This window comes from Adiantum capillus-veneris, chromosome 10 (genome assembly GCF_014529385.1).
Source record: "Adiantum capillus-veneris isolate H3 chromosome 10, ASM1452938v2, whole genome shotgun sequence".
NCBI classification, from domain to species: Eukaryota; Viridiplantae; Streptophyta; class Polypodiopsida; order Polypodiales; family Pteridaceae; genus Adiantum; species Adiantum capillus-veneris.
Window position 1 is genome coordinate 164,341,931 of NC_140940.1, and position 144,179 is coordinate 164,486,109.

Sequence of the window (144,179 nt, forward strand, 5' to 3'; positions counted from 1 at the left end):
TGACGATATTCTTCAGCAATCGATGCAGTACCCCCTCGAACAACAGTTGATGCCGAACATCCTCAGACACTGATGTTCATTTTAGCTTTTATTTTACTTTATTTTTTTAATTTTTTTTTCCCGAGAAAGAGATCCTTCTATTAGTTAATGAAAGCTGCCCATAGGGCTACATCCACCTCTGCAAGAGAGGGCTACAACAAACATGATGGGGAGACTCTCCCAATGAAAAAACAGCATATATACAATGGGGCTAAATCAAGAGATGGGAGGAGGGAAAAGCCACACAGGTGGACAGTAGTGCCATCTGAGCACCCCCTGGACCATGGAGTAAAACGGCCCAGGGCGCCAGAGACGAAGGAAAGCCTCGCGGCGCTCCCGCATGCGGTCGGAGCTTCCCTGTAGTCCCTCAAGCTGTCCTCTGAGAGTATGGATCAGCTCTAGCCAAAAGTCACGAACAGTCTCTGCTGGTGGTACAAGGCGAGCCTCAAAGATGCGGAAACAACGGGCCCGCCAAATGAACCAGAGAGCAAGGCCGCTGATGAGCTCCCAACACTCCGCTCTCTCACTGCTCCACTCCTGTGGAGTAAGGTCTGTAGCAGGCTGGAGTGTAGGTCGACCCCCCTGTGTCACTATCATCCTGATGGTGGAAGATAGCTGAAACTGAAGTGCCGGGCCCGTGAGGGTGGACCAAGCCGCCGCCCCCCAAGTGTATTGTCGAGCCGTGGAGAGGGCAGGCATCAGCCGAAGAACTCGTAGCCACACCTGCTGGGCCGAGGGACAGTCCCAAAGACAGTGTTGCTGACTCTCCACCAACTGGTCACAAGCTGTACATGCGGCCGAGAGACCACTATGTACAAGCCAGCTCCCTACTGCTGTGGCTCTGTGTGCAACCAACCACTGGAACAAGGTGACGCGCCTCGGCTGTCTGGAGTCCCACAGCCTCTGCCAAAAAGCTGCCAAGAACTGACCCTCCTCCTGCCAATGACGTGCTGCAGCGGGGCGGGCCTCTCTCTGTGCTGCAAGTATATGACGTCCAAGCCGAACAGTGTACTGAAAGAAAGGGACTCCTGGGCGGTCTGCAGAAGAGAATGGGTCCCTCCATAGCCACTCACCAGGATCCCACTGTACTCGTGCCAGTGGACAGCACTCCCAAGCCCATAGCCTCCAGTGTCTTGTCTCAAGAGCTGCTGGGTCAGGGTCTATGACGCAAGTCCTCCCACAGATGCCCACAACTCGGATCCTCTGGAAACAACACTCTGCTACCTGCGGGGCCTCTACTGCAACTCTCTGTAATCGTCCCCCACCCTGAAGCTCGAAGAACAGGGCTGGGACAGTCTCTGAGCAAGCCCTGACTGAAATGAGAACCTCCAGTCGTGTGAAGGCTCCCATCCACCGGGGTGCTACTGGCTCGAGAGGCGTGAGCCAATCAGCTGGAACTGACTCTGAGATGTCCTGACACATGCTCTGAACCCCTCTCATGCCCTGTAGCTGGACAACCTGCACCTCCTTTGACAAACCTGTGAACTCTAGCCAGTCACCTAGAGAGCGCGTTGGACCTGCTGCCATGGGACCCCAAGAAACATGAGGCCTACTCCCAACCAAGTGGCCTCTCTGAGTGCTAACCATGGGGTTCCAGACGAGGGGCTGTCGTAGGCGCTCCTCCGTGCACGTCGGCTGTTGCTGCTCTAGGCCACGCCGCAATAGCTCCCAAGACCGAAGCAAACTCACAGCGAATCGGTCCTCCAGTCTCCTGCTCAAACCAACTCGGCGCAACTCTGTAAAGATCCATCTGGTTGAAGGTTGCCAAGGGCATCCTGCCTGAGGCACCCTGGCACGAAGCCTCTGCAACAAGAACTCCTTCCAGGGCTCCTCGCCTGGAAGAAGTCCTCTGACGACGAACTTCCCAAGAAGGGCTCTGCTCTGTTGTGCTGGATCAATGATCCCAAGCCCTCCCTGAGAACAAGGAAGTGTGATGACCGACCAAGCCACCTTGGCTTGGGCAATCTGAGTGTCGCGACCAGACCAAAGGAAGTTCCTGATCAGCCTCTCTACCTGGCTGATACAAGAACTCGAGAAGATCCAGCAAGAAGTGATGTACCACATAGTCGCCAACAACACCTGGTTGGCAACTACTACTCTACCAGCCAGCGAAAGTCGTGCTGAGCTCCAATGTAACAGCTTTCTCTTGATGGACAGGAGAAGAGGAGCAATCTGCTGCTCGGGGGACAAATCCAAACCAACCTGACAACCCAAGTACCAAACTGCAGTCCCTGGAGGAATCCACCTGAAACCCTCTCCTGGCATCCAATCTGGCACAGGAGCACTACCAACTGAGAAAGCCACTGTCTTTCTCCAGTTGATCAGTGCGCCCGATGCACAACAGAAGGTCTCCAAAGCCTGCCCACATCTGTGTAAATTGGCCTCCTGGCCCTCTAAGTACAAGGCTGAGTCGTCGGCAAACTCAGCGTCCAGAAGCTCATCTCCCCGTATAGGGAGTGCTAAGCCCCTCAAACCAACCTGCTGTGACACCAAAAATCTGCTCATCGCCTCCGCATAGAACAGAAAGAGAAAGGGGGCAAGAGGACAACCCTGTCTGACCGATCGTGTGAGCATGAAGCGCTCACCTCTACCTCCTGCCAAAAGCACCTGACTGTGGGCCTGTCTGTACAAAGCTGACACCCCTCTGATCCAAGTCTCTGAGAAGCCCATCCTACGTAGCGTGCCCTCTAGAAAGTCCCAGTCAACTCTGTCGTATGCCTTCTCAAAATCGAGAAGAAGAATCACAAGGTCCTCCCCACGGAGCCGTGCAAGGGCAGAAGCCTCCCAAAAAGTGAAGATGTTGTCAAGGATATTGCGTTCCTTGACAAAACCTGTCTAAGTCCCATGTATAAGGCTCTCCAAAAGTGGATGAATCCTCAAACTCAGAGCCTTGGCAAGAATTTTGTAGGCTGAGTTGAGAATGGTGATGGGACGCCACTGTCGAATCTCATCCAAGGAGCCACCCTCCTTTGGAATGAGGTAAATCAGGCCCTCACTCATGCTATCCGACATCACTCCTGTGTGCAGAATGTACTGAAAGGCACTACAAAGATCTGGGCCAAGCAGGTCCCAATACTCCAAGAAGAAGCTGGGAGTCAGCCCATCCTCACCTGGACAGCTACCACGAGGGAGGGCCCTAAGAGCCGTGTGCAGCTCCTCAAGCTGAAGAGGTAACTCGAGCCTCTGCCGCATCTCCTCAGTCACAAGACAAGGCATCTGTGCCCAAACCTGCTCCCTGCATGCATCCTGTCTCTCTGACTCTGGCTCAGACGACAGTAGCTCACAGTAAAAGTCAGTAGCAACTCCACGCATATCCTCTAGCTCGCAAACAACTGACCCATCGGGTCTCCTCAACTGATTGACCTTGGCATGCGAGTGCCGAGGTCCCACTGTCTCAAAAAAAACACCTGTCACTCTGTCACCCACCTGAGTCCACTGAGATGCATGCCGGTGGAAGGCAAACTCATGGCGCCTCTCCTCTGTGCAAGCAAGCTCCTGTCGAGCCTGCTGAAGCTGCTCCTCCAACCATGGACTGTCTGGATGCTGCTCCTACATCCTCTGTAGTGAAGCAATGCCTCGTCTGAGACGCTGCTCCTCCTCTCTCGCTGCAGCCCGTCGAGCCAAAGACTCCTGGAGAAAGAAGAGGCTGAGCTGAGCTAGGCCTGAGGCCACTCTGTCTACAGGTGGAGCCTGGCTGTCCATGCCCTCTGTCCATAGAGCCTCGACCCTCTCTGTGAGTGCTGAGTCCAACAAGACCCGCTCTGGGATGCGAAGCATCGTGCTCCCACTCCTCTGCCTATCTGCCACTGTGAGGATCACTGGTGCATGGTCCGAGAAGGATGTCCCTGCCAGGATGCCCACTGATCCCCCCAAGTCACTGAAGTGGTCACTAGTGTAGAAGCGATCTATGCGCGATAGATTCACTCCTCCCACTCGGCGGTCCGATCTAGAGAAGGCAAGACTCTCTGGAGGCCTCACAAAGCCAGAATGCTGCCATGTATCCGAGACCCTCAACGTCATACAAAACCTCTCCCAAGCTGCTAACTCGACTCCATGCACAGTAGCATGGCTGCCTCCGATTCTGTCAGAAGGGTCCTCCAACATGTTGAAGTCCCCTCCTACACACCACTGGTCAACCTGTGGCAAAGACTCAACAATCTGTGACCAAAACTCTGCACGAGCACTCGCCACATTGGGCGCATAGATGTTCAGGAAAACCACAAGGCTACCCTGAACCTGCATAGTAATCCACTGAGCCCTGCCTGGTACAATAATCCCTCTGCCCACAATGGCCTGCTGTAATGAGTCCGCAATAGTCATACATACCCCACCCTGGATGCCTCCAGGTCCAAAAGCAGCTGACCAAAAGGTATCATAGCGTCCACGCAAAATCTGACCACATCGCCGAATGCGGCTCTCAGACAAATGGTGCTCCTGAAGCATAAGGAGATCAATCTCTCCTCCCACAAGGCATCGCTGAAGCTCCTGACGCAATTGGCCCCGCTGTCGCTGAAACTCGGGCCCACCGAGTCCCTGCACGTTCCACGAGACGATCCTCATGGGGAGCGAGAGAGAACAGATGCTGCCGCAGCAGCAAGACGAGCTATCTTCGAAGCAGGCTTGGATGGGGAGTAATCCGCATCCGAGCGTCCTCTAGATAGGCGAGACTGCAGTGAGTGCCTGGTCCAAGCCCAAGTAGAGCGAGCCGTGCGTAAAGCAACCTCCTCTGTCCAGGAGTCCTCATGAATGAATACATAGCAAGGCAAACACTGCGTATCAGCAAAAAAGTACACCACAATGTGTCTACATCCTGCTGAATCTGGGGGTGTCACCGCAAACTTGGCCAGTGGCCACAAAGTCTGCAGCAGATCTGTAACGCCAAGTTCTCCCATGTGGTGAGAGAACTCGAGAACCTGTGTATGCAACCATCCCACCACTGAGTCGAGGGACCACTCTGTCTCAGTCTTGCCACAGAGGGGGAAGGAGAAACCATTTGCTGAGTCCAAGGCCTCTGTCCCCCTAGCGGCGAGGAACAAAGCGTGGACTCTGAAGCAGGCTGCCTCGTGGTCTGCTGCGGAATCGCCAAGAAAACGAGTAAACCCGTAATCGAAGAAATCCCAGTGGCGTCGGAGGTCAAAGCTCGTCAAACCACGAGGGATAGCTGCAAGAGGAGATGTCTGAATCTGCAGTGGGGGCCGCATGAAGGGCTGACCCTCTCTCGCTAGGCGACTCGTGGCGAAGGCGCTGCCAAGAGATCTCCTGGCCGCCGGCAAGGGTCCAATCTCCAGAGCCGACTGTGGTACTGAAGCAGGAGGAGGGGGAGAAGGGGCTGGGGGGGGGCGGGGGAGAGGAGAAGCGGGGTGGGGCAGCAGAGACATGGGGGGGGCGAGGTGGGGAGTGAGCGGTAGCAGAGGGCGGGGGAGGGCATGAGGAGGAGGAGGGGATATCGGAAGGCGGAGCGGCTGGCGAGGGTGAAGCGGAGGTGGAGGCTGGCGTAGGGGGCTCCTCCTGCTCAAGAGGACCAAAGCGGTTCCCGTGGGAACCCACTGCTGCTGAGTAGGCACCTGGGGGCCACTCTGAGTGCCAGGCTGCCACGGGGAACCGCTTTGGTCCTCCTGCTCAAGAGGACCAAAGCGGTTCCCCGTGGGAACCCACTGCTGCTGAGTAGGCACCTGGGGGCCACTCTGAGTGCCAGGCTGTCGCTGTGGCCCCTGGCGTCGACGGCCACGGGCCTGCTGCCACCCCTCCTCCGCTGGAGCCCCAGGCTCGGAGGGTGGCGCTGGATCTGTGCTCTGCGTCGCTGGCTGTGGCTGCGGCCCGGCTGCGGCCCAGCCTTGGCAGGCTGGGGCTGAGGCTGCGGTGCGGGTCGTGGTCTCCTCCGTGGATAGGCCTTCGCTAGGTGGCCCATCTGTCTGCAAATGAAACACTGGTTCAGGAGACCCGAGTACTCCACACTCTGTCTAAACCAACCCCCACTCACCCGAGGCAGAAGGATGACCTTCGGGAGCGTGTGGGTATCTCTGACCAAAACTCGAACTGAAGGGATGCCAGTCGCCTTGGCAGCTACTGATGCTGCCGTACGAGGTGTCTCCAAGACAGTTCCGATGGTGGAGCCAATCCTGGAGAGAAGTGGAAGGTACTCCCTCCGTAAACCCGGAAAGCAGACTGATATGGGGATGTCCGCCTCCTCTACTAGCACATCCGAAGACGGGTCAAAACCATGTCACCACTGTCAAAAGTGGGCGCGTGCTGCTCGGTGGCCAGTGGACTCATAGCTATGACCTTGGAAGCCATCTCGGAAGTCGCGAACTCAATCTGGTAGTACCCCCGTCCGAGAATCTGGACATCCAAGATCTTGCCCACCTCTGCGAGGAGGCGGGCTTGGAGAAGATCTCGCAGCTCTCCTTTGCTGGGACGAGTGCCGAGAACCTTGCAGATGACAGAAGTCGCCTGCAAGCGTTCTACCTCTGTGGCAAGGCTCGTTTGCTCTGCCGGCGTAAGAGCAAGTCGAATGGTGGGCTCAGCGGGGTCGGGCGAGGGGGCTTCAGGCGAGTCCCTCTGAGGTGGAGCTGGAGCCTCCATCCGTGTCTACTGCTGAGTCGAAGAAGCGGGCGATGAAGAAAATCTGCGAACGAGTACGCCAAGCACTTGTCCGAAGAGAAAGCGTTGCCGAGCCAGGTGCAGAAAACCTTCGGGAGCAAAGAGGACGGGGGGGGGGGGGGATGGGGGGACGGCGAGGGCGAAGTGGGCAGCCGAGTAATGTGCGGGTGCACAAGCGACAGCGAGCGGGGGGGTGGGGTGGGGATGGCAACGCGAGAGGAGGACAGCGGGCAGCCTTTGGGGCAGCGCGAAAACGGGGGGGGGGGGGGGGCGGGGGGGGCGGAGCGGCAGGGGCAGGCGGGCGGCAGCGCGCAGGGGCAGGGGGGGGGGGGGGGGGGGGGGGGGGGGGGGGGGTCAGTGCGCAGGGGGGGGGGGGGGGGGGGGGGGGGTAGCGATGGCGCAGCAAGGGGGGGGCGAGCAGCAGTAGCGAGCGTTCTCCAAAATTCGCTTTTCCAGTTCCGAACCTACTTTATTTTGTTTTGTACCTGGACATTGTATTGGATTGCACCAGTTTGGTATGGTAGGTCATTTGGCCTTTTGATATAACATTCATTTCATATCATTTCTAGCTCTCTCTAGGTCTTCGTAGCGGCTTCTAAAAAAATAAATAAATTATTGCCTGCATAGTGCAAGGACACTTTAAAGAGAAAAAAAAAAAACGCTAAATGGAAAATAAAAGAGATGGAAAACACCTTCATAGGTCTTTTCATTTCTTAAACTCACCCTTAACTTAGGCACTTGAGACGTTATGAAAGGCTTTGTATTTTTCGGAGACTTAAATAGGCTTTGCATACATTAATTGTACATTTCATTTCATTTCATTTTTTGCTCGCTTTCTAGTTGTCAGCCCTTCCCATGCACGTCCAAAAAATACGAAGCTTAATGTGATCGTTTCCTTTGCGTGGCCAAGGGGAATAAAAAATCGGGAGATTTTATGGACAGGATTTGTCATAGGCCTAGAGGTCATGTCAGAAGACTCACGTTCTCCATGAGCTATGTCGCAAATCGTCTTGTTAGCAAGTTAGCAGTGGTAATGGCAATGGTGAGCATTGCGTGAGCTTGGAGAGTGTTCCGGATTAATTCCCCACTCTGAGCAGGACTGGTTCCTCCCTTCGCCATGTTGTTGCGCCTCCATACACCGTGCGCTTCAGGAGATCGCGCTGTAGGATACAGCCGTGAACGCACCTTGCGTTCAACTCTCTTCGGCTCCAAATTTTCTTTCAACAGCCCAATTCCTGCTCCTTTCCGCAGAAAATGCTCAATCCAGAGTGCTTTACCGGATGTTGCTACCTCTCTATATGACGGGTATTATGACCTTCTGTACATGTGTATCACTTTAAGTTTGATCAACAAAGCCCATTTTGATCTCTTTTTCAAACGTAGCTAAGGTAATTTCTAAGGTCTGGTCCAAATATGGGTCTGTAAAGGAGACGCTCTTTGTACAAGATGGCATCAGCAACGTTATCAGCTACGTTATGTGATTTTGCAGAGATTTAGAAGGGGAAATTGGGCTGAACCAACCTCCTGAGAACAAGATTGGCTGAGTTTGTAGACAGACACAACAGACCTAGTTCTTCTTTGCAGAGAGACATTTGCCAGAACAGTGTTTAATGGTTTGTATCTTTTGGATGGGCTATGCTGCTCTGTTTTAGGCTTCTTTTATGACATGCGATCCACTTGATGATGAAAGTTTGATTTTCTGCCTCAGGCGCAAGTACAAATATGCAATTTTTAATCTGACAGTCGCATTGCTAAGTTGCTGTGATAGGAATTGACAAAAAATTCACAAAACTGCAGCATAAGGTCGAGCCAACCATTGAGCCACACCGTGATTTGGAGCTCCAGTATTGTCGTGTTGCTTTCAAAAGGCTGAGATAATCTATTACAGCATTGATTACTTGTGTTTGGATAGTAACCTAAGGATATATGCCAGAGCTTGTTGCTCAAATACCCAAAGATACAAAAGCTTATTTTTTCTAGCTGCCTTTATGAATATCCCCGAAGCGTGTTTTATCTCTCATGTATGGAGTAAACACTGATTTTCCTTTGCTTACCATACGTGTGCCAACAATCTTCCTATATAATGTGGTGAAGTTGGGTGGATATGATACTCAAAAGCTAAAACATTGTATGGATATTTTGGGCTGACGCAGCTCTGCCATGCATGCTGTTTCATTAAGTCATACTTGCAGAAAAAGACTTATGGGAAGCTGGATGTCTGTCTGATTTTCTTGTTATATGTGCGCATTTACAAAAGCCTGAAGAGATTCTAGACTTGAAGTCGAGGAGGGAGAATTTTTTTTGCAAGTTCTACTCCTCTCATTTTAGGTGAAATGGCGAATGATTATGAGGCTTGATCAACATTGCTAATATGTTTGAGAGTCAAGAGGCTTAGAGTGTGTCTCTCACCAGCCATTTTACATAACCCACCCTTGAAATATTGCAAGCGATCTCGCTTGCATGCCAATAATGCATGCTGATATCTCCTGATATCACATTTATTCTATGATGGGAATCCAAGATATACATGCTTCCGGAAATGTAGCGTTGGACGATTAAACAATCCCACCGACCTGGCTACCACACAAATATCAAGCATAGAAGTTTTTTGGTGTACTCTCAAGTACAAACTTCTCTAGTCAAATTCTTTATGGAAAGAGTAGATACAATTGCTTAACTACTCCTTTGAGCATCATGAGCCATGCTCTCACCTTGCTCCATAGAGCTACATCAAGTCACTGTGGGTTCCATCTGAAAGGCCTCAAGATACAGTTGCAGCAATTGATGTGAATCAACCAATTCAGGCTCTTCCATCCATTTGGCATCCAAAGATGGATAGTTCTTGAACTTCATTAAATAGCGTCGAGCAACCTTTCCTCTAACCTTCCTTTCCTTATGTGCCAATATCTATTCAGGAAAAAGAATCTCATCCAACTCTTCCACTTTGGGCTGTTCGTCATCAAGCATATTCTCTAGCACATCACCAACAAAGGGCTTTAGAAGTCTGACATAAAAGCATTATGTATTTTCCAGCCTTTTGGTAGCTTCAACCTGTAAGCTATATCGCTGATCTTTTTTGAAGTCTGAAAAGGACCATAATATCGCATACCGAGCTTTGGAAACAAGCATTCCTTGCCTTTTCTTTTCCTTAAACTTGTCTTTTCTGTCACAAGTGGGTGACGTGGCATCAGACACACACACCCCCTCCCCGACTGGCTGGCGGACTTGGAAAATCCGTTGACTTGCTGATGTGGCACCACCGTACGGACTCCATGAATTGCGGCGCGTTTCACGCTGAGCTGCTGACGTGGCAGTGCGTATGTTAGGTGCAGCGGAATGAATGTTTGCGCTTTGCTCAAGATGAGTGCTCCGAACTGTGCTCAAGGTTCCTTTTGCTCTTATGGAAGGTAGAGCCTTCCGTTCTTAATGAGAGAATGCTATGATCACAAACAAAGTGAATGGATACTGTGTGTGCAAGTGTATGAGACTGAGAGAGATACGACACCTGAGACGTTGTAAAACCCTCCTCCGAAGGCCCCACTCTTGTCGGCGAGAGTGGTTTACTATTGATTGCACAATCTGGTACAATGGTGATGCACGAGACTGATGCAAGTCTAGACTATGTCGACGATGACGAAGTCGACCTAAGGGCTGAAATCTGCAATCTTTTTACGGCTGTCCAAAATCGCTATGGGCTGAAATCTGCTAATCGTCTATCTGCTGAATTTTGACTCTATGTTGGTGAGGATGTCGATGACGACGATGCGACGATGACGCTCTGAAAACGCAGATGCTGAAATCTGCGTTTTCCGGGCTGAAACTGTAAACCTGATGGAAACTGACCGTGCGGTGAGGAACTGCTGCGGGAAGGTGAGATCAGCGAGGTTTGGGACTCGATCTGCGGGTACTAACTGCTGAAAACTGAAAACACTGATGTTCCTTGACTTTCCGTCGCGGAGAATCTGCAAAACGCTAGGGTTGGCTGCAGATGCAAAAACGCTAGGGCTGAAAATCTGCAATTCTGACGCCGGTTGTCTTGCAAACGCAAAACGCTAGGCCGATCTGATGTCCTGCTGCTGTCGGAATCTGCAAGTGTTAATCGTTGGCTGATTTGGTCCAAAAACGCTAGGCTGTTGCTGTGGAGCAAAAACACTAGGTCTCTTGGGGGGTTTTGCTTGGGTTCTGCTGAGAAGGTGCCTGTTGAGCATGTGCTCCTGCTGCCTCTTCTGCCATTAAATGCTAGCTTTGGTTTGCTTATATATTTTCTTACCCAAATTGCCCTACCTACTTTTGTTGGAAAGTCACTTAAATTAATAAGTGAAAAATGCCAAAAATAGGTAAAATAGGCTAAATGCACTGGAAAATTCCCCTGATGGAATCTAATGGATTCTCGTGGGAATACTGATGATCATGTTGTGTGCAACCAGAGGATATGCATCTACACTAAGTGACTGGGCATGCACGGTCTACGAATAGACTCACAAAAGTGCCAGATCACTTCTAATCTAGACTGATTGATTGAACTGAACCCTGGTCATGCTGTATCTTGTCCATTGACACATAGGGTTGGATGTGTCACGTGACAGCGTACGAAACAAAAGCAGGCTGAATTGCGTGGGGAAAAGCAGACTGAAATTACGCAAGGCTTATTGGGATGCATTCGATGCACAATCTGAAAATGGAACATTGACAAGATGTTTGCCCATCGCATGTGTTTCTCAGACAACTTCATTTGTGTGAGAAACTATCGCAAGGTTTGATGGTCTGTTTGGACAACAAAATCAGCCCCTAGCAGATAGTGTTTCCAACTAGTGAGAGTGTGAATTACTGCCAACAGTTCTTTCTCAAACTTGCAAGTTCTTTTCGGTCTTCAAAAGAATTCTTCTCTCATATGCACTCAGCCATTCTGCATTAGAATTGCACCAAGGTTGTAGCCATATGCATCACATTGAACCACAAAAGGTTTCGAAAGATCTGGCAAAATGATTGGCGAATGAAACAGGTACCAAGGTTAAATGCCTCAGATCCGACAATGGAGGCGAATATTGCAGCCAAGCTTTTGAAAGCTTTTGTGCTAGCAATGGCATTCGGAGGCAAAGGACAACCCCAAGGACACCTCAACAAAATGGTAATTCTGAAAGGATGAACAGAACAATATTGGAGCGAGCACGAAGCATGCATCTACATGCAGGCCTACCGCTTGAGCTTTGGGCGAGAGCTGTAAGTACGTCTATGTACTTAATCAACCGGTTACCCTCAACGGTATTGGATGGGGGAGTTCTAGAAGAGGCATGGATAGTCTAAAGTGAGCTTCTCTTTCAAGTGTTTGAAGGCTAGAATTTCCTTGGCTGTCCACTTGAAAGTAACTCCTTTTCCTTGTAGTGCATGGAGTGGAGAAGCAATCTTAGAAAAATTTCAGATGAACCTCCTGTAGTAGGAACATAAGCCTAGAAAGCTTCGAATATCATGTAGGGACCTTAAGTCTGGCCATGACCTTATTGCTTCCACTTTAGCGGGATCCATATGTACCCATCCTTTGAAACAATGTGCCCAAGGAAGTGAATCTCTTCCAAAAAGAATTCATTGTTCTTCGCATTAATGAGTAGCTTGTTCTTGCGTAGCTCAATGAAAACTACGGTCAAGTGATCCCTATGCTCCTATTCAGAATTTGAGTTGACAATCATGACCTTATTGCTTCCACTTTAGCGGGATCCATACGTACCCCATCCTTTGAAACAATGTGCCCAAGGAAGTGAATCTCTTCCAAAAAGAATTCATTGTTCTTCGCATTAATGAGTAGCCTGTTCTTGCGTAGCTCAATGAAAACTGCAGTCAAGTGATTCCTATGCTCCTATTCAGACTTTGAATTGACAAGCATGTCATCAAAGAATGTACCCACGAAGTTTTTGTGTGGTCTAAATATTTTGTCCATCGTTCTATTGAACGTGGCAGGAGCATTTGTGAGACCGAATGGCATGAATGGCATGACAAGTTGTCCTGAACGCAGTCGTATGGACATCTTCGGGCCTAATGCGTATGTGATGGTACCCACTCTTTAGGTCTATCTTGGTAAACAACGACGCTGTCACGAGGATGTGGCAACTGTTAACTATGTCACGAGGACGTGGCAATTGCTAACCTTAGTTGTTGGTTTCTTTCCAATGATTTTTGTTTTATTTTTGAGACCCTCTTTCTGAAGTTGCAAATGGTTGGACATTGTATGGCCAATGTGAATGGTAGTTTCAACCGCAAACGGGAAGTTGGTCGGCACTGGAATTCGTATAGTAAGAGGATGTCTAGGCTCAGTGCAAGGTCATGTAGGTCTCCTCGTCGCACTTAACAAGTTGATGGATACTAGGAAGTGAACTCAATAAAGGCATAAAGTCAAGGTGGGATCACCAACAGAAAGTATTTGATAGTTGGCTACATTGCACTTTTGAATGCGGTCCCAATGAGGATAGATGGTCAGATGACCGGTGGGAGCCCAACAGAAGCAATTTCTAAAAATTAGGGAACTGCTATTTTGGGCCGTGAAATGTGTTCGCGTCATTACCTTCGGTATGACCAAGGGAACATTTTACAACTCTGCCGCGAGGTCAATTGGGCAACCAGTTGGGAGATTTTTAGGCGACAATCCCGAAACGGGCAAAAGCTTGTAATAGCCCCAAGTGGTAGAATTTCATGCACTTGCCTCATTCAGAAAAATGGGCGCTGAAATTTAAGCTGGGAGAGGCCTCACTTTGCATTTTGTCACAGATTAAGAGCTATGGAGTGCTTTCTTTCCCTCGCATGTACGATGTGGTGCTAGGAGTGATGCCCTGTACACTACACACTGCTCTCTCTCCCCCCTACGTGCAGTTATGTGATGCCCCACAAGAGGGCTCTTCATTTGATTGATGTACAGCTGTGTGGTTTCATGTTTTTGTGCTGAGGCAAGAGCCTTCTTGAGCAGGAACAGGGGTAGCTAAATGCTACTCCAAAGCAGGCACGGGTGAGGGTCATAACCTCACCGTACAGGTGTATTTTCAGTGTTGTGTATGCGCTGTAAATCGACTGTTTTTCAGCCACACGGACGCCAGATGTCACAAAGTGATGACTTGGCTACTTTGTAGAAACCCTAAAACCTACAAACCCTAATTTTTGCCAGAAACCCTAATATGCAGAAACCCTAATTCTGGAAACCCTAACCCTAACTCTGTTGAAACCCTAACTGTGGCTGAAATCCTAATTCTGGCGGCAAAAATGCCACGTGGCAGCAGTACAGACTTCCAGGATTTGCGTCGGGATTTACGGGTTGGATTTTCAGCTTTTGGGCGTCAGCTTTTTTCTCTACGCAATATCAAGGAGAGACAGAGAGAGAATTACATTGCTTTTTATTTTACAAGACTCAAGAGAGCTTGTGTGAGATAGGGAGAGAACACTTTGCTTTTGATTTGGAAGCTTTTGGGGCTCTGCTTTTGGCAACCCTTGTAAAACTTTAAATAAGCGGTTTTGGGCTCACTCTGCGGAGCATCTGGACGCAGAGTCTCAGAGTGAAACCCTAACCGCTCTCTTGTACTTTGAACGTTGATTAATATATAAAGAAATATCGAAAGGGGCGCCAGTCTTTGGGGCCAATATCTCTAGGCACGGAACTCCGCCGGGCGAGTGCAAATCTATTGTGATCTGTGAATTGTTTTGAAGTGCTTATTTGGTGCTGTCGTGATTGATTCTTGACTTGGAGTGTCCAAGTTTGTTACAGTGGTATCAGAGCACGGCCGATTTCTCTTCTACGGGAAATCCGATCCCCAATTTTTTTCCGCGGCACGTATGGTTCACGCAAGGATCAGTCCACTCCCTCTGCATCTGGAGATGCGGGTAGGGATCACAACGAAGATTTCGGCAGAGAGTATGGCCCGCCTCGGCCTACTCAGGCGGAGCAACGAGAGATGAAGCGTCGTCAATTGATTGGCGATGCAACAAAGATGATGCTTAGTTTTGCGAAGGACTCGAAGTTGGCAAAATATATGAGCGAGACTTTTTTTCAGGAAGTGCATGTGCAGTGGCAGAAAACCACAACACCAACCCCGAAATCCGCTCTCAAGAAACCTTCTGATCACAAGCAATATTCAGAGAAGGAATTAGCAGAGGTGGTTGATGCACAGATTGCTCAGCTTTTTGACGCGCTAAAGAAAGCCAAAAAGCACGGTAAAAAGCAGAAGAAAGGCACTGACTTCCCGGGGTATTTGGGTCGTCAGTCGACGTTTGACAAAGCAAAGAAACAGAAGAAGCGTGTTCGATTTGAAGAAGTACCCAGTTCTTCTTCTTTTTTCTTCTGTCATTTCTTCTAGCTCTTCAGATTCGAGCGAAGAAGACAGAAAAGGTAAAAAGCGAAGCAAGAAACAACGGTTCGGAAAGGGCAAGAAAAAGGCAAGGAAGTTTAAATCTCGCCCAATGAGTGACAGTTGTACAGAGGACTCGACTACAGACAGTTCAGACTTTGATGACGGAAAATTTTATGCGAACAAGAAGAATTTTTATAAAGCCAACGAGTATGACTTTCTGGAAGATAAAAGCAAGAAAGTCCGAGAGTTTAAGGAAGGTGGACAGTCGATCCAATTTGACACTTTTTCAGGATACAAAGATGCTTCGAAGGCTTTGTCTTTTATACAGCAGTTTGACATCGCTTTCACGGGAGGACGCTACTCAGAGCACTCCAAGATTCGGAGAGCTGCCTCTTATTTTAAGGGGAATGCTCGAACTTGGTGGTCCACGCTTCTTTTAAACAAGGCTGCGCCAGTTAAATGGCTGAAATTTAAGAAGCTTTTTATTTCTTCTTGGTTGACGCAAGAGTATGAACGCGATATACGAGCTGCTTGGAACCATCTTCGGATGACCAAGAGAGATATGAGAGATTCTGGAGCTCTTTTCTACCTGCCTCTTCATTCAAGAAGATCTCATTCAGACAACAGATTGAGCGGTTCACCTTGGGTCTACCTACAGAGATCCGAGATCACTGCTTGAAACAGAAGTTAGCTTCTATTCAGGAGTTGATGAGTCATGCGAAGCGGGACTTTGCCATTCACTTTGGCAGTGTGACCTTTCCCACGGATGAGGTCACGACACAACGAGCCGAACAGACTTCTGGGAATGAAAGTAGAAAGAGAAAGAGCGACCCAGAGAAGAAGGATGCACGACCCAAGCTTACTCCTCAGGAGAGAGCTCGCTTTATCAGAGAGGGGAAGTGCTTTGGATGCAGGGAGCGTGGACATATCTCCGCGAAGTGCCCTAAAAAGGTACAGAAAGAACATAATGATAAGGACGACGACAGGCCTGAGAGTTCAAGAGTAGCTAAGGAACGTGGACAAAAAGGCAAGATGAAAACAGGACTGGTTCCAGATTGTGTGGGTACCGATCCCAACACCATGGACGAGAGTACAAAACTTTGCCGAGCTTGGGGCAAAGTGAAAGATCAAGAGGCCCTGATCTTCTTTGCTGGAGGAGCCAAGGCCAACTTCATTTCATCGGAATTGGCGGCGCGGCTCGAGATCACTTCCGATCGGATGGGACCACTTGCGGAGGCCGTTCTAGCGGCACCCGGCAGGGACGTGGCCATTACACCTGTTATTGGCAAACTTCGGTTGCATTGTCAGGGGTATTTGGGGCATGAGGACTTTTTTATAATGCCTTTGGAAGGTTGTGATGTTCTCTTAGGGATTCCCTACTACCACAAGAACAACGCCGTGGTCAATTATCGGGCGAGGAAAGCGACATTGACTACAGAACAGGGTAGAACCCTTGTACTTGATATTAAACTGATGGGCGAGTTTGTCCCTATTGTATCGGCTTCGGCCATTTCTAAATTAATGAAATCCAGTCTGTTTGTTTACTCGATCTGTATGAAAGAATTGAGTGATAAGGATAGGACAAATATGTCTAAACTTGATAAAGAACGCCAAGATTTTCTCCACTCTCACGCCGATTGCTTCTCAGAAGGCCTACCAGGCGAGTTACCACCTGCTCGTTCTGAAGATCATACCATTGATCTGATACCTGGAAGCACACCACCGAGCCGGCCAACCGTGTGAGCCGAGCACAGAATGAAGAGATTATGAACCAAGTGAAAGACCTTTTGGAAACGGGTCTTGTCCAGCCTAGTACTTCACCGTATTGCTCTCCAGTGTTGTTGGTTTTGAAGAAAGATGGATCTTGGAGAACGTGCATCAATTATAGAGCTCTCAACAAAATCACTATCAAGAACAGATTTCCGATTCCTAGGATCGGATATCATCAAATCAAAATCGCGCCGGGAGACGTCTACAAGACATCTTTTTGGACGACTTTTGGGTTATTTGAGTTTTTGGTGATGCCTTTTGGCTTAACCAATGCTCCTGCGACATTTAACCGGATGATGGACATGATTTTTTGAGTACAGGATATTTGTTGGCACTTTCTTTGACGACATCATTGTTTTCTCCAAGAATGAGGCATAACATAGAGATCATCTGCTTCAGGTCTTTCAGGCATTACGAGATCACAAGTTAGTGATTAATGCAAAGAAAAGTGATTTTTTTCTACCAGAGATACACTTTTTGGGACACATTGTCTCAGCAGCAAGAGTGCAAATGGATCCGGCCAAGTTATAGACTATACGTGATTGGTCCGATTTGAAGAATGTCCATGAAGTTAGAAGCTTCTTGGGACTATGTTCGTACTACAGGCGGTTCATTTGAAAGTTTGCAGAGATTGCTTCCCCTTTGCATATCTTGACACAGAAAGGAGTCCCTTTCTCGTGGGGATCCACAGAGGTGACTGCTTTTCAGACATTGAAAGAGAAATTGACTACAGGAGTGTTAGGTGCAGCGGAATGAATGTTGTATTTTCTCAAGATTAGTGATCTTTATTGCTCAAGGTTCCTTTTAGTTCTTAGGGAAGGAGAGAGCCTTCCGTCTTTATGGAGAGTGCTATGATCATGAACAAAGTGAGTGGATATTGTGCGTGCAAGTGAATGAGACTGAGAGAAGGAGAGAGAAGAGATACGACACCCGAGAGGTTGTAAAACCCTCCTCCGAAGGCCCCACTCTCGCCGGCGAGAGTGGTTTACTTGATTGCACAAAAGCGTACAATGCGAATGCAATGGACTTATGCAATGGCGACGATGCCGACGACGATGACAGTGGTGACGACGACAACTTGATGGCTGAAATCTGAGATCTTCTAATCGCTGAATTTCGGTGGCTGAAAATGACTGTTTTGGCTGCGTTTTTATGGCTGAAAATGGGGGAACAGCTGCAACCAACTTGGGGGTGATCTACTACGGTGTCATAGGCTGAAAACTGCGAGAATCCAATTGCTGAATTCTGCGTTTTTTCTACTGCTGAGCTGGCGTTTTTGACAAGGCTGAAAAAACGCTGAATCTGCAAGTGATGCTTGCGTTTTTGTCAAGGCTGAAAAACGCTGGCTAGGATGTATCTGCTGAGGTTGGAAAACGCCAGGCAAGAGGACTTGTAGGCACTGGCTTGCTAAGAGGAAACGCCAAAGGGAAGGAGTGGATGGCGAGGGTCTACTGCTGAGGGGGGGTACTGCTGAGAAGTTGCCTGTTGAGCGGGAAGCTCTTGCTGCCTCTTCTGCCAGAAAGTGCTAACTTGGGTTTGCTTATATATTAACTTAGCAAAATTGCCCTACCTACTTTTGTTGGAAAGTCACTTAAAAATAATAAGTGAAAATACCAAAAATAGGGAAAATAGGCTAAATGCACTGGAAAATTCCCCTAATTGATGCTAATGGATTCTGATGGGAATTCCGATGATCATGCTGTGTGCAACCGGAGGATATGCATCTATGCTAAGTGACTGCTCATGCACGGTGTACGAATAGACTCACAAAAGTGCCAGATCACTGCTAATCTAGACTTGATTGAACTGACTGAACCCTGCTGTGGTGTAGCTTGTCCACGGACACATAGGGTTGGGATGTGTCACGTGACATCCCCTCCTTTTCAAAGTGAGGTACTGGTACCTAACTGTATGGCGTCGAGGGAGATCGCCAACAGCATCCGGAATCCTGGAAGGGACCCTTTGTCGGCCCACTCTGCTGTGTGGGTCGTGCGGTACTTGAACTTCGTAAAGGTCTGCAACGCTTGCTTCTTTGGGCCGTGCCGAAAGCGACTCAAAGTCTTCTGTGGCTCCTTTGATGCTTCAACTTCGTCCAGAGTCCTGCTCCTTTCGTCTTCAAGAATCTCCATGGCTGAAAATTCCTGAAACCTTTTCCAACACAAAACCATGAACATACCCATTCCATGTAAAGTGAAGGAAAAAAATCTTGTCTTCTCTAAAGACTGTGCATGCAATGTAGATGAACAAATAGACGGAATGACAACCCGTTCATCAAACACATGCAAACAATGAGGTCGAATCTTTTCTGTTTGATCGAAATCAATCAACTGTGGCAAATCACAATGGAAATGCCCATGCGTGGTGCTCATACAATTATGTGCTCTCTCGGAATGCCAAGGAAGAGACATGGAATGTGACTTCCTTACATACAAACTTTTCAACTTTTCATGAACAATCCGCATACATTCGTGCTCATCCATGAGGAAAACGTGCTCAACATACAATATGTCATGCCTAGGAAAAGGGATCACATAACGATGCTGACTAAAATACAGGAAAACTTCACGAATGAAACACTCGAACAATGCGTGCGTATCAATCATGCGAACCCATAATACTTCCTGTGATGGTTCTTTGGACCAAGGCTCGAGAGCCAAGATCGCTTCTTCGGGATCTATCGAATCTTCTTGTGGGGGATCTGTGGACCTCGACTCGAAAGCCAAGATCGATTCTTGGTGATTGATCGATTCTACAACGAGGTTAGCTTCGCTAGAAAAAGCATCCACTAACACATCATCCTTGTGAACAATCACATCATCTTCATGCAATTCATCATGCTGGTGAGAAATCACATCTTGATCATGCAAATCATCATGCTTATCATTGTCACCAAATCATCATGCTTAGCAATATCATTCGAATCATCATGCTTATCTTTTTCATCCAAATCATCATGCTTGTCATTCAAATCATCGTGCAAATCATTGTGCTTATCATTGTCAATCAAAACATTATCATGCTTCACACAATCATGCAAATCCTGTGTATCATGCTTTGGAGAAGAAGAGACTGAGAGAGTCTCCTTTTCCCGATCCTGTTGAATCTGTGCCTGCATTCGAGAAAAGAGTCGCAACATCTCTTGCATTCTTGCTTTGGTCTCGCAGTCATATTCTGCTTGTCTTGCTTTGGCTTCCAAGCGGGCTTGCTCGCTCACACGCGCTATGGCTGCCATTCGTTCTTGGTACTGGCGCTCTATGGCTGCCATGTCTTCTTTGTAGGCTTTTCTTTCTGCTTCTCGTTCGGCATCTCTTGCTTTGTCTTCTAACTTCTTGTCCATCATCCTCTTGTGGAAAGCCTCCATAGGAGTTAGTGCAATCCTTGTTGTAGATGGGAAAGGGGAAGGGTCGGAAAAACCTCCTGGTGGGGAAAATTCTTCTTCGCCTCTCTCATGCTCATCACCTCCAAGCGAAGTATCCATTCCGCTTCGAGTGATGATCATTCTGAAGTTGTGGGTTCTTGTGGTGTGGGTTCTTAAGTTCAGGAGGAACTTGGGTTCTAGAGGGTCTTGAGGTTCTTGAGGTCCTTGATTCGTGAGAATCTTGGGTTCTTGAGGTTCTTGAGTTTTGAGGGTCTTGGGTTCTTGGGGTTCTTGAGGTTTTCTTTCACTTGCAAATTGCGTTGGAGAAGGATCTTCTCTTCACCCGAGTTCTACCCTTTTCTGTGGGCGCACCCCTTGGCGGCCTTGCGCTCACACCAAGGTTGCTTTTTCCCACCTCACGTCGATTGGCCGGCCGCTAAGTGCACGGACCTCTCTCAATGAGTGAAAAGAGACACAAGGGGAGGTTGGACAAGCCCTTCTTTCTTGGGATTCCTGTCACTCTTCAACAAAACACGATTAGGAATCGCCACGCCCAAGTAAACTTGGGTTCGGGCGATAGCAACAAGCAAAAAAATTCTTGTGGTTCTTGTGGTTCTTTCCTCGAGTAATGCAGAACACTTCCAAAGCTCTGATACCAATGTTAGGTGGAGCGGAATGAATGTTGTATTTTCTCAAGATTAGTGATCTTTATTGCTCAAGGTTCCTTTTAGTTCTTAGGGAAGGAGAGAGCCTTCCGTCTTTATGGAGAGTGCTATGATCACGAACAAAGTGAGTGGATATTGTGCGTGCAAGTGAATGAGACTGAGAGAAGGAGAGAGAAGAGATACGACACCCGAGAGGTTGTAAAACCCTCCTCCGACGGCCCCACTCGTCGGCGAGAGTGGTCTACTTGATTGCACAAAAGCGTACAATGCGAATGCAATGGACTGATGCAATGGCGACGATGCCGACGACGACGACGGTGGTGACGACAACAACTTGATGGCTGAAATCTGAGATCTTCTAATCGCTGAATTTCGGGACTGTTTCGGTGGCTGAAAATGACTGTTTTGGCTGCGTTTTTATGGCTGAAAATGGGGGAACAGCTGCAACCAACTTGGAGGTGATCTACTGCGGTGTCATAGGCTGAAAACTGCGAGAATCCAACTGCTGAATTCTGCATTTTTGCTATTGCCGAGCTGGCGTTTTTGACAAGGCTGAAAAAATGCTGAATCTGCAAGTGATGCCGGCGTTTTTGTCAAGGCTGAAAAACGCTGGCTAGGATGTATTTGCTGAGGTTGGAAAACGCCAGGCAAGAGGACTTGTAGGCACTGGCTTGCTGGGAGGAAACACCAAAGGGAAGGAGTGGATGGCGAGGGTCTACTGCTGAGGGGGGGCACTGCTGAGAAGTTGCCTGTTGAGCGGGAAGCTCCTGCTGCCTCTTCTGCCAGAAAGTGCTAACTTGGGTTTGCTTATATATTAACTTAGCAAAATTGCCCTACCTACCTTTGTTGGAAAGTCACTTAAAAATAATAAGTGAAAATACCAAAAATAGGAAAAATAGGCTAAATGCACTGGAAAATTCCCCTAACTGATGCTAATGGATTCTGATGGAAATTCCGATGATCATGCTGTGTGCAACCGGAGGATATGCATCTATGCTAAGTGACTGGGCATGCACGGTGTACGAATAGACTCACAAAAGTGCCAGATCACTGCTAATCTAGACTTGATTGAACTGACTGAACCCTGTTGTGGTGTAGCTTGTCCACGGACACATAGGGTTGGGATGTGTCACGTGACAAGGACAAGTTTTGACTTTGCCGGACTTGCAGAAGTCATTTGAAGTTTATTGTGATGCTTGTGGTCGTAGTCTGGGTGCGGTCTTAATGCAAGAAGGCCATGTCATTGCTTACGAGAGCCGATTGTTCTCAAGGCCGGAGATGACAACACAAATTTATGAGAAAGAGCTTTTGGAGGTTATCCATGCTCTTACTCAGTGGCGGCATTACCTACTTGGAGTGGATTTTACTGTCTTTACAGACCATCAGAGTTTGCGCTACTTCTTGTCACAGAAGCAGCTTTCGGAAAAGCAGATGCGGTGGGCGAACATCTTGTCACAGTTTCACTTCCAGATTGTCCACGTGCAGGGAGAGAAGAATGTGGTGGCAGATGCTTTGTCTCGGAGGCCGTTGGTTCTGGCTATTTCCGTGATACATCATAGGAGCTTCGAGGATATGGTCGACCAGTATGCCACAGATACAGATTTTGCAAACGTTTTCACATGGATACTGGATGGGGAGATAGTAGCGGGATATTCCATTCGGGATGGCTACTTGACGAGAAAAACCATGTTGTGCGTTACACAGCTGTTCAGGGAAAACGTTATGACTGAATGCCATTGTCCACCTATTACGGGTCACCGCGGCATTGCTACCACCATGAAAGGGGTAGAGAGATACTTCTTTTGGCCGAGACTCAAAAAGGATGTGGGAGAGTTTGTGCGCAGTTGCTTAGTATACCAGAAGGTTAAGTTTGACCAGATTTATGAGTTTGTATTGGAAGGCAATTTGGGAGAACATTTGCACGCGGTTGCAGTTCTCGTCATTGTTCCACCCGCAGACTGATGGGCAATCTGAGATTGCAAATTCTGTGGTTCTAGATTTATTGAAGTCTTGTATCTCGGATCAGAAGACTCAATGGGAAAAGTACTTACCTTTGGTGGAATTTGCCTACGATAACACGATACACTCTTCGACGGGGAAGGCGCCATTTGAGATTGTTGAAGGTACTGCGAAGGTTCCACCCTTCCTAAGCATGAAAGATAAGATCTTTGAAGCGGATGAATATACGCGAGACTTAGATACGGCTTTTGCCAAGGTTCGCGAGACTTTGCAGAAGTCTCAAGAACGACGGAAAAGGCAGCGGATCGCCATCGTCGTGACTTGAAATTGAAGGAGGATGATTGGGTGCTCTTACGTTTTGAGAAGGCACGCTTGAGAAAGAAAAAGGGAAAGGAGAGGCTTTTTCCAAAGCTTAGTATGCGATATTTATAGCCCTTTCCAGATCACTGAAAAGATAAATAATGTCTCCTTCCGACTGAAACTGTCACGAGGACGTGGCAGTTATTAACCATGTCACAGAGATGTGGCAACTGCTAACCTTGGTTGTTGGTTTCTTTCCAATGGGGTTTATTTTATTTGTTTAAGACCCTCTTTTTGAAGTAGCAAACGGTCGGACATTGTATGGCCAATGTGAATGGTAGATTCACCCGCAGACGGGAAGGGGTCGGCACTGGAATTCGTATGATAAGAGGATGTCTAGGCTCAGAGCAAGATCATATAGGTCCCCCCGTCGCACTTAGCAAGTTGGTGGATACTAGGAAGTGAACTCAATTAAGGCGTAAAGTCAAGGTGGGACTACCAACCAAAAGTATCCGACAGTTGGGCCACATTGCATTTTTGGATGCGGTCCCAATGAGGATAGATGGTCAGAAGACCAGTGGGAGCCCAACGGAAGCATCTCCTAAAATTTAGGGAACTGCTATTTTGGGCCACGAAATGTGTTCGCGTCATTACCTTCGGTATGACTAGGGGAACACTTTACAACTCTGCCGCGAAGTCAACTGACGCACCAGTTGAGATATTTTTAGCAGGGAAAGCCCAAACTCGGAAACTGGGCGACGTGTCAGCTTGTGAGCGATTCTGCCACTCTGGGAGGCAAAAACGAGCTGCATATCAACAAAGGGGGCGCCATTTTCAGCCATAGGCGGATTGCAACAGGTACAAAAGCTATGGAATGCTTACCTTGCCCTCTATGTACAGTATGGTGACGGGAGTGATGCCCCGCACGCTACATACTGCTCTCTTTCTCCCCTACGTGCAGTTATGTGATGCCCCACAAGAGGGCTACTCATTTGACTGATGTACAGTTGTGTGGGTTCATGCTTTTGTGCTGAGGCAAGAGCCTCCTTGAGCAGGAACAGGGGTAGCTAACCGCTGCTCCAAAGCAGGCACTGGTGAGGGTCATAACCTCACCGTACAGGTGCAAAATCAGCGCTGTGTATGCGCTGTAAATTCACTGTTTTTCAGCCATATGGATGCCAGGATCATTGGGAATCGTGCCCCACTGGCAAAGGACAGTTAGGGGACTGTTTGGGGCTGAAAACAGGGCAAAAACCAGTAAATACAGCGTGCTGAATTTACTGTTTTTGGACAGGAATTAGAGGGTATACGACAGTGCAAGCGAGTTCCAGCAGGGGAATTGGTTTCGCGCAAGTTTTGTGGCTGTTATGCTACCGAAATTTGGCCAAATCAAATGGTATCTAGGTGGATACACGTGAAGGATTCCCGGGACCTTACCTTGTAATTTACCCTCCTAAAGAATAAAGAAATACCGAAAGGGGCGCCAATTTTGGGGCCTACAGGTTGTCGGCGTCTGCTCGGAGCATTCTAGCTTCCGAGCCGTGTGTGTGTTCAAGTGTTAACTCCCGTCGCAGGTTCTCTTTGCAAAGTGCTCTGTGTGTGTATAAAGTAAAGAATTTCGGGTGAAAGCCAACGCCTACCGCCCTACGGGCCGGTTTCATGGTTCCGTTGCCGGGACATCAATCACTTTTTCCTCAAAGAGTGAGCCTGGATTGTTCAGGGTAAAGACACACAGTGCAAGAACGCGGGGATTACACTATGGCCGACAAGGGGAAGGGAATTATGGAAGAGGGTTCCTCTCCAAAGGACAGGCAGGAGATTCCTATGGTTTTTGAGATTGGCGAGAGCTCACGGCCACGTCAGTCTGTACCTACTGTCAACGTGAATGTCCCTCCAGTAGTACAGGGCTTTATGACAGGGCAACTTGAGGATGATGCGTTTAAGACTCAGTTAGTTGCCGCGGTGAATGTCTTTTCGCAGCTGGTGCAGAATCCGAGGTTTATGGAATTCTTACAAGCGCCACCAGTGCAACAGCAAAATAGACAACCTACGCCGCGTACGGAGCTTGTTGAAGCTCAAGCCTAGGTACTTCATGAGGCGCAGGAGGAAAGGGAACACTCGCATGTTGCGGAGTCGGGGGCTCCAAAGCAGGTTCCTCCCATGCTTGAACAGGTGGCTAGAACGCCTATTCCACAGGTTATGCCAGTTCAGCCCGCCACCTTTCAGAGCCAGCATGCTGTCTTGAATGGACAGGGAGCTGGATACCAGGCTATGCACTCAGTTTTTCCACCACCCACGGTACATCCTGGGTATTTCGGGGGTGGATCAGTGTTCCAAAGTATGGCTGGTTATGCGTCTGGAAGTCAGCCGTACATGCCAGGAACAGTGTTCGGGGGTATGCAAGGCATCATGCCAAACCCCATGTATGGTACTATCGGCATGCAGCAAGGTTTCCACGGCAACCAGGGCCAGCTTGGGGTGCCACAGGGTCATTTTGGCATGGCTGGTTTTTTTGGACAGCAGCCAGATATCGCACCTCTTACGCAAAATGTGAATGGCCAAGGCGTGCCGATCATGCCTAGTACAGTGCCCATGTTGCAGACCATTCAGTATGACAACTTGGGGGCACTAGAGAAGCCGAAGGCTTACAAAGAAGGTGGTGCAGCAGTAAAGTTCAGTACCTTCAGTGGTTTCGAGGACAAGACAAAGGCACTCACTTTCCTCCAGCAGTTTGATACAGCTTATGCGGGAGGGAATTTTACAGAGGCCTCGAAGGTTAGGAAAGCTGCCACTTTCTTAAAGGACAATGCGCTGACATGGTGGACGACATTGTTAATGCAAGGACAGGCACCCGCCACTTGGGTTTACTTCAAGCAAATGTTTGCATCTGCTTGGCTATCAAATGAATTTGAAGCCAATGTCTTGACAGATTGGCACCAGCTTACGGCAGCTTCGTGCAAGAGCTTGCTGGAGTACAATAGGAGGTTTTGTAAAGCATTACTCTCAGTGACCTCCTACAGATTTGTGCCACTGACAGAGCAGATAGAGAAGTATTGTTGTGGGTTGCCTAAAGGGCTTCGCGATTACTGTACAAAGAATAGAGTGGCTACCCTTACTCAGCTTATGGAAGTTGCGAACACTGGTCTTGCCCTGTTGAAAGGAGAGGACAGTGGATTTCCGAGCAGTGATAAAGGAGGGCAGCAAAAGAAAAATTCAGCTAAGAAGCCCTTTGTGAAAACGGCTCCTGATGCGTCACAGGGGTCAGAACAGGCCACCAAAGACAAGGATTCAACTGGGACTTCTGGAGCGCAGGCAAAGAAACAGAAAAGGAAGCCTTTTGTGCGCAAGTCGCTCGAGGAAAAGAAGGTCCTAATGGCTGAGAACAAATGCTTTATATGCGAGCAGCCTGGTCATATTTCTATCAATTGTCCACAAAGGAAAAGGCCAGCTGACTCAGAGGATAAAGAAGACCAGAAAGGCAAGAAGCCAAAACCCACGGCAGGTTTAGTGCCAGACATGGTGGGTGACAGGCCCAGCACAGATGCCAGTGAGTTATGCAGGGCATGGGGTAAAGTTAGGGATCAGACGGCACTCATCTTCTTTGATCCAGGTGCCAAAGCCAACTTTATCTCACCAGAGTTAGCTATGAAGCTGGGCATCATAGCTGAAGAGATGGGATACACAGCAGAGGCAGGGTTGGCATGTCCTGGCCACTCCGAGTGTGTTACTCCCATCATTGGAAAACTGCGTCTGCATATTCAGTCGTATGTGGACACTGAAGAGTTTTACATCATGCCGCTGGAAGGTTGTGACGCCTTGTTGGGGATCCCGTGGATGTTCCGAGTGCATGGAGTCTTGGATGCCTACAACAAAAAGATCACTGTACAGCATAGGGGCAAAACTCACATCTTGGATGTAAAGCTTAAAGGAGAGTCAGTCCCTATTGTATCTGCTTCTGCTATCACTTCTGTAATAAAGAATCATCTTTCTGTGTACTTGATTTTTGCACGTGATGTCTCAGATAGTGATCAGTCAAATTTATTTGTGTTAGATAAAGAAAGTTCAACATTTTTGCAAAAGTTTAGTGACTGTTTTTCTGATTCATTACCGCCGCAATTGCCGCCAGAGAGACCTGAGGACCATAGGATAGATTTGGTGCCAGGGTGTAGCCCACCAAATAGACCTCCCTACACGGTTAGTGCGGCGCAGCAGAAAGAGATTATGGGCAGGTTGAGGAGTTATTAGAGAAGGGGCTGATTCAGCCTAGTTCTTCACCCTTTTGCTCCCCAGTGCTCCTAGTGCAGAAGAAGGATGGCTCATGGCGCATGTGTATTGATTACCGTGCATTGAATAAGAATACCATCAAGAATAGGTTTCCTATTCCTAGAATTGATGATATTTTCGATCGTTTAGAGGGTGCTGCAATTTTCAGCAGGATAGACCTGAAGAGTGGGTACCATCAGATTCGTATAAGCCCAGAGGATGTGCACAAGACTGCGTTTAGAACGACATTTGGTCTTTATGAGTTTCTAGTGATGCCGTTTGGGCTAACAAATGCTCCTGCCACGTTCAACAGAATGATGGACCGGATTTTCCGCTCGCATCAACAGTTTGTTGGAACATTCTTCGATGACATGATTGTGTATTCGAAGAATGAAGAGGAGCATAGGCGTCACTTGACCATTGTGTTTGAAGAGCTGCGCAGTCACAGGTTACTTGTCAATCCTAAGAAAAGTGAATTCTTCCTCGAAGAGATCCACTTTCTGGGCCACATAGTCTCAAAGGATGGTGTTAGAATGGATCCCGCAAAGGTCGAAGCTATCAAGACATGGCCAGACTTGAAGACTGTGCACGATGTCAGAAGCTTCTTGGGATTGTGTTCCTACTATAGAAGGTTTATCAGAAATTTTGCAGAGATAGCATCGCCTCTTCACGCATTGCAAAAGAAAGAGGTCACTTTCAGATGGACCCAAAAAGAGATTTCAGCTTTTAGTCTCTTAAAGGAAAAGTTGACTTCAGATCCAGTTATTGTTTTGCCAGATCTTAGGAAGTCATTTGTGGTCCAGTGTGACGCCTGTGGCAGTAGCATCGGAGCAGTGCTAATGCAAGATGGACGGGTAGTAGCCTATGAAAGCCAACGCCTATCGCCCTACGGGCCGGTTTCATGGTTTAGAGAGGACTATGCAAGTCTATGAGAAAGAGCTCTTGGCCGTGATTCATGCGCTTTCTAGCTGGAAGCACTACCTCTTAGGTGCTGATTTTGTTGTCCAAACAGATCATCAGACCTTGCGATACTTCTTGACACAGTCAAAGTTATCCGAAAAGCATATGCGATGGGCAAACATTCTTTCCATGTTCCACTTCCAGATTATGCATGTGGAACATGGAAAGAATGTTCCATGGAAAGAAACATTCCACTTCCAGATTATGCATGTGGAAGGCAAGAAGAATGTTGTGGCTGATGCGTTATCAAGAAAGCCACAAATTTCAGCTGTGTCAATTCCTTATCATCATGAGTTAGATGACATGAAGGAACAGTATATTGCTGATGAAGATTTTGCAAGGATCTTTGAACAGTTACAAGAGGGGCAACATCACGAGCACTACCTCCTCAGAGATGGTTTTATGATGATGCATGGCAGACTTTGTGTCACTAGGCCACTGCAACATAAGGTCATGGAAGAGAGTCATGTCCCACCGTATGCAGGGCATCGTGGCATTGATGCAACAGTTAAAGCGGTAGAGACGTTCTTCTATTGGCCTACCTTGAGGAGAGATGTGGATGCCTTTGTGCGAGCATGCATAGTTTGCCAAAAGGTCAAGTTTGACAGGCAAAAGGCACCAGGGTTGTTACAACCACTGCCGATTCCGGATAAGCCATGGGAAAGCATTGCTATGGACTTTATCTTTGATCTTCCAAGAACGCCAACAGGGAATGATGGTATATGGACCATTATCTGCAGGTTCAGCAAGCAGGCCCATTTTATCCCTGTCAGGAAGAAGATAAAATCTGATCAGATGGCACGCTTGTTCATATACAATGTGTTTAAGTACCATGGTATGCCACAATCGATTATCAGTGATCGTGATCCTCGCATGACCAGTTTGTTCTGGAGAGGATTGTTTGAGAACATGGGTACTACGCTCAAGTTTTCGTCTTCGTTTCATCCACAAACTGATGGACAGTCAGAAGAGGCCAATTCTACTGTCTTAGATCTGCTGAAATGCTATGTGTCAGATAATAAAGGCAAGTGGGAACAGTATTTGCCTATGCTTGAGTATGCGTACAATAATACGGTGCATTCGTCTACTGGCAAAGCACCTTTTGAGATTGTTGAAGGCGGCAAAAAGGTTCCTCCCATTTTGCACACAAAGGACAAGATCTTTGAGGCAGATCGATATGTTGAGAACATGGATGAGATGTATAAGAAGATTAAAGTTGCCTTAGAGAAGACTCAGGCAAAACAGAAAAAGGCTGCTGATCGTCAGCGTCGTGAATTGCTACTATCACCTGGTGATTGGGTTCTCTTAAGGTTCGAAAAGGCAAGGTTAAAGAAGATGAAGGGCAAGGAACGGCTGTTTCCTAAGCTCAGCATGCGTTACTATGGGCCTTTTCAAGTGCTTGACAAGATCAGCGATGTGGCTTACAGGCTGAAATTGCCTGATGCATGGAAGATTCATAATGCGTTTCACGTGAGTCTTCTAAGACCCTTCGTGGGTGATGTGCCAGAAGATATGCCAGTTGAGGATGAGCCAGAAGTTGAGGAACTTGATGAGATCCTGGTACCTGAGCAAGTTTTGGCACATAAGGACAGAAAAGTTAAAGGACAAGTTGCAAGACGCTATTTGGTGAAGTTCAAGAACTATCCGCCTATGGATGCAAAGTGGATGGAAGAGCATGAACTGTCAGAGTCACCAAATGTATTGCAGCTTTACGTTGAAGCCTTTGGGTTACAGCCTACTTATGCCCCAACCCAACGTGTGCAAAGGAGGGGTAATGATAGAGCTAGTACATCAAATGTACATATGAATTCAGTGCCATAGATGGAAATGGCAAAAGTATGAAGGCCTCATTAAGTCATTTGTATCTATGTATGTTACGACCTTTCTTGCGGATACATGCGATGATAAAAGAGTGTTAATAGCACAAGATCATCAGTGGCGTGTATTTATGGTATGCAATCGAGGACTTTTGCGATTTCAAGAGGGGGGTATGTCACGAGAACGTGGCAGTTATTAACCATGTCACAGAGATGTGGCAACTGCTAACCTTGGTTGTTGGTTTCTTTCCAATGGGGTTTATTTTATTTGTTTAAGACCCTCTTTTTGAAGTAGCAAACGGTCGGACATTGTATGGCCAATGTGAACGGTAGATTCACCCGCAGACGGGAAGGGGTCGGCACTGGAATTCGTATGATAAGAGGATGTCTAGGCTCAGAGCAAGATCATATAGGTCCCCCCGTCGCACTTAGCAAGTTGGTGGATACTAGGAAGTGAACTCAATTAAGGCGTAAAGTCAAGGTGGGACTACCAACCAAAAGTATCCGACAGTTGGGCCACATTGCATTTTTGGATGCGGTCCCAATGAGGATAGATGGTCAGAAGACCAGTGGGAGTCCAACGGAAGCATCTCCTAAAATTTAGGGAACTGCTATTTTGGGCCACGAAATGTGTTCGCGTCATTACCTTCGGTATGACTAGGGGAACACTTTACAACTCTGCCGCGAAGTCAACTGACGCACCAGCTGAGATATTTTTAGCAGGGAAAGCCCAAACTCGGAAACTGGGCGACGTGTCAGCTTGTGAGCGATTCTGCCACTCTGGGAGGCAAAAACGAGCTGCATATCAACAAAGGGGGCGCCATTTTCAGCCACAGGCGGATTGCAACAGGTACAAAAGCTATGGAATGCTTACCTTGCCCTCTATGTACAGTATGGTGACGGGAGTGATGCCCCGCACGCTACATACTGCTCTCTTTCTCCCCTACGTGCAGTTATGTGATGCCCCACAAGAGGGCTACTCATTTGACTGATGTACAGTTGTGTGGGTTCATGCTTTTGTGCTGAGGCAAGAGCCTCCTTGAGCAGGAACAGGGGTAGCTAACCGCTGCTCCAAAGCAGGCACTGGTGAGGGTCATAACCTCACCGTACAGGTGCAAAATCAGCGCTGTGTATGCGCTGTAAATTCACTGTTTTTCAGCCATATGGACGCCAGGATCATTGGGAATCGTGCCCCACTGGCAAAGGACAGTTAGGGGACTGTTTGGGGCTGAAAACAGGGCAAAAACCAGTAAATACAGCGTGCTGAATTTACTTTTTTTGGACAGGAATCAGAGGGTATACGACAGTGCAAGCGAGTTCCAGCAGGGGAATTGGTTTCGCGCAAGTTTTGGGGCTGTTATGCTGCCGAAATTTGGCCAAATCAAATGGTATCTAGGTGGATACACGTGAAGGATTCCCGGGACCTTACCTTGTAATTTACACTCCTAAAGAATAAAAAAATACCGAAAGGGGCGCCAATTTTGGGGCCTACAGGTTGTCGGCGTCTGCTCGGAGCATTCTAGCTTCCGAGCCGTGTGTGTGTTCAAGTGTTAACTCCCGTCGCAGGTTCTCTTTGCAAAGTGCTCTGTGTGTGTGTATAAAGTAAAGAATTTCGGGTGAAAGCCAACGCCTACCGCCCTACGGGCCGTTTTCAGAAACTGCCTGATACTTCGAGGATTCACGATGCATTTCATGTGAGTCTCTTGAAACCTTTTAAAGGTGATGTGCGTGATGATGGAGAGCCTGATGAGCAACCCGAAGTGGAAGAAAACGAGGAGACCCTTGTTCCTAATTAGATTTTGGCACATAAGGATACGAAGAATAAAGGTAAAGTCTGAAGGCGGTTCTTTGTTAAGTTCAAAAACTATCGTGCATTGGATGTGAAGTGGATGGAGGAGGAGGACCTAGCAGATACTCCTCAGTTTGTGAAACTTTACCTGGATGCTTTTGGTTTAGGATAGTCTACTCCAAACTGAACCCAGAATTCAGCTTCTGATTCTCGAATAGACATGGTTGCAATAGGGGTTAGTGAATCGGACATCGATGAGGTCCCGATTGGATCTAGATGCGATTGCTAGCTACATTGCCGATAAATCATGGTCTAAGATCCGAATGAATGTTGAATGTCATGTGATGTCCTGTGATGTGACTGTCGATTGGTACATGTGCTAGATGTGTGTTCCTAGTACGTAGGTATCAACAGTCAGTGTCTGCTAAGACGGTTTACGGCCTTTGTCTGTTTTGCAGGCGTAATCGAGGGCGATTACAATGCTTTGAAGAGGGGGGTATGTCACAAAGTGATGACGTGGCTACTCTGCAGAAACCCTAAAACTTGCAAACCCTAATTTCTGCCAAAAACCCTAATTCTTGAAACCCTGATTTTGGAAACCCTAACCCTAACTGTGGCTGAAACCCTAATTCTGGCGGTTGAAATGCCACGTAGCAGCAATACGGACTTCCGGGATTTGCGTCGGATTTTGCGACGGGATTTACGGGTTGGATTTTCAGCTTTTGGGCGTCAGCTTTTTCTCTATGCAATAGCAAGGAGGAGAGAGAGAGAGAGAGAGAGAGAGAGAGAGAGAGAGAGAGAGAGAGAGAGAGAGAGAGAGAGAGAGAATTACATTGCTTTTTATTTTACAAGACTCAAGAGAGCTTGTGTGACATAGAGAGAGAACACTTTGCTTTTGATTTGGAAGCTTTTGGGGCTCTGCTTTTGGCAACCCTTGTAAAACTTTAAATAAGCGGTTTTGGGCTCACTTTGCAGAGCATTTGGACGTAGAGTCTGAGAGTGAAACCCTAACCGCTCTCTTGTACTTTGAACATTGATTAATACATAAAGAAATACCGAGAGGGGCGCCAGTCTTTGGGGCTAATATCTCTAGGCACGGAACTCCGCCCGGCGAGTGCAAATCTATTCTGATCTGTGAATTGTTTTGAAGTGGTTATTTGGTGTTGTCGTGATTGATTCTTGACTTGGAGTATCCAAGTCTGTTACACCAAAACCATTGGGAATAGTGCCCCACTGGCACAGGACAGTTAGGGGACTGTTTGGGGTTGAAAACAGGGCAAAAACCAGTAAATACAGCGTGCTGAATTTACTGTTTTTGGGCAGGAATCAGAGGGTTTATGCCAATGAAAGAGAGTTCCAGCAGGGGAATTGGTTTCGCGCAAGTTTTGGGGTTGTTATGCTGCCGTAATCTGGCCAAAACAGTTGGTTTCTAGCTCGATACAGATAAAGGATTCCCAGGACTCTTCTTTGTAATTTACCCTCCTAAAGAATTAAGAAATACCGAAAGGGGCGCCAATTTTGGGGCCTACAGGTTGTCGGCGTCTGCTCGGAGCATTCTAGCTTCCGAGCCGTATGTGTGCTTAAGTGTTAATTCCCGTCGCAGGTTTCATTTGCACGTTCTCTCTCTGTGTGTCTAAAGTAAAGAATTTCGGTTGAAAGCCAAAGCCTACCGCCCCACGAACTGGTTTCAAGGTTCCGTTGTGGAGACATCAATCACTTTTTCCTCAAAAAGTGAGCCTTGGTTGTTTTGGGTAAAGACACAGAGAATAGGAACGTGGAATTACACTATGGCCGACAAAGGGAAGGGCATTATGGAAGAGGGTTCCTCTTCGAACGACAGACAAGAAACTGCTCTGGTGTTCGAGATTGGCGAGAGCTCACGGCCACGTCAGACTGTACCTCCTGTTAATGTAAATGTCCCTCCAGTAGTACAGGGCTTTATGACTGGGCAACTTGAGGATGATGTGTTCAGGACTCAGTTACTTGCCGCGGTGAATGTCTTTTCGCAACTAGTGCAAAATCCAACGTTTATGGAGTTCTTGCAAGCGCCACCAGTGCAACACCAAAATAGGCAACCTACACCGCGTGCAGCGCTTGTTGAGGCTCAAGCCCAAGTACTTCATGCGACTCACCAGGATAGGGAACTGAAACCGGCCCGTGGAGCGGTAGGCGTTGGCTTTCACCCGAAATTCTTTACTTTAGACACACACATATAGCACTTTGCAAAGAGAACCTACGACGGGAAGTAACACTTGAATACACACATGGCTCGGAAGCTAGAATGCCCCGAGTAGACGCCGACAACTTGTAGGCCCCAAAATTGGCACCCCTTTCGGTATTTCTTTATTCTTTAACAGAGGGAATAAAACCTGTGATCTCCTACGAGCTGCCTCGCACAATCCAGGCTGAGAAACACCTGTTCTGGCCCGATTTCAGTAGCAGAACTGTACTAGGATGCTTCACAGTCAGTACCCCCGCGCAATAGATGACTTTCCCAACGCATACGGACACTTTGCAAAACCTGGCGAGAATCTGCAGCACGCTGAATTCTCTGCTTTTTGCCCCGAAAATGCGCCAAATTACCTCTACAGCGGTCCCCTCGCGTCACCAAACCTCCTGGGGGTATTAGGGTCCGTTTAGGGCCAAAACCCTAAACCTGCAAAAATACACAGCAGGCTGTAATTCCCTGTTTTGGGCTCCGTTTCGCGTGCTGGTCACATCTGTAGCAAGACCTCGAGCTCCCGCACTTGTAGGGCTACTTGCCCTTTGAATCGGACGAGATTTCTCACGTGAAACCTCTCCGAAGTCACTTGTACCTACGGGGGATTACCCTCTAGCTAGCCCAGTACCTGTGCAAGAGGCTGTTGCCTCGGCAATCGCGCATGAACCCACACAACTGTACATTAGTCAAATGAAAAGCCCTCTTGTGGGGCATCACATAACTGCATGTAAGGGAGAGAGAGAGCAGTGTGTAGCGTGCAGGGCATCACCCCTGGCACCACACTGTACATAGAGGGAAAGGAAGCACTCCATAGCTCTTAACCTGTGGCAGGAAAACTCAAAACGAGCCTCCCAGCTATAAATTCAGCGCTACCTCTTCTTTGCATTAGGCAAGTGCACAGAAACATGCCACTTGGCGCATTTACAAGCATTTTCCCGTTTCGCGGCTCAGTCGACTGGTGGCTCAGTCGACTTCGCGGCAGAGTTGTAAAATGTTCCCCTAGTCATACCGGAGGTAATGAAGCGAACACATTTTGTGGCCCAAAATAGCAGTTCCTTAAATTTTAAGAAATGATTCCGTTGGGCTCCTTATGGTCATCTGACCATCTATCCTCATTGGGACCGCATCCAAAAATGCAATATGGCCCAACTGTCGGATAGTTTCTGCTGGTAGTCCCACCTTGACTTTATGCCTTTATTGAGTTCACTTCCTAGTATCCACCAACTTGCTAAGTGCGACGGGGGGACCTATATGGTCTTGCTCTGAGCCTAGACATCCTCTTACTATACAAATTCCAGTGCCGACCACTTCTCGTCTGCGGGTGAAACTGCCGTTCACATTGGCCATACAATGTCCGACCGTTTGCTACTTCAAGAAGAGGGTCTCAAAAATAAAACAAAACCCATTGGAAAGAAACCAACAACTAAAGTTAGCAGTTGCCATGTCCTCCTGACATAGTTAACAGCTGCCACGTCCCCGTGACATACCCCCCTCTTGAAATCGCAAACGTCCTCGATTGCATACCATAAATACACGCCACTGATGGTCTTGTGCTATTAACACTCTTTTATCATCGCATGTATCCGCAAGAAAGGTCGTAACACATAGATACAAATGACTTAATGAGACCTTCATACTTTTGTCATTTCCATCTATTACACTGAATTCATATTTGCACACGTTGGGTTGGGGCATAGGTAGGTTGTAACCCAAAGGCTTCAAGGTAAAGCTACAATACAATTGGTGACTCTGACAGTTCATGCTCTTCCATCCACTTTGCATCCATAGGCAGATAGTTCTTGAACTTCACCAATTAGCGTCTTGCAACTTGTCCTTTAACTTTTCTGTCCTTATGTGCCAAAACTTGCTCAGGTACCAGGATCTCATCAAGTTCCTCAACGTCTGGCTGATCCTCATCTGGCATATCTTCTGGCACATCACCCACAAAGGGTCTTAGAAGACTCCCGTGAAACGCATTATGAATCTTCCACACATTAAGCAATTCCAGCTTGTAAGCCACATTGCTGATCTTGTCAAGCACTTGAAAAGGCCCATAGTAATGCATGCTGAGCTTAGGAAACAACCGTTCCTTGCCCTTCATCTTCTTTAACCTTGCCTTTTCGAACCTTAACAGAACCCAATCACCAGGTGATAACAGCAATTCACGACGGTGACGATCAGCAACCTTTTTCTGTTTTGCCTGAGTCTTCTCCAAGGCAACTTTAATTTTCTTGTTCATTTCATCCATGTTCTCAACATATCGATCTGCCTTAAAGATCTTGTCCTTTGTATGCAAAATGGGAGGAACCTTTTTGCCGCCTTCAACAATCTCAAATGGTGCTTTTCCAGTAGACGAATGCACCGTATTATTGTACGCATATTCAAGCATAGGCAAATACTGTTTCCACTTGCCCTTATTATCTGATACATAGCATTTCAGCAGATCTAAGACAATAGAATTAGCCTCTTCTGACTGTCCATGAGTTTGTGGATAAAACATAGACGAGAACTTGAGCGTAGTGCCCATGTTCTCAAACAATCCTCTCCAGAACAAATTGGTCATGCGAGGATCACGATCACTGATAATCGATTGTGGCATACCGTGGTACTTAAACACATTGTACATAAGGAAGCGTGCCATCTGATCAGATTTTATCTTCTTCCTGACAGGGACAAAATGGGCCTGCTTGCTGAACCTGCAGATAATGGTCCATATACCATCATTCCCTGTTGGTGTTCTTGGAAGATCAAAGATAAACTCTATAGCAATGCTTTCCCATGGCTTATCCGGAATCGGTAGTGGTTGTAACAACCCTGGTGCCTTTTGCTTGTCAAACTTGACCTTTTGGCAAACTATGCATGCTCGCACAAAGGCGTCCACATCTCTCTTCAAGGTAGGCCAATAGAAGAATGTCTCTACCGCTTTAACTGTTGCATCAATGCCATGATGCCCTGCATACGGTGGGACATGACTCTCTTCCATGACCTTTTGTCGCATTGGCCTAGTGACTGTCACAAAGTGATGACGTGGCGGACAGCAGAAACCCTAATTTCTGCCAGAAACCCTAAAATTCCTGCAAACCCTAATTTTTGCCAAAAACCCTAAATTCCGGAAATCGCGGAGGCGGATTATTAAAAAAAAAAAAAAAATTAAATTTTTTTTTTTGGAAAATGATGAGCGACGCGAATTTTGCTTTTGCTTTTAAAAAAAAAAAAAAGAGAAAAGACTCTCTAAGAGAGAGAGAGAACTGATGCTTTTGATTTTAAAAGCTTTTGGGGCTCTGCTTTTGGGCATCCCTTGTAACCTTTAAATTAGTGGTGAGGGCCTCACTTCTCAGGGCATCTGGACGCAGAGTCTGAGAGTGAAACCCTAACCGCTCTCTTGTACTTTGATGATTGATTAATACAAAAAGAAATACCGAAAGGGGCGCCAGTCTTTGGGGCCAATATCTCTAGGCACGGAACTCCGCCGGGCCAGTGCAAATCTATTGTGATCTGTGAATTGTTTTGAAGTGGTTATTTGGTGCTGTCGCGGTTGATTCTTGACTTGGAGAGTCCAAGTTTGTTACAGTGGTATCAGAGCACGGCCGATTTCTCTTCTACGGGAAATACGATCCCCGAATTTTTTTTTCCGCGGCACCTATGGCTTCAGGCAATGATCAGTCGACTCCCTCTGCATCTGGAGATGCGGGCTGGGATCACAACGAAGATTCAGACAGAGAGTATGGCCCGCCTCAGCCTACTCAGGCGGAGCAAACAGAGATGGAGCGTCGTCAATTGATTGGCGATGCAACAAAGATGATGCTCAATTTTGCCAAGGACCCGAAGATGGTAAAATATATGAACCAGACCTCTTTGAAAGAAGTACAGATGGAGTGGCAGAGAACCACAACACTCCCGAAACCCGCTCTCAAGAAACCTTCTACCTCCAAGAAATATACGGAGAAGGAACTGGAGAACGTGGTTGATGCACGGATTGCTCAGCTTTTCGACGTGCAAAAGAAAGGCAAAAAGCACGGCAAAAGCACGGCAAAAAGCAGAACAAAGGTACTGACTTCCCGGGATATTTGGGTCGTCAGTCGACATTCGACAAAGCAAAGAAACGGAAGAAGCGTGTTCGATTTGAAGGAGTACCCAGTTCTTCTTCTTCTTCTTCTGACAGTTCTTCTAGCTCCTCGGATTAGAGCGAAGAAGACAGAAAAAAAGCAAAAAGCGAAGCAAGACACAAAGCTTCGGAACGGGCAAGAAAAAGGCAAAGAAGGCTACATCTCGCCCAGAGACTGACAGTTCTACTGAGGACTCGTCTACAGACAACTCAGATTCCGATGACGGAAAGTTTTATGCGAACAAGAAGAATTTTTACAAAGCCAACCAGTATGACTTTCTCGAAGATAACAGCAAGAAAGTCCGAGAGTTTAAGGAAGGTGGCCACTCGATCAAGTTTGATACTTTTCAGGATACTCAGATGCTTCGAAGGCTTTGTCTCTTATACAGCAGTTTGACATCGCTTTCGCGGGAGGACGCTATTCAGAGCACTCCAAGATTCGGAGAGCTGCCTCTTACTCTGAGGGGAATGCTCCTACTTGGTGGTCCACGCTTCTATTAAGCAAGACTGTGCCAGTTACATGGCTGAAATTCAAGAGGCTTTTTATTTCTTCTTGGTTGACTCAAGAGTTTGAGCGAGATATACGAGCTGCTTGGAACCATCTCCGGATGACCAAGAGCGATACAGTGAATTCTTATTGTGAAAGATTCTGGAGCTCTTTTCTACCCGCCTCTTCATTCAAGAAGATCTCGTTCAGAGAACAAATTGAGCGGTTTACCTTGGGTCTACCTACAGAGATCCGAGATCACTGCTTGGAACAGAAGTCAGCTTCTATTCAAGAGTTGATGAGTCATGCGAAGCGGGGCTTTGCCATTCACTCTGGCAGTCTGACTTACCCCACAGATGAGGCCATGACACAACGAGCCAAACAGACTTCTGGGAATGAAAGTAGAATGAAAAAGAGCAACCCAGAGAAAAAAAAAGGGATGCACGACCCAAGCTTACTCCTGAGGAGAGAGCTCGCTTCATCAGAGAGGGGAAGTGCTTTGGATGCGGGAAACATGGACATATTTCCGCAAAGTGCCCTGATAAGGCACAGAAAGAACAGAATGATAAAGACGACCACAGGTCTGAGAGTTCGAGAGCAGCTGAGGAATGTGGCAGAAAAGGCAGATAGAAAAGCAGAACTGGTACCACATGGCGTGGGACTTGCACCGAATCAAATGAATGAAAGTACAAACTTTGCCGTTTTTTTTTGGGGCAAAGTGAAGGATGTAGAAGCTCTTTTGAAGGAGCCAAGGCCAACTTCTTTTCACTTGGAATTGGCGGCTCGATTTGGAACTGCGCCCGACAGACTGACGCCACAGGCGGAGGTAGTTCGACTGGCACCCGGATGGGATGTTGCCATTACACCGAGCATTGGCAAACTTCGTTTGCAATGACAGGGGTGTTCAGGGCACGTGAGTGACGTTCTACTCGGGATCCCTTGGTACCACAAGAACTACGCCGTGGTTGACTACCGGGCCGAGAAAGCGACTTTGATAAATGAAGGGCTTAGAGATTGTACTTGATGAACTTCAGTTTTCTTACTCATTCTTTTGGGAGAACTGAACCATGGATAAAAGTTGAATATGTTTTGACCTGAAGAAAAGAACGCCAAGATTTTTTTTCTCCACGCTCATGCCGATTGCTTTTGAGAGGGCCTGAAGATCATACCATTGATCTGATATCTGGAAGCACACCACGGAATCGGCCACCTTATTGTGTGAGCCGAGTACAGAATGAAAAGATTATGAACTCAGTGAAAGACCTCTTGGAAAAGGGTCTTGTCCAGCTTAGTACTTCACCGTATTGCTCTCCAGTATTGTTGGTTTTGAAGAAAGACGGATCTTGGAGAATGTGCATCGATTATAGAGCTCTCAACAAAATCACCATCAAGAACAGATTTCCGATTCCTAGGATCGATGATATACTCGACAGGTTACAGGGATCCTCGTGCTTTAGCAGGATTGACTTGAAGAGTGGATATCATCAGATCAGGATAGCGCCAGGAGATGTCTACAAGACAGCTTTTCGGACGACTTTTGGGTTATTTGAGTTTTTGGTGATGCCTTTTGGCTTAACCAATGCTCCTGCGACATTTAACCGGATGATGGACAGGATTTTTCGAGAGTACAGGCTATTTGTTGGCACTTTCTTTGACGACATCATTGTTTTCTCGAAGAATGAGGCAGAACACAGAGATCATCTGCTTCAAGTCTTTTAGGCATTACGAGATCACACGCTAGTGATTAATGCAAAGAAAAGTGAATTTTTTCCTACCATGGATACACTTTTTGGGACACATTGTGTCAGCAACACAACAGGAGTGCAAATGGACCCGGCCAAGATAGAGACTATCCGTGATTGGCCCGATTTGAGGAATGTCCATGAAGTTAGAAGCTTCTTGGGACTATGTTCATACTACAGGCGGTTCATACGAAAGTTTGCAGAGGTTGCTTCCCCTTTGCATATCTTGACACAGAAAGGAGTACCTTTTTCGTGGGGACCCACAGAGGTGACTGCCTTTCAGACATTGAAAGAGAAATTGACTACGGGACCTATTTTGACTTTGCCGGACTTGCAGAAGTCATTCGAAGTATATTGTGATGCTTGTGGTCGTAGTCTGGGTGCGGTCTTGATGCAAGAAGGCCATGTCATAGCTTACGAGAGCCGTTTGTTCTCTAGGCCGGAGATGACAGCACAGATCTATGAGAAAGAGCTTTTGGCGGTTATCCATGCTCTTACTCGGTGGCGGCATTACCTACTTGGAGTGGATTTTACTGTCTTTACAGACCATCAGAGTTTGCGCTACTTCTTGTCACAGAAGCAGCTTTCGGAAAAGCAGATGCGGTGGGCGAACATCTTGTCATAGTTTCACTTCCAGATTGTCCATGTGCAGGGACAGAAGAATGTGGTGGCAGATGCTTTGTCTCGGAAACCGTTGGTTCTGGCTATTTCCGCGATACATCATAGGAGCTTCGAGGATATGGTCGATCAGTGTGCCACAGATACAGATTTTGCAGATATTTTCACACGGATACGGGATGGGGAGACAGTAGCTGGATACTCCCTTCGGGAAGGCTACTTGATGAAAAAGACTATGTTGTGCGTTACACAGCCGTTGAGGGAAAAGGTTATGACTGATTGCCACTGTCCACCTTTTACGGGTCACCGCAGCATTGCTACCACCATGAAAGGGGTAGAGAGAGATTTCTTTTGGCGGAGACTGAAGAAGGATGTGGAAGAGTTTGTGCGCAGTTGCTTGGTATGCTAGAAGGTCAAGTTTGACAGGCATAAGGCACAGGGATTGTTACAGCCTTTACCCATACCCACCTACCCGCCCCTGGGAAAATATTGAAATGGATTTCATTTTTTTTTATCTCCCGAGAATACAGAATGATCACGATGATTTTCCGATTACATGGCACGCCTGAGACGATTGTCTCCGACAGAGACCCCAGATTTATGAGTTTGTTTTGGAAGGCAATTTGGGAGAACATTGGGACGCGGTTGCAGTTCTCGTCATCGTTCCACTTGCAGACTGACGGGCAATTTGAGATTGCCAATTCAGTGATTTTAGATTTATTGAAGTCTTGTATCTCACATCAGAAGACTCAATGGGAAAAGAACTTACCTTTGGTGGAATTTGCCTACAATAACACGATACACTCTTCGACGGGGATGACGCCATGAGAGATTGTTGAAACTGCTGCGAAGGTTCCATCCTTCCTGAGCACGAAAGATTAGAAATTTGAAGCGGATGAATATTCGCGAGATTTGGATACGGCTTTTGCCAAGGTTCACGAGACTTTACAGAAGTCTCAAGAACGACAGAAAAAGGCAGCGGATCGCCATCGTCGCGACTAGAAACTGAAGGAGGATGATTGGGTGCTCTTACGTTTTGAGAAGGCACGCCTACGAAAGAACAAGGGAAAGGAGAGGCTTTTTCCAAAGCTTAGTATGCGATACTACGGCCCTTTCCAGATTACTGAAAAGATAAATGAAGTCTCCTTCCGATTGAAACTGCCAGATACTTGGAGGATTCACAATGCATTTCATGTGAATCTCTTGAAACCTTTTAAAGGTGATGTGCCTGATGATGGGGAGCCTGATGAGCAACCCGAAGTGGAAGAAAACGAGGAGATCCTTGTTCCTGAACAGATTTTGGCACATAAGGATACGAAGAATAAGGGTAAAGTTCGAAGGCGGTTCTTGGTTAAGTTCAAGAATTATCCTGCACTTGATGCGAAGTGGATGGAGGAGGAGGACCTAGCAGATACTCCTCAGATTGTGAAACTTTACCTCGATGCTTTTGGTTTAGCATAGTCTACTCCAAATGGAACCCAGAATTCAGCTTGGCCGAAGATCTGGTGCAGTGGGATGCACAAGAGGGGAGTTACTCCACTCCTTTGTCAACAGATGCCTCGATTTTGATACTAAAGTCACTGATGTCTCTTTGAGCTTCAGGGATACTGAGAGCTGACAGTATTCTGCTGGATGACTTTATGAAATGGAATTCCTGATTATGATACTGATTTGTTCTTGACTTCTTGTGAGTGCAGGAACTGATAGACGAAATGACTGCAGCATTTTGGTCTACTTGATCTCGAATAGACATGGTTGCAATAGGGGTTAGTCAATCGGACATCGATGAGGTCCCGATTGGACCTAGATGTGATTGCTAGCTACATTGCCGATAAATCATGGTCTAAGATCCGAATGAATGTTGAATGTCATGTGATGTCCTGTGATGTCTGGTGATGTCCTGTGATGTCGTGTGATGTGACTGTCGATTTTGTACATGTGCTAGATGTGCGTTCCTAGTACGTAGGTACTAACAGTCAGTGTCTGCTAAGACGGTTTATGGCTTTTGTCGGTTTTGCAGGCGTAATCGCGGTCGATTACAATGCTTTCAAGAGGGGGGTATGTCACAAAGTGATGACGTGGCGGACAGCAGAAACCCTAAAATTCCTGCAAACCCTAATTTTTGCCAAAAACCCTAAATTCCGGAAATCGCGGAGGCGGATTATTAAAAAAAAAAAAAAAATTAATTTTTTTTTTTGGAAAATGATGAGCGACGCGAATTTTGCTTTTGCTTTTAAAAAAAAAAAAAAGAGAAAAGACTCTCTAAGAGAGAGAGAGAACTGATGCTTTTGATTTTAAAAGCTTTTGGGGCTCTGCTTTTGGGCATCCCTTGTAACCTTTAAATTAGTGGTGAGGGCCTCACTTCTCAGGGCATCTGGACGCAGAGTCTGAGAGTGAAACCCTAACCGCTCTCTTGTACTTTGATGATTGATTAATACAAAAAGAAATACCGAAAGGGGCGCCAGTCTTTGGGGCCAATATCTCTAGGCACGGAACTCCGCCGGGCCAGTGCAAATCTATTGTGATCTGTGAATTGTTTTGAAGTGGTTATTTGGTGCTGTCGCGGTTGATTCTTGACTTGGAGTGTCCAAGTTTGTTACAGTGACACAAAGTCTGCCATGCATCATAATAAAACCATCTCTGAGGAGGTAGTGCTCATGATGTTGCCCCTCTTGTAACTGTTCAAAAATCCTTGCAAAATCTTCATCAACAATATACTATTCCTTCATGTCATCTAGCTCATGATGATAAGGAATTGACACAGTTGAAATTTTTCAGGTCGCAAAATAGCAGTTCCCTAAATTTTAGGAGATGCTGCCATTGTATCTTTCTAGGTCATCCGACCCTCTTTGTACACTGCAGCCATATCAAAAACTAAAATGTAGCCCATGTAACAAAGGATTCCACTTTGGCTAGTCAATGACCCCACTTTGGCTAACCATAGTCCTTGTCCAACCTTAGTGCTCTCTTGCCCTCAGGCCTGGACTCCCTCTGAATAGTTCCACACTAGCTATGCAATGCAGGGCAGTTAGATTTCCCGAGGGGTGTTTCCAAAAAGTGAGTAAAGAAAGCAACAAAAAGGATAGATAGTAGTCACACGTTGGTGACACTTGGTGTGAGCGCAAGGTCGCCAAGGGGTGCGCCGCGCGGAAAGAAGTAGAACTCGGGTGAAGAGAATATCTTTCTCAAACGTGGTTTGCAAGCGAAAGAAAACCTCAAGACCCCCAAGAACCCAAGTTCCTCGTGACCTTAAGAACCCAAGACCCCAAGGACCACAAGAACCTACGACTTCAGTGGATGGTCATCACTCGAAGCGGAATGGATACTTCGCTTGGAGGTGAGGAGCATGAGAGAGGCGAAGAAGAATTTTCCCCACCAGGAGGTTTTTTCGACCCTCCCCCTTTCCCATCTACGACAAGGATTCCACTTAACTCCTATGGAGGCTTTCGACAAGAGGATGATGGACAAGAAGTTAGAAAGCGAAGAAAGAATAACAGCCATAGAGCACAAATACCAAGAAAGAATGACAGCTATAGCGCGTGAGAGCGAGCAAGGACGCTTGGAAGCCAAAGCAAGAGAAGCAAAATTTGATTGCGAGAATAAAGAAAGACTAGCAAGATTTGATCACGAGAACAAAGCAAGAATGCAAGAGTTCTTGCGACTCTTTTCTCAAGTTCAGGCACAGATGCAAGAGAATCAGGAAAAGGAGACTCTCTCAGTCTCTTCTTCTCCAAAGCATGACCGAAGCATGATGAATTGAATAATAATGATGAGCATGATGAATTGAATGACAATGATTTGAATGACAAGCATGATGATTTGGATGACAAAGATAAGCATGATGATTTGAATGATATTGCTAAGCATGATGATTTGGATGCCAATGACAAGCATGATGATTTGCATGATCAAGATGTGATTTCTCACGAGCATGATGATGTTTATGATCAAGATGTGATTTCTCACAAGCATGATGAGTTGCACGACGATGATGTGATTGTTCACAAGGATGATGTGTTAGTTGATGCTTTTTCTAGCGAAGCTAACTTCGTTGTAGATTCGATCAATCACGAAGAACCGATCTTGGCTTTCGAGTCGAGGTCCAAAGAACCCCCACAGGACGATTCGATCACTCAGGAAAAACCGATTTTGGCTCTTGAGCCTAGGTCCAAAGAACCCTCACAGGAAGTATTATGTGTTCGCATGATGATACGCACGCATTGTTCGAATGTTTCATTCGTGATCGTTTCCTATATTTTAGTCAGCATCATTATGTGATCCCTTTTCCTAGGCATGACATATTGTATGTTGAGCACGTTTCTCTCATGGATGAGCACGAATGTATGCGGATTTTTCACGAAAAGTTGAAAGGTATGTATGTAAGGAAGTCACATTCCATGTCTCTTCCTTGGCACGACACAGTCGTAGAAAGAGCACATGAAAGTATGAGCATCAAGCATGGGCATTTTCGTTGTGAATTGCCACAGTTGATTGATTTAGATCAGAAGAGAAAGATTCGATCTCATTGTTTGCATGTGTTTGATGAACGGGTTGTCACTCCGTCTCTATGTTCATCTACATTGCACGCACAGTCTATTAGGACGACAATATTTTTTCGACTCACTTTACATGGAATGGGTATGTTCATGGTTTTGTGTTGGAAATGGTTTGAAGAATTTTCAGCCTTGGAGATTATTGAAGAAGAAAGAAGCATGATACTCGACAAAGTTGACACATAGAAGGAGCCACAAAAAACTTTGTGTCGCTTTCGGCATGGCCCAAAGAAGCAAGCGTTGCAGATCTTTATGAAGTTGAAGTACCGCACGATCCACACATCAAAGTGGGCCGGTGAAGAGTCCCTTCCAGGATTCCGGATGCTATTGGTGATCTCCCTCGACGCCATACAGTTCGGTACCAGTACCTCACTTTGAAAAGGAGGGGATGTCATGTGACACATCCAACCTTATGTGTCCGTGGACAAGCTACAACATGATCAGGGTTCAGTTCAATCAGTTGGTCTAGATTAGAAGTGATCTGGCACTTTTTGTGAATCTATTCGTAGACCGTGCATGCCGAGTCACTTAGCATAGATGCATATCCTTTGGTTGCACACAACATGATCATAAGCATTCCCATCAGAATCCATCTGAATCAGTTAGGGGAATTTTCCAGTGATTTTAGCCTATTTTCCCTATTTTTGACATTTTCACTTATTAATTTAATTGACTTCCAACAAAAGTAGGTAGGGCAATTTTGCTAAGAAAATATATAAGCAAACCAAAGCTAGCACTATTTGGCAGAAGAGGCAGCAGGAGCTCCACGCTCAACAGGCAACTTCTCAGCAGACCCCCCCAAGGAGACCTAGCGTTTTGCAAATCCAGCATCACCTAGCGTTTTCATCACAAGATCAACCAGCGTTTTGCCTTTGCAGATCCCGGCGACAGCAGCACCTCAGATCAGCCTAGCTTTTTTGCATTTGCAGAGCCACGGTGACAGAAGCACAGATTTTCAGCCACTAGCGTTTTGCAGATTCACTGCGACGGAAAGTCAAGGAATATCAGCGTTGTCAGTTTTCAGCAGTTAGCACCCGCAGATCAAGTCCCGAACCTCGCAGATCTCACCTTCCCGCAGCAGTTCCTCGCCGCATGGTCAGTTTCCGCCAGGTTTACAGTTTCAGCCCGGAAAATGCAGATTTCAGCATCTGCGTTTTCAGCGCGTCATCGTCGCGTCGTCGCCATCGACATCATCGCCGACATAGAGTCAGAATTCAGCAGATAGAAGATTAGCAGATTTCAGCCCATAGCGATTGCAGATTTCAGCCCTTAGGTCGACTTCGTCATCACCGTCGTCATCGTCAACATAGCCTAGACTTGCATCAGTCTCATGCATTCCATTTGTACCAGATTGTGCAATCATAAGTAGACCACTCTAGCCGATGAGAGTGGGGATTTCGTAGGAGGGTTTTACGTCTCTATTGTCGTATCTCTCTTCTCTTTCTATCTCTCAGTCTCATACACTTTCACGCACAGTGTCCATTCACTTTGTTTGTGATCATAGCATTCTCTCATTAAGAACGGAAGGCTCTCCCTTCCATAAGAACAAAAGGAACCTTGAGCACAGTTCGGAGCACTCATCTTGAGCAAAGCGCAAACATTCATTCCGCTGCACCTAACATGTGCACATCCTCTGGTCTTATACTAATCTGATGGTACCCACTCTTAATGTCTATCCTGCTGAAAAACTGCAGCACCCTCTAAACGATCGAGAATATCATCAATAGGAAACCTATTTTTGATGGTACTCATTGAAAGGAGAGGACAGTGGGTTTCCGAGCAACGAGAAAGGAGGACAGCAAAATAAAAATTCAGCGAAGAAGCCCTTTGCGAAAACGGCTCCTGAAGCGTTATAGGGGTCAGAAAAGGCCAACAAAGACAAGGATTCAGCCGGGTCTTCTAGAGCGCAGGCAAAGAAACAGAAAAGGAAGTCTTTTGTGCGCAAGTCGCTCGAGGAAAAGAAGGTCCTAATGGCTAAAATAAATGCTTTATATGCGAGCAGCCTGGTCACTTTGTTACCAATTGTCCACAAAGGAAAAGACCAGCTGACTCAGAAGATAAAGAGGACCAGAAAGGCAAGAAGCCTAAACCCACGGCAGGTTTGGTGCCACACATGGTGGGTGATAGGCCCAGTATAGATGCCGGTGAGTTATGTAGGGCATGGGGTAAATAAAGTTAGGGATCAGACGGCACTTATCTTCTTTTATCCAGGTGCCAAAGCAAACATTATCTCACCAGAGCTAGCTATGAAGTAGGGCATCAGGCTGAAGAGATGGGGTACAGAGCAGAGGCAGGGTTGGCATGTCCTAGCCACTCAGAGTGTGTTACTCCCATCATTGGAAAGCTATGTCTGCATATGTGGACACAGAAGGGTTTTATATCATGCCAATGAAAGGGTGCGATGCGCTACTTGGAATTTCGTGGATGATGAGAGTGCATGGCATGCTGGATGCCTTCGGCAAGACGATCACCCTTCAGCATAGGGGTAAAACTCATGTTTTGGATGTAAAGCTCAAAGGGGAGTCTGTCCCTATTGTATCTGCTTCTGCTATCACTTCTGTAATAAAGAACCATCTTTCTGTGTACTTGTTTTTTGCACATGATGTGTCAGATAATGATTAGTCAAATTTATCTGTGTTAGGTCAGCATTTTTGCAAAAGTTTAGTGACTGTTTTTTTGATTCATTACCGTCCGAATTGCTGCCAGAGAGACCTGAGGACCATCGGATAGATTTGGTGCCAGGGTGTAGCCCACCAAATAGACCTCGCTACAGGGTTAGTGCGCGCAGCAGAAAGAGATTATGGGCCAGGTTGAGGAGTTATTAGAGAAGGGGCTGATTCAGCCTAGTTCTTCACCCTTTTGCTCTTCAATGCTCCTAGTGCAGAAGAAGGATGGCTCATGGCGCATGTGTATTGATTACCGTGCGTTGAATAAGAATACCATCAAGAATAGGTTTCGTATTCCTCGAATTGATGATATTCTCGATCGTTTAGAGGGTGCTGCAATTTTTAGCAGGAGAGACCTTAAGAGTGGGTACCATCAGATTCGTATAAGGCCAAAAGATGTGCACAAGAATGCATTCAGAACGACATTTGGTGTTTATGAGTTTCTAATGATGCCGTCTCGGCTAACAAATGCTCCTGCCACGTTCAACAGAATGATGGACCGGATTTTTCGCTTGCATCAACAGTTTGTTGGGATGTTCTTTGATGACATGATAGTCTATTCGAAAAATGAAGAGGAGGCGTCACTTGACCATTGTGTTCGAAGAGCTGTGCAGTCGCAGGCTACTTGTCAATCCTAAGAAAAGTGAATTCTTCCCGGAAGAGATCCACTTTCTTAGCCACATAGTCTCAAAGGATGGCGTCCGAATGGATCCTGCAAAGGTCGAAGCTATTAAGACATGGCCAGACTTGAAGATTGTGCACGATGTCAGAAGCTTCTTGGGATTGTGTTCCTACTTCAGAAGGTTTATTAGGAATTTTGCGGAGATAGCATCACCTCTTCACGCTTTGCAAAAGAAAGAGGTCACTTTCATATGGACCCAAAAAGAGATTTCAGCTTTTAGTCTCTCAAAGGAAAAGTTGACTTCAGATTCAGTAATTGTTTTGCCATATCTCAAGAAGTCATTTGTGGTCCACTGTGACGTGTGTGGCAGTAGCATTGGAGCAGTGCTAATGCAAGATGGACGGGTAGTAGCTTATGAAAGCCGAATTTTGCAAGGGTCAGAGAGGACTATGCAAGTCTATGAGAAAGAGCTCTTGGCTGTGATTCATGCGCTTTCTAGCTGGAAGCACTACCTCTTGGGTGCTGATTTTGTTGTCCAAACAGATCATCAGACCTTGCGATACTTCTTGACACAGGCAAAGTTATCAGAAAAGCATATGCAATGGCAAACATTCTTTCCATGTTCCACTTCCATTATGCATGTGGAAGGCAAGAAGAGTGTTGTGGCTGATGTGTTATCAAGAAAACCACAAATTTCAACTGTGTCAATTCCTTATCATCATGAGTTAGATGACATGAAGGAACAGTATGCTACTGATGAAGATTTTGCAAGGATCTTTGAACAGTTGCAAGAGGGGCAACATCATGAGCAGTACCTATGGTTTTATGATGATGCACGGCAGACTTTGTGTCACTAGGCCATTGCGACATAAGGTCATGGAAGAGAGTCTCCCACCGTATGCAGGGCATCATGGTATTGATGCGACAGTTAAAGTGGTAGACATTCTTCTATTGGCCTACCTTGAGGAGAGATGTGGATGCCTTTGTGCGAGCATGCATAGTTTGCCAAAAGGTCAAGTTTGACAGGCAAAAGGTACCAGGGTTGTTACAACCACTACCAATCAGGAGATTTTTAGGCGGCAACCCCGAAACGGGCAAAAGCTTGTAATCGCGCCAAGTGGTAGAATTTCATGCACTTGTCTCATTCAGAAAAATGGGCGCTGAAATTTAAGCTGGGATAGTTCCTCACTTTGCATTTTGTCACAGGTTAAGAGCTATGGAGTGCTTTCTTTCCCTCTCATGTACAATGTGGTGCTAGGAGTGATGCCCTGCACACTATGCACTGCTCTCTCTCCCCCCTATGTGTAGTTATGTGATGCCCCACAAAAGGGCTCTTCATTTGATTGATGTACAGCTGTGTGGTTTCATGTTTTTGTGCTGAGGCAAGAGCCTCCTTGAGCAGGAATAGGGGTAGCTAATTGCTACTCCAAAGCAGACACCGGTGAGGGTCATAAACTCACCGTACAGGTGCGTTTGCAGCGCCGTGTATGCGCTGTAAATTGACTGTTTTTTCAGCCATACGGACGCCAGAACCACTGGGAATAGTGCCCCATTGCAGAGGATAGTTAGGGAACTGTTTGGGGCTGAAAACAGGGCAAAATCCAGTAAATACAGCGTGCTGAATTTACTGTTTTTGGGCAGGAATCAGAGGGTTTATGCCAGTGAAGGAGAGTTTCAGCAGGGGAATTGGTTTCGCGCAAGTTTCGGGGTTGTTATGTTGTCGAAATTTGGCCAAAACAGGTGGTATCTAGCTCGATACAGGTAAAGGATTCCCAGGACTCTTCTTTGTAATTTACCCTCCTAAAGAATAAAGAAATACCGAAAGGGGCGCCAATTTTCGGGCCTACAGGTTGTCGGCGTCTGCTCGGAGCATTCTAGCTTCCAAGCCGTGTGTGTGCTTAAGTGTTAATTCCCGTCGTAGGTTTCCTTTGCACGTTCTCTCTGTGTGTGTCTAAAGTAAAGAATTTCGGTTGAAAGCGAAAGCCTACCGCCCCACGGGCCGGTTTCAGACGCTCCCTCAAGCCGATGAAGGATGTTATCTATCCTCGGTATGGGGAACCTTTCCTTGATGGTATTCTTATTCAAAGCACGGTAGTCAATGCACACGCCATGAACCATCCTTCTTCTGCACTAGGAGTACAAGCGAACAAAAAGGGGATGAACTGGGACAATCAGCCCCTTCTCTAAAAGCTTGTTGACCTGACTCATAATCTCTTTTTGTTGGGCTGCACTAACCTTGTACGATGGTGTATTTGGTGGACTAGAACCTGGCACAAGATCTATGGTATGATCTTCAGGTCTCTCAGGAGGTAACTCCCTTGGCAAAGAGTCTGAAAAACAATCATTGAAACCACTAAAAAAAGTTGACCTTTCTTTATCTAAGGTAGACAAATTAGATACAGCTTTAGGTACTTATTTTGCAAAGATCAAGTACGTAGAAAGATGATTCTTTATTACAAATGAAATAGTAGAAGCAATTGGAACAGACTCGCCTGTAAACATGAATCTTTCCTCTATGTACAAGGGTAATCTTTTTGTTGTAAGTATCCACCATAGCATGCAATCTGTAACACCATGGGATATCCAATAACACATCACAACCCTGATGTGGCATAATATGAATTTCTTCCGCATCCACATAACTCTGAATGTGCAATCGAAGTTTCCCCAAAATGGGAGTAACAGGCTTTGAATGACCTGGGCATGTCAAACGTGCTTTACCTGTCATACCCATCTCCTCTGCACGAATGCCCAACTTTGATGCCAATTCTACTGATATGAATTTTGCACAGGCTCTTAGATCAAAGAAAACCAATATTGATTGGTCTCTAACTTTGCCCCAAGCTCTGCACAATTCCGTGGCATCTATGTTTGGTTGGTCACCAACCAAATCTGGGACAAGTCCTGCATTGGGCTTTGGCTTCTTGTCTTCATGCTCTGACTTGTCATCCTTATCCTCTGACTTCTTTTGTGGGTATTCATTCGCAAAATGTCCCTCCTCTTCACAAATGAAGCATTTCTTGGCCTCTTTTAGAGCTTTCCTTTCTTCAAAAGATTTTGCCAGAAAAATGTCTTTCTGTCCTTTTCCTCGCCTAGAAGAAGGTTTAGACTGCTTCTTGGACATGTCAGCTTCATCAGTGGAGGGCTTCTTTGTAGGAGGCACAGAAGGCTTGTTTCAGCATTGCCCTTGGCTGAAAACTATTTGCCCTGAGACCCTCTCTTGTTTCTATTAAATCCATCGGAATCTCCTTTCGACGGATTGCTGGCCACCCTCACATTCTCAATCAAATGTGTCATATTCATGACAATAGTCTTTGTGCAATAGTCCTTGATTTTCTTGGGCAATCCACAACATTACTTCTCAATCTGTTATGACAATGGCACAAACCTATAAGAGGTTACTTGCAATAGTGCATCCCAGAACTGTTTATTGTACTTGTCACAAGACGGGCACAACGTGCCAATAGAAAAGAACAGATTGAACAGACTTTTAGCACTTCAATAACAACTGAATTGAAAGAGAAAGACGACATGCGACACGAAGAGTGGCGGAATTCCACCGCAGAGAGTATTGGCCCCAAACCTTGGCGCCCCTTTCGGTATTTTCTTATATTACTTGAACTTAGTACAATGCTGGTACTCGCGCTTTGCACCTTCGCACTGAAGCGTGCCAGAGAATGAGGCCTAGCCTCATATTTAAAGGCCCTAGGCCCAAAAGCAATGTACATGAAAAGTATTCAAACTCATGCAGGCAACGGAAAATCCGGAATTCCGTAGAGTTGCCACTTCAATAGTCAACGCAAAATCCGAGCTGTCCGTACACGTGTCACGTCATCAGTTTCTGCGCAAGTCTTTGTGTGTGTGTGGTTCTTGCTTTATTTTATTCTCTCGTGTCACCTGGGCCCCATCGGACGGGGTCCCATAAGTTGGTAGGAACTTCTTCTTCTTCGTGTGCTTATTCTTAGGGCTTAGGCCCCTCAGCCGGGATCTACACAGTGGATCCGTTCTTGAGTGGCTTGACACGTTAGCAGTTTGTTAGAGTACTCATCAAGATTCACACAGTTTTTAGCATTCAACTCGTGCCATTCTGTCATCACATCCACTTCAAAAGTGTTTGTAAGCTATGCAGGTGCAAAATGCTGTTTGAACTGGACCCACGTTGTGCTTGACCCTGATTCAACAATGCGGTCCACCATTGAAGCGCATTCCCTTTCAAGAAAGTGACAGACTTGCGTGCCTTCGAAAACTCTGTGAAGTTTCCTTCAGCATCAAACTGTTGTACTAAATTCAAAGCCTTCAGTTGATCTGAAATGAACAAGGGGAAGTGGATCTCCCGGCTACACGGACCGCCTACAGACACGCGTCAGACAAACCAACTCGACCATAGCCACCATCGGGCAGCTCCCCCGTGCTCGGACCAGCGTCCAAGGACATAGGCGTGCACCTGTAAGACCGAGCGTCCCATACCACCCGGCCTCACCTCCTCGAGGTGACCTCGTGCACTCCTGGCCTCGCGGGCTAACCACCGGCACTCTGCCAGTGGGGGTCGATGATCGCAAACGAGGCCTTGGCCTCTCTTTTATAATTATGGTCGGCCACACTGGCCGTGTTCACACTACGTTGGCCCGGACACTGGACGCCCATCCTAATGGCGTCTGGGCTAGATCCCCTTCCCTGTGAGCGGGACATAAATACTTCCCCCCTTAAGAACCATTGATGTCCTCATCAATGAAGTGGGGATACTGAGCTTTTAGAGCTCTCACTGGTTCCCAAGTAGCAAACCTTTCAGATTGACCCTTCCATTTAATTAAGTACTCGTTATAAGCCTTTTGGCGCGAATGACGAGTATGATGATCTAAAACTGCCTCTGGTTCTTGAGGAATATACTTAGTTTGCATATCTTGCCATACATTTTCCTCGATAGGCACAACGTCGGATTCGCCCAATTTTACTCTAAGGCAGCTGACATGGAACACTGGATGTACACTAACATCCGAAGGAAGAGCCAGTTTATAGGCAACTTGGCCAATTTTCTTTGTGATCAAGAACGAACCACAATATCTAGCTGAAAGCTTATAATGCTTTCCTGTTCGCGTAGTCTTGGAATCCTTGGATATCTTCAGATAGACCCATTGTCCCACATTTAGAGTCCTTGGAGATCTCTTTTGATTAGCATAAGTAGTGACCCCATCATGAACCATTTTTATACTATCTTTAGCTAATTCGAGCATTTCTTGCATGTCATACAGGAAATCACGAGCTTGGCGTTCCTTGACTTTCTCTTAAGCCAATCGCAATTGGGGATTTAGGCTCAAATCCATACATCAGCATGAACGGGCTAAATCCAGTAGCAGAATGCTTGCTACTATTATAGGCAAACTCTAACTGTGGAAGATACCTTTCCCAATCAGACTGCCTGTGAGAGACACAAGCTCTCAACATGTCTTCTAACGTCTGATTCATCTTCTCAGTTTGTCCGTCGGACTCAGGATGGTCAGAAGATGACATACTCAACTTCGTCTGAAGATGAGCAAACACATCTCGCCAACATCGACCAGTGAACTTAGTATCTCGATCACTGACGATATCTTTTGGCAAACCATACATCTTATAAAGCTGATCGACAAATAAAACCGCCAACTCATGGCTTTTTACTGTCGACTTGGTATATATAAACTTCGCCATTTTTGTGAGTCTATCAACCACAACTCAAATAGCGTCATTGCCCCGACTACTATTTGGCAAACCAACGATGAAGTCCATGGAAATACTCTGCCACTTGGCATCTGGGATTTTCAATGGATGTAGCAGGCAAACTTTCTTAAGGCGCTCTACCTTATTGAGCTGGCACTGAGTGCATCTCTTCACATAGCTCTAGAGCTATGTAAGAGCGCATTCTTGGCCAATAGAAATATCGCTTGACCAAAGCCAAAGTTCTATGGATGCCTGGGTGCCGAGTGCTAGGAACATCGTGGCATTCGCACAAAATCCTTTGTCGAACCTCATCGATTTCCGGCACGCAGACTTTACCATTCTTGAACAATAATTCACCTTAATGGAATATTGTCGCTGTCTCGTCTCTCTAGCACGACTCACTTGGGTCTCCGGATCACTCAAGCCTATACGCGTCATGCCCTGCTTCGACGTCGTTCCATATCTTGCCAAAATGGCCATCAGAACGACATAGCCCTCGGAGAGAGAGATAGAAATCCGTCGAGATTTCAACCATAGACAAGGCATTAACCTCAAGAATCCTGCTGAGTGCATCGGCAACTCGATTGCTGGATCCTTTTCTATAACGGATCTCAAAGTCAAACTCGTGCATAAGCTCAACCCATCTAGCCTTTCGGCCTCTGAGATCACCCTGATCACAGATATAGCGCAAGGAGTGATGGTCTGTCCATGCAACAAACGTAGAGCCATACAAGTAGTGTCGCCATTTCCTCAAGGTGTGAACTACTTCGTAAAGCTCTTTCTCATACGTCGGATAACGCATCTCAGCGTCAGAAAGTTTTTTACTTTCAAATGCAACAAGACGTCCATCGTGTTATAATTTCGCACCAATGGCATAATCACTAGCATCCGTCTCAACCACAAACGGTTCGCTAGGATCCATAATGTGCAATATTGGCGCAGTGGTCACCAAGTGCTTTAGTGTCCAAAAGCTCTTGTCGAGACGCTCATTCCAGACAACAGGGGGATTACCTTTTTGATGAGGACCCGAAGTCTTTGGCCCTTTCACCCCTCCTTTTAAAAGTTGCGTAAGCGGAGCAGCAACTTTAGAGTAATCCTTGATAAATTTGGAAAGAATCATGTAAAGCTTAAAAAGGACTTTACTTGGCGCACATTCTTCAGAATGGACCAATTTCGCACTTTATCCAACTTTTCAGGGTCAACGCGAATACCATCGCGAGTAATGATGTGACCCAAGTACAAAAGCTCTTTCCTAAAGAATTCACACTTGGAAGCATTAGCATAAAGCTTTTCAGTTCTCAGTACTTCGAGAACAACGCGTGTATACGCTAAGTGTTCAGACAAACTTCGGTTGTAGATCAAGATGTCATCGAGAAATACAACAACGAAATTGCCTAAAAATGGTCTCAGTAGATTATTCATCTGTTGAAACGTAGCTGGAGCATTGGTCAAACCAAAAGGTAAGACCAAGAACTCGTAATGACCATAACGCGTATGGAAACCTGTCTTAGGAATATCTTCCAGTTTGATCCGTATCTGATGATAACCTGATCGCAGGTCCATCCACGGGGATTTACTTGGCCGAACAAAACCTCGGTCGAGATAATCTTTCAGCTACCGCTGAATCTCGTCCTCCTCGGTTTTAATAAACCGATAGGGTTGCTTTGAGAAGGGCTGACTACGAGCCACCAACTCAATGCCATGATCTACTCCTCTCGAAGGCGACAAGCCAGGAGGTAGATCATCAGGAAAAACATCCTTGAAATCAGTCACGATTTCTCGGATAAGGTTGGATTTGTCGGAATCCCCAAGTTCAACAGAAGAACATGAAACATTTGTACGAAATTCAGTGATGAAGGTACCAAGCACTAATGTATCAAACCAAGCAGATGGTACACATTGATAAAAGTCAACATCAGAAGACTTTGTTTCTTTATACATTTCCAAAGCAGTAACAACTGGTATTGCAAAACCCTTATTTACAGACTTTTGATTGCAAAGCGACACAGATACATGAGGCATAACAAAAACAAGAGTGATGTACATAGTCTAGATACAATGAGTCTTGTTTATCATAAAACCATGGAATTCCTAACATAACATCTACTCTGTCCAAGCGTATGATGTGGAAATCTAGGTTCTCTTTGTAATCAGCCAGCTCAAGCGACAAGTTTGGAACCATCGATTCAATACATCCGTATCCTCGCCACGAGCAATCTTCACGCGATACTCATGGTCAGTGTCCCGCGTCCGCAGGCTCAGTTTCTGCACCAATTTTACATCCACAAAATTGTGTGAGCTTCCATTATCAAGGAATACGGCCACGTCGTGACTATTGATCTTCCCGGGGAAATGGAGAAGATCGTGCTTACCAAACACTTTGGTGCTAGAAGTAGAATTAGTGCATGAACTGTGCTCTAAATGATGGATTTCAACTTGAATGGACGACCTTGCGGTTTCTGTATCTTCTTCTTCTTTATGGGGCTGTCCTTGATTTGGTGACCTGTCTAGCCACATCCGAAGCAAGCCCCCTTCTTCACTGCATCAACAACTGAAGCATTTTTGGCTTTCTTCTTCTCCTGAGAAGATCTTGGCGGTGATTTGGACTTATGCTGGAATCGGGTTCGCTTCCTCGAAGCACCCTCACCGGATTGATGGCCTACAGTTCTTTTCTTCTCATAGTTCGCTCCATTTATCAAATGGAACGTCCTGGCCTTTGCCACTGCATCCTCGACAGCAGTCGGGGCTTTGTCCTTGATTAAGGCCCAACGGTAATCCTCATGCAATCCCAACAGGTACATGTGCAAAGCGTGCGTAGAATCCACCTTGCAGAAGGTGAGCGCCTCTTTGAATGCTGTCGTATACTTATCAAAAGATAGAGCTTTCATCGAGAGACTCTGTAGCTTGGCATAAGCTTTCAGAGGGTCCATTTTGGCGAAATTCCTCTTGAATTTCACACAAAAATCAACCCACGTCGTAGGCTTCTCTGTCATGTCGCGCCACCAGGTAAGCGCCTTACTGCGCAAATAGAGAGGAATCGTTTGAATCCTCCATTCATCATGCTCCCCATGGAGATCAAAATACGTGGTCCATTGATGCAGCCATTTATTTACAGCCAGTTCCGTACACTCCTCTTCCCCTGAGAAATTTGTAGTTTTGTACGGAATCGTGACAGTCGGACCACCCTGTGAACGCCCAAAAGCAGCAATCTGCGTCCGCAATTGCTGGAGATGGGTTTCGCCCTCGAAAATACGCGCAGTCATCGACTGAGCCGTACTTTCTAGAGCAGTAAGCCGGGAACTAAGCCCTTGCACAACCCCTTCAAGAGAGGCCAAGCGAATGTTCGTTTGAACGTTCGCATTTTCCAGAGCGGTAACACTCTGGTGGAAACTCTGGAAAGTACTTGTAATCCATGTGTAGAGAGCATGGGTGAATGGAATTTGAACATTCCCTGGTGCGTCGTCACGCTGCACATCCGAGCTGGAGAAATCCATAACAGAGTGCGTGAAAAACTAAAGGTTTCATGCGAAACTGGACCTTTTTTGTACTTTCCGATTGTGAAAAGTCGAACTCCGAAGAGCGCTACGCGACGGCGTACACGTCCGGAGGCAAGCAGGTGATGGCTGGAGCACGGGAGCGGGTGAGAGAGAGGAGCGGTGGGAGAGAGGCAGAGTGCTGTTTTTTGCAAAAACTCACTCTCTGTAAGTGACTTTTAATAAAACACAGGTTTCGCATTCACCCTTTTAAAAAAACTAAAGGTGTCCTGGCCACACTTAAAAAAATAAAAGGGTCACTTGATTTTAAATAAACCAAGTTTAAGTGACAGCGTAAAAGAAAGACTTCAGCGCAGGCTAACAAAATATCGAGCGCTGGTCTGCCGTGCGGATGCCGTGTGGAAGTAGAGAAGCATCCACGCTGGAAGGAAAGGATCCATGCTGGCATGAATTTCTTTGCGCAAGGATCCTCTCTCTCTTCGATCCACCTTGGAGGGAACAGAGAGGAGAGCCTCTCTCTCTCTCGCTCTCTGCACTTCACACAAAGGAGCATTACAGAGAGAGATTTGAAAGAATACAGTATGCTGAATTTTAATCCAAAACCAGCAAGTTAATGATAAATATATTGATTTTTATCGAAAACCAGTAAATTCAATAAAAATCCTCTGATTTTCAGCACTTCCACCTGCTAAATTGCTGAATTTTATAAAAAATCAGCGAAAAATACATTAAATTTCACCTGCAAACATGCTCATGAGAAGAAAATAATCGATTAGACAGTTATTTCATAAAAAATTACATAAAATAGTGATTATCCGACTCTAACCAGTCCGTAGGTGTGCACACAGTCCTTCCTGCAACCAAGCCGGCTCTGATACCATGAAACGTACAAGGGGAAGTGGATCTCCCGACTACATGGACGGCCTACAGACACGTGTGGGACAGACTACCCGACCATAGCCACCATCCGGCAGCTCCCCCGTGCTCGGACCAGCGTCCGAGGACGTAGGCGTGCACGTGTAAGACCGAGCGTCCCATACCACCCGGCCTCACCTCCTCGAGGTGACCTCGCGCACTCCTGGCCTCACGGGCTAACCACTGGCACTCTGCCAGTGGGGGTCGATGATCGCAAATGAGGCCTTGGCCTCCCTTTTATAATAATGGCCGGCTACACTGGCCGTGTTCACACTACGTCCGCCCGGACACGGGACGCCCATCCCGATGGCGTCTGGGCTAGATGCCCTCTCCTGTGACCCGGACATAACATGATCCTCAGTTCCCCTGAAAGTTTCAAATTTCACTCCTTGCCCCACCTTCCTTGTAATCCTTAGGCCGACTCAAACGAGTCAAATTGTCATAAACAGGTGCTCGTAAAAGTGGTGCTCTTGGATTGTCCATTCCAACACTCGCATCACGTGTTTTACCTGTCATATTTGTATTTTGGGCATTTGGCTGCGAAAAATCAGCCATACCAAATTGTGTTCCAAGCATTCGAAATTGACCATAGGCACCCTGAACACCTGGTTGGACACCCATGTTCCCATACATAGGGTTAACCATGCGTGGTTGCATTCCTTGGCATATAACTTGTGGAAGGTCCAGCCATAGCTTGAAACATTGAAACACCTCCAAAATAACCAAGATATGAAGTAGGTAATGGAAGGGTCTAACGCATAGCCTGCTCATTACTCCTTTGACAATTCACAAACGGTTCTTGTCCAGGTAAAGCAAATTGCTTGGGATCAATGGACACCGTTGGTTGCTCAATCACATGAGCTTTCCCTCGACCATCACGAGACCTTTGTGCATGGAAAATCTCCTTTTCCGGCAACGGCTCAGTGATGCCCTGTTTTGGAGCCTGTAAGAACTCATGCATCCTTGGATTGTTGGCCAACTGCTGAAACAGCTACGCAATAGAGCTCTGGATACTTCTTGAAGAGATGAAGGAACTTTCTCTGTGCCATGTGAGGAAGATCGCTCTTTAGGTACTTGGTGTCACCAACCCTATGTGTCCGTGGACAAGCTACACCATAACAGGGTTTCCGTCAAGTCCAGTTAGTCTAGATTAGAAGTGATCTGGCACCTTTGTGAGTCTATTCGTAGACCGTGCATGCTCAGTCACTTAGTGTAGATGCATATCCTCTGGTCGCACACATCATGATCATCAATATTCCCATCAAAATCCATCAGATTCCATCAAGGGAATTTTCCAGTGCATTCAACCTATTTTACCTATTTTTTGCATTTTTCACTTATTAATTTAAGTGACTTTCCAACAAAAGTAGGGAGGGCAATTTGGGTAAGAAAATATATAAGCAAACCAAAGTTAGCACTAAATGGCAGAAGAGGCAACAGGAGCCAAGCTCAGCAGGCAACTTCTCAGCAGAACCTTGGCGGTTTCCCCCTCCAAGCAATAAGATCCAACCCTGGCGTTTTCTGACCCAAATCAGCCTTGCGTTTTCTGCAAGCTTCATCAAAGAAACTTCCCAGCCTAGCGTTTTTGCTCTAGTCTTCACCGCAGGAAGCCTCTCAGCCTAGCGTTTTTGCTTCACCATCTATCGCCAATAGAAAGGTCAGGCAAGCTAGCGTTTTGAACCAACATCCATACCGTTTTTGGTCATCAGCTCCACTAGCGTTTTTGGATCTCAGCACACGCAAAACCTCAGCGATTCACAGCCCCGAAGATTTGCAGATTCAGCCCCAGTAAAGACTCTCAGTTTTCAGCCTTTAGACACCTCAGTTTTTAGCCCTAAACCTGCAGATTTTTAGCGTCAAAGACCCACAGAAAAGAGCCCCCAAATCAGCGTTTTTGGATCAGTCCCAGATTTCAGCCCTTAGGTCGACTTCGTCATCACCGTTGTCAGCGTCGACATAGCCTAGACTTGCATCAGTCTCATGCATTCCATTTGTACCAGATTGTGCAATCATAAGTAGACCACTCTCGCCGACGAGAGTGGGGCCTTCGGAGGAGGGTTTTACAACGTCTCTGGTGTCGTATCTCTCTTCTCTGTCTATCTCTTAGTCTCATACACTTGTTGCACAGTGTCCATTCACTTTGTTTGTGATCATAGCATTCTCTCATTAAGAACGGAGGCTCTACCTTCCATAAGAACAAAAGGAACCTTGAGCACAGTTTGGAGCACTCATCTTGAGCAAAGCGCAAACAATCATTCCGCTTCACCTAATACTTGGTCTCTCTTCTCTTCCATATTGACAAGCACTGTGTTGCTTTCACCCACAACAATCCATGCTTCACCCCCTATAGGTCAAAAGTATAAGTCAAGGACACTTTCCCTTGCATTTTGGAAGCTTTTTGGTGAGCTACAAGTCAATTTCAGCGAGTTGTAATCCTCTGTTTTGCCATTGTCGATGGTCCAAAACCCTGTACACACATCTTAAGGCTTTCTCGAGGCTCCCGTCATGATTTTTTGCAGTTTAGGTGCGAAACCCTAAACCTGCAGAAAGACACTGCAGGCTGTAATTTTTTGTTTTGGATTGTTTTGAGCGGAGCAAACACGCCTATGTGCCTCTCAGGTCCTCCTGCACGCAATGGGACAGTTCCCCTTTGAATCAGACAAGTTTTCGTGCAAAAAAACTCTCCGTTTTTGCAATCCTTTGTGATGAAACTGCACGTACCTGTGGGGGATTAGCAATTAGCTAATCCGGTACCTGTTTAGAAGGCTCTTGCCTCGGCAAACGAGGATAAAACCTCTAGAATTGTACATGATCATCTGAGAAGCCCAACTAGTGGGGCATTACCAGGAGAGAGATGCACGAGAGCAAATCATCGCGCTATATGAGACAAGGGAGAAGGCAAGATTTCCATTAAAGCTGTGATCACTTGCATCTACTAGTCACACACACACACTGTAGTTCACTTACTCAAAAATCAGCCTCCACTCTCAATTTGGGGCCCTCTCTTCGGATGAGAGCTTCTGGATGAGTGTGTTGGCCTGCAAGTTGCTCTCCTACTAACATGTGTGTAGTTTGCCTCTTTTGTTTAATTTCCTAGTATCCACCAACTTATAAAGTTGTCAGTGACTTGATGAGTGGCCCAAATATCATTTTGGCGCACAGGAGCTTCCATACTCGTGATAATTCAGTGTTAATTGGCCCGACTAGTTCCTGATCGACCAACCTAGATTCCCGATGTGAGAAACCCGTTTGGCCGCAGCCATTTTACATTGGCCATGCAATATGCGCTTGCACCTTTTCAAGGGTTTTGGGGAAAACAAGTAAAAATAAAATAAATAAAAATATGTAGTACATATTTAAAGAAGGCATCATGAAAAATACACCTCTTGGTCCCCAAAGCGTTGGTCTAACGGTAAGGCTTTGGCCTCTCAACCTACGGGTTGTGGGTTCAAATCCCCCGTTGGGTCACACTCTAGAGGGACACCTTGTGCTCACCTAGTGTTCACGTTGCTAGGTCTCTTGCCCTTAGACACTCGAGTGCATCCTCCTCTTGGGGTGGGTCACCCGAGGAGGAGGTTCCTAGCTGGTTGCTACGAGTTCTTTCTGTCGTTCCCAACACGTGGTGCATCAATTAGGTGGCCAGGGTGATGCCTACGTGTGGCTCTTGCTCGACGGTACGCGGCCCTTGCCCGACCATGTAACATGGCTAATATTTGGAAGGGATAAGCACCTCCCCCTGTAGGCCCTCTGGTGTGTCGGAAAAAAAAATACACCTCTTGGTGACATGGCCCACTAAACAACTTAGCAGGATTGACATGCATTCCACCATCAGTCTCTGGGGGGGTAATGCAGTAGACAACATATTTAGGCCACACTTCATCACCTCCCTCACCATCCGGCCACTTCCCATTGGTGCAAACCATTCCACTTGCTCAAGGTGGCTGTTGAAGGCTGTAGAATTGATTATAGAGCACTTCCCTACTAGGAAGCTGTAATCGAGGGCGATTACAATTCTTTCAAGGGGGGGGGGGGGGGGGGGGTACTGTCACAATCTTGGACACCCCAAGTCAAGAATCCAACACGACACACGAGAGAATCACTTAAAATACTTCAAAACTTTAAAATCACAATTCAATTTTGGTCGACACGGCTTGTCGTAGTTCCGTGCCTAGAGAGATTGGCCCCAAAGACTGGCGCCCCTTTTGGTATTTTTGAAATATTAATGCTTGAGCATAGTATAACTCCCGAGGGGTCCTCTGCTCTCAGACTCTGCGTCCAGATGCTCTGAAGAGTGAGGCCCCAAAGGGTTTATTTGTTCTTACAAGGGGTGCTCTAAAAGCAAAGCCCTAAAAGCTGTAAACTCAAAAGCATCAAGTCCCAAAGCAACTAGTCCAAAAAGCTGCCAGTAAAAGCTTTCAGCGCAAAAAGCGGAATTCCGTACAATCCGCCACGTGAGCAGCTGCTAGCGGTAATCACGGAATTCGGTACAGCCATGTCGGCAGCCTGTCAGCGTGTTTTACGGGTTTCTGTCACGCCATCTGTTGTGTCCGAGCAGTACTGCCATGTCATCATTTTGTGACAGAAACCAGGAGTAGGAACCAGAGCCCAACTCTAGTGGAGACCAAATTGGAGGAGAACTTGGTAGGAGAAGAGGGAGGAACTCCCCAACCTCCTTCCCCCCATAAAAAACAAAAAACACACACACACACACACACACACACACACACACACACACACACACACACACACACACACACACACACACCCACCCCTAGGCAAGCACACCCCAAACTCATCCACCCAACCCCAACACATTGGCTGGTTGGGTGAGATCTATGCCTCTCCTGTGCGCTACAAAGACCCTGCCACATCATTGTGTGATTCATTGTGCTTGGCCTCAATCCTCTCCTCAAGGCTCTTGGTGAGTGCCTTTGTCAATTCCTCTTTCATGTACGCTTGTTTACCTCAATAATCTCACCATCCTCTATTGGTGGTCGGTTTTGGAGGGATGCTATTTCTCTTACGAGGAGGTCATTTCCTCCCGCATGCTTGCTCTCGTTGAGAGCATTCATGCGATAATCAATCATTTTTTGGTTTGGCCTCCAATGTAGCCATGTTGAATATATGCCTCTCTTCGCTCCTGGGCGAATGTCTCAATTGGGGGAAAATCACTCTGCCTGATTCACATAAGAGGCTCAAGATGGGCACAATTCAAATGTAATACAAGGGGGTTGTCCCGATGTTCGTGCGATCTTGGGAATGGGGATGGATGGATGTGTATGTGTGCGTGTGTGAGTGGGCGTACAAACGTGTGTCACATGTGGTTCTCTGGGAGTGTTCGTGTGCGTGCGTGCGTGTGTGGTGTGATGTATGTATATTTGTGTGTATGTAGGCTGACTCAAGGCAGGGCTGCGAAGACAAGTCTCCGGCTCGCGAGAATGTGCTTCATATCTTTTTGGAAGTAAAGTAGGATCTCTTGTCTTTATTTATGCAGCTAATGTGCTGTGATGTTTTTGAATTTTACAGGCTGGGTGCATATACTCATTGGAATATACTTGAGCTTTATGATTCTGTCCTCCTAAGGGCAAGTGAACAAGAGCTTCCTTTGTTCTCACAAGAAGCTGTAAGTTGAAAATGTATGCTTGTCCCTTGTTTTTATGGTACATAATTCAGCTAATGGAGATGCTATCGTGGCAGACACCATGGTGGTGGGCAATTGTAGCACCAATGGCTCTATCATATCTATTTGCAACTCCGGGATCTCTTGCTGGCTTGGCAGATTTTGTTTATGCACCTATTCATGCGCGTTCCTTAAGGTATTGAGTTGTATTGGGCTGTTTTCTTGGTAATGAATTTCACATACTTGGGGACTCAGTCTCAATGCATGTGGAGACCACCGTAGTTCAAGTCCAAAGTAACACTGTTTAATCTGCATTCTTAAGTCTGAGCCTTACAACTGAAGTTGTATGTTATGTGATAGTCAATTATGGATAACCTTACAGACCTCATTTCTTACGATATATGGCACATCTCATTTGTAATGGTTGGATGAAAAATTCATGATTCTGTAAACTTGCTACATCCATCTTATGATATGGTACAAAAGGTTACTCATCATTTCGATCATAATTATGGAAGTTGTTTTTAAAATTTGAATGCGTAATGAAGATAAATGAGCCTCTCCACCAGCCATGATATTCCATGCGAGTGGATAAAGTCTGCCTGAAGCTGTCAATAATGGTCCTCATATATAAGACCAACGTGTTGTGAGCTACATGCTGATGCCACCGGATGCACATAAGTGTAACAACGCCCGAGTATGGCTTACATAATCTTTTTTCGAAGTGCGTTACACTATCTGGTACCGATATAGCAGATTCATCCAATAATGCAGGTCCTGCGAACAGGCTCATGAAGGGGCGAGACTAAGATTCCTCAGGCTTCATAGCATTACGTGCGCTTTGAAGCTATAGTGTGTCCACATGGCACAAGAATTTAGTGTGTGTGCTACAAAATTTTTAGCGCACGAAATCAGCGTGCATGTGACAAAATTTTCTTGCTTTTCGTCTTGGTCTTTCTCACTTGAGGAAGCTCAAATACTGAGCATGCACATTTATCTGAGTTGGGGCAGTACTATTGATGTTTTTGAAAAGCAACAAGAGATATCTTTAGGATAAGGGCTCCTCACATGCCATTGTATCATTAGATATTCCGCTTAACGAGACACTGAGATCAACTTGAGTTTACTGCTTCATCTTTCGAGACACAACCTAAGTGGTTTGTGATAGAGCTGCCATATTGATGATTGTTATAGGAACAGAGCTCCCTACTGAAAATGCTACTCTGAAAATTGATTTGATGACGAGAACAATGAAACCTGCCCTAACACTATGAGGCACTGATGGGACATTCTTCAGTAGGTAACATTTGTCCAACTATTTTGTTAGATGGCAGTAGCTTATCAGCGGTGTTTCTTCTCAACTATTAGAGATTTATTTGACAAGGTTAGAGATAGTAAAAGCTCATGGATGTGATTTGCTGAATAATTAGCAGTGAAGTTTAAAGAAACTAACATTTAGCACTATATGAGAGTTGGCGGGTTCTTTTGTAGTTTCTCTGTTATTGGCATGCCACATATCTGGGCCCAATCTGTTTGTGGTGTACCTCTGTGTTTCTCACCTGTCCACATGAAAGATACTTATTAAAAATGCTTCATGCATCTTAAGGAGAGGTCGCTGTTTACATGTATTCATGGTTATCGATGTTTACTATTCAAAGATTGAGCTGTTAACTTTAAAGTTTATGAACGTTGTGACCTATTGCAATAATGTTCAGCGAGTAAAGTTTATCTTGTGTGCCTAGTGGTTTCTTGCAATCTTATGAAGGGTAAGTTGTTGTGTGCTAAATTAGGGTGGTGGTGTTTATGGAACTCAATTAGATGGTAAGATTTATTTCTCTGTTTAGTTGATAGAGGGTGCATTGATCAATTGCAAAACGTTGTGCTTGGCAGAACTTTTTTGGCGGAAGAAGTTGAAATTGGGAGGCAACTTGGTGAAGGATCTTTTGGAGTAGTATATGAAGGCTTTATTGGGCGAGGTAAGGATGTTTGCCTGCAACTGAAACGTGCCTTATAATAAAGGCCCTTGTCTTTTATTTAGTAAATCGAAGAGGTGGAACTCGGAATATGTGATTGAGTAGGTAAAAAGGGATCCAAGGGGGAGGGCTTACACGTTGTGCTTAAGAAAGCCAAGGCACGAGTCCAAGGAGTGTCAGAAATTCACAATTCTGAAATTCACATGAATCATCGGTTACAGGTACTCTTAAATGACTTCAAACATATCACATAGCTTACTACGCAATAGCTAGTTAATGCTGTCATCTGGTGTCTGCATGTGAAATAGAGGACCGCGTCTTTTGCTTGTGCTGAATTCTTGGGTACCATGCAAGTGAAGCCAGCTCATGCACACGGCAAACTTTCTGAGGTGAGGATTTCATAAAGCTTTTTCACTAGTGATAATCTTATGTGGTTACATTGGTTTAATGGTGAACTGAAGAAAAATCAACACTTCAAAATATGCTCCATGTCAAGGAAAACAGTTTCTCATTTCTGCTTCTTAACTATGCTGCAGGGGATTTGGCTAGTATGGAATTTTCAAGGAGATCGCTCTCTTGATTATTACCTGAAGCAGAGAAATTTTCCAGAGAATCTCATCTCCATGGTTCTGGGCAAAGTATGTATTGTATGGTTTGAGTTATTTAACTCTTGTTGAATTGACTTGTGACCAATAATTTCCATTTTTGAGCCATATCCTTGTGTTCAGAGTGTGCAGGCATCTTCAAAAGAAGAGATTTCTGACTGGAATTCCGTAGTTATAAAGACAATTTTCAAACAAATCTTGACAAACCTGCAAGATCTTCACAGAAGTGGTGAACATACTCTGCGTTAATCTTTTCAACCACTGATGCATTGCTCTGAGCAATGTTTTATTTCTGGGTCTTCCTGAACTGATCATTGCTCACAGATCGGCCATGTAGGAGTTGTGCATAGAGATGTTAAACCGCTTAATCTGATTTTGGATCAGAACAGTGGAAAGTTCAAGTTCATAGATTTTGGCGCTTGTGTGGACCTTCGCTCAGGTTTCAATTATGTGAGTGCATGCTACTTGGGTGCTCATCATAGCTTTCATGAATGTTCCAGCTTGTCATGCCTAAAATGTGTCATCACAGCATGCATTTATTAGTAACTTGACATGCCACTGCATCTTTGCAACATTTTTATTTTGAGCTGCCAAGTCTTTGGATGTTTTGTTTCATAGGCAGAGCATTTGTCATTTTACTGATGCACTATTTTATTTACGAGTTTTTCACAGGTTCCAAATGAGACTGTAATTGATCCTACTTATGCTGCACCAGAGCATTATGTCATGCCAACTAGCACTCCTAGCTTACCCCCAGATCCATTGTGCTCCCTAGTTTCTCCGCTGCTTTGGCACTTAAATACTCCTGATCGTTTTGATCTCTATTCTGCTGTAAGTACTCATTTCTAGATGTGGTGTTGTGCGTGTGAATCTAGCGTTGACTTCTCAGATTGCTATGTGGCAGGGCCTAATTTTGATGCAGTTAAGTATGAAGTCTCTGCGGCATGACACTGGAATGGTAAACTACAAGAGTTACTTTTCCTCAATCGGTTCTAGTTGATTTATGAGGTTTCTAAGACTTATTCTTTTCTTGAAAGCAAGCATTTAACTCTGAACTCAAACGGAATGGATATAACCTTAAAAAATGGCGTTCAAGCTGTCGTCATGGCAAGGATGAATTTGCATTTTTGGATGCAGATGGTAAGACGTACCCACCTTTTGTCCACATTTAACCTTCTTCTTACCTACAACGAAACTGCTAGGCTATCAAGTCAAAGTTTGATTGAAGACATATCCACCTTTTGTCCACTTTTAACCTTCTTCTTAAACTGCTAGTCTATTAATAAAAGACAAAGTTTGATTGTTGTGCTGAATGCATGAATGCTGTCAGCTTGAAAATAGTCTGAAATCTTCCTTGGGCTGGTATTTATTCTGCCGTTCCTACACCAGGTGGTGCAGGGTGGGAACTTGTAACTGCTTTACTGCAGCCTCGACATGACAAAGATCAGCTCGTTTGGCCTAGTAAGCCAATGTTCTAATGCTGGAAATAATAACTACCCTCATTCTGCATTCTCTTACTCGTTGTTTGCAGGTTTGGGAGGTAGTCGCCCATCCGCTTCAGCAGCATTACGCCACCGCTTTTTCCATGACTCGTTTGCCATGCCCAAGCCCTTTCCTCAGAAATTTCCGGATCCAGGATTATTACATGCGTTGCCAGCTTTTGAGGGTGTGGCTCAAAATCTGAGCAGTGCTGCCAAGAAGGTAGTTTACTCAAGCCATAAAGACATGGACAGGCATACTCCAGAACATCCCAAGGATAAGAAGAAGGAAAAAGCTTCTAAATTTCCTTCAATGCCTGCAATCCCTTTTGTATCAAATGCAGTCCCTTTGGATAAGCAAGATATAAAAGGTAAGGGTTCTGGACAGTTTACGGGCTCTCCCCTTTTCCCAAATTTGAGCCTCCCCTCACATTCTGATGTACAAATACTTAAATCATCTTCAATGGTGAAATTGAAATTAACTCATGCACTTCAAGGTGCATTCAAGGGGGGTTTACAAAAGGATAATGAAAAAGAAATAGACATATTAAGAAAGCTACAACCAGCTTCAGCAGGGAACGACAATTTAAGTGGTGCATTCAAGGGGGCGGCACAGAAGGTTAATGAGAAGGAAATAGACACATTAAGAAGACTGCCATCAACTTCTCAGGTCAATATATCGTCCAAACAGCAAGAGAACAACTCTTCTTTAAGGGGTGCCACGAGAAGTGGTCCTGTTTTCAGTCCAGTTGGAGCGGCATTGCCAACATTAACAACAAGTGCTGTTGCTTTGGCCACAGGGTGGCTGGTATGTAAGGAATTTCCATGCTTAATTGGTCCATACTCCATTTTTTCTGGGTGTGGGAGTGTGTCTCAGAGGTCTTGTTTTAAGGAGGTGGTTCTTCTCCTTCACAGGTTCACTTATCTGATATTTCTTGTAGGTTTTGTCAGGATTGAACAGTTCAGCTCAAGCTTCATATGAATTTGGCAAACTATTGATGTCTTCAAGTGGTATCAGCGGATCAGCATTTCTTTCGTTCTTCCTCTTGATCAAGTCGGTGAAAGGCTCTAAAGGAATTCTAAAGAGTTTATTGCCAATCCAAGATTTGTACACTTTTTTTAATCTCTTGTTTTTGTTTTGCCTTCATTTTTTTTGTAGACCTTGGCTTGAAGAGCAGAGTATATCCCCTGAAAAGACTGAGGATACTAAGCCTCCAACTGCGAATGGACTCCAAGAGAACATTCAAGTGGACAAGTTCAGATTTATCCATTCTGATCATGTTAAGTTGCAAGTAGTAGTTGATGCAATGCAGGAGCTGGATCTGCATATGTCAGCACTTGAAGCACAGTTGTTAGAGGAGCAGCAAGTGTTGCAACAGCAAAAAGAACTTGTTCAAAGGGTATGCTAGCGTTGAGTGTTTTAACTAATACTATGCATAATAGTACCGATGTTTATGCGTGTGCGTGCATGCATGTGTGTGTTTGTGTATGTGTGTGTGTGTGTGTGTGTGTGTGTGTGTGTGTGTGTGTGTGTGTGTGTGTGTGTGTGTATTTACCCCACATGAATTGAGGAAGAGTTACCTAAAGTGCAAGCCATAAACCGATTGTTGTCTTCTACAAGACATTATAACAACATGAACATGTGTGTGTGTGTGTGTGTGTGGGTGTGGTGACGAGGTGTGAGAGCAATCTGTCATGCGAAGCCCTCTCCCCTCCTTGTTGCGACGAGCCTGCAACTGCAGAGCCACTGCGTGTCCTCCCTGCTGCAGCCTCACCGCCCGCGTCCTCTCTGCAGCAGCTCAGCGCGTGCCGCCCTCTGTACAGCAGCTAGCCAGCGGTGCAGCACTCAGCCTTCAGTGCAGCTAGCCCTCTGCATCGTCTGCTCAGTTTTTGTCCCCGGCTAGTGGTGCTTAGTCATTATCGAATTGCCTCAGAATCAGTACGAACAGTATTCTGCTAGAACTTGCAGTGTGAATTTGTACTGTCGTGTGGAAAGGGCAGTGATAGTTTGATTGACACTTGCTGTGGACTAATGTACATACTTATGTGATCTCTGTACAGAGCTTCAAGTTGCTAAAATCCACATTTCTTTGCAGTGCTTTTATCTAGGCGTTTGCTCTTTGGGTAGGGTTTTGTTGATATATGTCTGATTCTTTGTGTGTGTTTAAGCGTCGGAAAGCCATGGGAAGCTTCTCAGCTGCCACTCCTGATATCAAAACTTGTTTGTATGGGCTTTGAGGAGGCCCAGAAAGCTTGGAACGGTCTTACACCTGTTCTTGAAGTGCGTGTTCTCCTGTAGGAACTCATGGACCCGATTGCGCAGTATGCAATGAATGATTTCATCTTGTTTTTCTTGGGGAAAATGCCTACTGCGCAGGATGTCAAGCAATGGGTTGATTTTCTTCTGAAAACGGTTTACATCTGTTCTTGAAGTGCGTGTTCATGTGCAGGAACTCATGGACCCGATTGCGCAGTATGCAATGAATTCAATCATCTTGTTTTTCTTGGGGAAAATGCCTACTGCGCAGGATGTCAAGCAATGGGTTGATTTTCTTCTCAAAAAGCCAGGCTGTCTGTCACAAACTGCTTACGTGTCAAGTCGTTGAAGAACAAAGTCAATGTTCAGATCCCGGGCGGGGGGGGGGGCTAAACCGTAGGAGGAGTAATAGAAGCAGCAAAAGAAGTTCCAACCAACTTAAGGTTCCCGTCCGATGGGGCCTAAAGTAAAGCAGCCCACACACACATACAAAAAAAGCGTAGAAGCTGATGACGTGGCATCTTGTACGGAATTTTGCATTTTGCGTTGGCTTGCTTACGTGGCAGATCGTACAGATTTCCACGTTTTACGTTGGCTGCTATGTGGCAGAGCTGTACGGATTCCTGCTTTTGTGTTGGCAGCTTTTGAGCACCTGCTTTTGGGCCAGTTGCTTTTCATGTAACTGCTTTTTATGGCCAAGGGCCTTTAAATATGAGCCAAGGGCTCATTCTCTGGCACACTTCAGTGTGAAGGTGCAAGGATTGGAGTACCAACATTGTACTGAGTTCAAGCAATATAAAGAAATACCGAAAAGGGCGGCAACGTTTGAGGTCGGTACTCTTTGGGATGGAGTTCTGCCACTCCGTGTCTCTCTCTCTCTCTCTCTCTCTCTCTCTCTCTCCTTTCTCTCTTTCAATTCAGTTGTTATTTGAAGTGCTTAAAGTTGTTCAGTTTGTTCTTTCTCGTTGGCACATGGTGCCGTCCCATGACAATGGTATCAGAGCTTTAGGGGTGTGCTTTTCTGAAAGCATACCGGTCCCACCAAAAAGCAAACAGAGCAAGGTGGCACTTTCAAAGTTTAGTGGAACTTTATTTGAAGAATCTTCGCGTCCCCACCCTAGGCTTATTAGCTACTCTTACCCTAACTTCATCGCGCATCAGACGCGCTCCCGTCTTCATCGCTCTGTCTTATAGGCCATAAGCCATAAACATCACTTACAAGAGAAGGATCCAAGATTTGTTTCGAGCTGCTGTTTTTCTCAGATGCAGTACCATGCAGTGGTGGAGGTCTATAGCTACCAAGCCGTATGCTCCAAGGACTTGGCAAGCTTTCAAGAAAATTTTTGTCCGAAGTTATATGGTTTCTGAAATCTTCCTTCGGAGTGCAACTTTTGGCAGAGTGGGGTATCTTGAAATGCTTGCCATGGAAACCCTAGCAGATTATAACTTGCAATTTCTCGACATCTCTCAGTAGGTATCTCTTCTCGAGCTGATAACCTTGGACGTCCAGTGTGATTGCTATTATGTCTTGGGATTACCATCGCCGCTAGAGGAACACTTTCTGTCCAAGAGCTGATGCACCATGCTGTGGTGGGCTACGACCTTATGGAAGGAATCTAACCTTAATTTTTGGTGCATGTTACAGGATGGAAAGTCACTGGATTTTTTGAGCTTGATTGATGTCGAGATTGATTTTCAAATTTAAATTTTGTCTAAGAATCTGTTTGAGAACTTGTTGGCGATCCTATTTGGAATTTGTTTGAAATGGATGGTGTTTTATACCTGTCTTGGTGCCGATTTGAATTGTTTGACTCTGGTTTTAATATTGGTTTCAATGATTGGTGATTTTACTCCCTGGTGGAGTACTGAGAATGATGTTTGAGATTGTTTGTTCATACTCATGGCCCGGACCCTTGTGATTATTTGCGGGGGGAGTATTGAAATGTTTGAAAAGTTCTGTTTTTTTAAACTCATGGCTTGGACATGGATGGTTATTTACAGGGGGGAGTATTAAGAAGTCTGAGCAGCAGTGGTTACTCTTAGCACATCCAAACGATGCAGGCTGCGGTCTAAGGAGGCGTTTGGTTGTAAAAGGCCTCTATATCTCCCGACCCGGATCTTTTAGGTTATGTGGGAGGAGTGATGAGGGGGTCGTTGAATATCTCTTGGCCTCGACCTTGTTAGCTTATGCGGGAGGAGTGTTGTTTGAGGACAGATCAAACGGGCACCCAACTGGTCGGACACGTAGCCGGACACCACATTTGTACTTTATTAATTGTCCCAGATAGTGTAGTGATACTCTATGTAAATTCCAAATCTAGAGTAGCAGGTCAATTCCCTGAGTTGTAATGATGTCATGATAATTGTAAAGGTCCGTGTGAGCCGGCCACTGGCCATTTAGAATGCCCTAGGTATAAATGTCAATAACCTTAATGTGAAGGGAGGCTTATCTTTAGAGAAGAAGGAGCTCTAAAAATGTACGCTCGAGCTACGATTCTGCTCCAAACTTGTAATCATCGCAGCCAATGTTAGCGGGTCGCCGCGACGGACGTTTGCAGCATAGCTTTTTGGTACTAACATAATATCAATACTCAGGGAAGTGACTCGGATGGGGTACGGAGACTCTTTGGGATCGTCAATCTCAAGAAGTGAACCTAAACAAGAAGTGAACCAACACTCGATGATGAGGGAAATCTGCCTACGTCCTTTCTCACAGCTCTAGGTCATCACGCCATTTGGGCACTTGAACGGACTCGAAATGCAACGAAACTTTAGGAGGAGGTCTAGGACACCTAGGGACACAATCCTATCAAGTTTGGTCGCAATCCAACAAAGTACCAAAATCACGATCCATCGTGAAAAAGGTCCTGAAAACTACAACAGAACATGTCAGAAATGTCATCCTATGGTTTAAGAACACTGTCCTATGGTTAAAACAACTAAAAACAGTGATTTAAGTACTCAAATCTGCAATTAAGGCTCACTAACACGTAGTCGCGAACCACAACAAAACTGACAATGCTTACACTAGAATGAAAGAGCAAAGAAAGAGCAACACAATGCAAGTTTCGGAATTGAAAACTGATTACCCATTCATTAACTGCGATGATTATAAGTTGGAGTAGCTCGTAGCTTGAGCGTACGTTTTTTGAGCTCCTTCTTCTTCTCTAAAGATAAGCCTCCTTTTCACATTAAGGCTCTTGACCTTTATACCTAGGGATTTTTAAATGGTCAGTGGTTGGCTCACACGAACCTTTACAAATATCATTACAGCATTACAACTCAGGGATTGATCCACTACTCTGTAATCAGGATTTACACAGAGAATTACTATATTATATCGGAAAACTAATAGAGTACAAATGTGGTGTTCGGCTACGTGTCCGACCAATTGGGCGCCCGTTCGGTTTGTCCTCAAACATTCCTCCCTTTCTAATTCATGTCGTCTCTTGACACGACCTTGTGCAGTCTTGTCATAGGGTTGTCTTCAACTTTGTCTTCAAGATTGGACTTCAGGTTGGGAAGTGCTTTGTCGTTGATGACACTCCCCCCTTCCTAGAGTGATTCATAACTGTCGTGTTGTTTATACCTGATTTGAGCGTTATTGTTGAGACAACTTTTCTTCTTGTTGTGCATTCTCCTCTTTGTTGCCAGTCTTGGCCGCCGTGAAGAGGGATTTTCATGTTTTTGAGTTTGTAGAACTGATCCTCTTTGTGGCGTGGACTTTATGTTGGGTTTGCTTTCCATGTCCACTGTAATTTGAGTTGGCTGCAATAGGTCACCAATGTTGAAGCACTGTGTGAGCTACTTTTGACTGTTGTTGATGACTCTCTTGCGGAATTTGTCGTTGCTTGGCGTTGTAAGCCATTCTTTAACTTGCCATTTTTTGATGGAGCTTCGTTGTCCATTGATTTGGGTAGACATTTCCTTATTGTTGATGTAGGAATTATACGAGAAGATGATGTCATTCTAGATTAGGGTCTAAAACCTGGAGGACCAAAGGGAAAAATCCGGTGGGAAAAATGTGCCTTTGGTATACACTCTTATTGGAGTTGAGCATTTGGACTTGAAGTACCTGTCATGCAAGATGAGTGCTTGGGAGAAACAAAGGAAGAGTGCCTAATGCAAGTGCCAATTATGAGACATTCTATATGCATACAAGAAATTTGTCAAACAAAAGCATGTAGTGTAAGAGATGGAGTTGATGGGTGCTTCAAGGAACAAATGTAGCACATGTGACATCAAAGGACGTTTCAATAGCTTCCACGTTTCCAAGAAGGGTTTTTGATTTAGAAGCTTGTCCACTCATACCTCACTGTGCGGAGTGCGTGAGTGTCTTTTGGACTTCCTCCTTCACTTATCACTATACTACAATGACTTCGACTCTTATGCTCACCTATACCAGCATGAGCGACACAACGTTATTATGCTCAACTCTTCCAGCTTTAGTAGTACCTAGAATAGCTAAGACGTTTAGACCACAGAGAATATTACATGAAGGTTTGGGACTAACGCCTCGCTCATTTAGTGGCTTAGCTGCCCGACTCTGACTTTTATGCCATGTATTTTTAATGGGGACCTGGACTTACCTGTTCAAGGCCAGAAACCCAGTTCTGTAAGTTGTGGAAATTTAGGCCTCTTCCGTTGTGTTGGTCTTTGGATGCCACCATTTTGTCGAGTAGGTTGGCATATTTTGGCTGCTCTTGACTTGCTTGTCGTATGTTCACATTGCTTTGTGAAACTAGTTTGCCTTGATTGCTTCATTGTGTATATGGTAAGAAGTAAAAAAATGGTAGTGGTATGGATTTTACCGCATGGCATAGGTTGTGATGATGACTCCATAGTATATCTCCTCGAAGCTTTCGCCAAAAGCTCTATGACCTCGCATCACAAATGAGATTTGACATTAAAAGATGTATGGAGGTATAAATTTACACATTATAATAAAGATGGAGAGAGATGTGCATTGCGATGCTTGTGCCCCAAAGAAAAACACCATACATATGTATGGTGTGGAGTTGGCACCGTTCTCCACATTTATAATAATACCGTAGGGAACATGCCCTTCCCCCGCCACTTTTATCCCCTCTAGTGTTGAAGGGGGACTTACGCTTCTTCTCCAGTGTTGAAGGGACTTTTTTATTGTAAAAATACTACAGTTGTACAAGAAAGAATTCATTACCGATGTTTTATAAAGACATGTATCATTCCACATTGCCATGTCATGGTGTATTATCCATGTGTCCCTTTGTTGGGCAGAACAAAAATTCTTCTATCCTTGTCACCTTCATCTACAATCTTTTCAATAAAAATGATTTGAATTCATTCCTTTAATATGTATATGATGTAATCTAAGTGCTTTTGAGATCATATAGAGGAAATCAAAATATGGAATATAATTGTACCTTTGGTATTGGTTGTCTGCATCGAAGCGCAATCTGATCTTCCTTACATTGTTCCACCACCTTCCCATTAGTATATGTTCTGCCATCGACATCTCTTCCACGACTTCTGCCAACATGTCAACTATCACATTCACTTTTGCTATCATGCCTACCAATACTTTGGGACATCCCATCTGGCATACATATCAATCAAAATATGGCCAAGCACGACATCTTTCTCCAAGAGCCCTTACTTCGTATCTGCTGAAAGCAGCCTAGAGGTTTCTGGTGCTGCCATTGTGGAGCAAATCCTGCAATCAAGAAAACATACTAGATCTTTCTGACATGCCCCTATGGGGAAAATCTTGCAATCAATGCATTCCAACTCTGGACGAGAAGCTTTTCAAGAAGTTCTGGTGCTCTCTGAGGTGCACCACATTTAGCAAACATGTCAACCAAGGCATTGCCAAGCACGACATCTTTTTCAACAACGCCAATTTTTAGTGTTGTGCCATGGCCCACCAAGGACAGGCAAGGCTCTGACAATGAAGGCGCTAGTGGAGAGTCTACAATGTGTGCTGTGGTCCATAAGGGCCTTTGAGCTGGGAAAGCAAGCAGATGAGGTGGAAACAAGGCTCATCCAAATAATGGAAATCGTGTACAATTGGCATACAATTCTTCTGTTGGATGAGACAGATGCATACTTGCAGAGCAGGGACCTACTATTTGGAGTGTTTCTCTGGGTGTTCAAGTATCACTGCAGAGTCATGTTCCTCACTACCAATTGGGTGACAATCTTCGATGACGCCATCTTATCACGCATCACGTTGGCCATTTTCTACTCAGCATTGGAGGATTCCTAGCGTTGCAACATCTAGCAGACATTGCTTCTTCGTGCTGGCATCTGCAATGCCACCTATGACGCCCTCCTCCACCATCATTTCAATGGCTGCCAAATTCAAAACATTGTCTACCTTGCTTAGCTTTTGGCACAACCGGATGCAGGCAAAATCAGGATATCACCCATGTCATCAAGGCTTTCAATGCCTCTATTTCTTGCATCAATGAACTACCAGCTCTTTCCTAGCTGCCTGTAACACTCTTTTCATCAACATTTTTCTTTGATGACGCTTTCCAAGATGTTCTGGCTTGCATCATCAGATTCAAATATAGTCTCTGAAATCATTGCTCAATAAAGTAGTTTCACGCTTTGAGAGTGTGACTCGTTCTTGGGAAAGATACAAAAGCAGTGAAAAAAGAAGCATTGAGTCCCCTCTCTGACGCATGTATGTACATCCTTGTTTCGTAGTTGCTGAAAACAACCCAAAGCTTCCTGGCAGTGTCCTAATTGGTGATCAATTGATGGCATTTTGCACACGTCAATGAAAGCATTACCTCAGCATCCATGACCTTGCTCTCTAGCAGGTTTTGATCCCCTCCCAAATGGATTTAGAAGATGTAGGTCACGAACGTAAGGTTTGCAACTACTGTAGACCTACTGCCAACTGTAGAAGTGCCTGTGGACGAGGTGAGGTTCACCCACCCAATCATCTGTACTGCATAAGAGTTAAATCTAGCTGCTTTAGATTTAATTTGAAACTTGAACCTCCTAGCTCGCTCCTTATAAGAGTCATAGATCATCTGGTGAAATCTGAATGGCAATGCATGACACAACAGTGGAAGACATCACAGGTGTGAGGGACCTTAGAGTGGTAATTATCCCATCCACACCAGGATGCTCTCTTAGAAAAAGTAGTATGAAGATGGCGAACACCTGTTGTGCAGAAAAGTTGGATGACTAGGATTCAACAATTCCTTGATGGTGTCAGTTTCAAATAGCTTCAAAAAATTGTGCTTGGTGTTTCCTTGGTCCACACATATCCATTTTCTTTCGGAACACGGCCAAGCAAGCAACAATAAAGGCTACAGAAGAAAAAATGGAGAGCAAGAGAACGAGCCTCTCTTTTGTGAGCTCACTTGAAGATTGTGCTAAGCAGAAGGTTAAGCCCTCACTTTGCATCTGCTGAAAACAGCCTAGAGCTTTCTCACCACCCTGCTCCTCTTGTGCGTTTTTGCAATCAGTGCATTCCAAGAGATGCCGCTCCAAAAAGTAAGCTCCTCAAGCACTTTATGTGCTTTCTCAAGTGCACCACATTTGGCATACATGCCAAAGCAGTGCCAAGTATGTCGTTTTTTTCCAACAGTCCCTGGCTAACAATACCATCGTGAATTCTTTTGCCCATATCAGCATCTTGCATAATGCCACATGCTTTCAAGATACAAGCATAGGTGATTGCATTTGGAGAGCTGCCCTCTCTTTGCATATGCTGAAAAAAGTCCAGAGGTTTGTGGCCCTACCCCTGTTGGGCATATCCCACATGCCTTCAAGATACAAGCGTAGGTGATTGCATTTGAAGAGCTGCCCTCTCTTTGCATCTGCTGAAAACAGCCTAGCGCTTCCTGGCCCTGCCTCTGTTGGACATATCCCGCGATCAAAGCATTCAAAGAGACGCCATTCTGGACAGGAAGATCGTCGAGCACTTTTTGTGCTTTATGAAGTACACCGCATGTGGCGTACATGCCGAGCAAGGCATACTTGAGGCCCTCTCTTCAAATATGTTGAAAAAAATCCAGAGGTTCGTGGCCCTACCCCTGTTGGGCATATCCCACAATCAATGCACTCCAAGAGACAAGATTCCGGAGAGGAAGCTAGTTCAACCATTGCTGATTCTCTCTCTCTCTCTCTCTCTCTCTCTCCCCTATTGTTGCAGCAGAAAACAGTTCAAAGCCTCCTGGCCTTGCCCTTGTTGTGGGATATGCCCCTGTTGGGCATATCCCACAATCAATGCACTCCAAGAGACAAGATTCCGGATAGGAAGCTAGCTTTGTTGACTCTCTCTCTCTCTCTCTCTCTCTCTCTCTCTCTCTCTCTCTCTCTCTCTACTCCGTGCACCTGATATACTCTCTCCCCGGTTAAGGTGTGCTCTGACTAACAAGTTCATCATAAACTCTTTTTGTCACCAGCGTGTGACTACTATCTATCCTTTTTGTTGATTTCTTTCTTATTATCTATTTACTTTCACTTTTTGGAAACACCCCTCGAGAAATCTAACTGCCCTGCATTGCATAGCTAGTGTGGAACTGTCCAGAGGGAGTCCAGGCCTGAGGGCAAGAGAGCACTAAGGTTGGACAAAGACTATGGTTAGCCAAAGTGGGGTCATTGACTAGCCAAAGTGGAATCCTTTGCTACAGAGGCTACATTTAAGTTCTGGATGTGGCCGCAGTGTACAAAGAGGGTCGGATGACCTAGAAAGATACAATGGCAGCATCACCTAAAATTTAGGGAACTGCTATTTTGGGACTTGAAAATGTCTTCGCGTCATTACGTGCAGTTTGACATGGGGATCATTTTGTTACTCTGTGGCCAAGTCAACAGAGGCTGCAGGTGAGATATTTTTAGACCCGAGGGTCTAAAGCGGGAAAATGCACAAATGAGTGACACTTGGCACTCTGAGGCCAGTTTACTACTTATAGAGAAGGCAAAAACGTGATTTATAGCTAGGAGGCTCATTTTGCAAGTCTCTGTCACAGGTTGAGAGCTATGGAGTGCTTGCTTTCCCTCCTATGTACAGTGCGGCGCCAGGAGTGATGCCCTGCACGCTACGCACTGCCCTCTCTCTCCCCTATGGCAGTATGTTATGCCCCTCTAGTGGGCTCTTCATTTGACCAATGTACAGTTGTGTGGGTTCATGCGCAATTGCCGAGGCAAGAGCCTCTTGCACAGGTACTGGATTAGCTAGCGGTTAATCCCCCCGCAGGTACAGGTGAATTCGGAGAGGTTTCACGGCAGAAATCTCGTCCGATTCAAAGGGCAAGTAGCCCTATAGGTGCGGGAGCTCGAGGACTTACTACGGATGCGACCGGCACGCGAAACGGAGCCCGAAACAGTAAATTACAGCCTGCTGTGTATTTTTGCAGGTTTAGGGTTTTGGCCCTACACGGTCCCTAATACCCCCAGGAGGTTCGGGGACGCGAGGGGACCGGTGTACAGGTGATCTGGCGCATTTTCGGGGCTGAAAACGGAGAATTCAGCGTGCTGCAGATTCTCGCCAGGTTTTGCAAAGTGCCCGTATGCGTCGGGAAAATCAGTCAATGCGTGGGAATAGTGACTGTGAAGTGTCCTAGTATAGTTATGCTGCCGAAATCAGGCCGGAACAGTGGAAATTCAGCCGAGTTTGTGCGGGGCAGCTTGTAGGGAACCACAACGTTTATTCCCTCTTTTGAACAATAAAGAAATACCGAAAGGGGCGCCTAAGTTAGGGGCCAATCTGGTGTCGGTCTACTCATACAGGTGCAATCTAGCAGCCTGTATGCCTCTCCCCTTTGTTGTGTCTTGAAAGTACAGGTAAAGTGGACGACAAATTAAATGGGTGAAAGCTAAATCAAGGTTTGAAGTAAAGTCTACCGCCCTTTTTGGATTGAACAGGCCGGTTTCATGGTTCCATCGACGGGATTAATCACCTTTTCCCATAGAAGTGAGCCTTGGTCAGTTTTGGCTTGAAGACACAGGGGATGATAGACCAGACACAGGGAATTGCAATTATGGCTGACAGACCAGATGATGTGACTGAAGAGGTTTCCTCTTCACAAGGTCAACAGACACATGAAGTGGGTGAGTCCTCAAGACCACCACAGACGGATGGTGATATATTCAGGACCCAGTTGGTTACTGCTGTGGCTATGTTCACACAAGTAATGCAGAATCCGAGGTTTTTAGCCTTTCTGCAACCTCTTGTTCCGTCTCAGCAAGTTGGGTCACTGGATCATATTCAAAAGCCTGTTAAGGCTCGAGCACAGGTGATTCATACTGCACAGTCAATGGAAACACCTGTACATTTGACGGAGAACATGCAGTCTCCACAACCTATGCCTAAGGTGCAAGAACAGGTGGCTGAGATGCCAGTCCTTCAAGCTGTACCAGTTCAGCCCGCCACCTTTCAGCAACCTATAGCTGGTTCTAATGGGCAGGGAAGCAACCTACAGGCTATGCAACAGGTCTTCCCACCACCTTCAGTACACCCTGGCTATTTTGGAGGTGGATCGGTATTCCAGAGCATGGCTGGTCATGCACCTGGAAATTAGTTTTACACGCCAGGAACAGTGTTCGAGGGTGCTCAAACGATGATGCCTAACCCCATGTATGGTGTCACGGGCATGCTACCAGGGTTTCAAAGCACTGAGGGCCAATTTGGGATGCCACAAGCAAATTTTGGTATGGCTGGAATTACAAATCAGCAGCCAAATATGGCATTTCCAGGTCAAGTTAATAGCGGCAAAGGAACACAGATGAACTCTAATAGTGTTCCCATGTTTCAGTCACTTCCATATGACAATTTAACGCCGCTGGAGAGGCCAATTCCGTACAAAGAAGGTGGCAAAGGTGTGTCATTCATGACCTTTACAGGGTTTGATGACAGGAAGAAGGCTCTCTCATTCCTCCAGCAGTTTGACAAGGCCTATGCAGGGGGAAACTTTACAGAGGCTTCAAAGGTCCGCAAGGCAGCCACTTTCTTGACAGGGAATGCGGGACAATGGTGGACAACTTTATTGCTTCAAGGGCAAGCTCCGTCCACATGGATTTACTTCAAGCAGATTTTTGCAGCAGCATGGTTATCTGATGATTTTGAAGCAGATGTCATGACAGAATGGCACCAGCTTAATGCTGCCACTTGCAAGAATCTGGATGATTACAATCGGAAGTTTTGGAAAGCTCTACTTCCAGTAACTTGCTATAGGTTTGTGCCATTGACATAACAGATTGAAAAATATTGTTGTGGCCTACCTAAAGGATTGAGAAAGTACTGTACGAAGACAAAAAGTCACTACTTTGACGCAGCTCATCGAGGTAGCAAACACTGGCAATGGTTTGCTCAAGGGAGAAGATTGTGAATTTAACTCTGGCATCAAGGCAGGACCAGACAAGAAAAATTCAGCCAAGCAGCACGTTCCCAATGAGGCTCCTAAAGGGACTCAGGAGTCAGCCAATGCAGGGAAAGATAAAGCTACGGCTGAATAAAAAAAGGGACCAGCAAAGAAATGGAAAATACGTTTTCCTCACAAGTCAGAAGAGCAAAAGAAGGTCCTGAGGACAGAGAACAAATGCTTTATATGTGAGCAGCCTGGCCACAGTGCTTACAACTGTCCTACAAAGAAAAGGCCAGCTGATTCTGAAGACAAGGAGGACAGGAAAGGAAAGAAGCCCATGGCCGGTCTAGTGCCAGATATGGTGGGCGACAAGCCAAATTCAGATGCAAGTGAGCTTTGCAGAGCATGGGGAAAGGTCAGGGATCAAACAGTGCTTATCTTCTTTGATCCAGGTGCCAAAGCCAACTTCATTTCCCCAGAATTGGCTTCAAAGTTGGGAATCAGACCTGAAGAGATGGGGTATACAGCAGAGGCAGGTTTGGCTTGTCCTGGCCATACAGAGGCTGTGACGCCCATCATTGGAAAGTTGCGTCTACATATCCAGCCCTATGTAGATGCTGAAGAATTTTATATCATGCCACTGGACGGATGTGATGTGTTGTTAGGTATTGTTACGGGACCCTGAAGAGCGGCCCGTAAATGGGACTTAGGGGCCGCGCGTGTTCGCCAATCCTGCACCTGAACACAAGTTAGCCGACTTCACAACAAGTTGAGCAAGTATTTCAAAGAGACGCGCGAGACAAGATTTGGAGAAACAAGCCCGTGACGGGCGCTTTGTATTGATTCAAAAAGTTGATTACAAAAAGGGACGGAGGCTCCTCCGGCGCCTCTGAAGACTGGGTTAGCCTAACTCCAACCTAGTATGGGTAGATGGTTTTATGGACGTGAGGATTGCCACCCCGGCTCCGGTTGAACAACCGGCCCCCTCTTAGCTACCCGGCAGGATGCGCATGGTTCACCAAGAGTGGAGTACTACTCCCATATAAGTCCTTTAATTTGGGGCGCTCAGGCATACCGCGCAAGCCCCATGGCCTTGAGGTAGAAATCCCATTCAAGGAATCACCGTCGGTCCCGTCAAGGAGCTGCGGTTCCAAAAACTGTGCAAAATGCCGAAACGGCCCCGCGGGCGCGTCTCGGGCCGATTTGGACCACGGGCCCCCCGGGGACCTGGCCATGGCCCAAGCGGGCTCTCACTTGCAAAAAGCCTTTCGGGGGCTCTCGGAGTCGTGTTGCGTTCACGGGAGCAACGGGTCCACGGGTCGTCATGTGTTGGCCCGCGGGGAGCATGGCCGCGGAGAGGGACAATTCGCCAAACGGGGCCTCGGTCCCCCTCAAGTGCCGTTCACGGTGGGAAGTTAGGTTAGCGGGTGTTAGGTTAGAATGGGAACGTGGACCGCCGGGCCGCATGAGGAACAGCCCATATGGGGGCGCTAGAGGCAAGGAGGGACCGCCGACACGCCGCGAAAAACTTTCCTCTCACGAGGATCCCAACATTCTCCCCCCCGTCAAGGAACTTGACGTCCTCGTCAAGACTGCCAAGCATTTGACCACATAGTGCATACATCGCATAATTGTCGCATACTGCATCTTTATTTTTCTTGAAACTGAAGCATATCTGTGCTGAACTAATGCATCCTAGACTACTGCTGTACATGTTTGTGGACTTCTATGCCCTAGGCATATGCTTGAGCTCCGGAATCCTGTAGTACCGAAGCAACAACTGCTTATCCATTGCAATGACTCTATCTGCTGGCACCCAAGTGCAATCTGACATTGGCCGCCCTCTCCACTTAACATAGAGCTCTAAATTGTTGCGCCTGAAGCGATGTTTGATGATGATTTCTGGCTCAAAGGGGTTTACTCCTTTGTCTAGCAGTGGCACATGGCGGCTGTATTTCCCATCAACTTGAAATCGTTTGAGTAAGCTGATGTGGAAGACATTATGGATCTTGACGTTGGAGGGTAGCTGCAGCTTGTAGGAAACGCTGTTGAAGTCTTGTAGAACCCGATATGGACCATAGAAGGGATGGTTGAATTTGGGTGTCAGGTTTTCTGGCAGGGTTATGTTCTGTGCACTTACCAGTACCAAGTCACCTTTCTGGAAGAACTCGGTTCGGGCTTTCTCATTGTGTTTGGCTACATACTTATCTTTGTACTTCATCAGGTGCTTTCTGGCTACATCCAAACGCTTGTGCCAAGCCATCAGAAACTGCTCAGCATCCTGATCTTCTGCATGCATGGTACCCGAAGCAAGGGCCATGGGTGTAATCACCTCTTTTCTTGTAGCTAGTTCAAATGGTGTGTAACCTGTCCCTGAGTGCACACTGCTGTTGTACTGAAACTCAAGGACTTCCAGAAAATTTGCCCAATCCTTCTGATCTGCTTGGACATAGCAACGGATGTAATCTTCGATGCCTTGATTGATCCGCTCAGTTTGCCCATCTGTTTGGGGGTGATAGGTTGACGAGAATCTGAGTTGCGTGCCTAGGAGCTTGAACAATTCCCGCCACATGTCACTCAAGAATCGTCCGTCGCGGTCTGACACAATTGCCAGGGGCAGTCCGTGATTTTTGAAGACATGCTTGAAGAAGAGCCGTGCTGTCTGGTAGGCAGTAAGAGGTGGCTTGGCGGGAATGAAGTGTGCTTGCTTTGAAAAGTAGTCCACGATCACGAAGATGGTAGTGAATCCGTGGCTTTCTGGTAAGTCGGCAATGAAGTCCATGCTTATCACATCCCAAGGTCGAGATGGTGTAGCATAGACATCAAAAGCCCTGCTGGCTTTATTCGCTGTGCCTTGACTAGCTGACATGTTGGGCAAGTTCTTACATACTCAACCACATCCTCCTGCATCTTTGGCCAGAAGAAGTAGCGGCTTAGCCTGTCAAAGGATCTCTTTTGCCCACCGTGACCTGCAACCTTGCAGTCGTGGGTTTCCCAGAGTAGCTTTGCTTTGAGCGTTGGATCATCTGGCACATACACACGGTTATGAGCATACCATAGCCCATCCCGCAAGTCGAACAGCCCCACTGAGGTCTTGCCTTGTCGCCAACTTTGCATCATCTGTAATACTGCGGGGTCTGTCTTACTGGCCTCGCGAATCTGATCCAGCACTTCGTCACTGCTTATTATGCTAACTGCATTAACCTCGGGCATGCGACTGAGGGCATTGGCATCGCATTCTGCTTGCCCGGCTTATGAATGATTTCTATGTCATATTCTGCTAATTGATCTTGCCATCGGCTCTGTTTGTGAGAGAGCTTAGGCTGCGTCTGGAAGTACTTCAGGGAAACATTATCTGTGTATATTTTTGTGTGCTTGTCCAATACGTAGTGACGCCATTGGTCAAGACAGTACACCACTGCATACATCTCCTGCTCGTGTGTAGCCCACCTCTTCTGCGGATCTGAGAACTTCTTCGAAATGTAGGCTACTGGTCTTTCTTCTTGCATTAGTACCCCTCTCAGAGGAATGCGTGATGCATCGGTATGAATTTCGAATGGCTTGCCGAACTCTGGGAGCTTGAGTACCGGTAGAGAGCACATTACTTGTTTGATGTGCTCAAAAGCTCGTTGGGCTTCTTCTGTCCACTTGAACGCTAGTGAACCCTTGGTGGTGTCTGTGATGGGAGCCATGATTTTCGAGAAGTCTTTGATGGACTTTCAGCAATACTGAGTGAAGCCCACGAACTCGCGTACCTGTGTGACTGTTCGGGGAGCAGGCCAGTTCACCATGGCCTCAATCTTTTTAGGATCCACTCGGATCCCATCTGCAGTGACCAAGAAGCCCAAGAATTCCACTTCCTGTACTGCGAAGACGCACTTTTCCAACTTTGCATACCACTTGCACTCTCTGAGTCTGCGGAGCACCTGGCGCACATGTTCTACGTGCTCTTCGTAAGTCTTGCTGTAGATTAGCAGGTCATCCAGATACACAATGAGGAATTCATCTAGCATGTCGCCGAAATCTGTATCCATTCCTGCTGAGAAGGTGGCCACTCCGTTGGTGAGGCCAAAGGGGAGCACTAACCATTCGTCAGATCCATAGCGTGATCTGAAAGCTGTTTTGTGCACATCCTCGTCTACGATCTGGATCTGGTGGTATCCCGATCGCAGATCGACTTTAGTGAAGTATTTTGCTCCTGCCAACCTGTCTGTTAGATCGTCCATGTGCGACAGAGGATACCTGTTCTGGATAGTTATTTTATTTAGGGCTCTGTAGTCGACGCAGAGCCTGGATGAGCCGTCCTTCTTTGTAACAAATAGGACTGGGGCCCCGTAAGGTGACTTGCTGGGCCTTATGAATCCTGCTTCAAGTAGTTCTCCCACCTGTTTCTTCAGTTCTTGTAGCTGTGTGGCATCCATTCGGTAGGGTGGACGGGCTGGCGGTGAGTGGCCAGGCACTAGTTTGATTTTGTGGTCCACCGCTCGTTTGGGTGGGAGCCCAGCCGGAAGCTGAGGCGGTACCACGTCCTTGAATTCTTCAATTACCTTGATGATGCGACTATCCCCGATAGTGCACTCTTCGTTTGAATCTGCCAGTGTTACTTTCATCACGCAGCAGTGATCTTGGGCCCCCTGTTTGATGGCCTTCTCTGCTTGCTTCGGTGAAATCCACATTGAGTCCGGGACTAGATCGTCCCAGCTAACCCGAGCCTTCCCTTTTTCCGCTTTCGTTGGCGTTGGCGTCTTCGTCTGAGCTGCGTTTACCTGCCCTCGAGCTTGAGGCGGTACGTAAGGCTGCGGTTTAGGATGAACTCTTTCTTGAGTGGTCTTGCGGGCAGGAGGCGTGTCCATCGGTCGAATGATCGGAACAATCACCCCCTTTCCATTCATGTCAAACATTAGTTGATTCATGCCCTTGGCATACAACCCCATCACATATGAGTCATACCAGGCCAAGCCGAACATCATGTCGTAGGAGTCCATGGGCACGACAATGAAGTCCACTCTGGCTCGCCATTCACCTACTTGGACCGCCACCTCGTAGGCCATTGCTGTGTTTGAATCTTCGCCTTGTACAAAGCCTACTGAGATGCTTCGTCCTCCTCCGGGCTTGCAGGTCTTTACCCCCAAACGTTTGGCGCACGACGGTGAGATGAAGTTGTGACTCGCTCCAGAGTCGAGCATCGCCAATTGTGATTGCCCGTTGATCACCGTCTTGACATACATATTTGGGATTGGCTTGATACGTGCTGCCAGGCAGTGTAGGGAAGCTTTGATGGCTCCTACGCGGACCGTTCCTTCGGTAGACTCCTTGTGTCCGCTTTCTGCCTCTTGCTCCGTGATTTCAGTGATTTGTACTTGGGACGTTCCTGTTCTGTCAGCGTTGGTCTCATTGGCCCAAGCGGAGTGAGCTCGAGACTGAGAGCTAGCTTTGTGACAATCACCATCCCAGTGAGGACCCCCACAGTTACGGCAGGGGCGGGACGGGGTCGCTCTCCAAGGCAGCGTTCGTTGAGCAGCCCCTCCTGGTTGGTTCATTGAGAAGTTCCTACTACCTGATGAGCCGCTGTAGCTACTCGGAGCGTTATTGCGGAAACCCCCGTATGGTCGGGGTTGGCTTGATGTGTTGCCTGCGGGCTCACTCCTCTGAGGCCCAGCTGAAGACTGACTTTTGTTTGAATTGGCGGGGGTAGTCCCACTTCCCCCAGACTTTGTGTTGGTGGCCCCCTTTCGACGCAAGTCGGAGTCCACCAGCCTTTCTGCCATGGATAAAGCTGCCATGAAGTCGACAGGATTTTGCTTTTCGATTTCTCTACGGGCCCAATCCTTGAGCCCATAAAGGAAACCGTGGAGTCTCACTCTTTCCCAAGTCATCTGTTCTAGTTTTAACATAGACTGCCTGTATCTAGACACATACTCTTGCAATTTTCTCTCGCCCTGGGTTAGGGCCCTCCATTCGTCTAGATGTCTGAAATCCTCATTCTTTGGAACGAAGTAGTCCCGCATCTCCGCCTTGAGACGGGGCCATGATATGTAAGGATTTTTTCTTTCCTCCAGTAACCACCAACTGTGGGCGTCCCCTTCTAGGAAGTGAGACACTACTGATGTCCATAAGTGTTCTTCCATTTTGCTGGTGCGGAAGAAGCTCTCTGAGTCGCGGGTCCATTTTTCTAGTATCAGGGAGTCCCGTTGGCCCGAGTAAGGAGTGGGCTTGATAGGCTTGAAGCTTCCCATTCCATCACTTCCACTCGCGGGAACTCCTGACGTGCTGGCCGGTCCTTTTCCTTTGTCTGCTGCGGCATTCTGAGCATTCAACAGACTCACCTGTACAAGCTGTTGGACCAGCGCGGCTTGAGACTCTAGTATAGCCTCCCACCTGTTTATTCTGTCGTCGCGGGGGGGGGGGGGGGGGGGGGGGGGGGGGGGGGGGTCATTCCTATCTCCATGAAATGAGTCTTCGTCTGCGTCACTCATCGTATTGGGTGACGAAGGCGCGGACTCAAACTCTGGACCGGCTTCGTTGATAGGGTCTAGGCGTTGTAGCCTCCCTTGCGAGCGTATCCACGTGGAATACTCCCAAGAGTCAATTACACCGTCCGCTGCGATTTCTTCCAATCTTGCAACGGGTAGGGACGTGTTGCTTGAGTCACTTTCAGCGGGTCTCTGTGCCCCTCTGTTAGGCATAGACCGGCTTTGATTTTCTAGCTCTGATACCAAGTGTTACGGGACCCTGAAGAGCGGTCCGTAAATGGGACTTAGGGGCCGCGCGCGTTCGCCAATCCTTCACCTGAACACAAGTTAGCCGACTTCACAACAAGTTGAGCAAGTATTTCAAAGGGACGCGCGAGACAAGATATGGAGAAACAAGCCCGTGACGGGCGCTTTGTATTGATTCAAAAAGTTGATTACAAAAAGGGACGGAGGCCCCTCCGGCGCCTCTGAAGACTGGGTTAGCCTAACTCCAACCTAGTATGGGTAGATGGTTTTATGGACGTGAGGATTGCCACCCCGGCTCCGGTTGAACAACCGGCCCCCTCTTAGCTACCCGGCAGGATGCGCACGGTTCACCAAGAGTGGAGTACTACTCCCATATAAGTCCTTTAATTCGGGGCGCTCAGGCATACGGCGCAAGCCCCATGGCCTTGAGGTAGAAATCCCATTCAAGGAATCATCGTCGGTCCCGTCAAGGAGCCGCGGTTCCAAAAATTGTGCAAAATGCCGAAACGGCCCCGCGGGCACGTCCCGGGCCGATTTGGACCACAGGGCCCCCGGGGACCCGGCCATGGCCCAAGCGGGTCTCTCACTTGCAAAAAGCCTTTTGGGGGCTCCCGGAGTCGTGTTGCGTTCACGGGAGCGACGGGTCCACGGGTCGTCATGTGTTGGCCCGCGGGGAGCATGGCCGCGGAAAGGGGCAATTCGCCAAACGGGGCCTCGGTCCCCCTCAAGTGCCGTCCACGGTGGGAAGTTAGGTTAGCGGGTGTTAGGTTAGAATGGGAACGTGGACCGCCGGGCCGCATGAGGAACAACCCATATGGGGGCGCCAGAGACAAGGAGGGACCGCCGACGCGCCGCGAAAAACTTCCCTCACACGAGGATCCCAATAGGTATTCCTTGGTTGTTTCGTGTACAGGGAATCATGGATGCCTACAACAAAAAGATCACTGTACAGAGTAGGGGAAAGACTCACATTCTGGATGTAAAGCTTATAGGGGAGTCTATTCCCACTGTATAAGCTTCTGCTATTACTTCTGTAATGAAAAAGCATCTTTCTGCGTACTTGGTTTTTGCACGTGAAGTGTCAGATTGTGATGAATCAAATTTATCTGTGCTAGATAAAGAAAGGTCAATGTTTTTACAACAGTATAGTGACTGTTTTTCCGATTCATTACCGTCTCAATTACCGCCAGAGAGACCCGAGGACCATGCGATAGATTTGGTGCCAGGCAATAGCCCACCAAATAAGCCTCCGTACAGGGTTAGTCCGGCTCAGCAGAAAGAGATAATGGGCCAAGTACAGGAGTTGTTAGAAAAGGAGCTGATTGAGCCCAGTTCATCTCCATTCTGTTCTCCAGTGTTATTGGTGCAGAAAAAGGATGGCTCATGGCGTATGTGCATAGACTACCGTGCACTGAACAAGAATACCATCAAGAATAGGTTCCCTATACCTAGAATTGATGATATTATGGACAAATTAGAAGGAGCAGCTATGTTTAGCAGGATAGATCTAAAGAGTGGGTACCATCAGATCCGCATTAGATCAGAGGATGTGCACAAGACTGCTTTTAGAACGACGTTTGGCCTTTATGAATTTTTAGTGATGCCCTTTGGTCTCACAAATGCTCCTGCTACGTTCAATAGGATGATGGACAGAATTTTCCGTCCACACCAGCAGTTTGTTGGTACATTCTTTGATGACATGATAGTCTACTCAAAGAATGAAGAGGAGCATAGGCATCACTTGGCCATTGTGTTCGAAGAGCTACGCAGTCATAGGTTGCTCATCAATGCAAAGAAAAGTGAGTTTTTTGTGGAAGAGATTCACTTTCTGGGACACATTGTCTCAAAGGATGGTGTCAGAATGGATCCTGCAAAAGTTGAAGCGATCAAGTCATGGCCAGATTTGAAGACGGTGCACGATGTTCGAAGTTTCTTGGGACTATGCTCGTATTACAGAAGGTTTATCCGAAATTTCGCTGAGATTGCTTCACCTTTACATGCTCTTCAAAAGAAAGCAGTCACCTTTAGATGGACACAGAAAGAGATTTCAACTTTTAATCTCTTAAAGGAAAAGATGACTTCAGATTCAGTCATTGTGTTGCCAGATCTTAGGAAGTCATTTGTGGTCCAGTGTGACGCCTGTGGTAGTAGCATTGGTGCAGTGCTAATGCAAGATGGCAGGGTAGTAGCCTATGAGAGCAGAATTTTGCAAGGGCCAGAGATGACCATGCAGGTCTATGAGAAAGAGTTACTGGCTGTGATTCATGCACTCTTAAGTTGGAAACACTACCTGCTAGGTGCAGATTTCGTTGTCCAAACGGACTATCAAACCTTGCGATACTTCTTGACACAGACAAAGTTATCTGAGAAGCATATGCGGTGGGCAAATATCTTGTCCATGTTCCATTTTCAGATTGTGCATGTGGAAGGCAAGAAGAACGTTGTGGCTGATGCCTTGTCAAGGAAGCCACAAATTTCAGCTGTGTCAATTCCTTATCATCATGAACTTGATGATATGAGAGAACAGTATGAAAATGATGAAGATTTTGCAAGGGTCTTCGAGCAGCTAATGCAAGGACAACATCATGAACACTATCTTCTCAAAGATGGGTTCATGATGATGCATGGCAGATTATGTGTCACAAATCCATTGCGACGCAAAGTTATGGAAGAGAGTCATGTCCCATCATATGCAGGGCATCGTGGTATCGATGCTACAGTTACAGCGGTTGAGACATTCTTCTACTGGCCTACATTGAGAAGAGATGTAGATGCCTTTGTGCGAGAGTGCCTAATTTGTCAGAAGGTCAAGTTTGACAAGCAAAAGGCACCAAGGTTATTGCAACCACTACCTATTCCAGATAAACCATGGGAAAGTATTGCTATGGATTTTATCTTTGATCTTCCGAGAACGCAGACAGGAAACGATGGTATTTGGACCATTATTTGCAGATTTAGCAAACAGGCTCATTTTATTCCTGTCAGGAAGAAGATAAAACCAGATTAGATGGCATGCTTGTTTTTTTCTTACTCAAGCCCTCTATGAAGAGAACAGACAATCTCTCATCTTGTGATAGCTCTCTCACAGGACATCTCTCGATGTATCGTTTGAAGCGAAGCAGAGCTTCCTTTACTCTCTCGTTTGCTTTTTGTTTGAAAGCGTAGATTTGGGACACTCTGTTGTGTTTGATCCCCCTTTTTGAAAACTCTTCTACAAACTCTTGTAAGAGTTTTGCTATGTTTGGGAAATCATTTCTGTTTAGTGGTTGGAACCAAGCTAAGGCTGTCCCTTCCAATGTTAACCCAAATCCCTCATATTGAGTATGGAAATTTGCAATATGTTCAGCTCTTAAAACTTGTTTGAAGAGTGAGACATGAGCATATGGATCCCCTGACCCATCGTACTTTGTTTTGACACATTGAGCCACTTGATATGGTCTCAATCGTTGGGGTTCGGTCACCAATCTAACCAATTTATGGTCTCTTGGAAAGACGTCTCCAATGCTCTCCTCTCGTCTTGTAAAGAATCCTGGTGGAATCCTCTTTGATGTGTATTCTGGCATCGTTTTGCCTGGAAGTAAGTAGAGATTGGAGTACCCTTGTATGTGGATTGCTCTAAGTCAATTGGATCAACAAGTTTGTACTCTCTTCCATACTTATCTACCATCAAAACTTGCACTCCATGGGAATCTGTATATGTGAATGCATAGAGGTTCTTATGGAATGTCAACTCTCCGGCATTGGGTTCTACACACTTGTAGAAGATATATTGATCTCCTTTTGTGAATCTGTAGAAGCCATCATGAGCGTTATCCGTAAGCACTCTCATGGATTCATTGGCTTTGATTAATCTGACGTTCGGTTGGTTGATTAGAGGATGCTTCTCCTCTAGGTATTCTCTCGATCCCCGTGTTGTCGGCATTGCAGCGTTTCTTGCGTTTTTCATGTCTCTGAGTGGAGTAGAGAACCCTGGTGGTAGATGATTTATCATGGTTAAGGCTCTCTCAAAAGTCTCAAGATAGTCCTTGACAATCCCACTTTGGCTAAGTGCAACTTATCCATTGCTGCCCCTGATCAGGTCTTTCAAAAGTCAGGAATTTGTGACTTTTTGGTCTCTGGAAACTAGTCTTGGGGTACCCTAAAAGTTTGGCTTTAGGAAACTTGAAAAAACTTAGCTCTAAAATCAAAACCAGGTCTAGGTGTGTGCTATTGACCGCAAGCTTTCTTCCTGGTTATACTTGACTCAATTTGGGGTTGTGTATTAAAAGTTAGAGCACTTTTAGTGAAGTGCACTTGAAACAGCACTCAAAACAGTTCTAGGACCAAAACACAAGAACTTTGACTTGTATGTTGGTCTCCAGAAGGTATTTTTAGTTCAAACTTGAGATTTGGAATGTACTCAAGTATATCTATAAGATCACCAAGTCAGATACCCCCACTCTGTTGAGGTACATGGATCGCGATCCATGTTCCTTGTCAAATTTTTTTCTCCGAATTTTTCCAAATTTTGACTGAGTGTAGACAAGGTCATGTGCAGACTATATACCAATTTTCATCAAATTCTGAGGTTGAGGTACATGGATCGCGATCCATGTTCAACCACATCTGTACTTGATCTCTTGGCAGCTTGTTGCACGCTATGTCCACAAGCTAAATCTCAATTTTTTTTGGATTTTGGACTTGGTTTGATAGGTTAAATGGGCAACACTAGGTCTGCACTACGGTTTTCAGTGTGTCACTTGTTTTGCTCGCTTTTGACCCAAATTTTCTCAACTTTTTGTAAAACTGGACTTGGGCATATGTTTCCTTATGTATGGACTAATGATCTGGAAAATTTCAACTCAAGCTGTCACTATGGGTACATGGATCGTGATCCATGTTTGGAGCCCAAATTGACTTCTCTTGGTAACATCAGATTCAGCATGATTAGGAGGCCCTATGGTATCAAAACTTTTGAAAATGGACCTCTTGATCGAAAGTTATGTCAATTCTGGCACTTTGTCAGAGTACTTGGCAGTTTAGGGCTTTTGATTTGGTTTTTGGTATCCAAATTCAGTTTTGAAAAGCCAGTAGACTCCTTGTGATGTCCTTTAGCTATGGTGCAAGTTTGATATGAGTCTGTGACAAAGGAACATGGATCGCGATCCATGTACCTATGTGCCAGATGGTAATGAAACTTGACTCACACCTTGTCCTTGGTTCACTTATCCCTGCTATATGGTTTTTATGTGATTTGGATCACTTTAGGTCAAGCAAAAGTCAATTCACAGGTCTGTTTTAGGGTTTTCACCTCGAGCTGTTTTTGGCACTTTTGATGAGTTTTTTGAACTTTTTTGACCAAATTTCTTTGGGGACTTTTGTTAACAATGGTCTCTCTTATAGGCTGGAAAAGTTTCTGTCCAAATTTTTCTCAGGGGTACATGGACATAGATCGCGATCCATGTTCCATCACTTTTGGACTTAAAATTTTGGTGTGCTGATAGCCTATGATGTTTGTAGCTTGCTCCACAAATCTTTTTGAGTTTGGATCAGTTTTGCCCAACCAAATCTGACTTCTACAGTTTGCTTTGACAGTTTTGACAATGAGTTGTTTCTGGCTCTTTAGACCACTTTTTACAACTTTTTTGCATATGGTTCTTTTGGGAGAAGTGTTTATCTATGTCTCAGCTACCTATTGCCCAAATCTCAGCCAAAAAATTTCAAAAATTTTTCATGAGGTACATGGATCGCGATTATGTTTGGAAGCCAAATTGACTTTTCTTGGTACCTTTAGAATCAGCATGTTTACTAGATGCGATTGTATCAAAAGTTTTGGATTTGGACTAGTTTTTGTCTTTCAAAAGCAAGTTTTTTTGTCTGTCCTGCAGTTTTTGACCAATTTCTGTATTTGGCTATTTTGACAAACTTTTTTCAATTTTTTGACATGCTCCCTTTTAGCAAAGTTGTTTCACTAGTTATCAGGAATGTACTCGTCAAATATTAGTCCCAAATGTCAAAAAGGTACATGGATCGCGATCCATGTTTGACAGCATTTTTTCATGATTTTTGTTTTGGTGGTTCTCTATGCCCTGTAGAAGCCAAATCTCACCTCTTTTTGAATTTGGATCCCAAAAACTTAAGATTTGCCCAATTTTGTGTCTGAATCCCTGTTTTTGTTGTTTTTTTCCTCCGAGTCAATTCTGATGAGATTTTTTCAAGCAAACTTGTTTAGAGTAGTTTCCTAATGATTAAATTGTAATTGGTCACTTTTCACCAAAAATGGTCTTTGGGGTACATGGATCGCGATCCATGTTCCTCCACAGATTCTTGCCAGACTTTCCAGATTGCTTCTAGATAGTCAGCTAATGCCCTTGATCCACAAATTTTTGAATTTCAATCACTTTTGAGGTCTCTACCATCAAATTTTCAGAATTTCAAAGTTATGGTCATTTCGGCCAAAATATGGTTTTCACCCTTTTTTCCCTTAAACTTTTAGCCCAAATTTGATGGTCATAGTTTTTACTTACCTTACTTCTAAGTACTGAAATGGAACATGGAAAAAAACAAATTAAATGGTACAAAATAAAGTCGAATCGAAAAACGGTACAGCACTCTGAAAGCATAGAGTAAATTGAAGAATGAAATGCTTTTGGCTATCTCACTCACAACCCTCTTTACCTCTCGAGAATAGACCTAGCAAGTCCTCGACTTCTAGACTCTACCAAGCACTAAACCCCGCATCTAGCTGCTTCACTGATAAAGTGTAAATGGAATGGAGAGATAAATCTTCAAAAAAGAACGCTCTAAATATGCACTAGGTCACTCACCATCTAAAAATCATATCCTCGGCAGCGGCACAAATGTTAGCCGGTCGCTGCGACGGATGTCTGCAACATAGCTTTTTGGTACTAACATAATATCAATACTCAGGGAAGTGACTCGGATGGGGCACGGAGACTCTTTGAGATCGTCAGTCTCAAGAAGTGAACCTAAACAAGCAAACACAACAACTCTACAAGCAAACCAACACTTGATGATCAGGGAAATGTGCCTATATCCTTCCTCAAAGCTCTAGGTCATCACGCCATTTCGGCACTCGGACGGACTCGAAATGCAACGAAACTTTAGGAGGAGGTCTAGGACACCTAGGGACACAATCCTACCAAGTCTGTTCGCAATCCGACAAGGTACCAAAATCACGATCCATCATGAAAAAGGTCCTGAAAACTGCAACAGAACATGCCAGAAATGTCGTCCTATGGTCTAAGAACACTCTCCTATGGTCAAAACAACTAAAAACAGTGATTTAAGCGAACCACAACAAAACTGACAATGCTTACACGAGAATGAAAGAGCAAAGAAAGAGGAACACAATGTAAGTTTCGGAATTGAAAACTGATTACCCATTCATTAACTGCGATGATTACAAGTTGGAGCAGCTCGTAGCTTGAGCGTACGTTTTTTGAGTTTCTTCTTCTTCTTTAAAGGTAAGCCTCCTTTTCACATTAAGGTTCTTGACCTTTATACCTAGGGATTTCTAATTGTCAGTGGCCGGCTCACACGGACCTTTACAAATATCATTACAACATTACAACTCAGGGGATTGATCCACTACTCTGTAATTAGGATTTACACAGAGTATCACTATACTAGCTCGGAAAACTAATAGAGTACAAATGTGGTGTTCGGCTACGTGTCCGACCAATTGGGCGCCCGTTCGGTTTGTCCTCAAACAAGTGTTCATCGGCGCCTTTTTGTTTCTATGTCTGTTGCATTGTGATATGCCAATCACTGAATATTCCTTTTTGGATGAGATAGTTATGGGAAGTCAACGACCCAGGATATCAAGAGTTCCGATCTGGAATGAGACACTTATTGGATGAGATTCTTCTGGAAAGCCAACGACCCAGGAAATCAAGAGTTCCGATCTGGAATGAGACACCTTATTGGATGAGATTTTTTTGGGAAGTCAACGACCTTGGAAATCAAGAGTTCCGATTTGGCATGAGAAAACTGAGTGTCCCTCCGATTGTCCCTCGGAGTGACCCTTGGAAATTTTTGAGCTAACTTGAGTTGTTTTGCAGGTATGCTGTAATCGCGGAAGATTACTTTCTTTCAAGAGCGGGCCATGTCACATACTGCTAACGTGTCAAGTCACTGAAGATCAAAGCCAACGTTCAAATGCCGGCCGGGGGGCCTAAATCCTAAGAGAAGCAACGAAAGTATTAGAAGAAGCTCCAATCAACTTAAGGTCCCCGTCCGCTGGGGCCTAAAGTAAAGCAGCCCACATTTTTGAGCTAACTTGAGTTGTTTTGCAGGTATGCTGTAATCGCGGAAGATTACTTTCTTTCAAGAGCGGGCCATGTCACATACTGCTAACGTGTCAAGTCACTGAAGATCAAAGCCAACGTTCAAATGCCGGCCGGGGGGCCTAAATCCTAAGAGAAGCAACGAAAGTATTAGAAGAAGCTCCAATCAACTTAAGGTCCCCGTCCGCTGGGGCCTAAAGTAAAGCAGCCCACACACACACATACAAAAAAAGCGTAGAAGCTGACACGTGGCATCTCGTACAGAATTCCGCATTTTGCGTTTGCTTGCTTGCATGGCAGATTGTACGGATTCTACGTTTTACACTCGTTGCTGACGTGGCAGAGCTGTAGGGATTCCTGCTTTTGCGCTGAGAGCTTTTGAGCACTTGCTCTTGGGCCAATTGCTTTTGAGTTTGAAAGATTTTCATGTAATTGGTTTTAATGGCCAAGGGCCTTTAAATATGAGCCAAGGGCTCATTCTCTGGCACGCTTCAGTGTGAAGGTGTAGTGATTGGAGTACCGGCATTGTACTGAGTTAAAGCAATATAAAGAAATACCGAAAGGGGCGTCAACGTTTGCGGGCAATACTCTCTGGGGTGGATATCCGCCACTCCGTGTTGCGTGTGCTCTCTCTCTCTCTCTCTCTCTCTCTCTCTCTCTCTCTCTCTCTCTCTCTCTCTCTCTCTCTTTCACTTCAATTATTATTTGAAGTGCTTAAAGTTGTTCAGTCTGTTCTTTCCCGTTGGCACGTGGTGCTGTCACAAGGCGGGCACCACGTGCCAATAGAAAAGAACAGACTGAACAAACTTTTAGCACTTCAATAACAACTGAATTGAAAGAGAGAGACGACACGCGACACGGAGTGGCAGAATTCAACCCCAGAGAGTATTGGCCCCAAACCTTGGCGCCCCTTTTGGTATTTCTTTATATTGCATCATCAAAGTACAAGCCAGTACTCCAGACTCTGCACCTTCTCCAGGAAGCATGCCAGAGAACGAGCCCTAGCCTCATATTTAAAGGCCCTTGGCCTAAAAAGCAGTTTACGTGAAAAGCTTTCAAACTCAAAAGCTTCTGGTCCAAAAAGCAATGCCAAAAGCTGCCAGCGTAAATCACGGAAATCCGTATAGCCTGCCACGTCATCATGCCAGCGCAATTTTCGGAAATCAGCCACGCTGTTGTAGCTTTAGGGTTAGGGTTTCCAGAATTAGGGTTTCAACAATTAGGGATTCCAGAATTAGGGTTTCAGCAATTAGGGTTTTTGGCAAAAATTAGGGTTAGGGTTTTCTGCACTCGGGCAACCACGTCATCACTTTGTGACACTTCTTCCGTTGCTTGTTCTGCTTAGGGTTTAGGCCCCTCGGCCGGTAGCTCCGTTCTCCAGTAGGTCGACACGTCAGCAGTTTGTTACATCTCCCCTTCTTGAAAGAGAGTAATCGTCTGCGATTACAGCATATCTGCAAAACAACTCAAGTTAGTTCAAAAGTTTCCGAGGGTCATTCCGAGGGACAATCAATTTGCTCTTTTTAATAAGGAGTAAGCTTCTCCTTTCTTCTCCTTTGATCAAGGAGTTAGCTTCTCCTTTCCGCTGTTTTGATCAAGGAGTTAGCTTCTCCTTTCGTCCAGATCGGAACTTTTGATATTCCGGCGTAGTAAAATTAGCCATCACACCCAGACCGTACTGATCTTCCACGGATGTCTTGATGTACTAAAATTACATACCCAGGCAATCTCATCCAATTAGGAATATTTAGTAATTGGCACATCACAATGCAACACAAATGCTTACATATGCATGTTACAAGACACAACAAACAGCGCTGCTGAGCACTCCCCCGAGACAAACGGTCTGCGGTATGAAGCTACTCAACGACTACCTCGTCACTCCCCCCGTAAATAACCTAAAAAGGTCCGGGCCATGAGCTCAGAGGACTGTACAACCAAACGCTCCCCAGACCGCAGTGTGCGTCGCTTGGAGGTTCAAGCATACAACCAAATGCACCCCAGGCATCTGCCTGCGTCGTTCGGAGGTTTTCTAGCATACAACGAAACGCTCCCCAGGCATCGGCCTGCGTCGTTCCGAGGTACAAACAATACCAAAACAATATTTCTCACTTCTCGAGCCGGGAGTACAAATCACCAATCAATGAAACCAGTATTGAAACCAGAGTCAAACATTTCAAATCGGCACCAAAACAGGTTCAAAACAGATACCATCCATTTCAAACAGATTCCAAACAGGATCACCAAACAAGATCAAACAGAACTCAAACTTAAAAGCAATATCGACATCAGTCGAACTCGAGGAGTCGATTGACTTTCCATCTTGAACCTGCACCAAAAATTAGGGTTAGGTTCCTTCCATGAGGTCGTAGCCGAGCATAGCATGATCCATCAACTCTTGGACAAACAGTGTTTCTTTAGCGGCGATGGTAGTCCCAAGAGATAGCAATCACACCGAACCTCCAAGGTCATCTGATCGTGAAGAGACATCTACTGGGAGATGTCGAGAAACTTCAAGTTATAATCTGCTAGGGTTTCCATGGCAAGCATTTCAGGATACCCCACTCTGCCAGAAGTTGCACTCCGAAGAAAGATGTCAGAAACCATATAACTTCGGGCAAAAATTTTCTTGAAAGCTTGCCAAGTACTTGGAGTATGCTGCTTGGTAGCTGTAGACATCAACATCTGCATGGCACTACTTCTAAGAAAAACAGTGACTTGAAACAAATCTGGATCCTTCTCTTGCAAGTGATCTTGATTGCTTATGTCCTGTAAGACACTGCGGTGAAGACGGGAGCGCGCCCGATGCACGATGAAGTAAGTGTGGGAGTGGCTAATAAGTCCGCGCTCTTTCGTGGGAACGGTATGCTTTCAGAAAAGCACACGCCTGATGCTCTGATACCACTGTCACAAGGCGGGCACCACGTGCCAATAGAAAAGAATAGACTGAATAGCACTTCAATAACAACTGAACTGAAAGAGAGACGCGACACGCGACAGGTTTTATGGTTAGAAATAGGGTTTCTGGCAGATTTTAGGGTTTGCAGGTTTTAGGGTTAGGGTTTGCAGAATAAGGGTTTTCATCAGCAATCAGGATTAGGGTTTTCCTGCATGCTCTCGGGCAGACACGTCATCACTTTGTGACATACCCCCCCTCTTGAAAGCATTGTAATCGCCCTCGATTACGTCTGCAAAATAGACAAAAGCCATAAACCGTCTTAGCAGACACTGATTATTAGTACCTACGTAGTAGGAAAATACATCTAGCACATGTATCAATCGACAGTCACATCAGACGACATCACAGGATATCACTAGACATCACAGGAGATCACATGACATTCAATTCGGATCTTAGACCATGATTTACCGGCAATGTAGCTAGCAATTGCATCTAGATCCAATCGGGACCTCATTGATGTCCGATTGACTAATCCCTATTGCAACCATGTCTATTCGAGATCAATCAGACCAAAATGCTGCAGTCATTTCGTCGATCAGTTCCTGCACTCAAAAGAAGTCAAGAACAAATCAATATCATAATCAGGAATTCCATTTCATAAAGTCATATAGCAGAATACTCTCAGTATCCCTGAAGCTCAAAGAGACATCAGTGACTCTAGTATCTAAATCAAGGCATATGTTGACAAAGGAGCGGAGTGGCTCCCCTCTTGTGCATCCCACTGCATCAGATCTCCGGCCAAGCTGAATTCTGGGTTCTATTTGGAGTAGACTAAGCTAAACCAAAAGCATCGAGGTAAAGTTTCACAATCTGAGGAGTATCTGCTAGGTCCTCCTTCTTCATCCACTTCACATCCAATGCAGGATAGTTCTTGAAATTAACCAAGAACCGCCTTTGGACTTTACCTTTATTCTTCGTATTCTTATGTGCCAAAATCTGTTCAGGAACAAGGATTTCTTCCACTTCGAGTTGCTCATTAGGCTCCCCATCATCAGGCACCCAATCATCCTCCTTCAATTTCAAGTCGCAACGATGGCGATCTGCTGCCTTTTTCTGTCGTTCTTGAGACTTCTGCAAAGTCTCGCGAACCTTTGCAAAAGTCGTATCTAAGTCTCGCGTATATTCATCCGCTTCAAAAACCTTATCTTTCGTGCTCGAAAAGGGTGGAACCTTCGCAGCACCTTCAACAATCTCAAATGGCGCCTTCCCCGTCGAAGGGTGTATCGTGTTATTGTAGGCAAATTCCACCAAAGGTAGGTACTTTTTCCATTGAGTCTTCTGATCTGAGATATAAGACTTCAATAATTTGAGAACCACTGAATTTGCAATCTCAGATTGCCCATCAGTCTGCGGGTGGATCGATGACAGGATCTGCAACCGCGTGCCAATGTTCTTCCAAATTGCCTTCCAAAACAAACTCGTAAATCTGGGGTCCCTGTCAGAGACAATCATCTCAGGCATGCCATGTAATCTGAAAATCTCGGCTACAAACAGTCTCGCTAAGTGATCCGGCTTGATTGTTTTCTTCAGTGGAATGAAATGGGCCTGCTTGCTAAATCTGTCAATAACAGTCCAGATACTATCGTGACCACTCTGTGTCCTCGAGAGATCAAAAATGAAATCCATTGCAATACTTTCACAGGGGCGGGTGGTGGGTATGGGTAAAGGCTGTAACAATCCCTGTGCCTTATGTCTGTCAAACTTGACCTTCTGGCATACTAAGCAACTGCGCACAAACTCTTCCACATCCTTTTTGCGTCTCGGCCAAAAGAAATATCTCTCTACCCCTTTCATGGTGGTAGCAATGCCGCGGTGACCCGTAAAAGGTGGACAGTGGCATTTAGTCATAACCTTTTCCCTCAACGGCTGTGTAACACATAACATGGTTTTTCTCATCAAGTAGCCATCCCGAATGGATTATCCCGCTACTGTCTCTCCATCCCGTATCCGTGTGAAAACATCTGCAAAATCTGTATCTGTGGCATACTGGTCGACCATATCTTCGAAGCTCCTTTGATGTATCGCGGAAATAGCCAGAACCAACAGTTTCCGAGACAACATCTGCCACCACATTCTTTTGTCCCTACACATGGACAATCTGGAAGTGAAACTGTGACATGATGTTCGCCCACCGCATCTGCTTTTCTGAAAGCTGCTTCTGTGACAAGAAGTAGCACAACCTCTGATGGTCTGTAAAGATAGTAAAATCTGCTCCGAGTAGGTAATGCCGCCACTAAGTAAGAGCATGGATAACCGGCAAAAGCTCTTTATCATAAATCTATGCTACGACCACAAGCATCACAATATACTTCAAATGACTTTTGCAAGTCCCTCACAGTCAAAACTGGTCCCGTAGTCAGTTTCTCTTTTAATGTTTGAAAGGCAGTCACCTCTGTGGATCCCCACGAGAAAGGGACTCCTTTCTGTGTCAAGATATGCAGAGGAGAAGCAACCTCTACAAACTTTCGAATGAACCTCCTGTAGTACGAACACATTCCCAAGAAGCTTCTAACTTCATGGACATTCTTCAAATCGGGCCAATCACGGATAGTCTCTATCTTGGCCGGATCCATTTGCACTCCTGCTTCTGAGAGAATGTGTCCCAAAAAGTGTATCTCTGGTAGGAAATATTCACTTTTCTTTGCATTAATCACTAACTTGTGATCTCGTAATGCGTGAAATCTGAAGCAGATGATCTCTATGTTCTGCCTCATTCTTGGAGAAAACAATGACGTCGTCAAAGAAAGTGGCAACAAATAGCCTGTACTCTCGAAAAATTCTGTCCATCATCCGGTTAAATGTCGCAGGAGCATTGGTTAAGCCAAAAGGCATCACCAAAAACTCAAATAACCCCAAAGTCGTCCGAAAAGCTATCTTTAGACGTCTCCCGACGCGATCGTGATCTGATGATATCCACTTTTCAGGTTAATCCTGGTAAAGCAGGAGCATCCCTGTAACGTGTCAAGTATATCATAGGAATCAGAAATCTGTTCTTGATGGTGATTTTGTTGAGAGCTCTATAATCGATGCACATTCTCCAAGATCCATCTTTCTTCAAAACCAACAACACTGGAGAGCAATACGGTGAAGTACTAGGTTGGAGCAGACCCTTTTCCAAGAGGTTTTTCACTTGGTTCATAATCTCTTCATTCTGTGCTTGGCTCACACGGTAAGGTGGCAGGTTCGGTGGTGTGCTTCCAGGTACCAGATCAATGGTATGATGTTCAGGACGAGCAGGTGGTAACTCGCCTGGTAGGCCCTCTGAGAAGCAATCGGCGTGAGTGGAGAAAATCTTGGCGTTCTTTATCAAGTTTAGACATATTTGTCCTATCCTTATCGCTCAATCCTTTCATAAAGATCGAGTAAACAAACAGACTGGATATTATTAATTTAGAAATGGCCGAAGCCGATACAATAGGGACAGACTCGCCCTTCAGTTTAATTTAAGTACAATTGTTTTGCCCTTCTCTGTAGTCAATGTCGCTTTCCTCGCTCGATAATCGACCACGGCGTTGTTCTTGTGGTACCAGGGAATCCCTAAGAGAACATCACAACCCTCCAAAGGCATTATGAATGAAAAAATCCTCATGCCCCAAATACCCTTGACAATGCAACTGAAGTTTGCCAATGCAGGTGTAATGGTTATGTCCCTGCGGGGTGCTGCTAGAAGTGCCTCCGCAAGTGGTCCCATCCGATCGGGAGCGATCTCAAGCCGTGTCGCCAATTCCGGTGAAATGAAGTTGGCCTTGGCTCCTCCATCAAAGAATATCAAGGAGTCTTTATCTTTCACTTTGCCCCAAGCTTGGCAAAGTTCTGTACTCGTCCATGGTGTTGGGATCGGTACCCACAAAATCTTGAACCAGTCCTGTTTTCATCTTGCCTTTTCTGCCACGTTCCTCAGCTGCTCTCGAACTCTCAGGCCTGTCGTCGTCCTTATCATTTTGTCCTTTCTGTGCCTTTTTAGGGCACTTCGCAGAGACATGTCCATGTTCCCCGCATCCAAAGCACTTCCCCTCCTTGATGAAGCGACCTCGCTCCTGAGGAGTAAGTTTGGGTCGTGTATCCTTCTTCTTTGGGTTGCCCTTTTTCTTTCTACTTTCATTCCCAGAAGTCTGTTCGGCTTGTTGTGTCATGGCCTCTTCTGTGGGGTAGGTCAAACTGCCAGAGTGAATGGCAAAGCCCCGCTTCGCATGACTCATCAACTCCTGAATAGAAGCTGACTTCTGTTCTAAGCAGTGATCTCGGATCTCTGTAGGTAGACCCAAGGTGAACCGTCACTCTGTTCTCTGAACGAGATCTTCTTGAATGAAGAGGCGGGTAGAAAAGAGCTCCAGAAATCTCTCACAGTAAGCATTTATTGTATCTCTCTTGGTCATCCGAAGATTGTTCCAAGCAGCTCGTATATCGCGTTCATACTCTTGCGTCAACCAAGAAGAAATAAAAAGCTTCTTAAATTTCAGCCATTTAACTGGCGCAATCTTGTTTAAAAGAAATGTGGACCACCAAGTGCGAGCATTCCCCTTAAAGTAAGAGGCAGCTCTCCGAATCTTGGAGTGCGTTGAGTAGCGTCCTCCCGCGAAAGCGATGTCAAACTGCTGTATAAAAGACAAAGCCTTCGAAGCAGCTGAGTATCCTGAAAAAGTGTCAAATTTGATCGAGTGTCCACCTTCCTTAAACTCTCGACTTTCTTGCTTTTATCTTCCAGAAAGTCATACTGGTTGGCTTTATAAAAATTCTTCTTGCTCGCATAAAAGTTTCCATCATCGGAGTCTGAACTGTCTGTAAATGAGTCCTCAGGAGAACTCTCAGTCACTTGGCGAGATTTAGACTTCTTTTCCTTTTTCTTGCCCTTTCCGAAGCGTTGTTTCTTGCTTCGCTTTTTGCCTTTTCTATCTTCTTCGCTGGAATCTGAAGAGCTAGAAGAACTGTCAGAAGAAGAAGAAGAAGAAGAACTGTGTACTCCTTCAAATGAACACGCTTCTTCTTTTTCTTTGCTTTGTCAAATGTCGATTGTTGACCCAAATAACACAGGAAGTCAGTGCCTTTCTTCTGCTTTTTGCCGTGCTTTTTAGCTTTCTTTTGCGCGTCAAAAAGCTGAGCAATCTGTGCATCAACCACCTCTTCTAATTCCTTCTTTGAATATTGCTTGTGATCAGAAGGTTTCTTGAGAGCGTGTGTCGGGGCTGATGTGGTTTTCATCCAGTGCGCATGCACTTCCTGAAAAGAAGTCTCGCTCATATATTTTGCCAATTTCAGATCCTTCGTAAAACTGAGCATCATCTTTGTTGCAATGCTGATCAATTGACGACGCTTCATCTCTCTTTGCTCCGCCTGAGTAGGCCGAGGTGGGCCATACTCTCTGCCTGAATCTTCGTTGTGATCTCTGCCCGCATCTCCAGATGCAGAGGGAGTTGACTGATCCTTGCGTGAAGCCATAGGTGCCGCGGAAAAAAAAAATGGGTATCGAATTTCCCATAGAAGAGAAATCGGCCGTGCTCTAATACCACTGTAACAGACTTGGACACTCCAAGTCAAGAATCAATCACCACAGCACCAAATAACCACTTCAAAACAATCCACAGATCACAATAGATTTGCACTAACCCGGCGGAGTTCCGTGCCTAGAGATATTGGCCCCAAAGACTGGCGCCCCTTTTGGTATTTCTTTATGTATTAATCAATGTCAAAGTACAAGAGAGCGGTTAGGGTTTCACTCTCAGACTCTGCGTCCAGATGCCCTGCAGAGTGAGCCCTCACCGCTTATTTAAATTTTACAGGGGATGCCCAAAAGCAGAGCCCCAAAAGCTTCAGTTAAAAGCAAAAATTCTCTCTCTCTCTCTCTCTCTCTCTCTCTCTCTCTCTCTCTCTCTCTCTCTCTCTCTCTCTCTCTCTCTCTCAAGAGAGTAAAAATAAAGTAAATGAGTTCTCTCTCACAAACTCCAAATTGCGTAGCCAAAACCTGGCAATTTGCGTCGCTGGGCTGTATTTCCGTACGGTGACACGTCAGCTTGCCAGCGCATTTTCCGAAAATCTGCTTTTTTGTTACTAGGGTTAGGGTTAGGGTTTAGGACAGTTTTTAGGGTTAGGGTTTTGGCAGATTTTAGAGTTTGCAGGTTTTAGGGTTAGGGTATGCAGAATTAGGGTTTTCCCGCATGCTCTCGGGTAGACATAGCATCACTTTGTGACATATGACCAAGGGACGAGGGGCCCAAGGGACACAGATCTTAAAACTTGTGTAGAAGTGTGCTGACGTGGCAGTTGTACAGACGCCACAGATCGTGCTGACTGCTGACATGGTTGTACGGATTTACGCAGGCTGCGTTGACTGTTTTTGATAGCTTTCGGGACTGAGTTGCTTTTGAGTTTTCATGCTTTTGGAGCTTGCTTTTAGGACCCCTTGTAATGTTTATAAGTGACCCAAGGGGGCTCACTTCTCAGAGCATGTGGACGCAGAGTCTGAGAGCGAGCACTCACGGGAGTTGTACTTTGCTCAAAGATTAATATAAAAGAAATACCGAAAGGGGCGCCAGTCTTTGAAGCCAAGCTCTCTTGGCATGGAACTACGCCGGGCCGTGTCGACTCTTGAATTGTGAATTGTTTTGAAGTGAATCTCTGTTGCGTCGCGACAAAATCTAGACTTGGGGTGTCCAAGTTTGTTATAGTGGTATCAGAGCCCGACCAATTTCTCTTCTACCCAGAGATCCGATTCTTTTTCTCGCGGCACCTATAGATTTTGAAAAGAATAAATCGACCTCTTCTGCAACAGCTGAGGCGAGAGGAGGCAATACGAAAAATTCAAGCGACTTAGCAAAAGATGAGTACGGACCTCGGCCCATACAGTATGAACTCTTGGAGATGCAACATTGATAGCAAGTTGACGAGTGCACAAAGTAGATGCTTCAGTTTGCCAGGGATCCCCAATTTGTAAAATTTTTGACCCAGCAGTCGATGATTGAAGTGCATACTCAGTGGCAAAAAGCCACTGAACCACCAATCGAAGAAGCCATTGAAGAAGCAATTGAAGAAGTGCAAGAAGGGGACTGACTACCCCGATTACCTAGGCCGTCAATCTTCTTTTGCATCTGCACGAAAACAGAAGAAGCAATTGAAGAAGTGCAAGAAGGGGACTGACTACCCCGATTACCTAGGCCGTCAATCTTCTTTTGCATCTGCACGAAAACAGAAGAAGCGTGCGTTTTGAAGGACCACCTAGTTCTTCTTCCTTTTCTTTTGACAGTTCTAGCTCTTCCTCTTCCGACTCGAGCGAGGAGGACAGAAAGGGCAAGAAGCGAAACAAAAAGCAACGCTTTGGAAACAACAAGAAAAAGGCAAAGAAGATCAGATTCCGACCAGTTTCTGATAATTCTATGGAGGAGTCATCCTCTGACAGTTCGGACTCTGACGATCACATGTTTTATATGAAGAAGAAGCACTTTTACAGAGCCAACCAGTACGATTTCCTCAGAAGATAAGAGCAAGAAGTCAAAGGAATTTAAAGAGGGTTGACAGTCAATAAAATTTGAATCCTTTTCTGGATTCCGAGATGCTCCGAGAGCTTTGGCTTTCATTCAACAGTTTGACATAGCCTTCTCTGGACGGCATTATTCAGAGCACTCAAAGATCAAGAGGGCCGCATCGTTTTTAAAGGGAATGCTCGAACATGGTGGTCCACTCTTCTTCTGAGGAAAGAAGCCCCAGTTAAGTGGTTGAAGTTCAAATGGCTCTTTATTTCTTCTTGGTTGACCTAGGAGTACGAACGAGATGTGAGAACCGCTTGGAGCCATCTTTGGATGACCAAGGGTGATAGTTTGAACGCGTATTGCGAGAGGTTTTGGGATTCTTTTCTACCGACCTCTTCATTTAAGAAGGTCACCTTTAAAGAACAGATTGAGCCGTTTTGGTGCGGACTCCCTACAGAGATCCGAGATTACTGCCTTGAACAAAGTCAGAGTCTATACAACAAGTAATGGGACATGCCAAACGGGTCTCGATACGTTCGGGGAATTTGACCTACCCCGCTGATGAAATTTCGACTAAGAGGACCAGACAGACCTTGACCAATAAGTAAGAGGACCAGACAGGCCAATGAAATTTTGACTAAGAGGACCAGACAGACCTTGACGTGGCAGCTTACAGATCTCTCTAAAAAGCGCTAACAACATCTATAAATTGTGCTGGTTGTTTTCGGCAGCTTTTGCTACAGTTGCTTTTGATTTTGGAGTTTAAACTGATCTTGGGACTCTGCTTAAGGGCCTCACTTCTCAGGCATTTGGACGTAGAGACTAAGAGTGAGCACCTACGGGCTCTTTGTACTTTGCACACAGATTAATATAAAATTAAATACCGGAAGGGGCACCAATCTTTGGGGCCAATACCTCTTGGCACGGAACTACAATGGGCCGTGCCGTCTCTTGTAAACTGTTTTGAAGTAAATCTCTACTGTGTCGTGGTAGAATCTCGACTTGGGGTGTCCAAGTTTGTTACAGTGGTATCAGAGCACGACCGATTTCTCTTCTGCCGAGAAATCCAATCTCTTATTTCGCGACACATATGGATTCCGGAAAGAATAATCGACTTTTTCTGCATCTGTTGATGCGGGAGGAGATCGTGCAAAAGATTTTAACGATTTTACAGAGAAAGAGTACAGGCCACCTCAGCCTACTTAGTACGAACTTCAAGAGATGAAACGTTGACAGCTGGTTGACGTGGTTGACGAGTGCACAAAGCAGATGATCAAATTTGCGAAAGACCCTCAGTTTGCAAAATTTTTGTCTCAGTAATCCATCGCTGAAGTGCACACTCAGTGGCAGAAAGCCACCGAACCACCAATCAAACCGGCACTCAAGAAACCTTCTTCTCCAAGGATGTGTTCAGACTCGGATCAATCAGCTTTTGGATGTCAAAAATCAATCCAAAAAGCAAGTGAAAAAGCGCAAGAAGGGGATTGACTACCCTAGTTACGTGTGCCACACACTGCTGACGTGTCAAAGCCTAAAGAATGGAGACAACTTACAGATGCCAGCCGAGGGGCCTAAACCCTAAGAAGAACAAGTAGCAGAAGAAGAAGAAGGCTTGTCTTCAGGAGATCAAAAATGAAATCCATAGCAATACTTTCCCAGGGACGGGTGGGAATGGGTAAAGGTTGTAACAATCTATGTGCCTTATGCCTGTCAAACTTGACCTTCAGGCATACTAAACAACTGTGTACAAAGTCGTCTACATCCTTCTTGATGTCACAAAAATACGGAAGCGTAAACTGACTTTTAATTGTACTTCAAATACTCAAGAGAATTAGATAGAGAGAGAGAAAGCTTGACACCTCATTGGGGACCAGAAGATGGGATGGTCCCCCCCTATAAAGAGATTATCTTTATTACTAAGGGAGAATCTTTACAAGCACAGGAACGGGGCAATAGCCCGTCCCCTATTCTTTCTTTTCTGTTTCTGACTGAGAGAGTGCAAAAGCTACTCTCTGAATACTGAGAGGATTTTCCCTCTGCTATGAGATTTTGGGAAGCTCTCGAAAACGAGAGTCTATCTTCCGTAAAACTCAACGTAAGCTCTCGAAAAAGAGAGTCTACCTTCCGCTAACTGTGTCCCTTTATGCATAATCATTCCTGCAATAAAAACAAGGGAGAAACACGCAAAATGGAGGCACATATGCTTGCTGTAATTTTCTGCACATAACCTGAAAATGTTACTTGAGCACCTTTCAATGCCAAAATAGAGACCTTTTCGTGATGGAATTGCACCAAACTTTGTGTATGCATAGTGTAGGTAGAGAAGAACTAGATTCTATGTGTACTTTGCTGAAATTCACCCTAAAAGAGATGATTAAGGGTTGGAAAAAGAGAATTTACGGCCACCACACTCTACGAAGAGAGTGCCTTCTGCAACTTCTCGCGATGAAACTTCACCAAAAGCTGGCTATGGCTATGAGAACCCTTGTTCTAAACAATGGGAGCACGAGGCCACCACATATGTCGCAAGGGGCTGCTCTCAAGCTTCCATGGAGGGCTCCAATGCGTAGAGAATACTCACAATAAGGGGTAGGAGCACTGCCAGCACTGAGATATGGGGGAGGAGGTGCTCTTATCAAGCTAGCAGGAAGAGGGGGCGCTAGGAAGAGAGAGAGGGTGAGAGTGAGAGTGAGAGTGAGAGAGCTAGAGCTAGTTTTGCATTGGTAAGTGTGTCAAGTGGCACACTTAATAACTTTAAAACCATTCAACTTTCACATTTGAAAGTCCCTAGGCTATTAATGAAATGTGCAAATTAACTCACAACTGCACATACAGATGCTATTAATGAAATGTTAACTGCTCCCAGCACAATGCCGTACCGACACTGCTCTGGCTTACCTGTTCACACTTGTCTGGCCATTTGGTCCAACACCAACCATTTAAAATAATTCAATCGACTTATCCTAAGGCCGTAAAAATAATTCAAGCCTTAGGGTTACTGTTGTTCTAAGGACCCATCTCATTCCTGTGCTTGCACTAGCGCGCGTATTTTTGTGAGCCTGAAATCTGAGGCTACTATCTACCCCTTCATTGAGAAGTCGATTTCCCAATCACTAGGGCTTCAGGGTATTTTTTGTTAGGGTCTCTCTGAGGTGCTCTGTTCCCAAACTTGGGCGCACCTGAGGCCCCAGAACTGCTAGATCTAATCTGATGTGCACACAACTAGTTAGATAATTATTTTCTCCTAAATAAATTAATTATTTACAAGGTCTGACTTTATTTACATCCCTCTTGGTTCTAAACAGTTGACATCAACTGTAGAGCGTCAACATAACTGTGCAAGATGTCTGGGTAGTCCTTGAGATCGGACTCAGTCATCCACTTTGCATCTAAAGGGGTGTAATTCTTGAACTTGACTAAATACTTTCGATGTAGGTTCCCGCACTTTAGTTGTCTCTGAGAGAGGTGTATTATCTGTTCAGGTTGAAGAATTTCCTCAGTCTCTTCGACTTCTGGAGGATCTTCTTGTACTGGCGCCATTGGAGGAGGACCAACATATGGTCGGAGGAGACTTACATGAAAAGCATTATGGATGCGCCAATGAGAAGGCAAATCCAATCTAAAAGTCACATCATTGACTTTATCTGTAATCTCGAAAGGGAGTAAAATCTATGGGAAAGTTTAAAATCTTTCCCTTTTCTGATTCGCTTTTTCAATCGATCTTTCTCAAACCGAAGCAGGACATTCGTAGGATAATACGCTATATCGTCAACAAGCAATATTCTGGAACAAAGAATGTGGTTGCAGATGCTCTCTCCAGGCATCCAAAGATCAATGCAATGACAACTATCTATCATGAGGAACTAGAATCTCTCCACAAGAGATTCGTAGGTGCCGACTTTCGTAGGCTATGGCGTGACCCTCTTGGTTCAAAACTGCTCCTACACAATCTCTAGATGCATCAGAGTACACCTCGAAAGGTTTGCGAAGGTTAGGGACGGTGAGAACAAGTCCGTGACTAAGTAGGTACTTACGCTTTTCAAAAGCTTGTTTTTGTCCAAGCCCCCAATGGAATGGAATCTGCTGCTTTGTCAGATCATGGAGAGGACCCGCTATGACGGCAAAGGCTCGAATGAAACGCCGATAATACGAACAGAGGTTGGAAAACTTCGTACGTCATGTACTGTAGTTGGCGTAGGCCATTCTACAACTGCTTGAATCTTATCAGGGCCCATTCTCACCTGGTTGTGAGATACTATATGGCCCAAGTAGTAAATTTCTTTTAAAAAGAACTCTCTTCTTAGCATTCACAAATAATTTGTGTTTGCGTAATTCTTCAAACACTAATGCGAGATGCTTATAGTGTTCGTCTTCCGTCTCTGAGAAGATTAAGACGTCATCAAAGAAAATGCCTGTAAATCTTCTATATGAGTGAAAGATTCTATCTATCATTCTGTTGAATGTGGCTGGTGCATTAGTGAGTCCAAAAGGCATCACTAAGAATTCATACAACCCGAAGGTTGTTTTAAATGAAGTCTTATGCACATCCTGAGGAGCTATGCGGATTTGATGATACGCGCTCTTCAAGTCTATATGACTAAAGATACTTGCTCCTTGTAACTTATCAAGAATGCCATGAATCCGAGCGATTGGTTCTTGATTGTGATCTTGTTTAGAGATCTATAGTCTATGCACATGCGGAATGTGCCATCCTTTTTCTGTACTAGCAAGACAGGTGAACAATATGGAGAAGTACTAGGCCTTATTAAGCCCTTCTTCAAAAGTTCGTTAACGTGTTTGAGGATTTCCTCTTGCTGCATTAGACTAACTTGATAAGGGGGCTGATTTGGAGGAGAGCTTCCTTGGATCAAATCAATGGTATGATCCTCAAGTTGAGAAGGTGGGAGTTCATTTGGAAGTTCATCTATAAAACAATCTTCAAAACTTTCTAATAACTTAATTCTTTTTTGCTCTAAAGAGAAAGAAAGTTGTGAAGCATACACATCTCTCTCTCTCTTGCAAAAATTAAGTACGCTGAAACACACTTTTTCATTACTTTCTTGATTGCAATGCGATTGACGATGGGGATACGCCAATCACTTGCATCTGCAAGTACAAGATAATGCTTTCCTTTATGATCAAAGGATAAAGTTTTCTGAACATAATCAGGAATGGGATGTATCTTGTAGTGCCAAGGCATTCCCAAGATGACATCACACGCTTCAAGAAGCCAGCATTAATGGCGCACACAACCCGCCATGAAGTTTGTTGACCCCGCTATAGGCGGCTCTCCATTACCTGAAAGACTCTTGATCTTTGTAGTTGTCGCCTTCAAATTCAGCTTCCCTATGATTGGAGTAGAATTGAAGTTCTGTCCTTTGAAAGCAGATTGTGCTTGAATAGAAACTCCAAAATGGTTGGGCTGTAAATTCAGGTCATCGACTAGCTTTGTAGAGATAAAATTGTCTGTACTGTCAGGATCAAATAGAATGAGAGCCCGTTGGTTGTTGATGCTACCCCATGCTTTGAGAAGAGCTCTTTCTTTTCCATCCTTGGTTGTATTCCCTTGTACATCTGGGACTGCATTGGAAGAAGGTGGTTGCGGGGTTTTGGTAGGGCAATCACCCTTCATATGTCCAATTTGTCCACACTTGAAGCATCTTCCTTCGCTGATGTAGGTTCTCAATTCAACAGGAGAGAGATATTTCCCTTTCTTGAGCTGATTTGGCTTTGCTTCTGCATCGGAGGCGGTTCTTTTCTTCTTTTGAGAAGAAGAAGTAGAGGTAGATTGTTGACGAAGAGCCTTCTGCTTGGCATGATAGGTGCTTTGCTCAATCTTCCTGGGAGTACCCTTGTCATGTATTCCATCAGCTATGCGAGATGATTCCATAAGTATCTGCAAGTTACCTCGAGGTTAAGGCTTCATAGCCTTTTGCAAGGCTTCATGCAATCCTGCTTCGAGTTTGATTTTTGCTTGGAAGGAGGTTACAATTCATTTATCAAACAACAGTGGGAAGGGAATTTGCTTCGATTGGAGTATTTATTGGATTCGGGCATTCTCTCTTACTTTGGTTGACCGTTCGCCTTGCCAGACATACTTTCTCTCTTGTCGTGGCCTTCGAGTAGTTGATGATGTGGTTGATGAGTCGGGCTACACTTTTCACTTTTCCCTTGCCGCTCGACGTTTTGGATTGAGTATAGATTACCGTCAGCTTTGGAGAGCTCTTCAGCACATGCTGTTTGACTATTTGCCCATCCCGCCCGTTGCTGATGGTGCTCGCATGTCTGATTGGTTGTTTCGGGACTCGCCCTTTGAGGCTATGTTTGCTAGACAGGTACACGCTCTTCTTCTACCACGGTCTTGGATTGCTGACCATTGTAATGTCCTATGGGCAATGAACAAATCAGGGAAGAAGCCACTCTTTGCCCTTTGGAAGAGCCACTTGCCTTTGAAGGAGCGATTGTTTCTTTGGCAATGCTTGCTTGGAGTTCTCCCGGTGGGCTCATTTCTCAGTGCATGTGATATCTGCTCTCCTCGGTGAGTCTGCTGCTCGACTGTGGAAGAGTTTGTTAATCACCTGCTTTGGGATTGCTGCATTACTAGAGATTTTCTTCGCCTCATAGCAGCTTGTATGCGGATCTGTTTCCCCTCTACGGTCTTCCACAAAAGGTTTTGGGCTTTTGGCATTCTTCCGCGTTCCTTATAGCGATTTGTGGTCTTCTTTATGTGGGTGAAATTTTGGGCCTATTGGATCTTGTGGCGTCAACGTAACGACTGCATGTTCCTTCGCTTTGATGCAGATCCCTTTCAGTTTTTCAAGCTTTCCCTTCGGCAATCTTTATGTTTTGCATGGGAAGTTGGTGATATCACGATGCATCAGCTTTCCTATGAATGATCTTTTCTGTGTGTTTTCCTTGCCTTGAGGTTTCCCACTAGTAAATTAATCCCAAAGATTTACAACAAAAAAATGTGTGCGCGCGTGTGCGTGCATCAGTGTATACCATGACTGTCATGAGTTACGACTTTGCGCTCTAGGTTACTCTTCTTGGATGTATGTAGGAGTCGACGTGTGCATGGGCACATGCACACATCCTCTCTCGCTTCCTCTCTCTCTCATATTTATTTATTTGTGCAAGAAACATCCATCCGTAAGTCTTAAAATCTGCCAATGGGCTACGTCACCTTGATCACGAGGGAAAAGTGAACAGATAGGGAAAGACTCTCCCACGATGAAGGGAAAGAACTATACATGGGAGGGTAAAAATGCCGAAGCAAGAGGCCTTTTAGTTTCAGTGGGTACCATGCCCCACTATAAAGAAAGGTTCTAGCCATCACAAGCTAAAGAAGGCCTGGCGCTGTCTCTCAGCCCTGTATACATACACTCGTCAGCAGCTGGAAATGCATCTGCATTAAGCTGATCTTTTGACCATGCAGTCTTAGCCATGAAGCTATGATATGAGTTTAGACCAATCGCCTTAGATTATGGAACAGCATTAGAGGAGTGACAAAGTATATAGAAATGTGTGTGTAGGATAAAAACAACCATTTTCCAGTAAAATCTACTGAAAAGCATTTGAAAAGACCTCAAAAGCCGCTTCCAACCTCATAACTCGTGTGCATGAGACCACATGGTCTTGGAGATTTAAAAGAGTCATCAAGCTTTAAGAAAACACTTTACAAAAGTTTTGTGACAATTATGTTTTCTAGAGTCCAGTTGCGGTGATGTGTAGATCTTTGTGGGTTTCTAAGTTGTCGTTGTCATAGTTTTAAGTTTTAGCAGAATTCTTGTCCCATTGACATCTGAATTTTTGTGCGGGTATGTGATGATTTTCGTGTGATACAGTTGGAAAGCTTGCTGTTGCAGCCTCCCACAAACAACAGCCTGTTACAGCTGAAAGGCGTAGAGGAGGATTGTGCCATCCACAGTCGGAATGTATGAAAGACAGTCTCCCCTGTTGAGAACAAGACATGTATATATGTCAATATCTCCATTTTATACACCTTTTGACTTAATTTTTCAGGCAAGGCTGAATTCTTAAATATTTGATGCCTTTGCATGGTACATATTTTGATGCTTGACAGTTTATTGTCATCATGTTCTTTACCTGTAAAAGTATGTTCTGAGTGAAACAAAGGTGCGTCAATTTAGGGTTAGAAAGACTGTCGAGGACCTTCGTTACCATTGTTGATCTCTGTGTCATCCACTTTTGATGTCTAGCAGAGAGAGCAGCAGCAGCTTCATAAGGTCAGAACAGTCTAAACTTACGAATTATGAGAGAAGTTTTACATGAGCATAATAAGTTAAAGAAGCTTACTTAACTAAGACTTGAAACAAGTAAACTTTAAACAAACAATGATAAGACATCACATAGATTTTATCCTTGAAATTAGAACCCACCCTACAACTTCTAAAAGAACAAATTCTTAAATCTTAGTGAAAGACAAGGACTAGGATTGAATACTATTACGAAATTACCTTGAAACAAGACACAATCAATTTAGTACAAAGTTGACAGCTTCACAATATACAGTTACCACAATGTAGTATGAAGTTGACAGCTCGACTATATACAATTCGTATTGTCTCGATCTATGCGGCAGGGTTGTCCTCTAGCACCAAGCTTGTTTCTTTTCTTCCATAGATTAGACGGCTCGATTTGGCACTGCGAGAGGGTGAGGGTGCTTGTTTGCTTGATGATGTTATGCTTTCTGTTGAGTACTCCTCGCTAGTCTTGAATTCTGTGTGCAAGTTGTCGGATAGATTTTGTGTGGCATTGGTGCTCTCATTGGAGCAAGTCACATGGGATTAACATCGGGGTGTAGGATGCGTGCCGCTGCAAGCGAATGTTTTTTCTTGGCTTGCATTGTGTATGCGTGCTGATATTTGGGTTGTGCTTTCACTTGATGTTCCCCTTCAGCAGCAGTTTTTGCCCGTTTTGCAGTCTAATGATCGGAAGCTATGTCATTGGTTCTCATCCACCCTTTGTATGTTATGCCTTAGTATGGGCAAACTCTCTCAAAGCACAGTCCAACACGAAGAACCAAGCTATAGCCAAAGCACTTCGTTGGCCACCAAAGCACGACTGGCTAATGACAAATTGCTTACGAAGCCTCTCCTTTGGTGCCTAAAGCGCAAACTTTGTGAGTGAAATGCCACTTTTGGCATTTAGGTGATCCATTCCCTCTAGTGACAACCAAAATGCAGAAAGAAGATTCCTTGAAATGCTGAGCTCCCTCAACAAGTGAAAGCTCCAAAATGGCTATTGCAAGCACATGTTTCGGATCTCCAATAAGTTATGGACCAAAGATCCCTAGTAAGTTGTGAATGAGGAAATGCTTTGTATGTAAATGACCGTCAGAAATCATGCACTCTAAATGACCATATTTTGTCAAGCAAGCACAATTTACTACAGCTCTTTGGTCTCTGTAGCCAAAATGCGGGTTATGTAGACTTTGGCGGCCACATTTACATCAAGAGTGAACGGAACCTAGAGCTAGATACCTTACTCATACGACTGCACCCAATCACTGATGACAGTCCAGATTTCTACGACAACATTGGAACAAAATAAGGATAGTGCACACATTGACATTGACAAAATCTCTAATGATGCCTTTCCTGGGTTGATCGACTACCCAACCACAATGCAGTTGTACCACATTGACAAAGGTTTTATGTATATCGATGATAATAATATATTCTATCGGAAGGAGCCTTATGACTCGAATTTAAGAAGCATGACTTACAAAGCTTGCAACTTAGCATAGACGACGAGAGACCTATGATACGAACACAATCGAGACCTATGATATGAACACAATCGAGACCTATGCTAAAATTGGTTATTAAGACCAATGCAAAAAGAATAGCGAGACGAGAATCATGACCCCTTGGCCAACAAGCCTCGACAAACATTTAGAATTACTTCTCATTATCACAATACACTATTGAGAAAGGTTCCAACATAGAGTGGAATAAAGTGCATGCCACACAACATTGTTTTGAAAGGCTACCAATTAAACCTCAAGTAGACACTGCAACAGAAAAGATAACAAATGGACCAGACTTGGAGCTTAGTGAGACCCCATTGAAGACACCCATTGAGCTAGAAATGCAATTGTTTGAAGAAAAAGATCTCGAACAACTTTTTCAAAGTGATGACAGAGCTAAGAAGCTACAAATGACCAAACCCAAAATAACCTACCACTAGATTATAGGTATCAACACGAACTTGGATTGGAATTCCAGGTTGTGAGAAAGGTGAATAAAAAACTAGATCCTCCTCTTATGCCAAGAATCAACCTTGAGTGAGATCTCATCACTAGAGCCATTGTGTATATGGACGCCTTGGGCAATGTTTACAAAGTGATATTTGATCCATTGACTTATGACATCCAGAAGGCATCAAAATGGACAACATCGATTTTCTACTTGCAAGAGCAGAGCCAAATCAAGCCGAAAAAACTTGACCCAAAGAAATAGCCATTGATGAGTGTGAAACTACAACTTGAGCCTCGAATTAGTCAAGCCAATTGCATTCATGCAACAAATTTGGAGAAGCTAGTAGAGTCGGACAACCCTCTTCTCAGTCAAGATAGTGTCAACTTTGGGAAGCCCCGAGTGATCTTGTAGAGTGTCTCTCCAAGGAAGCAATTGGTAAATGAGAATTTGATCCCTAGGATGACTCCAGTAATGGATTCAAATATGGGGAAAACTAAGAAGGAGGGATCTTTGTTCCTATTGTAGAATTATCCAAAAAAGTCTTCTTCTAGATTGGAACTGTGCTCTCCAAGTCAGAGGCCTCCAATCATGTAAGCTTCTAGCTCGAAGCCAAAGCCTAGTACCACAAAGCTAGGTCCAAATACTGCTTGGCCACAAATGTTTGTGCACATGTTGGTAGTCCAATTTCTAGTGAATCCCATTGCTTCATTTGGTAAGGATCTCTACCTATATAAAAATGGGAAGGGAAAGTACTTCAACCTCTCTCTCTCTCTCTCTCTCTCTCTCTCTCTCTCTCTCTCTCTCTCTCTCTCTCTCTCTCTCAAAAGCGGCTGACCAATAAGGAAAAACACCTCTTAACAGTTCTACAATATTCAACCATTTGCATGTGATAGAGTTCACTTATAGGCGCAAGATACAAAAGGCAATGACTATGAGATTTACCATCCACTTAGTGCTTTGGAATTAAAGTTAAGTCTAAGGAGCAAAAATGGTGACAACATTCCTATCTCAAGACTGGGTGCAATGCAAGCACAAAACTCTTAAAAGTCTAACAATGGGGTTGAGAAATTTGAGTTTGCACCAATTGAGGAGCAGCCTAAGGGCCTAGAGCTTCTCCCAAGTCCTCACCTTTTAGGTCACCTCCCAAATCAGCGATAAAAACGTAAATATTGCATCAATAGTCTATGGACTCCCTTAGACCCCAGGTCATGGAGCAAAAGGAGGATACTGCAAAGCTATACCAAATTAAAAAGGTGAGTGTACCTAATGCTAATGTGTTGGAGTGTGTCACTAGCTTAAGTTCTAATTTTGATGTGGTACACGAAGGTACACTTCTTATCTCTGAACGTGCCTCTATGTTGGAACATGATAAACTCTATGGGACAAGTGCCGCACGTGCATTGACAAAGACACAAATCGATGAAGCCCCACAAACCTGGAGCAAAGAGCGAACAAAGAACAATGAAGTGGCATAAGCCAACCATCTGCAAGCAAGTGATCAAGGTACACATCAAGTAATGGGAGAAATTCAAGCCATAGCTTCAACCCCTTCTAGTAAAGAGCTAACAAAGACTTAAGAAGCTGTGTTTCTCTACAACCACAGAAGGAGCAAGGTAAAGACTCAACCCTACCAACCAAGCTGCTGATGAATCTGAAAGACACATATGGGCTCTAATGCCTATGCTTACCCTCATTGCATGAAAGGATTAAGTATAACCTGCTAGCCTACAAAACCTAGATGCTTCTAAGTGAACCTAAACATGAACCTCTAAGTCCAACATGAGCTTGGAAGGTCTGCAATGTGGTAGGCAAAAAACATCATTTTCCATAGGCTCCCACATTAATGATGGATATTTCTATGTTATGGAATTGGGTAGCCTATAAGAAGAGCTGATCCTAGGAAAGGAATGGGTAGAAGAACATAAAATAATTATTGTGAAATTCTCTAGTCTCTTTTCAAGGCCCATTCCCAAGGACTCAATGACGTAAAAGTAACTGATGTTGCAAATTTTCTTCTGCTAATAACAAGCTCCATAGATCCTCAACCATTGTAGAGACCAAGTCCAATGACCTCTATGGACAATGAACCCTAGGGGGTCCACCTCATAATATGTAAGTGTAGCACATGAGTTCACTTGGACAGTTATATTTCAAAGAGTTACATAAATACATGTACAAGAGGCGCTAAAAAATGAAAGTTTTTTAAAAATCTACACGTTAATGAAAGAAAAGTGGTCTTTTAATTCATGTGAAGTGTGTCTATAAAGTGCATCATGAGTTGCTTTTAATCTCATCTTCTATGATTAGCTTTGGTCCCTTTGTCATGATTGGAACTATAAATTTGAACTAACTTGACTTTAGCTCAATCTTCCACTTTTTTCCTCATTTTAGAGGGCTTTGACTTAGTAACTTCCTCATAAGGTACCTCTGCACTATCAACAAATGGCACCCATGCCAACAAATCGTTAGCATTACTAGTTTCCTCCTTATTATGTTTTGGTAAAAACTTTGCTACATCAATTTGAAAAAAATTGACCAAGCTGCTCTTATGGTCATGTATTATCTATAATGTCTTCAACTAAGTAAATTCCTTTAGTATACTTTAGATAAATAGGGGGAGAAAGGCTCATACAAGCATGCACACAGACTTTGATCTTTCTTTTGGTTTTTTAAATCGCCAAGGTATTTGCTACCCAATTTTGTTTTAATCAAGCTTTCCAAAGCCACGGGGTTCCTAACAAAAATGGGTAGGAACCATTGGTATCTTCCATTATGAGTACTGATGTAGCAATAATAAACATGCAAACTATTAATACCAAATGAGCCCAAGTGGCTGCACTCTTCTTTGATCTGCATTCTTCATGGAAAGTGGTGCCGGTTCAAACTCCTTGATGCTAAAATATGCACACAATTATCTAGACAACACATTCACACCTAAGCCTTCATCAAGTAATACAGTCGGCATAGCAACTTCAATGTTGCCAGTCTCTAGTGTCATGCTCATCATACAAATTTGTATTTTGCATTATTCACTTCCAAGATGGCTCCTTCCTTAACCGACATCTTCTGACCTTGCTTGACCTCCGGGCTTATCACCTTCACTAGCTGCTCTCTAAAGGCTGGCACTAGCTCAACAACTATGCTGTTATCATTTGTGGGACGCATGTCTAACCTCACTATCCTATCTTATTGCAGTATTAGCGAGAACCATGATTAAATTGTCAATCCATGGGATGAATCCGACTTGACTAGTGTATAGAGGCTAGAAGAGGGTGTCAATATCTCAAAAAACAACTAACAACTCGCATCTAACTCAAGCTACACTCAAGTGGCAGAAATCACTAAGAGCCAATCGCTCATCAGCAAACAAATCGCATCCGTTGCGGTATCAAATGACATCCAAACGTAATGAAACTTCTAGGACAAGCTTATAAGACCTAAGCATACATGCTTATGGTTTGAAATCCCACTTTAAGTCAAGTTCCAAAATTGCGACTATCAACGGTAGTGGATTTTTGACCTAGTCGTTTTCGACCCAGAATGCATCTAAATGCTTAGCAATGATGCCCCAATATCCCGCCGATGCTTAGTTTTTTATTTGAAAGTGTAAATTCTTAGTTATGATGAAATTATGTCGTGGGTTGGTGATGCCAAAAGCTACGAATTACTATGATGTGCTTACGTCAATGCGTAGAGCTCTTACTTGCGATTGCAATGCAACAAACACGGCTGCAATGTGACAACCGAGGAGGGAGTATGAAGCACGAGAAGGAGAGGAGTGAGCGCCGTTAGCTCACGCTGTGTATTTCATTATCCAAAACTTAATAATAACTTACAAAAATTGGCTTTTATACCTTAGCCAAGGTTTTTGTTGGTCAAAACTAATAATTTGGGAGTTCTACCAAAAATGGATAATGACAGGTTGATAAAATCTAGAAGCTTGTAGCCCCGGCTCATCAATTAGAAGGTTTATCCGAAAAAATAGGAGTTACAATATTCTCGATTTATCAAAATAATAAGTGTTTTTACAATGAGAACTCTGAAAAATGGTATCTGTGGTATTTGTGTTAGCTTGCTGCTAACGTTCTCCCCCTCCTTGCCTGTGTCGTCCCTTGACACAGATTTATGGGCTGAAGTAGTCTTCGGGCTGGCGACTGGCGAGGCGGTCTTTAAGCGCTGTTAGAGCCTTTTGATATCTGGTTTCTCGTTCCTTATCTGGCACTTGCAAGAACTGTAGTTACTCTGTTTTTCAGCTTCACTACTGGGTAGCCTACAAACCTTGAGGTCAAATTGCTGATCACTGGTGCAAATATCTTCGTTCGCCAAGTGAAGAATCCCGTGTAGAACGTTTCCTCGAATGCCAGCATATTGTGAGAAGGTAGAAACACGCATCTGACGTAGAAGCCATAGAGGACTTCTTTGGAAGGTTGGCCACTGAGATCATAGCACAAACCTTTGTTACCCCGAGGAATGACATCCAAGGGGCGCTTGCTTGCTCTGGCTTATTGAACACTTTGATGCATGTGAGCAGCATTCGACAGATTTTATATAACATAGCACATGACAAATCTGGTAGACTTTTAAAGAATGACATGACACCCTTTAGGGTTTTCACCATGTATTCTTCAGTCGCTGGTCCCTTTTTTGGAGGAAGCAATCTGGGGTAATTCAGCCAAGTTGGCCGCTTCTTTAGGAGTGCCTCATGTGCTATCCAGGTCCTTACTCTTGGTACATGATAGAATGTGGGATCCTTTTACAGGGCCGCAGGTGATCTCATGAACAGAATCAAGTACCTTGGGTTCTTGTTCAGCCAGCTCAACCTCCACTTCAGGTGGTCTTTATCTGCACCCTCGACTTGCATGTATGTGTAAAGTCTTTGTTTTACTTGTAGCAACTCAACTTTAGTCAGAGGGTAGGATAGAGATTGTTGGTGTCATTGCACATTTATTTGATTGGGAGTGAGTTGTGTGACATTGACGAAATGAAGTACTCTCAACTCCCAATCTATTTCTGCCTTCCACTGCTCATCTACCGTGTAACTTTTTCCTTCAGTGCATCTTCTTCAGCCTTTGAGACCTGGACCATGGACACTCTGTCTTCTTCCATAATGGGTACTTGAAATTCTTCCTCGTCGCTCAGCTCTATTGTTGACTATGTCTCCATGTCAGCAAATGATACTAAGGGGATTTCTATTTGAGGTGGCTCCGAGGTGCCTGTCTCTTCTTGCGTTTCTGTCCTTCCCTCTCTCAGTAGCTGGTTGACTCGTTTGAGTTCAGCTATCTCCTTTAGCAACTCGTCTTCTCTCTGGATCAGCATTAAGGCCAGGTCTCTGCGCTGAGACTGCTCTAATTTCAGCTCTAGCTTGAGGTCTTTATTTTTCTTTTCTAACGCCTTGTAGACCTCGTATGTTTCCTTGATCGAGGCGACGACTGGATTTTCTCGTATTTGCAGCAAGAATATCGCTTAATCATTAATTATTTGTTCTGAGTACTGTAGGGAAGCATTTGCCACATCTAACTGTACCTAGATCTTTTGAGCTGATAGGGTGTAGTTAGAAGTTCATTTTTAACTTCCATCAGCTGATCATCCTTGGATTTGCATGAATCTGACAGTTTGGTAAGCAACTTGCCCAGTTCCTCCATTTCTTTATGTTGTTTATCTCTTGCGAGCTGATGCTGTTCAGCTTACACTCTTGACTCCTGCACTTGCCTCTAGAGATCGGTGATGACAGTAATTCTGTCGTCTAACTCCCCTTGGAGTGCGTCAATCACCATCTCTAACTCTTCGGCCCGTGTGCTACGGCCAAGTGGTGCTGAGCGAAGTCTTTCTATCATCTCCTGCATTTGCTTAGCATAATCATTCACTTGCAGGACGACTTCATCATTCGATTGTCAATCTTCGCTTTGTTTATTTGTCTTGATGTTTCTGCAGATTATTTTACCTCTGGCTGCGTCATTGCTGTTGGTTGATGTTGTTGCCCTTATGGCTGTTGATCTTTCTCCGTTGAGATAGAGGGTTGTATCTCAACCTTATCTTGAGGTAGAGGGTGTTTCCTCAAGCTCTTGTGCTCTTGTGTGCTCAACTTTTGCGGAGTCCTCTTCTGGTGCAGGATTGGCTGCCTTTTCTGTCTCTGTCTCTTTCTCTATTTGCTTCTCTTGATTAGAGACATCTGCTTGTTGTGTTGTTTCCGGTGCTTCTTGCTGTTCAGATTCTTGTGTAGCTTCAACAGCTTTTTCCTGTTTAGCTTCTGCTTCTTTAGTTGGCTCATTTATTGTGGTTCTAACTAGTGATGGTGGTAGGTTTGGCATTGGTTCGTTTTGGTGTTCAGAGATAGGAGAAGAGATGCGGGGAGACACATCAAATTGGGCATGTTGTGCTTCTCCTTGTGCAGTGGTTTCCTCTGCATGCTCTTGATTTTCTTTCGTCTCTTTTGCCTTTTTTGCCGCTTTTCTTTCAACTTTAAAGATTTCGCTTCTTGGTACATCCATTCCAGTACTTCAATGGGTTCTTCAGCCTGCTTCTTGGTGTGATTCTTGGTTCTTGGTCCCTTAAGCCCACTAGGCATCCGCTTCTCCGAGTCCTTTCCTTGTGCTTGACGGCTACGTTGGTATGCATGTTTCTCTCTTTCAAATCGGGCTTGCTTTTGCACAGGCTCTTCTTGGTGTGCTGCCACGGCTTTTCTCTTCGTTTCCTCCCTTCATGTTCTCTTTTTCTTCATTATCCGAGCTTTCACTGTTGTTGCTTTCCAACGAGCTTTCAACAGACTCTTCATCAGATTTGTAGGATCTCTTGGCCAATCTTGTAGCTCAAGGAGATGGTTGAGCTGACACTATCCAAGTGTTTTGATTGGGGGCAGGTGGTAGGTTGTTGTCCATGTCGATGGCATGGTATGCAATCCTTGTCAACACCTCTGGTGCACCCAGGTATGTGATCTTTCCTTCTTTCTTTATTCCTTTCAAAGTGGTCAAGATGTATTGAGCATGGCCAACCGGTTGCTTGGTTGTTAACTTGAGGACTTGTGTGAAGGTGGTGGCAACCGCATGATTGGGCATGGTATACCTTGGTGGCCTCTTAGCAAGGAAATGAAAATGCTGGTGGTATAACTTGGCTGGCTCCTCAACCTACTTGTGAATAAGGTCCACAAAGGTGGCTGCGGTGGTTTCTTTTGTGAAAGTTCCGGCCGTCTTCCTATCCCTTGCCCTCATTGTCATTCCTTCTGTGGGCAATCTAAGTGCCTCTACCACTGAGCGGTTCCATCTTCCTTGATCGTGGACAAAATCTCGTAAGCTTTTTGGAAGTCCACTCCGTACGGCTCTTGTTCGTAAAAATCTCTGAGTCCTAGTCGTCGATTGGCATCTTTGGTTTCGGGCCTTGCAGCGACATCATACACTTCTTTTGGTAGGAGTCGCAACTCTATCTCATGTCCCTCCTCACTCTTGAATCTACCAGTGAACATTGTGGTGTGATGCTCCTCAAGATGTTCCTTTGAGAGATAGGTTGCCTTGGCGGTTTTGACTGAATTGGGGTCCAGTTGGTATACGAGTAGTTCTTGCAACTTTTCTTTTTGGTTGAGATTCTTCTTGGCTCTCTCTGCTGCTTGCATGGCTCATGTTCAGTGAATAGAGTGTCAAAGTTAGCAGATTTGACGGATATTTCTCTAAAGTGTCCTTTAGTCTGAAATGCTGACAATTTTGGTTCAATTTGCGTCAAATCAATTTTAGAACAAGCATAGATGCATAAAAACATGCAAGGAACAAAATTGTAAAGTTCAAAAAAAAATTTACAACCAAAGTAAATAATCGCGATTATTTACAACTGAGTAATTTCTCCAACTTTTTGCAAACTTGAAGTATATACTAAATACATGCTCTGAGTGAAATATGAGCTTATTTAGATGCATAGGGTGAAAATGGTACCAGATTTTGGCTTTAGGTCTCTGAAACAGTAGATATAAAGGAAATTTGAGATTTTGAATTTCAAATTGGTTCAAATTTGGCTAGTGGACTTAACACATCATGTACTTTTCATGTATGATGGCAAAATATCAAAATTCCCCCATTTTGGCTAGAAAGTAAATAATCGTGATTATTAACTTTTTTACCAAAATCAATATTTTTTGGTATAAATTGGTCCTAGGCATTGTAGAGACTCTGTGTATGTGATATGAGGTGATTTGGATTAAAAAAAGTGGTCCATAACTCAAAATTTAGCTTGCAAAGATTTCTTTGCGTTTTTTTGACAATTTCCAAGTTATAGGTGCTCATTTTGGCTCATACTTGATTTTTGGCATGTAATAGGTGTGTACACATGATAGGTGAGGTGATGATACAATTTCCAAGCAAAAATAGTGCAAAAGTAAATAATCGCATTATCTACAGCAGTCACAATTTTCTTGCAAAACTTAAAATTTTTGACATAAACGCATTCGATACACCTAAAACAAGTCCTAAATTGAATTTGGTCAAGTTTGGTCTTGTCGGCATCACTTTGTGCTTTGTCGACTCTGAAATCACTGATTTCTGTGACTACACTGCTTGTTGAGTTGGTTTGTCACTTGTGAGGCTTTGGACTTGTCCGCAACATAGTCGTGAAGCAACTCATCTAATTCTGGCTCATTTGGAGTCAGTTTGACCTCGTATGTCGAATTTGACGCTTTGTAACCTTTGAGCCGTTTTTTGCTTTTTGAGGGTTTTGCTTGATTGATTTCACAAAACCAATTATATACATTGTATATGAACCTCGTAGACAAGCTGTCTATGGAGTCAGAACCAAATTCTAGCATCTGCCAAAAACCTAGCTTTTCTACTGGGGACCCCCTCGACCCATGTCGAATGGTCAACTGATGATATAGAAAGGTTCTATTATGTTAGGGCATGCTACAGTTCAAATCCCATCTGATTTGGTCGAGCTGATAGGCCGCTATGGTCAGTTTTTGGTCATAGGTCTTCGTGCACTGCTCGAATTTTAGGGTTTTTTCTAGAGGTTTAGACTAGCTACCCCAGCCATACAAAATGGATCATTGATGAGTAAAGAACTTGCCCCTCATGTTTCGTGTGAGACGGCGCTAAAAACGGGCAACTGTAGACTCCGGAAAGTATGCGCGAAAGAGGTCGAAAAGCTCTCTCTGCAAAGGTGACAAGTGGAAATGAGGTTGTTTTAGCCTACCTGGGATATCTATACCCGGACTTCCCGAACCATTTTTCCCCAGATTCCCACGTTAGTTCTTCTAAGCCGTGAAATCTATGTTAAACTCAAAAATTTCCCCGATCAGATTCCTGTAGCTCATTCTGCAAGAATTTTACAAAAGTAGGCCTGACTGCCTAATTTAGGCTTCCCGCTTCCATCTTCCGGTTTCATTGAAATTTTTTTTGCTTGTCCGCCTTGACTTTTTGATCACCACCGTGTCTTTCTTTTTTCATATGAGCTCCTTTGCTATTTATTATTAATTTTTGACCTGTTTATTAAAGAAATTAAAGAAAATAACAAAATGCGCTAAAAAAGCAAAGTGAAAATCATTGAAAAACACAGCTTTATTGTTTTTTGTTGGATTTCTCTATTTTTAAGTCTCCTTACAAAAAAAAATGATAAAAAATAACAAAAAAGGACTATTTTTAAAATGATTTTTTGATAGTAAATACACTATTTACGCTCATCGGAAGATATTATCAGTGAATTTTTCCTTGATGATGAATTATAAGAGAATTATCAAGTAATTTTGTAAAAAATCACACGTTAACATCGAACTTTTTCCTCCCTCTTCAAACATTGCCCTTAATTACTTAGTACCCTTCCACCCCTCCTAGATGGCGTACTCCGGGACGACTGTGTGCATGGGTTGAACAATCGTATCTATGAATAGCTGTGGTTGGCTCTACCATGCTTTGAAGATCAATGCAATTCAAACCACTATGCTTTGCAAGAGCTGGATCTTGAGTAATTAACTCAAAAGTTTCTGATGTCGAGGTTTGCTGTTGCTATCTTCCAAAGAGCAAATCTTGTAGCTTGTGTGCTCTCTGTTTGATTGTACCATCAGGGTGCTTTAGCACGCTGATTGCGTGAGCTGTTGGTAGCACTTTTGATTGTTGTCGAGCTTTTTCTCACCATTGGTAGGTTGGTTTGCTTGGTGTGGTGGAGTCTTTTGAGACTTAGCTCTCCATTGCTTGATTGGTTTACAGTTTGTGGAGACGATAAGTGCTCCTTTTTCTGCCAAATCCATTTCAATTTAGGTTCCTTGCTCAAAGATGCTCGTCTCTGTGTTTTGACCCTTGGACCTTTCTTTGCTTTTGTCGGTGATGTTTTGGGCACCCAGATTTGAATTGGCTTGTTCTTAAGATGTGTTTTTGGTGCCCAAATTTGCATGACTTCTTACATGCTACTTGTAGTATTTGCTCGTCGAGAGGATGGAGAAGATTGATTACTTCGTGGTTTGGTCTACTAATTGCTTCCTTTCCATTCCTCCTTGCTTGATGCAATTGAAACAATGAGTTGCCCTCTTTAGGTGATAGCTTGATCTGATTTGTATCCCAATCTGGTACTACTTTGTATGTTCGCATCCAGGGAATTCCAAGAATCATCGTTTCATTCATGTGTTCATCTGGTAAGCATACAAACTGATGAGGACATGAACATCCATGTACTATCACGTTCAAGTTGACTACTCCCAATGTTGGTGTTGGGTTCTTGTTGCATCCTTTTATTGTCGCTATTCATACTCTCAATGCTTGACTTGTTTCTTTCTTGTACGTGGAATAACTGACTGCATTTACTCTAGCTCCTTTGTCGACCAAAGCATTTGTGCTATGATTGTTAAGCTGTACTTTGATGTGCAAGTCCATTCCATCTAACCAGTCATCATCTGTTGAAACTGCATCTTTAGGTAATTCCCATTGTCAGTCATCTATTTCCAAAGTGTTGATGGGAATCGATATTTTTGATTCGTGAGAGCAGCTTTCTGTTTGAGTACTCGAAGCCGAGCTTCCTCTTGGGCTTCATTTATAACCTGTTGTCGTTTAATCCTCCTTTACTTGGTTGCATGTATTCTTTCTAGCAATTCATTGGTTAGCGGCAAGCTGTATTTCTTTAAATGGAATTCACTAATCCAATTAGCCATTGGTTCACCATCTAGGGTGGACAACTTTACTGCTCCACTTGGGGATACATCTTCGATGATAAATGGTCCGTTTCCCTTTTCCTTAAACTTGGGAATGTGTTGCTTAAGGGAATATACTAAAACGAAGTCCCCTTTCTTGAAGATTTTTGTTATTAGATGGGAATCAAAAAACTGTTTTTGTTTCCGCTTTTGTACATAGATATGAGCTACGGCAGTTAGAATTTGCTCATCTAGCTTTTCTAAATCTTCAAGTCTTTCTAACAATTCATGTCCAATCCACTCAAGATCCTTAGCTACCCTTAATGTCGACAATAGAAATTCAATTGGTAGTATGGTATCAAGACCATAAACAAGGTTAAAGGGTGTAGCATTTAAATCTGTTTTAATGAAACTTGATAAGCCCATAGAGCAGCATGGAGATTAATTTCTCAGTCTGGTCCTTCTTGAACTAACCACTTTAGTCAATACCGAGCTAAGAATTTTTTTCGTCAATTATATATTGAGTTTGGGTTCTATAAGCAGGTGACTGTATTGGCCCAACAAAATCTACACCCCAATTTGTGAAAGCTCTAGCCCCCATCATTGGTCTTAAAGGCATGCTATCTACACGTGTTGGAATTTTTGCTCGTTGACAAGCATCACACCTTCGAACATATTCTTTGGCATCTGCAAAAAGTGTTGGCCACCATATGTCTGCCATTAAGATTGCTCTTGCGGCGGTCTCACTAGAAAAGTGACCTCTAGCTAATCCAGCATGTGCTTGTTCTATAATCGAAATATACTTGTCTTCATTTGCACAAAGACGCAAATGTTGATCTTTACCTCTGCGATACAATTGGTTCCCAATAAGAGAATAGTCTCTTGCTTCAGTTTCAATTTCTCTTTGACGGCGTTTACTCATATCCTTAGAAAATGTTCGGCTTGATAAGTAAGTAACCATATAGTTACTCCACTTAGGAACATGCGACATTTGGAACAAGGTTACATGAGGTATGGGTGTCTGTTTTTGACATTGAGGACAATCATTTACAAAAGATCGAAAATCGCTCCTTATAGTCGGCCAAAATACTCCAAGTCTCAAGATTCTTTGCATAGTTTGGTCTTTCGCAAAGTGAAGTCCTACTATGGTAATATGTGCTTGACTTAGGTACTGGTTTTTCTCCTTAGGATTAATGCATAAGAGCAATATTCTATCTCGATTTCTTTTGTATAGCCTACTAGCTAGTAATTGATACATAGCCGATTGCTCGATTAATCCGATTGTAATAGGAAGTGGTATTTGTGAATCCACTTGAGCTATTGTCATCAATGATACCATGTTTTTCGACCATCAAGGTATCATTTCCACGGAGAACAAATAGGCATCTGGTAGATCATCGTCTACCCCTTTAGGTGATTCTTCTGAAACAATCCTTGACAAATGATCTGCTCTTTGATGTGTAGTGCCCTTTTTTACAGCCACAGTGAAATCAAATTCCAGAAGAATGATGAACCATCTCACTATTCTTCCTGTGTTGCATGGCTTGTTGACCAAATAGAACAAAGCTTGGTGGTCTACAAAGAACACAAACTTGTTGGCTAATAGGTAATGTCTATACTTTTTAACGGTATAGATTATTCCTAAACCTTCTCTTTTAGAGATAGTGTAATTCTTTTCTGCCATGTTCAACTGTTGGATAGCATAAGAAATAGGAAAGTGAATTCTCTCGTCTCCTGGTTGAGCTAGGATACAACCTATAGCAAAATTGGAAGCATCTACATGTATGTAGAATAACTTATTCCAATTTGGTGCTTTCAATATTGGAGCTGAGGTTAGAGCTTTCTTAAGCTTCATGAAGGATTCTTCACATGCCTCGGTCCATTCAAAGTGTGTAATCAAGCTATCCATGGATTATAACATACATGTAAATGAACCGTCTGTAATATCTACAATGCCCCATGAAGGCTTGAACCCCCTTGATTGTTGTTGGTCTAGGCAAATCAGCAATGACATGAATTTTTTCAATATCAGTAGCTATGCTATTTTTAGACACTATATGTCTAAGAATTTTTCCTTGTCTACCCATGAATGTGCAATTTTCAGGTTTAAGCAAATCTTATAAAGTCTACATTTTTTGAATACCTTTTTGAGGTGTTCAAAATGTTTAGCTCTAATTGATGAATGTACGCATAGATCATCCATATATACTTCCAAAAATTTCCTCAGATATTCTTTAAAAGAATGGCTCATCAATCTTTGAAAGGTAGTTGGAGCATTAAGTAACCCGATAGGCAAAAATACCCCATTCCGTTGCAAAAGCAGTTTTATGCTGATCTTTTGGATCAACCAGAAGTTGATTGCATCCCGAAAAACCATCTAAGAAACTGTAAGCTTCTTTGCTTGCAACTCGTTCTAAAACATGCTCAGTGATTGTAAGAGGAAAGTTATCTCTAATGGTAGCTGCATTCACTTTTTTGAGATTGACACACACTTGTAATTTTTCATTCTTCTTGGAGACACCCAATCTGTGTGTTCAATTTCGTAAATGAATTCGACTTACTTTAGTTTCTCAATCTCTTCCTTGATTTTCTTGGAAAATGTTTCATTATATGTATATGGCCTTTGTCTACTTGGTTTCGCATCATCTCTCATGGGTATGGTATATTGACAAATTTCTGGATCAACACCCTTGAGATCCTTGTAAGACCAAGAGAAGATATCTCGGTATTCTTTTAGCAAGCTTAGCAAAATGTCTTCTTCTTTCTTTGTTAGGTCGTTTGCAATGTAGGCAGACCTAAGTTCTTCCCTTGGTTCAGCCAAGTCTATCTTTTTTGCATTCTCGGGCCCTTCGTAGGACTGGCCTTGTTTCCATAATTCCCTAACAGGTTGTTCGACTATGATATTTCGATCTTGGAGAGTACACTTTTTGTAATGGGAGGGAACACTCATTACATCCTTACCATCCTCTTCCATGGTCTTCATTTCAGTCGTATATATCTCCTTTAGAGCTTTTTTCAACTTTTGATATTTCTTTTTTCGCTCAACTCGTGTCATAGTTGGCTCCTTATCCTGTTTGTTTGGCTTTGCTTGAGTATCCTTCCTTGTTTTTCTCGATATTTTTGACATTTCAGGATTTTTGTTTAAAGGATATCGACCAGTGATTTTGTCCTTGACCCAATCATGTGCCTCTTTGTGCATCAGGAATTGTGTTCTACTGGAGACTGATGGCATAGGTCATGTTTTCACGTTTCTGGTGTCTCTTTTTCGTCTATACCATTTTTGTCTTCTTGATTTCTGGTTAAGAAAGTCAAAAAACTTTTCCTCCCCTCCTTTCAAAAGTAGTTTAGCTCTCACAGGTTCTTTTTCTGACCCCGAATCTTTTGAGGTAGCTGAGTGTTCATCTAACTCATCTGTTGCATCATAATAGAGATCTGAAAAGACTTGTTGACCTTTCATCAAGTCCTTGGGTTCCTCATTTTCATCTTTACTATTGAGGGTTGAAATCATTTGGATTGGAATTATGGCGTATCCATCCTCATTGCAAAATTGAGTAGGCATAAACGTATTCACACATACATCCAATGTCGTTAAAATTTGAGTCCACTCAAATGGCTCAAACAAATTCTTTGGAAAGGGTTCAGGTACATAGGATTCATCTGTGCAATCCCTTTCTAGAATACAGTCTTCTCGTTTTAAACTCCCATTTTTTGAAGCTCCACACATCCAAATAGGAGTGTCTTTGTTTAACCAGGATGGAAGCTTAGTTTCAGCCAAAGAGACTCAATAAAACTCTTGTATGGGTGTTTCAAGACATCTCTCTATGTGTGATCTTTTAGATTTACCCTTGTTATAGATCCCACTTGCTTCAAGTACAGATAGTTGTTTCTCCAATCTTGAATAAGCTGTACTTGTCGCATGAAAGGTCTTCCTTCATAGTTGAGTTTTTTCCCAAAGTCTACTATGGAAAAAATGTGTTGATATTCAATTTCATAGGAATTGACTATCACTTTTTCAAGTAGCCATAATGGTCTTTCAATGTGTCCGTCAGCCAATTGCAATTTCATTCGAGTTTGTCTAATGACTGGTTGTCCCGAAGATTCCCATATTGCTTTCGTGGCTATGGCTATGTGTGCTCCACTATCTAGTATTGCCATGGTTTCAATGTCATTATCTTTCATTGGAAGGGTTGTGTTTCCTTCCTTTCCTTCGTAATATTCTCCGACTTTGTTCATTGGAACATATCAAATCTCTTTGTTGTCCATTCCGTGTTTTAATTTTCCCAAATTTTTTGAGCCCCATTATCCCCACCTTCTCTAGGGTTTTCTATAGATCATTCCATAAATATGGTATGAGTTTTAATAGTTCTCCCAAGATAAGAGTGCATTGGATGGGTGTAGACATGATTAAATGAATGTTGTCTACTTCTAGGGTCTGTTCAGCTCTTTTTACTTGAGTGGTCCTACACACTATGGATTCATCTTCGTTATCTCCCAAGTAAGAGGGTAATGTTTTCAAGGTCAATGGTTTAGACATTCATGAAGCTTTAGATCCACAATCCTCGTACAAGGATTGTACATCCATGTTCATATCAGGAGGTTAGTTGTCCAACCAAACTTCCTCTATAGGAGCTGACTTTAAAGTTAGGTTCCCGTCATTGATCCCTCTAACTTTTTTCCATAAGTGTCCTGGCCAGTCTTCCTCTACGAATGGAATTCCATCTAAGGCATCTTCGTTGTCCGGCACTATAAGTTCTAGTTCTTTTGTTTCAAGGTGGGGTTCTACCACCACATCGGATTTTTCTTTAGTGTCTCTTACCACAAGCTCTTCAGGTTTTGCGATACTTTCAAGCTTGAGTTTTTGTTTTTCCAGCATTTCTTGCGTGATTCTTACCAAATTTTGATAATACTCCAGCTTAGCTGCTTCCATGTATGGAGAAGGATAGTTTTTCCATTTATTTTCCATGTTTTGGCTTGCTTTAAGTCCTGCTTAGTAGGCTTTCAAGGCTGCATTAATAGGCTCAAAAATTTTATCAACCAAAATGGATCCTTCAGGTTACGGTTGTTTCCTTGATTTCAATTCTAGTTTCTTTCACCTTTTCCTCGAATAGTTTTTTTGCTTTCTCCTTGATTTCAGCCCGTTGTTTTTGTTTTCTCATCTCATATCTTTTGCTTCTGCTTCTTTTGATCCTTTGAGAGGAACTTTTGTATTTTTCGAATCGTCAGAGGAGTTGTGTTTCTTTTTCTTAGCTTGGACTGTAGTGATTACCTTGATTGGAACAATCGGTTTACTCTCAGATGAGCTACTAGGTATTACTTGGACTACGTTTACTATTGTTTTACCCTTGTTTAAAGGATTTTTAGGACAATCTTCCGGAAAGTGTCCTCCCTTTTTGCAACATTGTATGCAATAGGCTTCAACTAGTTTGAGGCTTTTATCAGGCTCTGGGTATTTATTTTTCCAATGATCATCTGCACCACAATTGTGACAATTTCCTGTTCTTGGCTTAATCATGGGTCTTACCATGGGAGGTCTGACACCTTGATTAGCTACATAATACATTGGTGCGAGCTCTGGTGGAGCATAAGTCACAGGTTCCTCCATTGGTGGCGGATGTGAATTATACCAATCTCCTTCTACCATTACTGTAGATGGACTAGGCTCAGCATAGGGTGTAAGAGGCACTAATGCTTGCTCATCTATGACTCCTTCGGAGTGCATGTACTTTATAGGCACTGAATTATGTCCTAGATACGGAGGTTGTTGACCCAACATGGGTTGAGGTCTTTCCATACCCATCAGTGGTCTTTGAGCTTGGGCCATATTAGGCTGATATCTATACATGTGTTGTCCTTGTGGCCTCATAGGCACATACTGAATATTCCCATCATACTTTGGTCGGAAGTAGTACTCGTGGGTCTCATGGTTGGTCCATTTACCCTCGATTGCACACCATTTTTGTGGCTTAATTGGTTGTCCTTGTTGAGGTATCCCTTGTCCTGGTCCCCTCATATGTGTTTTTTGCATATTGTTCATCATGTCGTTCATCCTTTTGAGCATATCTTCTATGGCTGAAAGTGGTGCTGTAGCAGTCGTTCCCACTTGTGATGGTTTAGTGGATGCTGTTTTCTTACTTTGGTTATCCTTAGGGACATCTTCTTCATTGAAAATATCACAATTGTCTCCTAATTCAATAGCATCTGACACACTCTTCTAGGGTTGTATGCTTCTTGCTATGGAGTATAGCATGAAGTTCTTTGTCTAACATTCCCTCTATAAATAAAGATATAAGTCATTCTTCTACAAGTATCTCTAGCCTTGGGCATTTGGCAATGTATTGTTTCATTCGAGTTGTACAATCCTTAAATTGTTGATCATGTCTTTCATCCTTTTGAGCATATCTTCTATGGCTGAAAGTGGTGCTGCAGCAGCCGTTCCCACTTGTGCTGGTTTAGTGGATATTGTTTTCTTACTTTGGTTATCCTTAGGGACATCTTCTTCGTTGAAAATATCACAATTGTCTCCTAATTCAATAGCATCTGACACACTCTTCTAGGGTTGTATGCTTCTTGCTATAGAGTATATCATGAAGTTATTTGTTTAGCAGTCCCTCTATAAATAAAGATACGAGTCGTTCTTCTGCAAGTATCTCTAGCCCTGGGCATCTAGCAATGTATTGTTTCATTCGAGTTGTACAATCCCTAACAAACTCACCATGTTTCTGTTTAAAGCTGTAGAGTTGAGCTACCATATTAGGTTTGATCCCCGTTTTGAACAAGCAGCTACAAATCCTTGAGCTAATGTGTTCAAGTCCATGATCGACCTTGGTGAAATGTTTTGGAACCATGTCAATTCTTTTCCTTCTAATGTCATTCCAAACCCCTAGAATTGAGTATGGAAATCGAATATACGTTCTGCTCTTAGCACTTGCTTAAAGCTTGCTAAGTGGTCGTATGGATCCCCTAATCCACTGTATTTTCTGACCCATTTCTGAAAATCAGCTGGTCTATTGCGTCTGTTTGGTTCAACTCCCGGTGTCCTGGTAGTTGGTATTGTTCCGAGTCCTTCAAACTAGTATGTTGGAAATAGTGACTCATGTATACCTGGAATGGCCTTGGTATCACCCGGTTTTCTTTGTGATGAGGTATTTTCTGGTTTCTTAACATTACTCTCAAATGATCTCTCACGGTGTTCTGTCTTGGAATTGTTTCTGATCCTTGTCCCAATATCTAATCCCTTATGGAATACCCTTGGTATTTGGTTTGTTCGACTTCCTCAGGAGTCATCATAACAAAGTTGTTGTTATAACAATCCCTAAACAGGTAGGTTGATAGGTTTGCTGATCCTTTATCTTTGATCTTGAAGATATAGATGATCTTCATGGCCGTTAGTTGTCTTGATTTGGCATGCAAAGTCCACAGAAGATCTTTTAGGTTTTTATCCTCCCAACAATAGACTCCGATCCTAGGATTATCCATACTAAGCCGTTTCAAAGACTTCAAATCTACTTGGTTGTATCCCTCGAATTCTAAAGTTGGTGATTCTTCTTTTGCTAACATATCTGGGATTATGGTGTTTACTTCTAACCCCCATTTGTCTATCACATCAGGGTTTTCAACTTGTGCATACTGAGTTTTGTTTCTGTCCATGTACATTTTTTCTTGTTTGTTTTCCCTAATCTCTTCTTCGAACTCAATACCATGGTCATCAATGCGAACATCATACTCTTCATCAGGATCCAGGTAAACCTGAGGTTCCATGGCGATTAGTCTTATAAAAAGAGAGTATATGCTTATAGCGCATTGTCGTTCCGGTTTTCGAGCGAGTCGAGTAAGAAGACATTTCAGATGTTGAATATGAAAAAGTGTCTGAGACTTCTTCAAGAATAGTGTGCGGAATTGCCTTGATTCACGCTTTCTTCGATGGATACTCTATTGGAGGTTTCTCCGAGCATGCCCTGATTTCCTAGTACACGACCAGATCTAACATTCATAAAGACTTGTGAAGCCCTGTATAGAGTACTTACCTTTGGATTGACTTGTTGTCAATTTCCACTTGATTCGATTTGCAACTTTCTGTTAAGCTACCGATTCCTCGTCTGCAACCTGATTCCTGTACAAATTTGATTAAGTTAGCTATTCTTCTATAAAGACAGTTGAGTTTTTGCTAATTGTCATGATTGGTCTATGTGTATCCCTTCAAATCTAGCTATGGGAGTCAGTAATTGACTTTCAGATTCGACTTTGGCAAAAAATCAAAGGATTAATCTGCAACTTGAAAACTAAGTGAACATGTACCAATTTGGATCCGATTGAACGTAAAATTGTTTGGTAGCTTTGTATTATGCTGGTCTAACACTGTACAAGTTCAAAAGTCAAAACTGATGTCCCTGGGTAGCAGTAGTAAATAATCGCGATTATTTACTTTTGTTAGTTTTTTGCACTTTTTGGCTTGCTTTGATAAGTATACAACCTGTTAAAGTCTCTGAACAAGTTTCAACAAGTCTGGACAAATTCTGTTCAAGTTTATCAACTGTTTTGTGTTCGCAGACCCTGATTTCAAGAATCTAGCGTAAGTCTCACTTTTTGATCAAATTTCACCAAAATTGATTTGTGGGATCTACTTGATATGCTTGACCTTATGGTATACTCAAATTTGCAAACTTGTCAATTTTTGAAGCAGAGTGTAAATAATCACGATTATTTACTCCAGCTATATTTTTACAAATTTTTGTCCCAACTTTGACATAGATTTGTTAAGCACCTCAAGTTAAGGTCTCTAGCCAAGTTTCATCAAGTTTGGACAAGTTTTGGTCAAATGGTCATCAATTTTCTATCGGCAGACTAACTTTGCAAATTTGGTCACAATTTTCAATCCAATGATCCAAATCTTACCAAATTTGGTTTGTGAGCTTATTACAACATGGTAAAACTACTGGTATGCCAACTTGGTCAAAAAAGTTGAAAAATGGGACAGATATAAATAATCATGATTATTTACTACTGGCAACTTTTTACATCTTTTTGGTCAACTGTGCATGTACACATGTTTATCACATCAATATAAGCCTATGAATCAAATTTCAACAAGTTTAGACAAATTTTTTTCCAATTTACACTCAAGATTCAGAAAGTCAGTACAAACTTTAGTTTTTACCCTGGTGTTTGCCAGTTTGGTGATCCAAATCTTTTGTGCCTTTACAAAAGTTGTTTGTACACATGCAATGAGTCACTGGTATGAACCTTGGTCAAATCTGAGCTGAAAGTTAATAATCGTGATTATTAACTTCAGGCTTGAAATGAACCAATTTTTGCAATTTTTCAAAGGACAGTCGTTTTATTGTCTATTTTAAACCTATGAATCAAGTCAAAACTTAATTTGGCCTAAAATGTCAAGAAAAAGTAAATAATCCGAGTTTTGGTCAACTCTTGAAATTTTTACCTCAATGTGTCCTTGAGCTTACGCACTGGTTCAGACAACTTTTAAGCTTACTCTCCAATCGGATTGAGTGGTTTGGAGTCTTTTCGTGCTATTTCTAGCCGTAGACCTGAAATTCTGCAACTTCCAATAACAACTCACAATGATTTTTTCAGAGAGAGCAATGTTTTGAAATCCACCTCGGGTCCTACTTACCCTACTCCTAGATTCTCATGTAAGGGGGTTGTGGAAAGTGTCCACTAACACTCGTTTTCTTATCTTTATGGTTTTCTAAGCAGTGATATAGACTTGTCTCATCTATCAATCATCCTCAAAGTCGTAATCTATTTCTACAATCCTACAATCCTTAAGACACTCAACAAGTACGATTACTTCCAAGCTACCTCTACATAGCAAAAGACGACAATCTTAAGTTATGTGGTTTCTAAAAGAAAGTTTTGAACTCTAAGCGATCCTAGAGGAAGTTAAAGGATAACTTCACAAGATGCTCGTATCTTTCCTTTGTTTAGGTCTCTTCAATCCCCGACAGTGGCGCCAAATGTGGGACGCGTGTCTAACCTCAGTATCCTATCTTATTGCAATATTAGGGAGAACCACGATCAAATTGTCAATCCATGGGATGAAGCTGACCCGACTAGTACATAGAGGATACAAGAGGGTGTCAATCTCTCGAAAAATAACTAACAACTCCCATCTAACTCAAGCTACACTCAAGTGACAGAAATCACTAAGAGCCAATCGCTCATCGGCAAACAAATCACATCCGTTGTAGCATCAAATGGCATCCAAACATAACGAAACTTTTAGGACAAGCTTATAAGACCTAACCACACATGCTTATGGTCGAAAATCCCACTTTAGGTCAAGTTCCAAGATTGCAATTATTAACAGCAGTGGATTTTTGACCTAGTCGTTTTCAACCTAGAATGCATCTAAATGTTTAGCAATGATGCCCCAATACTCCGCCTATGCTTAGTTTTTTATTTGAAAGTGTAAATCCCTAGTTATGATGAAATTAGGCCGCGGGTCACTGACGCCAAAAGCTACGAATGACTGTGATGTGCTTATGTCAATGCGTAGAGCTCTTACCTGCGGTTGCAATGCAACAAACGCGACTGCAATGTGACAACATGATTGCAATGTGACAACCAAGGGAGGGAGTAGGAAGCGCAAGAAGGAGAGGAGTGAGCCCCGTTATCTCACGCTGTGTATTTCATTATCCAAAAACTTAAAAATAACTTACAAAAATTGGCTTTTATACCTTGGCCAAGGTTTTTGTTGGTCAAAACTAATAATCTGGGAGTTCTACCAAAGATGGATAATGACAGGTTGATACAATATGGAAGCTTGTAGCCCTGCCTTATCAATTACAAGGTTTATCCGAGAAAATAGGAGTTACAATATTCTCGCTTTATCAAAATAATAAGTGTTTTTACAATGAGAACTCCAAAAAATGGTATCCGTGGTATCTGTGTTAGCTTGCTGCTAACATCATTCGTAGGGGATAACTACCAAAATTGTTCCCACAAAGACAATGCCCTAATATCCTTCTTCTTTTTCTGCTTTTTGGTCGGCTTTATGTTGGATACTCAGGCTATCTCAACCAACATCTCATCCTCATGCGAAGGAAACTGAAAAATGAACTCACAGCTTGGGACTTCTTTTGGTAGCATGCTTTGGTACCTCTTGCATCTTACTTGTTGATTGAGCCTCTCATCCTCATGCAAAGGAAATTGAAAAATGAACTCACAGCTTTGGACTTCTTGTCTTGATAGCATGCTTTGGTACCTCTTGCATCTTACTTGTTGATTGAGCCTCCTGCTCGTCCTACGCCTTTTGTGTGACCCTCTTGCACATCCTTCTTACCAATGCCTTAATCTTGATTACTGCAAGCATCTATAAACAAGGTCTTGGATCATCAAGCTCCACTATAGATAGTGCATTCACCCCGAGATTGGCCATTCTTGCACATGCCTTGTTAGCATGGCTAGCTCTACAATGACATATCAAATGTTTGGGAAATCCTCCAATCCAGGGACATTTTCTTATATGTCAACATTTTTCTTGTCATGATCAAATTCATGCTCACCCTCCTTGGCCTATAACTTGGCCGCCCATCTACTCTATCATTTCTGAGTGCTCTAAGAGGGGTTGCTCATGTATTCTATTTATTATGGTTAAAAACCCTTTAAGGCTCAAAAGTTTGGTTTTCAACAAGGGGTTTCACTATAGTGTGCATGTGGCAGATGGAAATCCCACATGTAGTTCCGTCCAAGCAAACGATAAGAGTATATGTACAGGTTCAAGATCCCTCATAAGACATCTCAAAGGAGAGGGAGCGATCTCTTCCCTCGTGGCTATGGTGGAAGCACTCTCCTTTCTTGCAAGTGGTGCTGTGAGTGCTCTTTGCTCATGCGGATGGTGTGGCATTGTCATTGCAGGTGGTGCTGTTTGTCGGTCAACTCTTGAAGGTGTACTCACAGCTAGCAGCCCATCAAACCCACCCCTTATGTTAAGAGGGGGGATTTTGTACAATCGGTGGATTTTCATGGCGTTGTGAAAATCCTAAGTGGAGATTGCATGTGGTATTGGTGGTTGATGTTGATTTGTTAAAAATGAAAAAGGAAATTACTCTTTTGTGGGCTATTTGGAGGAGCCATGAGCAAGGAAGGGGTTTATTTTGGGAGAAATGGATGGTTTTTGGAGAGTATTGAATATTCATGCTAAGATAGTTTTGGGGTATGTTTTTGCCTTTGAAGAGAAATATAGAATCTCTCCATGCTCTCATGGAGAAAGACCTTATTAGGTATTATGGTAAAAGTCCCTCATTATGGGAATCTCCAAATTGACTAAATTCATGTAATTTGGGAATTTTCCATGTAAAGTGGGAAAAATGTTGATATACTTAGTGATGGGGTAGAGTGAAATCTTAAAGAATTGTGGTGTTGATATACACCAAAATTTGCGGATGCACAAAGCATGAATTTGAATAAATACTAGTAATGAAATAAAAGAAAGAAAGGTCACTACAATCAAAGGTCTTGTTTACAACCATTATAGTAACAATAGAGCTACTACAAATTGGATGCCATGTCCAAACTTTGATCCAAGTGTGGTTGATGATGTGCACGAGCAAGGTCAGTTTTAGCTTTAAGAGCATGCCTTTCTAGAATCTTAATCCTTGAAAATGGACCTTCTTTGTTGGGTCTCCAAGACCAAACAATTGCATCTACAGATTCCCACCTTGCGGGTCCTTATAGTTGACAGCCCAAAAACCCTTCCACCAATTAGTGTAAGCTTAAGTATCTGTCATCCCACTCTTTCTTGCACAAGGTGCCCAATATTGAATCAAAACTTTTCTGTAGTTTGGTGATGTAGGCTCGTTGTCAATGTTTGATAAAGCCATTGCAAGCCAAATTGGATAGTATCCATGTCACTCGGAAGTAGCATAACAAAAGTCACCTTGGTGCACATCAGATAGAGGGTCAAACTCTTCCCTTGGTCTATCTCGTTGAGGACCACAAAAATGATCATTTAGCTCTTCAAGACCTAGGAATCTTTTGGCTCCTTGTTGTAAGCTCATTGTGCTGCATTGTTCGTGACGAGATTCTTGCGTTTTTGGCCAAAATTGTTTGTTCAAGACTCCCCGTGATATGATTGCTCTTCCAAGCTTGTCAATTACCTTAGTCCAGTGATCCATCACGGGCCTATAATATCGTGGCACACTTGAACCAGTTCCTAAATTTTGCCAAAACTTAATATAATTCTTCAAACCTGAAATGACTTCTTCATGGGCCTTGACATACTCTGCCATTGGTACCAAAGGTAGATCTCCATGTGGTAAGATTGGATTTCCTTCTATGTCAATTTTCCAAAGGCGAATACTTCCACTCCAATTTGATACACCTACATGTGCCTTATATTGCATCATGGGTGTCTCATCTTGCATAAAAAACCTAAATTGAAGAGGTTTGGAATGGCCAACAAGTATGTCTTGTCCATCACAAAGATAGCCATCACAATATTGCTTGAAATCAGGGACCTTTGTGAGCATAAATGGAGCTGGAGATGAAGATGAGCTATTCCTCAATTTATCCCTCAAATGAGGCAAAGTATAAGTTTGTGTAACTCTCAACTTCTCTAAAAACTTACTGAACATTGCATCTATGTCCTCATGTGTATGCCCAACCATCAAAAATCCTAGTTGAATGGTTTTGAAAACGCCCCTTGCAACAAGCATGGACAAATAGGCAAGTATGTATCGATTTTTTTTCTCCCCTGCACAATTATCTAATTGTAGTAACAAGTTCTCCGGTAACTTGCAAAATGATGATCCCAATTCCTCTTCTGTAGTTTCGATGTCTGCACAATGGGCTCTTTTCCTTCACTCAGGTTGTGGTAGTCCAAAGCATCCCTTGAGTTCAAAGCATTTAGTAGTGAGATAGAGCTCCTTGGTAGTCTGTTGGTTGCTAGATCACCAAGAGGATGCTTATCTATCCTCTCTAGGTTATGTAAACAATTAGCAATTGAGCCAATTGTAAGATTTGGATCAGCTGGCCACAAACCATTCAAGACAAAGTGACCGTAATGACCTTCTCCATGTCCATGAGTGATCATACCTATCAATGCCACTTGCAAATTGTATCCGGAGTCCACACCCTTAGGAACAACGAGTAATCTGGGAATTGAAGTCTTCTTTTGATCCATCTTATCATGAATTATGCATACATACTTTTGTGGTTGAGTTTCTGAATATGTGCGCCATGATATAGGCTCTTGCAACTCTTTTGTTGTGCCATGTGAACTTCTCTCTCTCTCTCTCAAGAGAAGAGATCTCTCATCAAGAGAAGGTTTAGCTTCTAGCCTTGCCTTGATTGAACTGCAAACATTGCACTAGAGGACTCACTTGTCTTTGTTAAAGTGACATGTGGATACTCTTTGTTCCACATCCTACCAAAAGAAGAGTGAGATAACTTCTTCTGATAACCCATTTGGTCAAGTGTCGTGTTGATTTCTCTTAAAATGTCAACCTGTTTGTACATTGATGGAATCACTAATTGAGTGTCTCTTGAGCCATCTAGTAGTGTTCTACTTCTGTGTGGCATCTTCTCAGAGTTGTTATCCACAAACTCATTTAGCAATGCTCTTGCTAAATTAGTATGTTGAAGTCCTCATCTCAATGTGCATGTGTTACCATGCACATAATGGCGCACACCATTTTCAAAAATTTTCTTGTAGCGGTAAAAGGATGTCTTTGGTATTTCATGTAGCTCATACCATGCTCTACAACAAACAATAGAGCCATTTATCTTGAATTGGTATCGCATCTTTTCATCTTTCTGATAGCATATAGATAGGACATCATAAACATAATTAGTGCATGCTTTCTAAGACTCTCCCCAAAATTCTTGCCGTAACCTTGTCACCTTATCCCAATCTGCAAACTGACAGCATTTTTCTCCACAACAATCAATACATGAAACCCTTTGAATTAACTCAGTTGCAAGATAAAAAGCAGAAGGTGGTGCTACTCTTGTTTTTTGAGATCTGTTGATAAAAGTGTAGCGCCGCTTCCTTAACGGTGTAGCAATGGTATTTCCATCACCATATTTTCTAGCATTATCATCATTGGATACATCAGATTCTGCACATCTAGCATGCATACCATTAATAGGAACAAAGCGTTGTAATGGCATCCCATCCAACATGGTTGTTTGCTTGATGGGCCACTTTACCAAAGTGATGCTAGCCACATCAGGCATATTCTCACTAATTTCATCCTCCCCTTCAATACCCACA

At 44.5% G+C, this 144,179-nt stretch overlaps 1 protein-coding gene and 1 pseudogene across 2 annotated transcripts; one reads left to right on the forward strand and one right to left on the reverse strand.

Moving 5' to 3' along the window:
• Positions 1–7,541: 7,541 nt before the first annotated feature.
• Positions 7,542–115,767, forward strand: LOC147450001 (uncharacterized). Of its 2 annotated transcripts, XM_086522347.1 has the most exons (18): positions 7,822–7,944; positions 8,129–8,252; positions 64,488–64,584; positions 64,659–64,777; positions 66,472–66,557; positions 66,660–66,775; positions 66,863–66,943; positions 67,091–67,192; positions 67,283–67,388; positions 67,497–67,609; positions 67,832–67,990; positions 68,064–68,117; positions 68,197–68,299; positions 68,549–68,620; positions 68,691–69,445; positions 69,579–69,691; positions 69,797–70,037; positions 115,477–115,767. In XM_086522347.1, the coding sequence occupies exons 4-18, from the start codon at positions 64,689–64,691 to the stop codon at positions 115,570–115,572; spliced, it is 2,286 nt and encodes a 761-aa protein (XP_086378473.1). In that variant the 5' UTR covers positions 7,822–7,944; positions 8,129–8,252; positions 64,488–64,584; positions 64,659–64,688; the 3' UTR covers positions 115,573–115,767. The 2 variants fall into 2 exon arrangements, with proteins under 2 accessions (XP_086378472.1, XP_086378473.1); XM_086522346.1 differs by lacking the exon at positions 8,129–8,252 and having other exon boundaries at positions 7,542–7,944.
• LOC147450002 (uncharacterized) lies at positions 85,923–88,587 on the reverse strand (annotated as a pseudogene).
• Positions 115,768–144,179: the final 28,412 nt, after the last annotated feature.

Bases quoted from the DNA above. Each gene is read 5' to 3' on its own strand.
- LOC147450001 (XM_086522346.1), top strand. From the start codon at position 7,757: ATGTTGTTGCGCCTCCATACACCGTGCGCTTCAGGAGATCGCGCTGTA. The intron at 67,991-68,063 runs GTAAGTACTCAT...GCTATGTGGCAG, and splicing joins GTTTTGATCTCTATTCTGCT to GGCCTAATTTTGATGCAGTT. The intron at 68,621-68,690 runs GTAAGCCAATGT...CGTTGTTTGCAG, and splicing joins AGATCAGCTCGTTTGGCCTA to GTTTGGGAGGTAGTCGCCCA.